Here is a 140,416-nt window from a genome sequence, read left to right on the forward strand (position 1 = left end):
CTGCAGGAACTCGTGACCAGCGGGTTCAGTGGGCAGGAAGAGGACAGTGGCCTCCCTATGTGTTTACAATACCCAATGTCTTGGGGCTGGTTTTTCTACACGTTTGGACATTTTTGTTTGTTTTGCGGCACTGAGGATGGAATCCAGGGGCATTCCAACTCCTAGCTACATCCCCAGCCCTATTTTTTATTCTATTTATTTAGTGGTACTGGGATGGAACCCAGGAGCTCTCTACGTCTGGGCTATACTCCCAGACCTATTTTATATTTTATTGGAAACAGGGTCTCACTAAGTTGCTGAGAGCCTCACTAAGTAGCTGAGGCTGGCTTTGAACTTGTGCGATCCTCCTGTCTCTGCCTCCCAAGCACTGGGATTACAAGCGTGAGCCACCACGCCCGGCTATTCTTTATTTTTTTGAATCAGAGTCTCATTGAGTTGCAAAGGGCCGCACTAAGTAGCTGAGGCTGACCGAGAACCCCGATCCTCCTTTCTCAGCCTCCCAAATGCGGGGGTGACAAGCGTGCCCACTATGCCCGGCTTCCACTCTCCCGTTTGTGTGTGCGGTGCTGGGGACTGAGCCCAGGGGCCTCTTTCTGAACTGACCCAGCTGGATGGCATCCCTTTCGTGGGCATCTCTGAAAGACAGCAGTGGTGTCCCACAACCCTGTCCTGGAGGGACAGAGAGAGCCAGCGTGGCTGCAAACCATTCACGGGCTAGACGGCCATGACGTGGAAGAAACGGAAAGCCGGTGACAAGGCAGAAGCCTGTGGCTAGACTTCTCTGAGTGGGCAAAATGTGCAGAGACGTGTCCACGCGAACGCTCACTAAAGAGCGGCCTGTCAGAGGAAGACTAGCGACCGGCTGGACTGGACGGCTCCTGTGGGCCAGGTGCCCCCTCCCCAGGGGCCCTGTCCTCAACTACTGGGCCTATGAACAAGTGGCTGTTACGGCAAGGAGAGCCGCGGCGCTGCTGTGTGCCAAAGCCGCCGTGCTGTGGCCACGGGCTCTGTGGCCTCCCATGGCACCGGTCTGTTCTGCACCACGCAGTGCGATCGCCCAGCCCGAGTCTCCGTCCGCTTGCTACGGTCAAGGTGCCTGGTCATCGGTCCATTTGGTCCTTGGGAATTTGTCTGTGCGCAAACAATTCCCACTTGGCGGGCAGTTTGTGCCCCTCCCAAGCCAGACCGAGGAGACCTCAGAGCGGACGACTAATAATGCTCCCAACAGCCCTCCACAACTTAGACCCTGTTTCAGAATAAGAACAAAATGGGGTTGGGAGTGTAGCCAGGAAATAGAAGGCCCCCGGGTTCCATACCCAGCACCACAAAAAATAAAATTAAGAGCCAGGCATGGTGGCACACGCTTGTAATCCCCGTACTTGGGAGGCTGAGACAAGAGGATTGCCGCTTCAAAGCCAGCCTCAGCTACTTAGTGAGATTCTGTTTCAAAATAAAGAATGAAGCCGGGCGTGGTGGCGCACGCATATAATCCCTGCTCTCGGGAGGCTGAGACAGGAGGATCACACAGGTTCGAAGCCAGCCTCAGCTACTTAGTGAGGCTCTCAGCAACTTAGTGAGACCCTGTTTCCAAATAAAATAGAAAATGGACCTGGGAGTATAGCCCGGAGGTAGAAAGCCTCTGGGTTCCACCCCCAGTACCACCAAAAAATAAAATAAAATAAAAAATAAAGAATGAAAAATAGGGCTGGGTGTAGCCTGGAAGAAGAATGCCCCTGGGTTCAATCCCTGGCACCACAAAAATGAATGAATAAATAAATAAATATAAATAAATAAGTAAAAAAGTAAAAAAAATAAAAATAAAAATGAGAGCTGGGTGTGGTGGTGCATGCTTGTAATCCCAGCATCGGGAGGGAGACCGGAGGATCTCAGTTCTTGGACAGCCTCAGCTACTTAGTGAAGCCCTTTGCAACTCAGTGAGACCTTGTTTCAAAAAAATAAAGAATAAGAGCTGGGCGTGGTGGCGCACATTTGTAATCCCAGCATTCAGGAGGCTAAGACCAAAGAATCGCGGTTCAAGGACCGCCTCAGCTACTTAGGCTCTCTGCAACTTAGTGAGACCCTGTTTCAAAATAAAGAATAAAAAATAGGGTCAGGGTATAGCTCAGAGGTCGAATGTCCCTGAGTTCCACCCCCAGATCACGGTTTGTGGCCAGCCTCAGCTACTCACTGAGGCTCTTTGCAACTCAGTGAGACCCTGTTTCAAATAAAGGATAAAAAATAGGGCAGGGGCTGTAGCTCGGAGGTAGAATGCTCCTGGGTTCCACCCCAGATTTGCAAAATAAATAAATAAATAAGTAAATATTTTTAAAAATGGAGGCAGCCAGCAGATGAAGCCCAACTATCAACAGGAAAGCAGCCTCCAGCTCCGCCGGCACCATCACCACCGCCTCGCCCATCCACCAGGCATCCAAGGCAAACAGGACCCGCCCCGCCCATCCTGTGCCATCCCCACGCGCACCGCCTGATAGAGCAGCAGATGAGTCCTGTTCATTAACGACATGAAAACACCGGAAAGCCACAGGTCCTGGTGACCTTCTCGTCTAGCTTCCACAGACGCAGGCCTACTTGCCTGACCTCCGCCAGCTTCTCCGACTCTTCTCAATGCCAGAAAAGGATGCTACATGTTTCAGGCTTTGCTGGGGAAAACAAAAACAAAAAGCACACACCCAGCAAAAGTTCCCAATCCTCTGGCCGGCCCTGGGAAAGCCAAGCTGCACATAAAGACACGCCCGCAACATGGCGTGATCACACCGTGTCACCAGGCCAGGGCTACCGGCGAGGACCGCACCGACCCCATCGCGCCACTGCGGCCTGTCACTTCTCACACTCAAAGCCTGTGTTCTTCAGGACCCATCTGACTCCTGGGAGCACAAAAATGTTCGGCCTTTAAATGAAAAAACCCAAAAGCTAAAACTGAAAAAGGGCGTACACTTGGACTGGACTGTCTCAGGGTTGAGAACTGCCCAGCTACTCTTGGAGAGGCCCTGGCCTGTGCCCTCAAGTCTTTTCCCTCCTGCGCTTTCTCTCAGTATGTTGATGACCTTCCTCTCAGACACGAGACTCTTGAAGGCTGTGCCAAAAAAGCAGGCTGGCTGGACACTGCGGTTACTAGGTCTCTAAAGGGTCCAGGGCCCGATCTGCCACCCAAAGTGGAGGGTCTGAGATTTGCCATCCAGAGAGAAATCAGGCTGTTGTGAGTAGGAGAGGAGACAGCCCGAGCTTTCAACAAGCCGGGACGCCTCTAAAATGTCCTGAGCACCGAAGGGCCTGTCATACACGACTCCAAACTTTGCTGTCAAAGAAAGCTCTTTTGTGTTGGAAAACAACAACAATGACCATAAGCAGGGCGTGGTGGCGCACACTTGAAATCCCAGCATTGGGAGGCTGAGACCGGAGGATTGTGGTTTGCAGACAGCCTCAGCTGCTTAGTGAGGCCCTCCGCAACTCAGTGAGACCCGGTTTCAAAATAAAGAATAAAAATAGGGCCGGGCGTGGTGGCGCACGCTTGTAATCTCCGTGCTTGGGAGGCGGAGACAGGAGGATGGCGCAGGTTCTAAGCCAGCCGCTGTTTCCAAAAAATAAAAAAGTATAAAATAGGTCTGGGAGTGTAGTCCAGAAGTAGAAGGGCTTCCAGGAACCCCAGTACCAGCAAAACAAACAAACAAACAAACAAAAAAGTAGGGCTGGGGGTGTTGTAGCTCGGAGGTGGAATGCCCCTGGGCTCCAGCCCCAGCCCCGAAAAAAAAAAAAAAAGGAAAGAAGAAAGGCACCAGTACGTAGGGATGAGAGAGATGTAAAGAAGGTGTATGAGTATGAGAAAGTTTGGGTGTATGAGTATGAGAAAGTTTGGTAAAAAAAGATAAAAGGAAAGGAGAAAAATAAAGTATCTTGTATGGTAAGGTAAAGTTTATCCTGATAGTGTCCCAAATGGGAAAGGAAGGAATAGGATAATATCAGAAGGCTAAAGGACGTCGAGAAATTGGGCAGAGCCGGGCGTGGTGGGCACGCTTGTCATCCCAGCACTTGGGAGGCCAAGACAGGAGGATCCAGGTTCGAGGACAGCCTCAGCTACTTAGGGAGGCACTCAGCAACTCGGTGAGACCCTGTTTCAAAATAAAGAATAAAAAATAGGGCAGGGTTGTAGCTCGGAGGTCAAATGCCCCCAGGTTCCATCCTCTGAACCACAAAGAAAAAAAAAAGTCCCGGTGCGAATGGGTTCAGTGCCCCACAGGGAAGAGCCAAGGCTCAGCGCAAGATGATTATGCTTTAAATTAGCGTCTGTGTATGGCGCTCTCTGACACGCCCGGCACGGTCCAGGGATCAAAGAGCAGAAAGAGCACGGCACAGCCGGCAGGCCCCAGGTGATGCCAGCGTGCCAGACAAGAGGGTCAGGGGTAGGGGTCAGGTTTAGGGTTGGCAGCCTATGAGGGTTAGGGTCAGGGGTAGGGTCGGCAGGCTATGAGGGTTAGGGGTTAGGGTTAGGGTCAGGGGTTAGGGTCAGGGCTAGGGTCAGGATCAGGGTTAGGGTCAGGGTCAGGGGTCAGGGTCAGGGTCAGGGTCGGCAGGCTATGAGGCCTCAGCCCTCAGTGAGATGCTGTGAAGTAAAGGTGGGACGCGGGCTGGGGTAGCTCAGAGGTGCAGTGCCCGGGTGCAGGCCTCAGTACTGAAAAAAAAGACGGGGTCTGAGTCAGGTTGCGGGTCCAGGTCTGCAATCCCAGCACTTGGGAGCTGACCAGGAGGACTGCAGGTTTCAAGGCCAGCCTCAGCAACTTAGTGAGACTGTTTCCATGTAAAAAATGAAACAGGATTGGGGATGTAGCCCGAAGGTAGAAGGAGCGCCTGGGTTCAGCCCCCAGCACCAGACTCTCTCTCTCTCTCTCCTGTCTCTCTCGCTCTCTCTCCTCTCTCTCCTGTCTCTCTCCCTCTCTCCCCTTTATCTCTTTCTCTCTCCTGTCTCTCTCTCCTGTTTCTCTCCTGTCTTTCTTCCTCTCTACCCTTTCTCTCTCTCTCTCCTGTCTCTCTTGCTCTCTTCCCTCTTTCTGTCTCTCTCCTCTCTCCTCTTTCGCTCTCTCTCCTGTCTCTCTCCTCTATCTCTTGTCTCTCTCTCCTCTCTCCTGTCTCTCTCGCTCTCTCTCTCCTCTCTCTCCCTCTCTACCCTTTATCTCTTTCTCTCTCCTGTCTCTCTCGCTCTCTCCTCTCCTCTCTCCTGTCTCTACCCTTTCTCTTTCTCCTCTCTCACTCTCTCTCTGTCTTTTTCTCCTGTCTCTCTCCTCTGCCTCTCTCCTGTCTCTCTCTCCTGTTTCTCTCCTGTCTTTCTTCCTCTCTACCCTTTCTCTCTCTCTCCTGTCTCTCTTGCTCTCTTCCCTCTTTCTGTCTCTCTCCTCTCTCCTCTTTCTCTCTCTCCTGTCTCTCTCCCTCTCTCCCCTTTATCTCTTTCTCTCTCCTGTCTCTCTCTCCTCTCTCCTGTCTCTCCCCTCTCTCCTGTCTCTCTCTCCTGTTTCTCTCCTGTCTTTCTTCCTCTCTACCCTTTCTCTCTCTCCTGTCTCTCTTGCTCTCTTCCCTCTTTCTGTCTCTCTCCTCTCTCCTCTTTCGCTCTCTCTCCTGTCTCTCTCCTCTATCTCTTGTCTCTCTCTCCTCTCTCCTGTCTCTCTCCTCTCTCTCTCCTCTCTCTCTCCATCTCTACCTCTCTCTCTCCTCTCTCTCCCTCTCTACCCTTTATCTCTTTCTCTCTCCTGTCTCTCTCGCTCTCTCTCTCCTCTCTCCTGTCTCTACCCTTTCTCTTTCTCCTCTCTCACTCTCTCTCTGTCTTTTTCTCCTGTCTCTCTCCTCTGCCTCTCTCCTGTCTCCCTCTCTTCTCTCTTTCCTGTGTCTCTCTCTCCTGTCTCTCTTCTCTCTCTCCCCCCCTCCCTCTCCCTCTCTCCCCCTGGCGGGCCCGGTGCAGGTGGCAGGTCACTGGTGCGGCCTTTGGTCTCTTCCTGTTGTACGTCTCGGTTGTGCAGGAAGCAAGTGTCCCTGGCCACTGCCCAACAGGCCGCCTCACCAGGCCTGGAGCCCGGGCACGGCTGACGGGCGGAACCCTGGAGGCCGAGGAGACCGGCCTCGTCTTTACGTGGATTACCAGTTATGTCAATGGTCTCCCAAGTTCGTTTGCCATTTGCTTGAGAGAAAAGATGAGGTTCCTCCCTCTGAGGCCGCATTTCTTCTTCCCCTTCCTCTTGGGTTTCTTCTGGTTTGTTTGGTTGGATTCAACCCAAAGGTGTTCCATCTTTGAGCTATACCCCAGCCTTATTTTACTTTGAAATAGGTTCTCACTAAATGCTGAGGCTGCCCTCTACCCTGCAATCCTCTTGTCTCAGCGCCCCCAAGTGCCAGGACCACAGGCCTGCGCCACCGCATCTGAGTTCTGCTTTCTTCCCCTCCCTCTTTTTTTTTTTGGTGGTCCTGGGGGTGGAACCCAGGGGCTTTCTACCCCCAGCCTACACTCCCAGCCCTATTTTATACCTTATTTGGAATCAGGGTCTCAGAGTTGCAGAGGGCCTAAGTAGCTGAGGCTGAACCGCGGTCCTCCCGTCTCAGCCTCCTGAGTGCTGGGATCGCAAGCGCGTACCACCCCCCGCCCTGGTGTGTTTCCACATTACTGCCATGTCTTGTCTTTGAATTTTGCCAATTTTATTTTGGTTTATTCATGTCTCTTCCAAAAACATATAGCTAAATTTGTAGTTTTTCTCTCCTTTTGACAGCCTGCGTTTAGCCAGTGTCGATCCCTTCACTCTGCGGCCTGCAAGATACGCCCTTTGCTCGCACGTCTCATGTCACTTTCTTTCAGATAACCCTAAGGCTGGTTTCTAGCTTTTCTTTGCACTCACTGATTTAGACTTGTCCTTCTTTCCCTCCCCCTTCCTTCCTTCTTTCCTTTTCTTTTTTGGGCTAGAGATTTAACTCAGGGGCATTCTACCCCTGAGCTACACTCCAGCCCAATTTTATCTCCTATTTGGAAACAGGGTCTCACGAGGCTGTGGAGGACGTCACTAAGCCGCTGGGGCTGGCCTCGGGCCTGCGGTCCTCTGGCACGGCTCTTTAACTTTTTTCTTCTTTTTCCCCCAGTGGGGGATGGAACCCAGGGACATTCTACCTCTGAGCTACACCCCCTGCCCTATTTTTTATTCTTTCTTTTGAAACAGGGTCTCGCTGAGTTTCAAAGGGCCTCACTAAGTAGCTGAGGCTGTCGTGAACCGCGATCCTCCGGTCTCAGCCTCCCAAGTGCTGGGATCACAAGCGTGCCCACCATGCCCGGCTCTTTCTTTACCTTCCTTCTTTTCCTCCCTCCCTCCCTCTCTTCCCTTCTCTATCTCTCTTCTTTTTTTGTCGTACTGGGGATTGAACCCAGGGGCATTTTGCTTCTAAGCAACGTCCTAACCCTATTTTTCATTCTTTATTTTTATTATTTATTTATTTTTGTGGTACTGGGGGTGAAATCCAGGGGCATTCTACCTCAGAACTACACCCCCGACCCTATTTTTTATTCTTTATATTTGGAAATAGGGTCTCACTAGGTTGCCGAGGCTGGCTTCGTACCTGTGTGATCCTGCCTCAGCCTCCCAAGCACCGAGAATACAGGCGTGGGCCAGCATGAGCTATCTTTTCAGGTTCACCCTGCCTTCCCAAAGGCTCTTCCTTCTCTACTCTTTCAGGAAGGCCGGATCCTAGGCTGATCTGCTTGGCTTCTAGCTCCTTCCTGGTGAGCAGAGGGAAAGGGGACTCACTGTTCACAAAGAAGAGAAAAATCCTCAACTTGCCTGGGCGGGTGGCACACACCCAGAATCTTGGGAGGCTGAGACAGGAGGTCCACAGGTTGCGTCCAGTCTTAGCACCTTCGCAAAACCCTGTTTCAAAATAAAATACAAAGGGCCAGGGTTTGCCAGTTCCTGAAGAGCATGAGCAGCCCTGTATGCTCACCCCACCCCAGGACTTAACACTGAGGAACTTTATTACATTGCATGGTATCTATATAAGTATATTTTTGTAGTACACAAGGGGAGTCCACCTCAGTGCACTTGAAAATAATAAAATAAGTGCTGGCGCACGCTTGTAATCCCAGCATTCAGGAGGCTGAGACAGGAGGATCTCGGTTCGCGGCCAGCCTCAGCTACTTAGGCCCTTCGCAACTCAGTGGGACCCTGTTTCAAAAATAAAGACTAAGCCGGGCGTGGTGGCGCACACTTGTAATTGTAATCCCAGCATTCAGGAGGCTGAGACTGGAGGATCGCGGTTCGGGGACAGCCTCAGCTACTTAGTGAGGCCCTCTGCAACTTAGTGAGACCCTGTTCCAAAATAAAAGAATAAAAAATGGGGCAGGGGGTGTAGCTCGGAGGTCAAATGCCCCTGGGTTCCATCCCCAAAACCCGCCAAAAAAAAAAAAAAAAAAAAAAAAGAAGACTAAAATATAGGGCTGGGGTGCAACTCAGAGGTAGAATGTCCCTGGGTTCTATCCCCAGTACCACACACACAAAAATAAATAAATAACAAATAAAATTTAAAAAAGGGGCTGGGGATGTAGCTTGGAGGTAGAAGGCCTGGGTTGAATCCCCAGTGCCGCCAAAACAAAACAAAAACCCAAACCCTAAGCTAAGTGTGACCTGGAGAAGGGCAGCGCGTGACTGAGGTATATATGTGTTACTGGGACTGAGCTTGCTGCGGCCATGCTGCCTCCAAGATAAGGCTCCCAGCCTTATTTAATGTCATCTTGAAACAGGGCCTGAGTAGCCGAGGCTGGTCTCCAACCTGCAGTCCTCCGGTCTCAGCCTCCCGAATGCCGGGATTACAAGTGTGCGCCCCACGCCCGGCTGTACCTAAACTTTAAATAAAATAGACTACAAAGAATCCAGTTCTCCTGAGCCATCTAATCATCTCTCATTAGACACCAGAATGCAGCTGGGGCCAGGCGAGCACGCAGGTGTCTCTGGTGACGTGAGCTCTAGTGTGACATGTCCTCGCGTGACAAGGGCCACTGCGGCCTCCACACCAGCCCCTCCACGGTGCCACGAAGAAAGAGAGCCACGTGAAGTCCCAAGGAAAGAGGACGACCCACGTGCCGGCGGCCCACGGAGGGCAAGAGATGCAGGCGGTTTCAGACTAGCAAAATACTTTTATTTTTTATAATGATAAGACAAGGAAAGTAAAGAGGTCTTTTTGGTTTATACCGGAGTTGAGGGAAGTAGGATATGAGGATTAATAGGATTTTACTTCTGATGACCATAAAAAGTTAACAATACCAATGTTCATGATAAAACTTATCATAGCTCCCCCAAACTCAAATATAAAGGATCATAGTTTTTAAATCTATAAAAGTAAAAAATATACAGTCAGAAGCTCTAACGCTTAATCCATCTTCAATATAAAATTGTAAACATTTATTTACACAAAGCACATGTGTATAAGGAAAGTCCGAGCACCCTTTCTTCTGAGTCATGACTGGGGAAGACGGGGATGTGCACAGAGGCGGACATCTCCTCCCGATGCCCCAGGCCAAGTTCATAAATAAACCCCGGCAGCCCGGGCCCAGGAATCACATTTTATTGCTCTAACACTGCAGCGAGTGAGTGCCTGCCGCTGGAGCCCGGGCCTCACAGCCGGCCTGCTGCCCTGTTTTTGGTAGAAGACCTGCTGGGGAGTCACCCTGCTCCCGGGGCGGGGAATCTGCTGTGGGGCGCTGGCTCCGATCCATCCCCTCCGAGGGTGAGACCGAGCTCTGGGGAAGGCAGGGGTAGTTAGGGGACGTGCCCTACATCACCAGCGGGGCACATGGCTATCAGACGAGGATCTGAGGTTCCAAGCACCCCAGGGGAAAGGCACTGCTGGTGCCAAGTACTCGGCACACGCACCCTCGCGTGTGTCCGTGGCTCCTTTTACATGGCTCCGCGTCAGGACGGGGCTGCGCCTCCTCCACACCCCTCGGCAGCAGCCTCCTGTACGACCACCTCGCCCTCCCTGGTTTCCCTCCCACAGCCACACTGGGTCCTGTGGGCTGCAGCTTGGCTACGTCCAGTAACTCCTAGACCTCCAGAGGATCCCCATGAACCTTAGGGTGTTAGTGTTATAAAGCAATCTTTCAAAGTGCAAGTCTCCCGAGGCCGTGGCGGACGCCGCCCAAGGCGTTCTCTCCCCTGGGCTGCCTGCAGCTCCACCCCCAAGCCTGTGCCAGGCCAGGGTTCCCCAAGGACTCTTAATGACTTTCCCTCCTCCACCACAGCGACCCGCTTCCCACTGTGCTGGAGAGGAAGGAGGGAGGCGGAACAAAAGGTCGTGGGAAGTGAGGACGGCAGAGGACTGCGTGCCCAGCACACAGCACCTCGCTCGCCCCACCCTGCACGCAAACGGCCCGGAGGCTGTGGATGTGGGCTGCAACTTGAGGGTCCTGGAAGGGACACAGGCCCGCTCGGCAGGGCCGTGCCCTCCTCAGAGAGCTGCCATGAACGGGTGGGAAGAGCGGGGTGCTAGGTCTCCAGGCCACCGAAGCCATGCCGACCATACCTAGCCTCATCTGTAAAAACCTCTTAAGAACTTTTAAAAAACCTTCTCTGTGCTACAGACTGCGAAACAATTCTGCTATTTAAAGTTTCAATAGAGCCTCACCTGCAGCACAAGGCACAGAGGACTGCGGCCCCAGGTGAAGAGGACGGCACGGATCTGCACGCTCCCTCACCACGGGGTCTCGTGTGGCTACTACTGTGTTTTTGGTCATCTGGGCAGGACGCTGCCCTCAGAACTCTATCCTGCAGCCAGGCTGGGTCAGCCCCACGGGCTGCCACCGCCGCCTGGGAGGCCCGAAGACCCCGACCGGCCTGGCCCGGGCGGTGGCTCAGGCTGCCCCGCCCAGCTCCCGGCGTCATGGGCTTTTGGTCCAAAGTAGTCGATCCTTCTAGCATCTGAGAACACAGCGTGTGACACTAGAGACGCCACAGACCCGTCACTGAGAGCCGAGCAGGTCGTCCAGCTCACTCATCCACTCCTCAGAAGGCCTGTTCTTCAGCAGGGAGTCGATGAGGTCGGCGTGCCCCGCCATGCTGCTCAGCCCGCTGCTGCCCGGCTGCCCGCTGTAGGGGAAGGGCAGCTCCTGGCCCGCGGTCCGCACGGGGTAGGCCTGGGCACAGTGCAGCCCCGGCCGGCTGCCCATCTGGGGACCGGGGCTCTGGCTGAAGGCCCCCAGCTCCGGTGCTGCGGGGCTGAGGCCAGACATGCCCTGCGGTGGGGCCGCCTGGGCAGGGGCACCGGTCCTCTGCTGCGCGCCCCCCGGGGGCAGCCCGGGCCTGCTGGGCATGGCCACCTTCAAGTGGGCCTGTGGCAGGTGAAAGCTGGAGACTGCCGCAAAGGAGCTTCCACTGCCAGTGCCCGGGGCTTGTCCACTCAGGCTCGAGACCCCCTGGTGTGGCCAGGAGGCGCTCTGGCCCCCCATGGCTGCTGGCACCCTGGGCACCTGAGGCTTCGTCAACCCGGAGGCCAGGGTCCCCTTGCTGTGCTGCTGGGAGAGGCTAGCGCCCCCCAGCGAGCTCTGTCCGTAGGCAGCTGAGACCGAGGTGCTCGGAGCCACGCTGGCCTGTCGTGGGAGGTGGGCGTGCCCGTTGGTGGCCTGTGCAGGCGGCTGGGCCACTATCTGGGGCATGCCGGAGGCCACGCCGTACAGGCTGTTCTGTGGCACGGCCTGGGGGCTGGTGAACTGCGACACGGCCCGGTCCTGTTGGCCTGAGTTTGAGGAGAGAGAGGAAACCGCAGCGTGTCCAGGGCCCACTGGCATCAGATTCCCAGGCTGCGGGAACACGCGAGGACAAGTGGCGCCGGAGGGGCCCAGGCTCATGGCCGGCACCGCAGCGGAGGGCCCTGGAAGACAGGCCTGTCACTCGAGCTGGCTCTCCTCGCCCAGCTGTACCCAAGCCCTGCTAGTGTTTGTTTTGAAACAGCGCCCCGCTAAATTGCTGAACTGCTGAAACTGGCCCTGAACTTGCGAGTCCTGATTCTCCTGTGTCAGCTTCCCTAGCACTGGCGGGACAGGCATGTGCCGCCACGCCCAGCTTTCGCTTTTATTTCTTTTCCTTTCCCGTTTGTCTTGTGGTGCTGGAATTGATTCCAGGTGTGCTCTAACCACTGCGCTAAATACCCAGCCCTTTTCTTTGAGACAGGGTCTCACCAAGTTGCCCAGGCTGGCCTCCAGCTTGTGACCCTCCTGCCTCGGCTCCTGAGGAGCTGGGATCACAGGTGAGCACCCGTGCCCAGCTCACACGGGCTGCTGCCTGCCAGCCCAGGGCCTGCCTTTGGGGGCAAGTCATCACAGGTGTGTGGGTCCTGGGGACGGCCGACTGGCCAGTGGAGCTGTGGGGCCTGCAGAGCTGGAGGGCACCAGGGCGCCCCAGGGAGGCTGGGGCTGCTCAGGTCACTGTTGGGCAGGGCAGGAGGGCCGTGTGCAGACGCTCAACCACACCCAAGATGGTGGAGGGAGGAGCCCGTCATGGCAGACAGACTGCCCACCCGCCCTGTGGCAGCCATACTGGAGGGGCAAGGGAGGCCCTGATCTCCAGGACTGGCCTGGTCCTCGGGCCCCAGCAATGACCATGTCACACCACTGACCAAGACAGGTTTCCTGGGAGGAGAGTCACTGTTTGGGGTCAGCCACACCTCAGCACTGTCTTCCCTCCTCCTTTCTCTACTAGCACCCAAATAAACACTGGGCTGAGGAAGAAGGGGCAGTGTCTGCTCATGCCCGTCAGCGGCCTGTGGCAGCGTGAGTGGGATTCCGGCAGGCCATCAGCCAGGCCCAGCTGCCTAGACATCTGCAGACCTCGACTCCAGGCACCGCCTGCACACCCATAAAACCCAACTAATCACACCATCCCAGGCCTTGGGAGGCTGAGACAGGAGGATCGTGTTTGCTGACAGGCCCTCTACAACTTAGTGAGACCTTATTTAAAAATAAAGAATGAAAAATAGGGTGGGGGTTGTAGCTCAGAGGTAGAATGCCCATGAGTTCCAACTCCAGTACCATAAAACAAAGCGGAACAAAAAACAAAACAACCCAACTGACCACTGAGCAGAGTTGCACACGCTTGTGATCCCAGTGCTTGGGAGGCGGAGACAGGGGAATCACAGGTTCAAGGACAGCTTCAGCAACCTAGCAAGGCTCTCTCTGATCTAGCAAGACCATGTTTCAAAAAAATAAAAATAAAAAAGGACTAGTGGTGTAGCTTGGAGGTAGAAGGCCCCTTCTCCAGTGCAATACACACACACAAAAAAATTCAGATTGATCTCCAGAACATATGTGTGGCTGTGGTCAGTTTTCCTGGGACACTTTAAAGGAGGGTCACTGACTGAGGAAGAGCCAGGAAGGTGAGGCCGGCCGAGCATATCTCAGCCATGAAAGCTGAGTCTCGGTGCTTCCGGCTGCCCTGGCTGGCTGCCGCTGCCTCTGGCCCTCCTCTCCTGGAGCTCGCACAGCCAGAGCCAGGTCCTCCAACAGCCCAAGGCTGCTCTGAGAAAGCGAATCCGGGCATTGGCACCAAGCAGCCAGGAGCTGAGCCTGCCCGAGCCCACGCCAGGGCCCGCCACCCTCCGCAGTCCCTCTTGCCCCTTACCTGCAAACTGTCCAACCTGCGATGGGAAGCTGCTTTGTGTCGGGTCTTGGTACTGGGGGGGCGGGCGGGTCAAATGGCGCTGAAACTGCTGTTTCTCCTAGAAAATGCCAAGAATGACAAAACAAGCCAATAAAACCCATGTAAAACAGGAACACAGGCACACGGCAGCAGAGGCAGGTCAGAGAAGAGCAAAGCGTCCAAGTCGCTGCAGACAGACTGGCTCCCGTGGGAGCCAGACTGGGGACTTCATTTTAGGGTTTTAAGAAAATAGTCTAAACCGGGCGTGGTGGCTCACACTTGTAATCCAGCACTCGGGAGGCTGAGACAGGAGGATGTGGGTTCAGATCAGCTACTTAGGCCTTCCACAGCTTAGTGAGACCCTGTTTCAAAATAAAGAATAAAAAATAGGGCTGGGGGTGTAGATCGGAGGTAGAATGTCCCTGGGTTCAATCCCTAGAACCACAAAAAAAGAATAAATTAATTAAATTAAAAAATGGCTTGGGGGTATAGCTTAGGGGTAGAGTACTCTGGAGTTCAATCCCCAGCACTACAAAAATAAGAGGGGGTGGGGATGGGGTGTAGTTCAGAGATAAAATACCTCTGAATTCAATCCCTAATATGCATGTACGTACGTAAGAGGTCTCTCTTACACACACACACACACCCATGCACACCCACACATCTGAAGCTGAGGAGGTTGGGGATGGAGACTTATGAGCACAGGGCTTGTTTCTGGGTGATGGAAATGCTCTAATATAAATTGTGGTGATGGCTGAACAACTCTGAAAATACTAAAATCTACTATTTCATTTTTATCCCCCTCCCTGAACTGTAGCGTTTAAATGGGTAAACTGTACCTATGTAAATAAAGGGGTTAGTTGGGCGGGGTGGTGCAGATCTGTAATCCCAGTACTTGGGAGACTGACTCAGGAGGATTTCAGGTTCAAGGACAGCCTCACTGAACAAGGTGCTCAACAACTTAGCGAAAGCCTGCTTCAAACTAAAAAACAAAACAGCTGGGCTGGAGCTCAGCCCTAGACTACCCCTGGCTTCAATCCCTAGTACCACCAAAAAAAAAAAAAAATTAAGTTAAAAAAATAGGGCTGGGGCCCGGCGTGGTGGCGCACGCTTGTCATCCCCGCGCTTGGGAGGCGGAGACGGGAGGATCGCGCAGGTTCAAAGCCAGCCACGCTGGCTTAAGAGACCCTGTTTCCAAATAAAAAAGTATAAAATTAGGTCTGGGAGTGTAGCCCAGAGGTAGAAGGGCTCCCAGGAACCCCAGTACCACTAAAAAAAAAAAAAAAAAGGGCTGGGGGTGTAGCCTAGTGGTAGAGTGCTTTGATTTAAAATCCCCAGCACCACTAAACAAATAAATAAAACAGTCATTTAAAAAAAAATAGCAAGCTGGGTGTGGTGGCACATGCTTGTAATCCCAGCCCTTGGGAGGCTGAGACAGGAGGACTGTGGTTTACAGGCAACCTCAGCTACTTAGTGAGGCCCTTTGCAACTCAGTGAAACCTTGTTTCAAAATAAAGAATAAGGCGGGAGTGGTGGCGCACACTTGTAATCCCAGCCCTTGGGAGGCTGAGACAGGAGGATCGCATAGGTTCCAAGCCAGCCTCAGCTACTGAGTGAGGCTCTCAGCAACTTAGTGAGACCCTGTTTCTAATAAAATATAAAATTAGGTCTGGGAATATAGCCCAGAGGTAGAAAGCCCCTGGGTTCTACCCCAGTACCACACACACACACACAAAAAAAAAAAGAATAAAAAAATTAGGGCTGGGGGTGTAGCTTGGAGGTAGAATGCCCCTGGGCTCCATCCCCAGTACTGAAAAAAAAAAAAAAAAAAAAAAAAAAGTAGAACTGAGTCCAGCCATGGTGATGCACGCTTATAATTCCTGTACTTGGGAGGCTGAGACGGGAGGATTGTAGGTTCAAGACCTGCCTCAGAAATTTAGTGAGACCCCAAGGAACTTAGCAAGACCCGGTTTCTTTTTTTTGTTGTTGTTGTTGGTACTGGGGGTGGAACCCAGAGGCTTTCTACCTCCGGGCTATACTCCCAGACCTTTTTTATATTTTATTTGGAAACAGGGTCTCACTAAGTTGCTGAGAGCCTCACTAAGTAGCAAGGCTGGCTTCGAACCGTGCGCTCCTCCTATCTCAGCCTCCTAAGCGCGGGGATGACAAGCGTGCCCACCACGCCCGGCAAAGACCCGTTTTCAAAGTAAAAAATAAAAAGGCAGGGGGTGTAATCTGGAGGCACAATGCTGCTGGTTCAATCCCCAGTACCAAAAGTCTCGGCAGCATGGGGCCCCACGCTGGCTACCTCCAAGCACTCGCTGCCCAGAGCCGGGTCCTGCGTCCACGATGCAGTAAAATACCAGCAGTGTTGGCGTGCGCTCGTGCTGTGGGGAACCACACTCCCCGCTCCGGTGCCAGCTCACCAGCAGGGGCAAGGAGCTCAGGTCGGGTCAGAAGCTGCACCCGGCGACGCGGGAAGACGCCCTCACACGCAGGGCTTCCCCAGGTGCCTCTACGCACCCCCGAGTGACACAGCACGGCTCTGACCCAGGCCGCCTCTATCGGGAACGGGGAACGGGAACGGGGACGCCCGCTTAAACTCTCCCCTCCCACCTGCTCGGCCAGCAGGTGCTGCTGCCTCTGCAGGAACTGCTGCTGCTCCCGCTGCTTCTGCTGGTCCAGGAGCAGCTGGTGCTGCTGCACGACGGCCTGCTGCTGGCTGCTCAGGTAGGCGGGGCTGCCATGGGCGCTGGCCACGGGCACGGCGGGCGGCCGGGGCCCCACGCTGGCGGCTGGGGCTGGCGCAGGGACGCTGGCAGCACTCTGCTCCTATCAACAGAGGTGAAGGGCCTGAGTCAGGCGATGATGGGCCCAGCCCCCAGCTCCGCAGGAGCCACAGCCAGGTCGTACTCGAGGCTCCCCCTCTTGATGCTGGGACTCTGCGACCTGTGAGCCCCCGGCAACAAGCATGCCATGGGGAGAGGGGCCCAGTACCACAACAGTAAAAGATAGGGCTGGGGGGTAGCTTGGAGGTGGAATGCCCCTGGGTTCCATCCCCAGTACCACAAAAAACAAAAAACTGCTATCAGCCAGGTGTGGTGGTGCACACTTGTAATCCCAGTACTTGGGAGGCCGAGACAGGAAGATCGTAGGTTCGCGACCAGCCTCGGTTCCTTAATGAGACCCCAGCTCAAGGGATTCTGAACACTTGTCTGAAAGGTGGCAAAATCGCAAAGCCTCTAGAGAGCACATTATTTGTGATCATTAGTGCAAAGCACGGCCACAAGCGACTTAAGTTGTGTGGCACAGGAGAGACACTAGACTCAATGTTTGTGTCACTAAAATCAAATTACATGAGGGAAGTTTACCCTATTTTTGTTTATTAAACATTAACACTGGAGTGGCAGATGCCTGTAATCTCAATACTTGGGATCTGAGACAAGAGGATCACAGGTTTGAAACCAGCCTCAGCAACGTAGCAAGACCTGTTCAAAATAAAAAATAAAAAGTAGAGCTGGGGCCGGGCGTGGTGGGCACGCTTGTCATCCCCGCGCTTGGGAGGCTGAGACAGGAGGATCGCGCAGGTTTGAAGCCAGCCGCGCTGCCTTAAGAGACCCTGTTTCCAAAATAAAAAAATAAGATAAAATAGGTCTGGGAGTGTAGCCTGGAGGTAGAAGGGCTTCCAGAAACCCCAGTACCACCAAAAAAAAAAAAAAAAAAAAAAAAAAAGTAGAGCTGGGTTTGGTGGGACACCTCTAAAATCCCAGTACTTGGGAGGCTGAGACAGGAGGATCACAGGTTGGTAGACAGCCTTAGCAAGTAGTAAGACTCATCAATCTAGCAAAACCCTGTTTCGAAACAAAATTTTAAAAATTGGAGCCAGGCGTGGTGGCGCACACTTGTAATCCCCTTCCTGGGAGGCTGAGAGAGGAAGATCACACAGGTTCGAAGCCAGCCTCAGCTACTTAGTGAGACCTTGTTTCCAAATAAAATATAAAATAGGTCTGGGAGTGCAGCCCGGAGGTAAAAGCCTCTGGGTTCTATCCCCAGCACCACACACAAAAATAAATAAATAAATAAATTAAAAAAATAAAAATTGGGCTGGGGTATAGATTACAGGTAGAATACCCCAGCAGTTATTTCTCAGTAGCAACAACAACAACAAAAACCTGGTTTCTGTTTTACTGTAAACATTTACATCCCCAAGGGATAAAAGGATGAAGAGATGCTTCTTTTCCCTCTATTCCACAACGACCTCAGGCAGGACTTACTTTCAATTTAGCCTGTAACCACAGGGCCTGCAAGGCTCTCAATAACTTAGTGCTACCCTGTTTCAGAATTTTAAAAAAATTGGGCTGGGGTGTAGCTCAGAGGCAGAATGCCCCAGGATTCAATCTCCAGTACCACCAAAATAAATAGATAAATACACAAATTAATTAAAAAATTAAAAGGTCTGGGGATGTAGTTCAGTGGCAGAGCGCTTGCCTGATGTGCCTGATGTGCGTGAAACCCTGAGTTCTGAACATTCCAAGTACCGAGTAAAGAGGAAGGGAGGCCGGCCGGCCAGGCACGTACCTGGCCAGGTGGCACCAGTGCCCGGAAGGGTATGTTCCCTGGCTTTGGCTTCATCAGGAACACGGGGCTCTGCTCGCTACTCAGGTGGGAGAGATAGGTCACCAGGGTAGGCTTGCTCTGGCCAGACCCAGAGCCACCTTGCCCACAGTCTGCTTTGTAGTGAGAAAGCGGCTTCGTGTTGCCGTAGTCCAGCACTGAGCCCTGGCTGCTCACGGAGCCCTGGTTCAGGCTGCCCAGCGGTGGGTGGCTCAGCAGGCTCGCATGGCTGGGCTGGAGGTAGGGGCCTCCGGGCCGAGGGGCGCTCTTGTTCACGCTCGGCATCATGAGCAGTTTGGGGTTGGTGAAGTCCTGCTTGTAGCTGGGAGGGCTGGCGGGCTTCTCCATGGGATAGGGGGCATCCAAGGGGCTATGGGAGGGCCCTGCCTGTTGCCAGGTGGACAGAGGGCCTGGGGCAGGTGCCGGGGCAGCCTGCTGTGGGCTCTGCAACATCTGCTCCCGCTTCTGCTTGGCGGCGATCTGCTGGAGCTGGTGGGCAGAGGACAGCTCGGAGGACCCGCCCGGGCCCTGGCCTGGCAGCACCACGCTCGGGAGGGCCCTTGGTGCGCTCTGGGCCTGGGCCGACGCCGGCATCAGGTTTGGACTGGGATTGTCTGGCCCAGGCTGAGCGGAGGCATGGAACAGGGTCTGAGAGCCCCCGAGGCTGGGGGAGTCTGTGCTCACAGGGGCGGACGATGGCCCCAGAAAGGTCTGCCCCGCAGACCCGGCCCTCACTTGTGGAGAGCCCAGCTGCTCTTGCTCGAAGGCTGCCGGAGAGAACTCCGTCTTGATGCTGATGTCCGCGGCCGCGGGGGGGTGTGCAGCAGGGCCGGGAGGCTCCGGGTCCTTCTTCTCCTCGAAGTCCTCTGTGAACAAGTCCTTCATGTCTTCGTCGGGCACCGACCTGTTCAGCTCCTCGATGAGCTCCTTCCACTCCTGCTCGTTGAGGTTGAGGTCGGGCATGAGGTTGCTCTGCGAGATGGCGCCGCCGGCCCCGGCGATCATGCAGGGCAGGTCGTCAACCGGCTCCTGCTTCAGCTCCTTATTCAGGCTCAGAGGAAACGGCTCGCTGGGGCTGCTGGCTCCATTCAGGTGGAGGCTTGAGTCAGCCAGACACTTTTTGTTGAGGGCGTCCAGCCCCAGGGAATGCTTCCCGCTGGCCTGGAGGGCTTCAGCCCCTGGCTTGTCGGGCGGGCCGAGGGGCGAGGCTGGAGGCAGTCCGTTGGCAGGCACGGCCACACCCAGAGGGGCCTCCCTGCGGGTCTTCTTGTGCCCAGGAAAGAGGTCCGCGTAGCCGTTTTGCGGGTCGCCATTCTGAGGGGAGGTGGCGCCGTCGAGGTTCCGCTTCACTGTGTCCTGAAGATGCTGAAAAGCAGGAGAAACCTAAGTGCGCAGCAGCGTCTGCACCCTGCCTGGCGCTGAAGCCAGGCCCACCGCCCCTCCTGCCGGCCTCTCCCCGCAGCTGCCGGCCAGCCTCGTAGCTGGGTGTCTGCAGGCCACACCGCTGCCACCACTGTCATCTAGTCTAGGGTTTGCTCAAGCCCAACGTGGGCCTTGGGCGCATCCTACCTGAGCCCAGCTGTCCCCCAGACCTCCCACCTAGGCCGACCAGTGAAGACTGTGGGCTTCTGCAGCCTTAACCTGGGCTCTGTTACTTCAAGAGAAGGAACCTGGACCAGCGCAGTCTCCTCCTCAGGCCGAGTTGTGGCCAGCCAAGCGCCCTGCTCTGCCAGACTGAACAGGCCTACTCCTCTTCCCCTCCTCAGAGCGGGAGGAGCTGGGAGGGCAGCCTACTGCACTCACGCCTGCACTCAAGCTCCCAGCACTGCAGCCTGTACTCGTACTCCCTCCCCACGCTGCCTGTTTTCACATCCTGCCGCAGCCTCCTCTCCTCCAGCCCTGCCCTCCCGTGGACTCCTGCCCTCTGGAGCCCCACTGCCTCCCTGGAGCGGGCATGCCTGCTCTGGCTCCTCCCCACCTCCCCACTCTCTCCTCGACTGACCTAATGAAGTCTATTTGTACTGGGCCTGGCAGCACACACTGTAATCCTAGTACTCGGGAGGCTGAGACAGGAGGATCACGGGTTCAATGCCAGCCTCAGTAACATAGAGAGACCCCGATTCAAAAAGAAACAATAAAAAGGGCTGGGGGTTAGCTCGGAGGTGACATACCCTTGGGTTCAACCTCCGGTACCAAAACCCAAACAAAACAAAATGAACGAAGCCAGCTGCAATTACTAGCTCCCGAGAGATCTCGGAGGAGCTGGGGTGGCTCTGAGTTGCAGAGAAGGCCCAGCACTCTGGCCAGAGCCAAGGCAGCACTGAGGCCCTTCCTCAGCCTCTCAGCCAAGCTCTAGCGCTCATTCCTTTCCCCCACTGTGCAAGATTTCCTTTTTCTTTTAACTGTTTACAGCACAGACCTCTAAAAATCCCAGCTGAACATTTCTTTATTTTTTTTATTATTTTTATTAATTTATTGTGGTACTGGGGGTGGAACCCAGAGGCTTTCTACCTCCGGGCTACACTCCCAGACCTATTTTCTATTTTATTTGGAAACAGGGTCTCACTAAGTTGCCGAGCGCCTCACTCAGTAGCTGAGGCTGGCTTCGAACCCGTGCGCTCCTCCTGTCTCCGCCTCCCGAGTGCGGGGATGACAAGCGTGCCCACCACGCCCGGCTGACTCTTCTTTAAATCTACATAAGGATGCCTAAGCTGGTTTTGGGTAAAGGAGTGCCTGGCCAAGGAAGCTGGAGGGTGGCAGGGGTGCGCAGCACAGCCTCGCACTCCTCCAGGGGCCCGAGGGTGGCAGCTCCACTTGTGCATCAGCTCGTCTACTTCCCGCTGCACCTAGAGGTGGGAGAGTAAATCCATCCCCAGGGAATAGAGAAAGAATGCCAGCGTGGTGGCGCACCCTTGTCATCCCAGCATTCAGGAGGCTGGGACAGAGGGTCCGGGTTCGTGGGCAGCCTCAGCTACTAAGTGAGGCCCTTCGCAACTCAGGGAGACCCTGTTTCAAAATGAAGACTAAAAAATCGGGCTGGGAGTGTAGCTCGGAGGTAGAATGCCCCTGGGTTCCAACCCCGATACCGCAATAAATAAATAAATAAATAAATAACCTTGGTACTGAGCCCAGGGACATTCTACTTCTTTTGTGAGTGTGTGTGTGAGTGTGTGTGTGTGGTACTGGGGATGGAACCCTTCTAACTCCAGGCTACACTCCCAGACCTATTTTATACTTTTATTTGGAAACAGGGTCTCTTAAGCCAGCTGAGGCTGGCTTCGAACCTGCGCGATCCTCCTGTCTCCGCCTCCGAAGTGCAGGGATTACAAGCCTGCGCCACCACGCCCGGCTGACATTCTACTTCTGAACCACACTCTCATCTCGTTTTTTATTTTTTGTTTTGAAACAGAACAGGGTCTCTCTCACTAGGCTGCTGAGTTTTGTTACATGGCGTGTGTTTTTGCTGGAGACTGAACCCAGGGGCGCTCTACTATGGAGCCACACCCAGTGCATTTTATTTTTATTTGGAAACAGGGCCACTACGTTGCAGAAGGCCTTTGCTAAGTTGCCGAGGCTGTGCTCAAATCTGCCACCTCCTGCCTCGGCATCCCAAGGACCGGAACACAGGCATGCACCAGCACGCGTGGCTGCCAATACTTCTTTGACTTCTGTTCTTGCTGTTGTTTTCTTTTGTTTCACAGATCCAGGTCTGGGCTGGTCTGTGGAGTGGGGACTCAGGGGAGATGGAAAGCTAGGGGTCGCGGCATTTGCTGAGTCAGCTGGCTAGCCCGGATTACGAACAGAACCGCTCTTTGCCCTAACGTTCTGAGAGCTGCCGCTCCCTCGTTCACCACCACATGCAGACCGCTGCAGATGAGCGTCAATGGAACAACTCGATGTTGCAATACCTATGCTTTTAGCCAAAGGAAACACTGGACAGTTTTTTTCAACTACTCACAAATTTAACTGGAATGATGTAGGCGGGGATGAGGACCGTGGAATGCAGTGGCCCTGGCAGATTTCTAAGCCTCAGGCCTTTGCAGGACTGTGATATGTGCCGGGCACCGTATGAGAAGCAAAGAGAAGTCGGTCCTGCAGCCTCATCTCGCATGTACAAAGAGCTGAGAAGAGTCTGAAGCACTTGGGAGCTATGTAAGAACAGACAGTGGGTTACGCAGCAGCACCAGGCCCGCTGCCGCCCCGTAACGCACAGCGCGCTCTCAGAGTACTGGACTGGTGGGCGTTAAGCAGAGGTCCTGTGGTAACTGCTCAGGCTTCTAGGGGACCCTGTTCTGGGAGATGACGCTGCCTGATGCCTGCCCGAGGGCAGCGTGCTCAGAGCCAGCCCTCCACGAAGGCCCCCGTGGGCCAGGCTCCAGCTCTCTCCTGGGGAGGCCGTGGGCTCCAGCAGCCATCGCCAATTTGCTCTGGCCGAGGCCCTGGGAGAGCAACACTGCGCTGAGTCAGGCTGGAGCAGGCCACACCTGTGGAAACAGATCACATCCTGCTGTCCACCCCCAGCAGCAGGCCAGCAATCCTGCCCCTCCCAGCCTCTCCACTTCCTCCTCCTCCCACCGGCGCGGCAATCCCAGGGTGCTCTGCGGCCACACTCACTGAAAGGTCAGCTCCCACTAGCTTCCACTCCCAGTGAACATATGTGGCTCTTGTGTGTGTGGTACTGGGGGTTGAAGAGGTGTTCTGCCTCTGAGTTACAGCTTCAGCTCTATTTTATGTTTTATTTTGAAACAGGGTCTCGCTAAGTGGCCGAGGCTGGCCATGTACCTGTGGTCCTCCTGATTTCAAGTGGGTGCATGGCTGGTACTCTGTCTCGAGTGCTCCTTCCACACAGGCAATGTCGCTCCTCCCTGGGATTCCTCTCAGCCACCCCAGGCCTCGTGACTGGCTTCCACCCCCAGGCCTCGGAAGGGCCCAGGAGGCTGCTGACTGGAGCGTGGGTGGTCTGTGCGCTGCTGAGCGCAGGGTACACTTGGCCTCACTCCCCGCCCCCGCCACTCAGTAAATCCACCTAGCTGCTTCCGTCCGCCTCCTTTTATATTTATTTTTGTGGTACTGGGGAAGGAATCCAGGGGCATTCTACCTCTGAGCTGTATCTCCAGCCCTATTTATTATTATTATTATTATTATTATTATTTGCAGTACTGGGGACTGAACCCAGGGAATGTCTATCTCTGAGCTATACCCACAGCCCTGCTTTTTATTCTTTATTTTGAAAACGGGGTCTCACTAGTTGCAGAGGGCCTCACTAAGTAGCTGAGGCTGGCTGCAAACCTGCACTCCTCCTGTCTCCGCCTCCAGAGGCTGGGATGACACGCGTGCGCCCACACTGGCTCGACCTTTCTTGGCTCCTCCCAGCCAGCGAGCACCCAGTCCTGCCCAGCCCAGCTCCTTAGTGACCCCCTTTTCGGTGCTGAGGAATCCAACCCTGGGCCTCGGAAGTGCTAGGCACACGCTCCCCCGGTTCACCCTTTGGCCTCCTGCACGCTCTGACTCCACCCCGAGTCCATCACTACCACCAGTCTCTCCCGAAGCCAGGCTCCCGGTGGCCCTGATCACACCCTGGCTGACTCTCAACGCCCTGCCCTTCGGTGGCTCCCTGGCCGGAGCCGAGCTGGGAAGTTAGCACCATCTTCCCACCACACCCAGGCTGCAGAGGGTGTGGCTCCCAGGCCTCCTCTCCTGAAACGAGTTGGAACACACCACACCAGAAATGGCGAGCTAGTCACTGTGAAGTGCCGGCAGGCTCAGCCCAGGCCGCGCTCTGGTTGCTTTCCCCAGACCTCCACCAGCTCTGCCTGCCGCTGCCACGCAGAGGTCCTCACAGCCCTGCCGGCTGCCTGCCACTTTTTGAGCACTGCTGACCTCCTTCCTATGTTTCTTAGTAGTATGCGTGGTGCTGGGGACTCAACCCAGAGGTGTTTTACCTGGAGATAAGCCCCAGCCCATAAATGTAAGTAGCTGAGGTTGGCCTCGAACTGTGATCCTCCTGTCTCAGCCTCCCAAGCGCTGGGATCACAAGTGTGCGCCACCACGCCTGGCTCCTATATATGTATTTTAAGTTTGGAAACAGGGCCTCCCTAGGTTGTTAAGAGCCTCACTAAATTGCTCAGGCTGGCCTCACCCTCCCAAGTTCTGCTAATACAGGCATGAGCAATCACACTCGGCTTATTTATTATTATTTATTCCCAGTTAATTATTGCAACTCATTCTTCCCAGTTAATTTGGATTCTCATTAAACTTTCAAAAAAACCTCGGAGAAAGCCAGGCGTGGTGGCGTACGCTTGTGATCCCAGTACTTGGGAGGCGGAGAAAGGAGGATTACACAGGTTTGAAGCCAGCCTCAGCTACTTAGTGAGACCTTGTTTTCAAATAAAGTATAAAATAGGTCTGGGAGTGTAGCCTGGAGGTAGAAAAGCCCTGGGTTCCACCCCCAGCACCCCCAAAAACAAAAAGCAACAAAAAACAAAACAAAACTTGGAGGATGCAAATCATGGTTCGTTTCCTGGCCAAGGAACCTCAGGAAAATGACAAGTGGCCTGCGAAGGCCTGAGCGTCCAGCCATCTTGCAAAGAGCCCTTTGTGGACGCTGGGATGTTTCAGAAGAAGACTTGGTCCAGCTGACCACACCCACCGTGACAGGGAGAGGAGTGCCAACGTGAGTCACATTCAAAGTGGACAGACAAGAGCCCTCCCGAGGCTCGGCACGAAGCTCCGTCGAGGCATCACTACAGGAAGACAGGCCGTGCCACCAGGACACCCCACACGCCAGGCTGGCCGGCCACACGACTCTGCAATTTCGTGGTATGTGGATGGAACCCAGGGGCATTCTGCCTCCGAGCGACACCCCCAGCCCTATTGTTTATTATTTTGAAGCAGGGTCTCACTGAGTCGCGGAGGGCCTAAGTAGCTGAGGCTGGCCGCAAACCGCGATCCTCCTCTCAGTTTCCTAAATGCTGGGATTACAAGCATGCGCCACCATAACTGGCCTAAAACTCTTTTTGAATGTTATACCAAAGTAAATGTGTGTGTGTGTGTGGGGGGGTACTGGGGTGGAACCCAGGGGCTTTCTATCTCCAGGCTACACTCCCAGACCTATTTTATACTTTATTTGGAAGCAGGTTCTCACTAACTTGCTGAGAGCCTAAGCAGCTGAGGCTGGCTTCGAACCTGTGTGCTCCTCCTGTCTCAGCCTCCCCAGTGCTGGGATGACAAGCGTGCGCCACCACACCCAGTTTAAAATAAGTCTTTTTACAGCTGACTTATTCAACTGTCTAGGCCCCAACAGCTGCATGTGGATGCTCCTACGACCCTCCCTGGTATAATGGCTCCTTCCTCGAGTCCTGTGGGATCTGCCCTATCTCCATGGTGCCTCTCTGCTAGCCGTGCCCAGGCCCACATGTGGCTTGCTGCAGCCCCGCCTGCTTTCTGTGGCCCTTTCACTGGGTCTCCCTTCCCCAGCACTGTCCAGGTCCTATCCTCCTCCCACTCTGTGCCGTCCAGTAGAGCCAAGAGCACAGCTCCGGCAGGGCGTCCAGTCCCCGCTACGCTGGAGTCAGGGCAGAGGACACCCGTGCTCACTGTGCTGATCGGGAGGCCGGCCCACCAGCTAGTGAGACTGTCACAGCAAACGGCCTCGCCCCACAGGCATCTGAAGGCCACCTACACCCCCTGCCCAATGTTTTATTCTTTATTTTGAAACAGGGTCTCACTGAGTTGCAAAGGACCTCACTAAGTAGCTGAGGCTGTCCGCAAACCGCAATCCTCCAGTCTCAGCCTCCCAAATGCTGGGATTACAAGCGTGCACCACCATGCCCGGCTTACAAGTTCTTTTTCAATGTTGGCTGGTGAGACTGTGGCCTCTCTGGCTGTGAAGCTGTGGCAAAGCCCTTCCAGGACTGGCAGCCTAGCAGCCCACTCAGGGCCAGCACCTTGCCGGCTGAGCGTGGACCACACCTTCTCTGGCTGCCTTTTCTTCACTTTTGGGGAGACTTTAATATATACATTTCATACATATAGTTCATATATATATATTTTTTTTGGGGGGGAGGTCTGGGGATGGAACCCCGGGGCATTCAGCCTCTGAGCTACACCTCCTGCCCTATCTTCTATTTATTTATTTATTTATTTATTTATTTATTTATTTATTTATTTTTTGCAGGTCTGGGGATGGAACCCAGAGGCATTTGACCTCTGAGCTACACCCCCTACCCAATTTTTTATTCTTTATTTTGAAACCAGGTCTCACTGAGTTGCAGAGGGCCTCACCAAGTAGCTGAGGCTGTCCGCGAACTGTGATCCTCTGGTCTCAGCCTCCCAAATGCTGGGATTACAAGCGTGTGCCACCACGCCCGGCTCTGCCCTATCTTTTATTCTTTATTTTAAAACAGGGTCTCACTGAGTTGCGGAGGGCCTCACCAAGTAGCTGAGGCTGTCCACGAACCGCGATCCTCTGGTCTCAGCCTCCCAAATGCTGGGATTACAAGTGTGAGCCATCACACCCAGCTAGTTCATATTTTAAAAAAATTATCCAGGACAAGCCAGGTGTGGTGGTGCACGCATGTAATCCCTGTGCTTTGGAGGCTGAGACAGAAGGATCACACAGGTTCAAAGCCAGCCTCAGCTACTTAGTGAGACCCTGCTTTCAAATAAAAATATAAAATAGGTCTGGGAGTATAGCCCAGAGGTAGAAAACCCCTCGGTTCCACCCTCAATACCTCAAAAAAAAAAAAAAGAAAAGAAAAGAAAAGAAAAAAAAATCTAAGACAGCTATCTGAATTTTAAAAATCCTTGTTCTAGCCGGGTGTGGTGGCGTATGTTTGTAATCCTTGCACTCAGGATGTGGAGACAGGAGGATCGCGCAGGTTCGAAGCCAGCCGTGCTGGCTTAAGAGACCCTGTTTCCAAATATAAAACAGTATAAAATAGGTCTGGGAGGCCGGGCGTGGTGGTGCAGGCTTGTAATCCCTGCGCTTGGGAGGTGGAGACAGGAGGATCGCGCAGGTTCGAAGCCAGCCGTGCTGGCTTTAAGAGACCCTGTTTCCAAATAAAAATATAAAATAGGTCTGGGAGTGTAACCCTAAGGTAGAAGGGCTTCCAGGAACCCCAGTACCCCCCCCCCCCCACACACACACACAAAAAAAAAAAAAAAAAAAAAAAAAGCCTAAGATCAAGAAATGAGGCCCTGTACTATGTTCACTATGAAGCCATGACAGGAATGTGTGTACTAAGTGACACAGAATGAAGACCTGAAACCAATGAAAGCCCATGACCCACTGTTTTAGTAGCAATAAGAAAAGCTAGGAGAGCCGGGCGTGGTGCTTGTAACCCCAGCATTCTAGAGGCGGAGAGACCCTGTTTCAAAATAATGAGTAAGAAATGGGGCTGGGGGTGGAGCTCAGAGGTAGAATGCCCCGGGGTTCCATCCCCAGTCAGTGCCACACACACATACACACACACACACGAATCATGCAATTTTTGTGTATGAGTGGCTTATTTCACTTAGCATAATGGCCTCCAGGTTCATCCATGTTGCTGCAGCTGCAAATAACAGAATTTCCTTCCTTTTTTTTTTGCAGGTCTGGGGATGGAACCCAGGGGCATTTGACCTCCGAGCCACCCCCCACCCCGCCCTATTTTTATTCTTTATTTTGAAACCGGGTCTCACTAAGTTGCGGAGGTCCTCACTAAGTTGCTGAGGCTGTCCGCGAACCGTGATCCTCTGGTCTCAGCCTCCCGAATGCTGGGATGACAAGCGTGCCCACCACGCCCGGCTTCCTTCCTTTTTGAAGGCTCTTTTTTCTTCTTTAGGAAGCTCCCACCTCTGGCTTCTGCAAGCAAGGCTGCCATGAGCTTGAGTTGAGTGTAAACCAGGCCTTAACATCTCCACCCACCAACTCGTCAGGACGATGTGACCCCAGACACGAGCCTCTGCCCCCCAGCTGGAGCCCCTCCACGACAGCATTAGTACCCACCCAACAGGGGCGCCCTTGTGGACTGCCAAGTGGGTGGCCGGGCAGCGCTAGGTCAGCTCTTGCCTTGCCCAGTCTGGCCGAGAACAGCAAAACACACTAATCCAAGCTCAGTGTGAGCTGGCACAGAAGTGCCTACCTGTAATCCCAGTGCTCAGGAGGCTGAGATGGGGGACCACAGGTTCGAGGACAGCCTTGGCAACTTACAACACCCTGTTTTTGGTGGTATTGGAAATTGTGCCCCATGGGGCATTCTACCTCCAAGCTATACCCCCAGCTCTATTTTATTTTTATTTTGAAACAGGGTCTCACTAAGCTGATGAAAGTCTCACTACTTGCTGAGGCTGTCCTCGAACCGATAATCCTCCTGTTTTTGCCTCCCCAGTACTAGCTAGGATCACAGGCATGAGCTACCACACCAGGCTGAGACTCTTTCAAAAACTAAAAAGAAAAAAATAGGGCTAGGGATGCAGCTTGGATATAGAATGCCATTGGGTTCAAGCCCCAGAACCCCAGGAAAACAGTCCCACAAGACACCCTGGATGGGAGCGCCAGTCTTGCTGCATTGGCACACCACAGGTTTGGAAATGCCCTAGAGATTTACTTTATTTTTTGGTGGTAATGGGGATTGAACCCAGGGTCATTCTACCTCTGAGCTCCATCCTCAGCCCAATATTTTAGTCTTTATTTTGAAACAAGTCTCACTAAGTTGCAGGGCCCCTCAGAAGTTGCTGAGACTGAGCTGGGCGTGGTGGCGCACCCTTGTAATCCCAGTACTTGGGAGGCCGAGACAGGAAGATCACATGTTTGCGGCCAGCCTCAGCTACTTAGTGAGGCCCTCTGTAACTTAGGGAGACCTTGTTTCAAAATAAAGAATAAAAAATAGGGTTCACCACACTCCCTAGTACTGCAAAAAAAAAAAAAAATTAAAAAATAAGTAAATGGCTGGGCATGGTGGCACATGCTTGTAATCCCAGCATTTAGGAGGCTGAGACAGGAGGACTGAGGTTCATAGCCAGCGTCAGCTACTATTTAGTGAGGCCCTTTGCAACTCAGTGGGACTCTTTCAAAATAAGGAATAAAAACTAGGGATGGGGGCGTAACTCGGAGGTAGAATGCCCCTGGTTTCCATCCCCAGTACCGCAAAAAATTTTAAAAAATAAAATAAAAATAAGTAAGTCATTGAGGCTGGCTGCAAATCTATGGATCCTCCTGTCTCAACGTCCCAAGTACTTGGATTACAAGCGTATGCCAGCAGCCTGGCATCTTCCTATCTTCCTTCTTTCTTTCTTCCTTTCCTTGCTATACTGGGGATGGAACCCCGGGACATTCTACTTCCAAGCTACATCCTCAGCCCTGTTTTTAAGTATTTATTTGAAACAGGGCCTCACTAAGTAGTTGAGGACAGCAATCCTCCTGTCTCAGTCTCCTGGATGCTGGGACTACAAGTGTGCGCCACCACGCCCAGCATTAAAATCAGTTCTTTAAAAGGCTTCCCAACTCCACCCAGGAAGCATCTCTTCCCTATACTCCCGAAGGCTTGGTGGTGTCCATGCTGCGCCCTTCCACAGGCTCTGTGATCTACAGCTAGTGCCGACCACAGTCCTGTGGTCTGGACCCAGGAGTTCAGCTGTAGCTGGAAGGGAAGGAAAGGAGAGGCCAGTTCCGGGTTTCTACTCTGGATGACTGGGCTGGGCCAATACGCGGAAGAAACAGTAAGCCTGGCAGGAAAAGGTGGTCTAATTTGGATATACGGGACTCAAATGGAAATGGCCAGAGGATAGCTGGATATATGGATCTCAACTAGAGATTTGGAGAATCTTGTTAGAGATGACACATGAAGCCATACAAAAATGTAACAATACTGCCTGAGGGAAAAATGATGGAGTGAAAAAGTAGATAATAAGCCAGGTGTGGGGGCACACCGCTTGGAATCCCAGTACTTGGGAGGCCGAGGCAGGAGGATCGCGGTTCGCAGCCACCCTCAGCTACTTAGTGAGGCCTTCTGCAACTGAGACCCTGTTTCAAAATAAAGAATAAAAAAAAAATCGAACTGGGGATCCATCCCCAGTAACACACACACACACACACACACACACACACACACACACACACACACACGTAGATAGTAGAGTTGCCCAGAGAACATTAATAATTTTTTGGTTGTACTGGAGGTGGAACCCAAGGGCTTTTCTACCTCCGGGCTATACTCCCAGACCTATTTTCTATTTTATTTGGAAACCGGGTCTCACTAAGTTGCTGAGAGCCTCACTAAGTACCTGAGGCTGGCTTCGAACCTGTGCGATCCTCCTCTCAGCCTCCCAAGTGCGGGGATTACAAGCGTGTGCCACCACGCTCGGCTCATTAATATTTTTTAAATGCTCAAAGTTTAAGGCAAAACGCTAGGAATTCCTCTTGTCTACCTATTCCCCTCTTTTCTGTCCCCATGCCCAAGCCATCTAATACAGCAATCAAGTCCTGTGGCCTCTGCCTTCAGAGCCATCTCAATCTATTTCCTCTTGAGTCTCCATGACTGCCAGTAGCCCCAGCCCTCACATGCTCCACTGAGGCCAGACCACAGCAAGAGCCTTCATTAACTGCATCCACTCTGGCCCACGCCAAGCCGACACCCTCCACACACCCAGCACCAGGTTGTGTAGTGTGTTTATATGTGGTGCTGGAGACCGAATCCAGGGATACTCTCCCTCTGAGCTAGACCCCCAGCCCTATTTTTTAATTCTTTATTCTGAGACAGGACCTCACTAAGTAGCTGAGGCTGGCTGCAAACCCGTGATCCTCCCGTCTCCGCTTTCCAAGGTCTGGGATTACAGGTGTGCACCACTACTACACCTGGCTCAGAATAATTTCTAAAATAAATCAGATCAGCTGGGCAAGATGGCACACACCTATAATCCTGCACTCCGGAGGCTGAGCCAGGAGCATAGAAGGCTTGAAACCGGCCTCAGTAACTTAGCTGACCCTCAGCCACCGAGGGAGACCCTGTTTCGAAACGAAAGTGACTAGGGCTGGAAGCGTGGCTCGCGGCGGAGGGCCCTGCCACACAGCACCACACGCCCACCGCACCTGTGGCCGCCCGCTGCCGCCTCCCATCGCGTGCCGGCCCGCTCACCCGCCGCACGCCAGCACCTCTGGCACACCGCTGACGCTGCTCCTGCCTCTGAGACTTCAGACTGCTGGCCCTTTCTCACTCAGGTGCTCTCCTAAGACTTCAGCTGACTGGCCTCTTGTCCTCCCGGCCCAAATTAAGTAAGAGCACATCCTGGTATCACATTCCTGTTTTAATTTTTGCTTAGCATTGTAGTATTCTGGTCTCTTTCCCCATGCAAGTGGAGTTTTTAAGTCGTCTGGTCTGCTGCTGTTCTCTAGTGCCTGGAATATGCTCTGGCTCACAGCAGGTGCTTACTATTTGTTGCATGAGTGGAATGTGGTGGTGCACGCTTGCAATCCCAGTACTCAGGAGGCTGAGACAGGAGGATCTCAGGTGAGAGGCCAGTCTCAGCAATTTAGCAAAGCAACTTAGTGAGACCCTGTTTCAAATTAAAGAGAAAAAAAAAAAAGGCTAAAGGTGTAGCTCAGAGGTAGAGTGCCCCTGGGTTCGCTCTCCTGTCTGTCTGTCACACACACACACACACACACACACGCGCGCACACACAGTTGTCGCCTGGATTAATAAGGGACAGTAGAGTGGAGAGAGAGAGAGAAAAGGCAGAAAGCTGAAAGGAAAATGAGAAGAGGGCAGAAGCTCAGAGAAGACTCAGGTCTTAAGGAGGAAGTCAATGATGAGTAAGAAGCCACTGGATGTGGCAAGCCCACCCCGGGGTGTCCTTTCGAAGGGCACGTTCAGAAGGGGGAGGCAGCCCACAACAGGCTAAAGAGCTCATGGCATGCTGGGGCATGCTTATAAGCCCACCATCAGGAGGCTGAGACAGGAGGACTGCGGTTCGCAGACAGCCTCAGCTGCTTAGTGAGGCCCTCTGCAATTCAGTGAGACTCTGCTTCAAAATAGAGAATAAAAAATATTGCTGGAGGTATAGACGTAGAATGTCCCTGGATTCCATCCCCAGTAAAAAAAAAAAAAAAAAAAAAAAAAAAAAAAAAAAAAAAAGAATAAACTGTAGATTGGAGGTAGAATGTCCCTGGGTTCCATGCCCAGTACTGCAAAACAAACAAATAAATAAATAAATGAGTGAATGGCAAATTCTGGTGGAAAGGGCAGAGGGAGGAAGAACAGGGTGTACTATTCTTAGAGCAAAAAACCACAAAGGACTTGCAGTGTAGGTGACAGTAACTCATGTCTTCAAGCTGAAGGACCCAGAGGGAAAGGATACTGGAGTAAGCAAAATGGTGCAGGACGGCGTCTCAGAGGCATATAGAAACCGGATCCTAGGCCCATCTAGTTGTCTTTTATAAAAACTATCCTATGTGACAGTACAATACCTGTTTTATGTTCAAAAAATGTACTTCATGAAGTCATTTACTTGCATTCTTCTTACACGAATTTGGCCTACAAAGCCATTATTATCTTTTACCCCTTCATTAGCTCCTAGAAGGTCTATGACTGGGGCGTTGGCCGCAGCTCAGAGGACAGAGCGAGGGGAAGGGGTGGTCAGCTCAGAGGACAGAGCGAGGGGAAGGGGTAGTCAGCTCAGAGGACAGAGCGAGGGGAAGGGGTGGTCAGCTCAGAGGACAGAGCAAGGGAAGGGGTGGTCAGCTCAGAGGACAGAGCGAGGGGAAGGGGTGGTCAGCTCAGAGGACAGAGCGAGGGGAAGGGGTAGTCAGCTCAGAGGACAGAGCGAGGGGAAGGGGTGGTCAGCTCAGAGGACAGAGCGAGGGAAGGGGTGGTCAGCTCAGAGTACAGAGCGAGGGAAGGGGTGGTCACCTCAGAGGACAGAGCGAGGGGAGGGGTGGTCAGCTCAGAGGACAGAGCAAGGGAAGGGGTGGTCAGCTCAGAGGACAGAGCGAGGGGAAGGGGTGGTCAGCTCAGAGGACAGAGCGAGGGAAGGGGTGGTTAGCTCAGAGGACAGAGCGAGGGGAGGGGTGGTCAGCTCAGAGGACAGAGCGAGGGGAAGGGGTGGTCAGCTCAGAGGACAGAGCGAGGGGAGGGGTGGTCAGCTCAGAGGACAGAGCGAGGGAAGGGGTGGTCAGCTCAGAGGACAGAGCGAGGGGAGGGGTGGTCAGCTCAGAGGACAGAGCGAGGGGAGGGGTGGTCAGCTCAGAGGACAGAGCGAGGGAAGGGGTGGTCAGCTCAGAGGACAGAGCGAGGGAAGGGGTGGTCAGCTCAGAGGACAGAGCGAGGGAAGGGGTGGTCAGCTCAGAGGACAGAGCGAGGGGAGGGGTGGTCAGCTCAGAGGACAGAGCGAGGGGAGGGGTGGTCACCACAGCGACAGCATGAGCCAGGCAGAGGGGAGCCAGACCATCCGCACTACTGTGCAGCTTTTCTCAGTTTGAAACCATTTACAGATGAAAGATTAAAAAAGAAATCGCACACACTGAAAACCAAGTATGGAAGCAACTTCTGAGATGGACAGCTGATAGGCAATGTCAAACTTCTTGGTCAACACAGCACTTGGGGCAAGCGGCTCTCTGCCGGACTGCAAAGTCTAACATTTGATGAAGGAACTGGGAATAAACCGATCCAGCATTTTATTGTAGAATGTTCAGTTACTGGAAAGATTCTCATTTATAAAATGCTTACATGAAGTATGTGGATAATTCCTTCACCCAGCATTTCTAATAAGAAATGTATTTTTATAATACATTTATATATGATATATAAATATATTACATATACTTATATATGTATATATTATGTAAAATATACTTATATATAATATATAATTTATAATATATAATATTTATAATCCTCTACTCAGGATGCTGAGGCAGGAGGGTGGCAGGTTCAAGGGCAGGCAGCACTAGACAATTCAGCAAGATTGTTTCAAAATAAGTAGTAAGCTGGGCATGATAGCAAACACTTCTAAGAGGTTGAGACAGGAGGATCTCAGGTTCAAAACCAGCCTCAGCAACTTTGGTGAGGCCCTCTGCACCTGCATCTTAGTGAGACCCTGTTTCCAAATAAGAAAGAAAATTGGGCTGGGGATGTAGCTCAGAGGTAGAATTCCCTGGAGTTGAATCCTCAGTGCCACCAAAATAAATAAATTAATTAATTAATAATTTTTAGTAAAAATGGCTGGGGGTATAGCACCGAGGGAGAATGCCCCTGGGTTCAATCTCTAACATTAGTCACACACACAGGTGTATGTACAAAAGTAAGTCAATGCTGTCATTAGAATACTACTATTTGTTTTTTTCAAGAGCACAGAGAATATGATGGAATCCTAGTAGGATCAATCCTTAAAAATTAAGACAAGCTGGGAGTGGTGGCGCATGCTTGTAATCCCAGTAAGCATTTGGGAGGCTGAGACGGGGAAGAGCAGATTTGCAGCAGGCCTCCACCACTTAGTTGACTGTTTCAAAACAAAGGAATAGGGCTGTGGGTGTAGCTTAGAGGTAGAATGCCGCTGAGTTCCATCCCCAGTAACACACACACACACACCACCACCACCACCACCACCACCACCACCACCACCACCACCACCACCACCAAACACACCCAGGCAGAAAAGCCTCAAGCACCATTCCTGAATCTTCTCTAACAGCAAGCCACTAGTGAGTGAGCCCTTGCTGGGGCGAGGGGACATCCTAAGGAGAAAAACAAAAACATAACAGCCTAATGTGAAAGCAAAATCTTACTAGTACTATTTGATACCCCCCTTTTTTTTGTGGTGAGGGTGGACCCAGGGGCTTTTCTACCTCTGGGCTACACTCCCAGACCTATTTTATACTTTATTTGGAAACAGGGTCTCACTAAGTTGCTGAGAGCCTCACTCAGTAGCTGAGGCTGGCTTTGAACCCGTGCGATCCTCCTGTCTCAGCCTCCCAAGCGCTGGGATGACAAGTGTGTGCCACCACGCCCGGCCTATCTGATCCCTTTCGAGTTATATGAAAGGTCTGATTAGGTAACTATGACAGCCTAAGTATTATAGCATACTTGAAAAAAAGGAAAGGACTAATATATTCTTTTCATAAGGAATAGTAATGAGATCAAATTCACATATAGAGTTGTCAAAAGTAACAATAAGCTGGTCACTATGGTATATGCCTGTAATCCTTACTCAGGAGGCTGAGGCAGGAAGATCCCAAGTTCGAAGCCAGCCTGCACCACTTGGCGAGACCCTACCTCAAAATAAAAAATAAAAGGGCTGGGGATGTAGCTCAGTAGTAGAGCATGCCTAGGTTCAATCCCCAGTACCACAAAGCAAACAACAAAGTAACTAAGGGATCCCTCCTCCTTTCCAAGTCTTTATACAAAGCCTTGTTCTCTAATCAAAAATCTTACACTGAGGCCGCTCACACTCGGAAATAAGAAACCATTCAAATGGAAGACACTGCTGTTTTTTCAGTGATACTTATCTTCTGGACCCCAGTCCAAGGCCAACTAGCTCAGCTACAATCACTAGGAGCCTGAAAAAGGTCTCTTCTCTCAGAGAAGACACAGAAATACACTACTCGACCTAAAGTTTAAACTCTCGAAGGACATGGGTCAGGCTAATGTGGTAAGACACCACTCCCGATAGGACACATCTGATCAGGCTCCACACACAAAGGAATTACTCACAAGGCAGAAGCAAGCCCCAAACATTCTAAATTAATGTCTCTCCAAAAAGTGGGTGTGAAGCTGAGCATGGTGGCACATGTTTGTAATCCCAGTACATGGGATTACATACATACGTATATGGGAGGATCATGGATTCAAATGCAGCCTCAGTAAGTTAGTGAGGCCCTTTGCAACTCAGTCAGGTGCTGTTCCCAAGTAAGAAAATTGGACTGGGGGTGTAGCTCAGAGGTAGAACGCCTCTGTGTTCAATCCCCAGTGCCACAAAAAATAGGGTATGCACCCAATTTCTCTACAGTGATTGGGAGGGATGACAGAGGTTCTATTCTCCCCCCCCCAAATTTTTTTTTCGTGTATGTGATACTGGTGATGGAACCCAGAGGCCTTCTACCTCCAGGCTCTACCCTCAACCTACTTTGTATTTTTTAAATTTGGAAACAGGGTCTCACTAAGTTGTTGAGAGCCTAAGTAACCCAGGCTGGTTTCAAACCTGCACAATCCTCCTGTCTCAGCCTCCCAAGTATTGGGATTACAAGTTTGCACCACCACACCCAGCCTCTCTTCTACGGGACACTCAAGGCAACTACTTGTGTATAAAACTATGGCTTTATGAGCTTTCATTATTTCCTTCAATTGGAATGACTGTCACTATTCTTTTTTTTTTTTTTTTTTTTTTTTTGCGGTACTGGGGATGGAACCCACGGGTATTCTACCTCCCAACTACATCCCCAGCCCTACTTTTTAGTCTTTATTTTGAAACAAGGTCTGAGTTGCAAAGGGCCTCACTAAGTAGCTGAGGCTGTCTGCGAACCATGACCCTTCTGTCTCAGCCTCCTGAATGCTGGGATGACAAAGGTGCCCACCATGCCCAGTTGACTGTCACTATTCTTAAGACATTCCTTAAAGCAAGCATTGTGGACGTGCCTGATAGCTAGCACCCACTGTGACCTCAGTACTTGGGAGGTTGAGACAGGAGGGCTGCAGGTTTGCAGGCAGCCTCAGCAACTTAGGCTCTCTGCATCTTAGTGAGACCCTGTTACAAAATAAATAGTAATAATAGAGGCCTGGGATGTAGCTCAAAAAAGTCACTGGTAAAGGTGGTTCATGTAGCTAAGCGATGTGGCCTTGACGAGGCTAGACGCCCGAGTAAAGCACCAACAAGCTGAGTATCAGCTCCTCAAAGAAACAGACCAGAGCCGAAGACACAGGTCTCTGAGCCCTAGCTAAGGGTGCACAGTCTACTTGGCAAGATGCACTATGTGACTCAAGTAACACATGCTAAAAATAAACAGACAATGCATTTCCTCAAGGGTCTGGGAGGAGGTTCTGACTGCTGTGGGCAGGGTGAAGGCGGAGGAAGGCGAGAGCTGGCTGGCACGATGGCATGCTCCCGAAAGGTTGGGGAGGGTCCTGCAGGCAGCCTCTCGGTTTAGAAACATCTTCACATCCATACTCGTTGGACTCTACCAGAACCCTTTTAAGAAGCCCAATACAGCCCCCATGTGCAGACAAGAGTGAGGATGAGAACTGACAGGAAAGCAGTGAGGCCTGGGCTTGAACCCAAGCGTTGTCTTCTCCCCAACAGCAGAGGCTGGTGTGGGAGGGCATGAGAAAGTAACCATGTCAGGGACCTGCGGTGAACATGGGGTGGACGCGGCTGGCACCAAGGCCAACCCAAAGACACTGACCTCGACTCCTTCAAGCAATTAGCACTTAGAGGTAGGGAGAACAAGACCAAAGCCCAGAGACTTAATAGCTGGGGAAAAGTACTCTAATAGTCTGGATGGGAGCAAAAGGCTTGAATTAAAAACACAATGAAGCCAAGCTTGGGGACGCGCAGTTTCAATCCCAGCACTCAGGAGGCTGAGGCTGGAGGACTGTGGTTCGTGGCCGGCCTCAGCTACTTAGTGAGGCCCTTTGCAACTCAGTGAGACCCTGTTTCAAAAAAAAAAAAAGGAAGGGCTGAGGGTATAGCTAAGAGGTAGAATGCCCCTGGGTTCCACCCCCAGTACCACAAAAACCAGAAACTAAAGTCACAATGAACAAACTAGTGTAGTATCATCGAAACTTTGCACTTCCAAGGAGACCATAACAACAAAAATCCAAAACACATATCTCTCTTTTAAAATCAGTTTCAGAAAGAAAAGACTCTTTTTTTTTTTGGGGGGGGGGGTACCGGGGATGGAACCCAGAGGCATTCTACCTCTGAGCCACACCCCCTGCCCTATTTTTCTTTTTCGGTGGTACTGGGGGTGGAACCCAGAGGCTTCCTACCTCCGGGCTATACTCCCAGACCTTTTTTATATTTTATTTGGAAACAGGCTCTCACTCAGTAGCTGAGGCTGGCTTCGAACCCGTGCGATCCTCCTGTCTCAGCCTCCCAAGCGCGGGGATGACAAGCGTGCCCACCACGCCCGGCTCCTATTTTGTATTCTTTATTTTGCAACGGGCTCACTGAGCTGCAGAGGCCTCACTAAGCAGCTGAGGCTGTCTGCGAACCGCGATCCTCCGGCCTCAGCCTCCCGAGTGCGGGGATGACCAGCGCGCCCACCGCGCCCGGCTAGGAAGAAGACATTACAAGACACTTCTAGCCAATTAACTGCAGCAACATCCACTGCGCCCCGCACTAGCATCAGCAGGGGCTTTTCTTCTTCTGCAGTACCGGGGACTGAACACCGCGCTTCTCCCGAGCGGCCCCCACCCGCTCGTCCTTCTTCATTCTGAACAGGCCTCCCTGGGCTGGAGGCCTCCCGGGCGCCAGGCTGGCCGCGAACCCGGGCCTCGCGGCCGGGCCTACTCACCGCGGCGGGCCGCGCGGGCTCGGGGTCGGGCGCGGCGGGCGGCGGGCGCTGCTTGCCGGCGCGCTTGGCCTTGGCCTGCACGCAGCGCTGGTGCAGCGCGAAGGTGTGCTGGCGCTCGAGCTCCAGGCGCTCGGGCGACACGGCCTCGTAGCGCGCCTCGCAGGCGCTGTGGTGGCGGCGGCACAGCTCGATGCGCCGGCGGAGGCGCTCCATGACGGCGCTGTGCCGCGGCAGCGCGAACTCCGCCATGGGGCAGGGGCGCAGCACCATGGGCCGCGGCCGGCGGGGCCGGGCCTCGCAGCCGCCCGCCGCCCGCCCGGCCCGACCCCGCCTCAGGCCGCGGCCTGGCCCCGCCGCCCCGGCCCCATTGTTTTCCGCGCCGCCGCCGCCGCCATCTTAAGGCTGTTTTCAGAGCGCTCAGAAAAGGGCGGGGCCTCGGCCGGCGACCTCGCGCGTCACTGACGGGCAAGCGCCGCGGCCAATCGGAGGCGCCGCGCCGCGCCCGGGGGCGGGGCGAGCGCCGGCCGCGCGCCGGCTTCCGAGCGGCATTTAAAAGGCGCTCGGGCGCCGGCCGGCAGCTCCCGGGCGGGCCTCGTCCGGGCCGCGGCGGGCGCTCGCACGGCAGGGCAGGTCCTTCCGGCCGCGGGCGACCGACTCCGCCGGCGCGGCCCGCCTGGCAGGACGGGCTTCTCCATTTTCTTCCACCTTTTTGAACTCGGCCCGATAAAACTCAGGGAGTCACGATATTTCAACATTAGCCCGTTTTTCTGATCTCATGGCTGACATCCAGTCCCAGAATTGAGTCTCCTCCTGCACCATCGCAGTCATCGGGACCGTCAATTCCCACTTAAGAGAAGGCCGAACAGGATTCATCTCACACACACACACACACACACACACACACACACACACACACACACACACACCCAGACCGTCACACACACACACACACACCCAGACCGTCACACACACACACACACACACACACACCCAGACCGTCTCACACACACACACACACACACACCCCAGACCGTCACACACACACACACACACACACACACACACACACACACACCCAGACCGTCTCACACACACACACACACAACCTAGATGCGAAGAGGATGTGAATCGGCGTCAGGCTCCACTATTGGAGACTGGAACTTCAAAGGATTATCTCTATCAACAGGGAGTCTGGACTGCAAATCCCAGTACTTAGGAGGCTGAGACAAGAGGATCGAGGCTAGCCTCAGCTATTTAGTGAGGCCTCCACAACAGAGCCTGTTTCAAAATAAAGAATAAAGAATAAAAGGCCAGGTGTGTGGTGGTGCATTTGTGAGTCTGAGACTGGAGAATTGTGTCCCCAGACAACCTCAGCTACTTAGTGAGGCCCTGTTTCAAAATAAAGAATAAAAAATAGGGCCGGGGATGTAGCTGGGAGGCAGAACAAACTGTCGAAATGAGTCGGTCAACAACAAAAAGGCCAAGAGAAAGCCAGGCGGAGGCTGAGACCAGAGGACGGTGTTTCGCAGACAGCTTCAGCTACTTAGTGAGGGCCTCGCCAACTTAGAACCAGTTTCAAAATAAAGAGCAAATATAGGCTGAGGTTGAATACCCCAGGGTTCCATCACCAGACCCCCCGGGGGGGAGCAAGGAAGCCATTCAGGCTCCAGAACTGTGACTAGTGGGCAGGGAGTAAAGGGGCGGTGGTGGAAGGGAGCAGGAAGGTTGGTACTGAAGACTATTGTGTGGGGCCAAAACTAGGTACAGTTAATTGGCACACTAACTGCAAAACAGGCTTACACATAAGGTGGCAGGAAACCGCACACTGGAGGACACCATTAGCAGCTCAAACATTATTATTTTGCATCACTAGAGATTGAACGAAAGCCTCAAGCAACCTACCACGGACCTGCAGCCTTCCCAGAAAATGTTTAAAGACAATTAGTACCTATGAGCACTATATCTTTTGTGTACTTCTCTTCAGTAAGTAATTAAAAGCTTATTAAGTACATTAAAATACTCTTGGCATGCCGGGCATGGTGGCGCACGCTTGTAATCCCCGCACTTGGGAAGCTGAGACAGAGGATCGCACAGCTTCAAAGCCAGCCTCAGCTACTTAGGCTCTCAGCAACTAGTGAGACCCTGTTTCAAAATAAAATGTAAAATAGATCTGGGAGTATAGCCCGGAGTAGAAAGCCCCTGGGTTCCACCCCGAGTACCACAAAAAAAAAAAAAAAAAACCTCTTGGCATAACTGTAGAAAATATCCCTGAAATATGGAGAATGGTTAACAAAGATTATTTTCTCTTCAAAATTTAAAGACGCTGGGCGTGGTGGCGCACGCTTGTAATCCCCGCGCTTGGGAGGCAGAGACAGGAGGATCCTGCAGGTTCAAAGCCAGCCGTGTGCACTGGTTTAAGAGACCCTGTTTCCAAATAAAAAGTATAAAAATAGGTCCAGGAGTGTAGCCGGGAGGCAGAAGGGTTTCCAGGAACCCCAGTACCACTAAAAAATAAAATAAAATAAAATAAATTTAAAGAAGATCCCCTCTAAGTTTGAAAGATCATCTAATTACCAGTAGCATCCCCTCCTCTGAGCTGCTATCCCTCATTAAGCAGAAACTACCGAGCCCCAGTTGGGCAGGAAGAAGCGAGAGGCAAATAAGTACAAGACTGAACCAACCCATGTGGTAAGAAATCATTGCACGGCTCATACAACTGCCACCTCTCAGCACACTCGTTCAGTGGCTAATGAGGGGAGACGGGCCTACTGTTGACAGTAAAACACACAAGGAAAGTCGTCATGCAGTTCAGGCAACAGCAGACACGTGACACGGCTTTAATGTGACACCATTGAGTATAACATGAGGTTGAAAAGTGAAAGGTCGTGTGTGGGTAAGCGTGGAGGAGGGCATCTGATGGAGTGTGGCATTTCTAGCAACGGGGCAAGTAACAGGCACGGGCAGTCTGAATGAAGTGCCTGCCTGCTTGAGAGAAGGGAACCGCTGGGCATCAGGAGGGCGTCAGACATTCAACCAGGAGGCTAAATTTAAACAAAAGCTCAAGGGAAAAAAGGAAAAGGAATTGGTTTGGTTTTGAAGAAATTTTGCTAAACAACTTTGGAAAAAAGGCAAGGAATGCTAAGGATTAAATAAGCCTTCTGCTGCTCAGCTGGAGAAGGGAGCAGGCGGTAAGCAATGTCAATGATTCCCACACTTGCTCAAGGAGAAACCTGCAGGCATGTTTTCAAGTCTTGCTAAGTAACTGTTTATTTGCACTCAGTACATTTGGGAAAGTCGGCTACATAGCTCAGGTCACTGTGACCAAAATCAACAGAAGAGGAGAATAAAGCACGGGACAGCAGGAACAACGCAGCCCGCCGCAAGGGAAGCTGAGTGAACCGTCAGGGAAGGAAGAGAAAAGAAAGACAGTCTTCATCTTCTCCCAACAGGCTTCCTCGTCAACGTATTCCCACGGAACACTAAGGCGTGTTTCCATCTTCAGGGCAAGAACAGCATCAGGACAAAGAGCGAGCTGAAACAACATGTTTCTGAATACGTTTCCGTGAGGCGTAGTAACGTCAGTGCACTGTACAGTGATGGGGGAGTCTGAGAGCACCCACCTGCATTCCACAGGAAAATAAAAGCCTAAACTCACTTTGAAAATCATTCTTCAAGACACATTAAAAAAACGGAACAGGATGCTTTATTGTGTAAATTTAAGATGCAACTGTTAAAATGGACTGCAAATGAGGGCTCCAAATAGCCTACGAAACCTGGTCCCTCGCACTGCGGGCCACTCCTCCCACGATACTCTCACGTGTGTTTCCTCACGGTCAACTCTGAACTGGCCCGTGGGATAAGACGGAGTCTACAGAGAGTAGACGTCACAGAGTAAAAGACAAGTAAATCAGAGCGTGTACTCTATCCTATACCCTGACCCTGGAAAGATGTGGGTCTGCTTTAAAAAAGAAATATACGCCCAGTCACAGTAAAGCTCAACACTGCGCAGAGGGTCTCGTCATCTTCAGCGGGGACCACAAGCTGCGCTGTGAAGAAGTGCATAGCAGAGGAGAAAGCGGGGATGGCGTCGGCACTGCGCGGCGCGGAGGCCCTCGCTACCTGGGCTCCCGAGACGCACCTGCTCCACAGGAGTCCAGGGACCCGCCGGCCGCACGGTCCAAACGCCCAAGTGTCGCCTAAGCCACCACCGCACCTAGCCGCAGAGCTGCCTAGAAGCTCAGCGGTTCCAAGGGCTACACCACGCACACACTTCATGGCCTAACCGACAGAAGGGAAAGACTTTTTCCTCTTTGTATATCTATTTTTAATAAAACTTAAACAGAACCTGTATATAAATTTGGACTTCCATCCAATCCCTCTCCAGTTTCCTTAGGAGGAACTCAGAAATGGAAGCAAGCAAAACAGAATTATAGCCATGAACGACTGGACTTTAAACATGATTATCAAGTTTAAGGGACAGAGACAATTGAATGTTTTATAATACCAAACTTTAAAAAAATTTACAAAAAATTTCAGTTCATCCCCTTAGCATTTCTAAATATTGGTGTTATTTCTACACGGACAGATTAATATATTAAATTAAGCCAAGATTTTAAAGTGGCAAAATTCTATCATTCTATTAAACAAACAAACAAAGATGTTTTAAAACAAAACAAAAAAAACCCACATTAGTTGCTTCATGTTACATTTCACAACCATTATGTTAAATGTCTTCTTTTCTACAGAAACAGGGTCCTTTATGTCACGACTGCACTTATTTACTGCTAGATGTTTACAATTACGCGGCCTAGTGTCGGGCTGGAACCTGTGGGAGGTGACATCTGAGGTCTGAGTTCCAACCTAAGGTGTGCCGGGCCCTCTCCTAGGCCCACACTGCAGGGAGGGAGAGGGAATCACAGATCAAGTTCCTAAGGCCGCTTCACTCTCTTCTTGGCTTTCTGTTTCTCGGAGATCTGTTCAAAATCTCATCCTCCTATTGAGTGAAAAAAGAAAAAAACAGAAGAAAAATTATGAGAAGAAAATACACCAAAAGACACAAGCTGCCCAGAGGTAGTCCTCAAAACTGTAAATTCTTAGTTTTTTTTTTTTTTATACTCAAGGGCATTCTACTGAGCTATATCTCCAAGTCCGAACATGGTGGTGCACGCTTGTCATCCCAGCATTTGGGAGGCTGAGACTGGAAGACTGCGGTTTGCGGACAGCCTCAGCTACTTAGTGAGGCCCTGTGCAACTCAGTGAGACCGTTTCAAAAAAATAAAAAGTAGGGCTGAGGGTATAGCTAAGAGGTAGAATACCCCTGGGTTCCATCCCCAGTACCACAAAACAAAACAAAACAAAACACAAAAACAGGGTCTCACTAAGTTACAGAGGGCCTGGCCATGAACTGGGGTCCTCCTGTCTCGGGCTCTCAAGTAGTAGGGTTATAAGCACGCGCCACTGACGAGTTGCTGTGACACTGCTGCCTTCGCGTCACTAGACTAAAGACTTTTAAAAAATGTATGTGGGGGTAGGGGATTGTACTGGGGATTGAACACAGGGCTTTCTACCTCTAAGTTATACCCCTAGCCCTATTTGACTCTTTATTTTGAAATAGGGTCTTAGTTACTAAGTTGCTGAGGCTGGCTTCAAATTTCTAATTCTCAGCTTCACAAGTACTGGAGTCATGAGTGTGTACCACCAGCACTCTCAACTTTTTTTTTTTTTTTGCAGTACTGGCAATTGAACCCAGGGGCATCCTACTCTGAGCTAAACCCCAGCCCCAATTTTTAATTCTTTTTTATTTTTGGTGGTACTGGGGATGAAACCCTTCTACCTCCGGGCTACACTCCCAGACCTATTTTATATTTTATTTGGAAGCAGGGTGTCTTAAGCCAGTGTGGCTGGCTTCAAACCTGCGCGATCCTCCTTTCTCCGCTTCCCAAGCACGGGGGTTACAAGCGTGCGCCACTACACCCGGCCCAATTTTTTATTCTTTATTTTGAAATAGGTCTCACTAAATTGCAGAGGGCCTCACTAAAGTAGCTGAGGCTGGCCGCAAACCTGCAATCCTCCTGTCTCAGCCTCCCGAATGCGGGGATTACAAGTGTGCGCCACCAGGTCCAGCTCTCAACATTACATTGTAGGAAGCATATGGGGATATAAAAAAGTCTGAGACATGGTCCCTACCTTCAAAACCTGCATTCTAGTTGAGACAGAACACTTTCATTACAACTATACATAAGACACAAACAGTATTGGCGTTTATCAGTAGAAAGGCAGAACGCTGGGCATAGTGGCACACACTTGGGAGCTAAGAAAGGAGGATCGCAGGTTCACAGCCAACCATGGCAACTCAGTGAGACCCTCTTTCAAAATAATAAAAAAGGGCTGAGGGTGCAGCTCAGCAGTAGAATGCCTCTGTCTGAGTTCAATCCCCAGGACAAAAAAAAAAAGGCAGAACTACAGCAGCCAGGAAAGGAACCTGAGTACGGACTGTTCTCTGCCTAGAATACTCTTCCCACTCACACAAAACCCACCGCTTCCAAGTATCTGCTCCATGCCAGCTTCCCATGGCGCCTCCGACGCTGCACCCCATGTGTCCACTGCCTCCTGTCCTACCTTCCCGCGGCTGACCTGACACACTGCACCACGAAACACCTACTGTCTCTTGCTTACTGTCGATTTGAGCTATGAGAATTTAAGCTCCCAGTGGCAGGTTATCTCTGTCAGGTTCACTGACAACGCATGACATATGACAGACAGACACCGAACAGCTATTTGTTAAATGAAGTAACTAATTCATGGACTACAGGGACACAAGTTTACAATACAATGATATGTGTAAAAAATACCTTTGAGAGGAAGATGAGTCAGAATTGCTAAATAAGCTTCCATCTTAGAAAGCATTTTATTATTTTCCCCTATAAATTTCTGCTTCCAGAAAACCATTTTTAGGGTTAAAAAAAAAAAAAACTTTTGAAGTTCAGATATAGCTTAAAATTATCAAATAAAATGTTGACCTAGGTCAGGCGTGGTGGCGCACGCTTGTAATCTTCACGCTTGGGAGGTGAAGACAGGAGGATCGCGCAGGTTTGAAGCCAGCCTTGCTGGCTTAAAAGACCCTGTTTCCAAATAAAAATAGGTCTGGGAGTGTAGCCCAGAGATGGAAGGGTTTCCAGGAATCCCAGTACCACCAAGGAAAAAAAAAAAAAAAAAAGCTGACCTACAGCCAGGTGTGGTGGCGCACGCTTGTAATTCCAGCATTTGGGAGGCTGAGACCGGAGGATCACAGTTTGCAGCCAGCCTCAGCTACTTAGTGAGGCCCTCTGCAACTCAGTGAGACCCTGTTTCAAAATAAAGAATAAAAAATAAAAAATAGGGCTGAGGGTGTAGCTCTGAGGTCAAATGCCTCTGGGTAAGTTAACCTGTGCCACTCAGAATCTTACTTTATCAAACTTAGCTCTAACATAGCCAGGCATGGTGGTACACACTTGTGATCCCAGAATTTGGGAGGCTGAGACAGGAGGATCGTGGTTTGTGAATAGCCTCTGCTATTTAGTGAGGCCCTTTGCAACTCAGTGAGACTGTCTCAAGATGAAGAATAAAATAGGGCTGGGTGTAGCTCAGAGGTAGAACCCTGGATTCCATCCACAGTACTGGGGCGGGGGGCGGCGGGGATTGACTACATGAATTCTTACTGTCACAGCCACTAAATTAAATTATCCAAGAAATATATTCTCGTTATTTAAATGTGCCTTCAATTTATCTGCTTAAAATACAGAAGGTAGCCAGGCATGGTGGCGGGTTCCTGTAATCTCAGTTCTTGGGACGCAAAGACAGAAGAATCGCAGGTTTAACACCAACCTCAGCAACTTAGCAAGAACCTGTTTTTTAAAAAAAGGGCTGGGAGCTAGGCATGGTGACCCATGCTTGTAATCGGGTACTTGGGAGGCTGAGACAGGAGGATCGTGGGTTCGCAGCCACCCTCAGCTACTTAGTGAGGCCCTTTGCAACTTAGCAAGTATTTGTATCAAAAACTAAAAGCTAAGCAGGGCGTGGTGGCGCATGCTTGTAATCCCTGAGCTTGGGAGGCTGAGAGGAGGATCACACAGGTTCGAAGCCATCCTCAGCTACTTACTGAGGCTCTCAGCAACTTAGTGAGACCCTGTTTCCAAATAAAATATAAAATGGGTCTGGGAGTATAGCCCAGAGGTAGGAAGCCTCTGGGTTCCACCCACAGTACCACCAAAAAAAAAAAAAAAAAAAAAAAAGCTAAAACAGGGCTGGGTGTGCAGCTTGAAGGTAGAATCATTTGCTCCTGGGTTCCATCCCTAGAGCCAGGGAAAAAAAAAGGGCTGAGGGTGTAGCTCAGAGGCAGACTGCTTCTGGATTCAACTCCTAGACCAGAAGAGAAGCAAAGGTACTTCTGATCATCTGTCCACTTTACCCCCGCTTTAGGTTTCCTCTCTTCCTCCTCTCGACTGACAGTTCCTCCGTCTTCTTCAGCATCACTTTTTTGTTTCTCTTCTGGGATAAAAATTAAACAATTGAGTAAGACCTTAATTTCATCTTGGTAATTAACACAATCAGCACGAGCTAAGCCAATCTTCACGATGCTCTCTTACTGGGGTATGGCCAGATTCTGGGCAGCTGCTTCTTAACAAGCTTCTCTTGGCCCTCTTCCTTCCTCCCCCCCCCTTCACATCTGGCTGAGGAGCATCAGTCTTCTATTTATTTTTTTGTGGGTCTGGGGATGGAGCCCAAGGGCATTCTACCTCTGAGCAACACCCTTAGCCCTATTTTTTATGCTTTATTTTGAAACAGGGTCTCACTGATTGCAAAGGGCCTCAGTAGCTGAGGCTACCTTCGAACCTGCATGATCCTCCTGTCTCAAACTCTCAAATGCTGGGATTACAAATGTGTGCTACCATGCCAGGCTAGCATCAGTCTTCTTAGGAAGCCTCTCTTGGCCCTCCTCCTCCTCCCCCTCCCCCTCCCCATCTGGCTGAGGAGCATCAGTCTTCTTACCAAGCCTCTCCTGGCCGTCCTCCTCGTCACCGCCCTCCTCCTTCTCCTCCTCCTTCTCCCCCTCCTCCTCCTTCACATCTGGCTGAGGAGCATCAGTCTTCTTATACTCCATAGTGCTGGGCTGTTTCTGAAATATTCCCCAAAGGGCAAGCTTGGTTCACATGTCATGTATTATGTTACTGTGTAACTGCTGAAAGTCTAAGGCAAGATCCTAAACCACCCTATACACAGGGGTAGACACAGACACGAGGAAGCCTAATTCCTCCCCCGAAGAACTTTTTCTTCAGTGGCTGGGAGTGTGGTCTGAGTAGAAGAAACAAGAACACAAGGTCAGGCGGCCAGTACAGGTCTGGCTCCTCGAGTTGACTCAGACACTGGTGCAGAGCAGAGATGGGAGAGTGAGGCTGGAGACAGAGCTGTGGACCTGGTAACATCTGAATACGGGCAAAGCACAAGGCGCAGCGGGTGGCGGAGGGCAGGGCACACAGCAAAGGCTAGGGCAGCGACGGCCAGCAGGGCTGCGGGCCCTCCTCTGTGCAGAGGGTGGGGGTGGTGAGGAAGCAATGCACGGTGAGAACCAAGCCAAATTACAAAGCAGAAGAACGGGACATCAACGCTAGGAGGAAATGCCAGTGTGTGTCCATATGACTGATTTTATTCAGTTTTTCTCTTTAAAAACAGTTGCTGCCAGCCGGGCATGGTGGCACACGCTTGTCATCCCCACGCTTGGGAGGCTGAGACAGGAGGATCGCGCAGGTTCGAAGGCAGTTCAGCTATGTAGTGAGGATCTCAGCAACTTAGAGAGACCGTTTCCAAATAAAATATAAAATAGGTCAGAGAGTGTAGCCTGGAGGTAGAAGGCTCCATCCCCAGTACCACCAAAAAAATAAAAGTAAAAATAAACAAAATAAAAACAGTTGCTGCCACGTATTCAGGAGAGTCATACAGTGACCTACGAAGGCTGGCTGCAGAGGTCCTGCTCCGAGTTGAGTACAATAAACGGCCACTGAGGAGCAGTGGGTAAGGTTTCAAATTTCAGCTCAAAATGCGGCCCAGTCATTACCAAGCTGCTTCAAAGGTAGTACATCCTAGTTATTTTTAACACAGTAAGAGTTCTTTCTCAAAGCAATTGCTGAGCCACTCCTACCTTTCCGGAACAGCAGAAGAGGATAACGAGGAACACGGGCAGAGCGACAGTCAGAATGTAGACCACCCAGAGCCACGGGCGCTCCTCGGCCGCCTCGAGCATCTGGCCCACCACACCTGGCTGAGAAACGAGGAGACAGTGAAGGCAGGCCCCGGCTTCCACCCAGCACAGCTGGTGCCTCCTGGCTTCGCAACCCAGTACTGCACTGCTCAGGTCCTCCTGAACTGGGGGCATTAAACCTCTGAGCTATACCCCCGGCCCTATTTTTTGTTCTTTATTTTCAAACAGGGTCTCACTGAATTGCAAAGGGCCTCAATTAAGTAGCTGAGGCTGTCCCAAACCGGGATCCTCCTGTCTCAGCCTTTCAATGCTGGAATTACAACTGTCCACCACCATGCCTGGCAAGATTCGGTTTTTTTTTTTTTTTTTTTTTTTTTTTTGGTACTGGGATTCCTGGAAGCCCTTCTACCTCCGGGCTACACTCCCAGACCTATTTTTACATTTTTATTTGGAAACAGGGTCTCCTAAGCCAGCGTGTGCGGCTGGCTTCGAACCTGCGCAGTCCTGTCTCTGCCTCCCAAGTGCGGGGATGACAAGCGTGCGCCACCACGTCCGGCTAAGATTCGGTATTTTAAGAGTGCATTAAAACATTTGCTTATCTGGGCATGGTGGCGCACCCTTATAATTCCAGCATTTGGGAGGCTGAGACTGAAGAATTGCGGTTCGCGGACAGCCTCAGCCACTTAGGCCCTCCGCAACGCAGTGAGACCCTGTTTTAAAATGAATAAAAGACAGGCGTGGTGGCACATGCTTGTAATCCCAGCATTTGGGAGGCTGAGACCTGGAGGATCGCAGTTCGCGGACAGCCTCAGCTACTTAGTGAGGCCCTCTGCAACTCAGTGAGACCCGGTTTCAAAATAAAGAATAAAAAATAGGGCAAGGGGTGGAGCTCGGAGGTCAAATGCCCCAAGGTTCCATCCCCAGACCCGCAAAATAAATAAAAAAATAAAATAAAGTAAAATAAAGAATAAAATAAAAATTGGGCAGGGAGTGTAGCTCAGAGGTCAAATGCCTCTGGGTTCCATCCCCAGACCCACACACACACACACACACAAAAAAAAAAGTATTGCTTAATGGCAAACTCTGATAGAAAATCAAATAATATATTCTGCACAAAGAGCCTCTAAAGCCACTACACTGATGAAATCATCTCAAAAATCATCACTTTTCTTTTCCACAGGCTATGGCTCTACTTTTTATGACAATACTCCCAAGTAAGGGAAAGGACAGGCCCTGACAGCTGCTCCCCTAGGCGTGACCCCCGCAGACACAATGCACGGGAAGCGCACACACCTCGGCTGCCCCGTCGGCTGCTTTCTTCAGGCCCCAGCCATCGCTGGCCCAATCATCCACTACTCTCCGATCACTACTGATGATGAAGTTGTCAAAAAAAATGTCAGAAGTCATGGACCACAGCTCCAAACCAACGGCACTAAACGGAGTCATCCTGAAGGGCTCCAGATCTTCAAAGAAATCTGGGTTTGGAATTTTCCTGGGTTTCCAGATTCCCTTAAGAAAAGAAAAATATTTCAGATATAGATCAACAAAAAAACCTGTATGATGAATTCTGCACGACTAGTAGAGGTTAGGTGCTGACTTTATCAGACTCACTACTGACTTTTTCTTACATACTTGTCTTAAGATTTCTGGATTCCAACTACTTTCAATTTCTAGTATCTGTGATTGACAATCTCCCTATCAACTGCTCACGGGAGCAAGGACGGTCAGGACACTATGTGTGTACGTGCGTGTGTGTGCGTGCGTGTGTGTGTGTGTAGGACGGTCAGGACACTGTGTGTGTGTGTGTGTGTGCGTGTAGGACGGTCAGGACACTGTGTGTGTGTGTGTGTGTGTGTGTGCGCGCGCGCGCGCGCGTGTGTGTAGGACGGTCAGGACACTGTGTGCGTGTGTGGGGAAGGGGGGTATTCCCCCATGGGGATAGGGATGGAACCCAGGGGCATTCTACCTCCAAACTGCACCCCCAACCCCAATTTTTCATTCTTTATTTTGAAACAGGGTCTCACTGAGTTGCAGAGGGCCTCAGTAAGTAGCCCTGAGGCTGTCCGCGGACCACAATATTCCTGTGTCAGCCTCCTGAATGCTGGGATTGCAAGCATGCACCTAACTCTAACCTAGTGTATGCACACAGGTAAACCAGACCTAATGCCTTACATTTTAAAGTTTGAGAAAGAGGAAATGATTATAAGTAGTTTTGCTAAACTAGAAAGAGAAAGAAGGCTGAGCGTGGTGGTGCACGCTTGTATTCCCCGCGCTTAGGAGGCGGAGACAGGAGGATCACACAGGTTCAAAGCCAGCCTCAGCTACTTAGTGAGGCTCTCAGCAACTTAGTGAGACCCTGTTTCCAAATAAAATAGAAAATAGGCCTGGGAGTAGAGCCTGAAGGTAGAAAGCCTCTGGGTTCCACCCCCAGTACCACCAAAGACAAAAAGCAGAAAACAACAAAAAGAGAACGAGTGTTAGCGGCACATTTCCAGAGTAACCGAGAGCTTCCTTCACTCCAAGTCTTCGAGCACCTCGGGGAAGCCCGCTTCTCATAGCTGTGGACGGACTGCTGTGGTCCAGTCACCCCAGCCACCACGTCACACAAAGGGCCGGAGCGCCTGCCACCCGACAGCTGACTGCTCTGAGGACAAATATCCCATCTCCCTTTTTTGGGTTTTTCCCTAGAAGTTACAAAGCAATTGTGAAAGCTTTTGTTTTCGCTTTCTAGGCTTGTCTTTGCAACACAACTCACTGAGGAAGTTTAACTTCTGTTCTAATTCAATAGCTTGATTATGATGGTCACGAACAGAGCCAGAGAAGCAGCTCCACCTCCTCCTTCAAGCACAAACCTGGTAGTTAGGGTTGTCGATCATGGGAGGCTTCCACTTCCCCTTGTAGCTGGGGTTGTCGATCATAGGCCGCTGCCACACTCCACACCCAGGAGCCGACTCACACTTAGGGTTGGCGATCTGCGGTGCCTCCCACTCTCCATCCATATCCTCATCCCTGCAGGTGAGAGACAACGAATCACTAGTGGGTTCCGAGAGGCAGGCCTGTCATGAAGACTGGCTGGCCCAGCCTTTGCCAGTCCTGGAATGCTCAGAGTCCTGCTCAAAGCAGTGCCTGCTCCAGGTTCTCATCTCCAGAAATACCAGCTTTGCATAACAAATACATTAAAAGACTCAATGAGAAAAAGATAACCCGATTTGTCAAGCTTTCTAGGTGTGGGTATTTGGCTGTTTTTAAGTACTAAGTTTCTGTTTTGTTTTATTGTGGTACTGGTGATTGAACTCAGGGACGTTCTACCTCCAAGCGATACCCCCATGCCTAATTTTAACTATTTATTTTGAAACAGGGTCTCTCTAAGTGGTGAAGGACCTCACTAAGTTACTGAGGCTAGCCACAAACTTGTGATCCTCCTGTCTCAGTCTCCCAAGTACTGGGATTACAAGTATGCAATACACGCTTGTAATCCCAGCATTCTGGAGGCTGAGACAAGAGGATCGCAGTTTGGGACAGCCTCAGCTACTTAGTGAGGTCCTTTGCAACTCAGTGAGACTGTTTCAAAATAAAGAATATAAAATAGGGCTGGGGCTGTAGCTCGGAGGTGGAATGCTCCTGGGTTCCATTTCCAGTACCGCAATAAATAAATAAATAACTTAAAAGTTAACTCAGACTCTTAGCCAGGTGCAGTGGTACACACCTATAATCTTAGTACTTGCAGGGTTGAGAAAGAGGGAGTATCATTTGAGGCCAGCATCAGCAACTTAGATGCCTTTTCATAAGAAAAATAAATAAATAAAGCTGGGGAATGTAGCTCAAAGGTAGAAGGCCTCTGACTGAAGCCCAGTACTACGGAAAACAAGCCCAATCTCTTACCAGTCATCTGGCTTCTCTGCATCTGGATCTGGTACATACTCGGGCTCATCATCCAACCAGCCTTCAGGTTTTGTGGCCTCTTCATCTGGAATCTTAGCAGGGGCATCTTCATCCCTAAAACACAAAAAGAAACCCAGTTGTAACAACAATGCCAGAGAATTACAGTGTATATAGGTGCTAATGTTAAAATTTAAAATGATTCATAAATCTTATTATCTTAATAAAGGGCTAGTATCCAGAATAAATTCTTTTAGTACAAGAGATAGAACACAGGAGCATTCTATCTCTGAGGCACACCCTCAGCCCCCCCCCCCTTTTTTTGGTGGGACTGGGGTTCCTGGAAGCCCTTTTACCTCCGGGCTACACTCCCAGACCTATTTTTATATTTTTATTTGGAAACAGGGTCTCCTAAGCCAGTGCGTGCGGCTGGCTTCAAATCTGCGGGATCCTCCTATCTCTGCCTCCCAAGCGTGGGGATTACAGGCGTGCACCACCACACCCGGCACACCCTCAGCCCTTTTTAAATTTTTTTTTTGAGACATGGTCTCACTAAATTGCTGAGAGCCTCATAAAGTTGCTGAGGCTGGCCTCAAACCTGCCACCCTCCTGTCTCAGCCTCTCTAATACTAAGATTACAAAAGTGTGTCAACCACATCATGCAATTCTTACAGGTCAATAATAATAAAAAAAAATTCAAGTTTTTATTTATCTATTTTTTAGATGGCAATAGGGGTGGAACCCAGAGGCTTTTTTTTTTTTTTTACCTCCGAGCTATACTCCCAGACTTATTTTATACTTTATTTGGAAACAGGATCTCATTAAGTTGCCAAGAGCCTCACTAAGTAGCTGAGGCTGGCTTCAAACCTGTGCAATCCTCCTGTCTCAGCCTCCCAAGCACTGGGATTACAAGCGTGTGCCACCATGCCAGGCCCAATTCAAGCTTTTAAAATATCAGCAAACAGGGCAAGATGTGGTGGCGCATGCTTATAATCTCCGCACTTGGGAGGTGGAGACAGGAGGATCGCGCAGGTAGGAGCCAGCCACACTGGCTTAAGAGACCATGTTTCCAAATAAAACAGTGTAAAGTAGGTCTGGGAGTGTATCCCAGAGGCAGAAGGGCTTCCAGGAACCCCAGCACCACTAAAAAAAAAAAAAAAAAAAAATTATATATATATATACATATATACATACATACACACACACACACACACACACACACACACACACACACATATAAAGATATATATATATATCAGCAATTCCAGTACTTTGGAGGATAGAAGAGGAAGATTCCAAGTTTAAGGCCAGCCTAAACAACTTAGCAATATTCTGTCTCAAAGAATGAATAGGGCTGGGAGTGTAGCTCAGTGGTGGAGTGCCCCTGGGTCTAATATCCAGTATTACAAAAAAAGAAAACAAGAAATAAGCTGGGTGTGGTGGAGCATGCCTGTAATCCCAGTTCTTAGAAGGTTGAAGCATGAGGATGGTAGGAGGTTGGAGGCCAGCATTTAGTGAGGCCCTCTTTCAAAATAAAGAATGAAGCCAGGCATGGTGGCACATGCTTGTAATCCCAGCGTGTGGGAGGCTGAGACAGGACAATTGTACAGGTTCAAAGCCAGCCTCAGCTACTTAGTGAGGCTCTCAGCAACTTAGTGAGACCCTATTTCTAATAAAATATAAAATTAGGTCTGGGAGTATAACCCAGAGGTAGAAAGCCCCTGGGTTCGACCCCCAGTACCACAAAATCATCATCATCATCATAATAATAATAATGATAAAGAAAGAAAGAATAAAAAATAGGGCTGAGGGTGTTACTCAAAGGTAGAATGCCCCAGGCTCAATCCTCAGGATTGCCCCTCCCAAAGAAAAATCAGCAAAGGATTTATTTATTTATTTATTACAGCGCTAGAGATGGAGCCCAGGGGCTTTCTACCTCCAAACTACACCCCCAGCCCTATTTTTTATTCTTTATTTTGAAACAGGGTCTCACTAAGTTGGGAAGGGCCTATGTAGCTGAGGCTGGCTGCAACCCGCGATCCTCCTGTCTCAGCCTCCCAAACGCTAGGATTACAAGCCTGCACCACCGTGCCCAGGTTTTTATTCTTTATTTTGAAACAGGGTCTAAGTTGCGAAGGGCCTATGTAGCTGAGACTGTCCGAACCCAGAACCTGTTTCAGCCTCCTGAATGCTGGGATTACAAGTGTGTGCCACCACGCCCAACTCAGCAAAGGATTTAAGTAAACATTTCGTCAGAGAAGCAATAACAACCAACAGTAAGTACACGAAGAGATGTCCATCACTGGCCATCAAGGAAATGCATTCAAAACCATGATGAGACAGCACTCCAAGGATGGCTACAGTAAAAAAAAATTAGTAACAGTAGCACTGGCGAGGAGCAGGTGGAGAAATTGAAAGCCTTATTCGCTGCTGGTGGAAATTGTGCAGTTGTTTTGGAAACAACCTGGCAGCTCCTCACAAAAGTAAATAGAGTCCACTTGGAGTTGCCTGCCCAAGAGAATGCAGCACATCGATGTGCGCAGAAGCACTGTTCATCCCCACATCCAAGGCCGAGCCTACACGCCCATCGGCACAGTGGACCCTGAGACGTGCTGCGGCACACAGCCGCACAGAGATGACGTCTTCACACGCCTGGCATGGAGAGCCCTGCAATCCCGTGCTGACCACGAGGGAGAGCGAAGAACGCATGCTGGACGCGCCCTTTACACGAAACACCTAGACAGGGGCCGCCACATGGGTGGCTGCCAGGGCCAGGCAAGGACGGGAGTGACTGCCCAGTGGTTCAGGCTCTTCAGAGTATGCACACACTAAAATCAGACGATGAGGAAAATGGCCGAGGCTGAGGAATACAAAATGCCATTCAATTGTTACAATGCACTGATGAAATAGTATGTCACTCAATGGTATGCCTACAAAAAGGTTCCTAAGATACAAGTTCATCAAGAAATACCCGATTTTAAGCAGGGAGTGGTGGCCCACGCTTGTAATCCCCGCACTTGGGCAGCTGAGACAGGAGGATCGCGCAGGTTTGAAGCCAGCCTCAGCTACTTAGGGAGGCCTTCTGCAACTTAGTGAGACCCTGTTTCCAAAGTATAAAATAGGTCTGGGAATGAAGCCCAGAGGAAAAAAAAAAAGCCCCTGGGTTCACTCCCAGTACCACCAAAAAAAAAAAAAAAAAAAAAAAAATCAGCTGGCTTAAGAGACCCTGTTTCCAAATAAAATACAAAATAGGTCTGAGAGTGTAGCCCAGAAGTAGAAGGCCCCTGGGTTCCATCCCCAGTACCACCAAAAAAAAAAAAAAAAATCATCAAAACACAGAACAGAGCTGAGGCATGGCTCAGAGGTAGGAGACCGCGCGCACACATACACGCACGCACACCCTCACAGTGGAGGGCGAGGCTCACCAGTCCTCAGGCTTCACAGCATCCGGGTCTGCTATTCTGGGCCTTTCATCCCAGTCCTCGGGCTTCCGGTCTTCTGGGTCCTCGATTTCTCGAGAAGGATTTACGGCAGGAGTCATGTCATTTAACAGATTTCCACTATTCACAACAGACTGGTCAACTAGTATTTCGAAACTATTATCTGGATTCAAGACTGAAAAAAGTGAAATGCAATTAATAAGTTACTCTCAAGCTTGCTTCCCAAGACAAAAGACATGGCGTCTAGGGGAGCAAGTGGGAAAAGCCCAGGCAAAGGTGGCGGGGCAGCCGCCCGGCTCTTGGGACTGAGCAGTCCCTCAGGGGCTCTGCCTGAGGAATGCAAGCGCTATTTCCCCGGGTTCCTAGCACCACCGAGGACAGTTCAGATTTACAGCAGAAGGCTCATCCGTGGCACACGCCAAAGGTCCAACAAGAGAACACTAAGTATCAACCGGACAGGACGAGCACACAGCAGTGAGGGCCGCTGAGCTGCCTTCCGTTCATGTGGCTTCACTGTGGTGCTGGACTGAACCGGGTCTGGGGAACGCCTCTAAGCACTCTAGCACAGGCACACTTTGACGCCCAATGCAGGAAAAACCTGGAACCCAGGGGCTCTACCTGAGTTTCACCCCCAGCCTTATTTTTTTTTTATTCTTTATTTTCAGGTCTCACTGAGTTGCAAAGGGCCTCACTAAGTAGATGAGGCTGTCCGTGAACCGTGATCGTCCTCTGTCTCAGCCTCCTCAATTCTGGAATTACAAGCATGCACCAACACACTTGGGTCTGCTTATTATTTTGTTTTATTGTTCGGGGTTTTTTTGGTGTGTGTGTGTGTTTCTAGGGTAGGGATTGAACCCAGAGGCATTCTAACTCTGAGCTATATCCCCAGCCCCCTGTTTTGGTTGTACTGGTGTTCCTGGAAGCCCTTCTACCTCCAGGCTACACTCCCAGACCTATTTTATATTTTTGAAACAGGGTCTCTTTACGCCAGTGCGGCTGGCTTCGAACCTGCGCGATCCTCCTGTCTCCACCTCCCAAGCGCGGGGATCACAAGCGTGCGCCACCACGCCCGGCTCCCAGCCCCATTTTTTAGTTCTTTATTTTCAAACAGGGTCTCACTAAGCTGCAGAGGGCCTTACTAAGTAGCTGAGGTTGGCTACGAACCTGCATTACTCTTTATTTTGAAACAAGGGTCTAACTGAGTTGCAAAGGGCCTCATTAAGTAGCTGAGGCTGTAGGGGAACCAAGAACCTCCCATCTCAGTCTCCTGATCGCTGGGATCACAAGTGTGCACCACCACACCTGGCCATGCTCTATTTCTGAAAGAAGATCTCGCTAAACTGGGAGGGCCTCACCCAGTAGCAGAGGCTGGCTGTGCTACTGCGATCCTAAAATCCTCCGATCTCAGCTACCAAGTACTGGGATTACTAGCACGCGCCACCATACCAAACTAAAAAGCTTCATTTAACCCAATGAAGAAACAAAAAAACACTATGGCCAGTTATGGCGGCACATGTCTGTAGTCCCAGTACAAGGGAGATATAGTAGTTATGTAGTGCTGTAATCCCAGTACTTGGGAGGCTGAGACAGGAGGATTGCAGGCTCACGGCCAGCCTCGGGTACTTAACTTAAGTGAGGCCACCTACAACTTTGTAAGACCCTGTTTCAAAATAAAAGAATAAAACGGCTGGAGGTGTGGCTCAGAGGTAGAATGCCCCTGGGTTCCATCCCCAGTACCACAAAGATAGCTAGCTAGCTAGGGCGGGCTAGGGATGTAGCCCAGAGGCAGAGGTTCCTGGTTCAATCCCTGGTAACACAAAAAGCTACCAAAAGTCCAAAGGTTAACATTAAATGTCTAGGTATTAGAGCACCCAAAGAAAGCTCAACCAAAAGATAATCCTGAAAAGGATATACATGTTTTTACTGTAACTCTTATTATTTAACATTTTCTCAGCAAGAAACTAAACAAGGGCAGGGACGGACATGGAGCACTTGTCGGCTTCGGCAGCACTCGCACGCTGAGCTGACCCGGGCCCTCAAGCAGTCCTTAGAGCTGCTCCAAACCCACTTCCCAGGCAGCCGTGGAGAAGCAGGCCTTCAGCGCTGGACAGTTAAGGAAGCTCTTCCCACACCCCGGTCCTAAGCCAAGGCTCCTCAGGCGCCAGGGGCTGGGCCGCTCCCAGTAAGTACCGTGGGTGTTAGTGGATGCTAAGTGCGTAACCCCTTGGCCCGTCTAGTGTCCTTACCTAACGTGTACAGATGCGTCTTCTTATCAATGAAATAGGTCTTCAGGTCTGCGTCCGGCCTCTTAGCATGCTTCTCTTCGTACAGGCCTGTCTTGGGGTTTTTGTGACGGAAGATGAAGTGCAATTTATAATCCTCTCCACATTTATCTGGACCAAACATAATTGTATAGGGGGTCTTGTCGTGGAACTGATCCTTCAGAAAAAAGATGCATTATTTTAAGTCACTCTATTCTAAGTGTTCAAAAGCAATCTTTCAAAAGTATATATCCCCCCGCTTTTCTTTTGTACCATACTGGGGATTGAACCCTGGGGCTTTCTACCTCAGAGTACACTACCAGCCCTATTTTTATTCCTTATTTTGAAACAAGGTTTAAATTACTAAGAATCTTACTAAGTAGCTAAGGCTGGCTGCAACCTATGATCCTCCTCTCTCGGTGGCCCAAGCACTGGGGTTACAAATACGTGCCACCCAGGCCTGGGATGGAACCCAGGGGCATTTGACCTCTGAGCTATACCCCCTGCCCTATTTTTTTATTCTTTATTTTGAAACAGGGTCTCACTAAGATGCAGAGGGCCTCAATAAGTAGCTGAGGTTGTCCGCAAACTGCGATCCTCCGGTCTCAGCCTCCCGAACGCTGGGTTTGAAAGCATGCACCACATGCCCAGCTTCTATTTCCTCTATAAAACCCCGAATAAAGCCAGGAGTGGTGGCACAGGCTTTTAATCCCAGCATTCAGGAGGCTAATTGGAGGATCATGGTTCACGGACAGCTTCAGCCACTTAGTGAGGCCCTCCGCAATTTAGTGAGACTGTGTTTCAAAATAAAGAATAAGCCAGGCATGGTGGCATATACTTGTAATCCCAGCGCTTGAGACAGGAGGATCACACAGGTTCGAAGCCAGCCTCAGCTACTTAGAGGGACTCTCAGTATAAAATAGGTCTGGGAGCACAGCCCAGACGTAGAAAGCCTCTGGGTTCCACCCTCAGGACCACCAAAAATAAACAAATACAATAAGTAAGAAATAAAAAATAGGGGTGGGAAGCCGGACATGGTGGCACACGCTTGTAATCCCGTCATTCAGGAGGCTGAGACCAGAGGACTGCAGTTTGCGGAAGCCTCAGCTACTTAGTAAGGCCCTCAGCACCTTATTGAGACCCTGTTTCAAACTAAAGACTAAAAAATAGGACAGGGCGTACAGTTCAGAGGTTGAATGCCCCTGGGTCCCATCTCCAGACCTGAAAAAAAAAAAAAGAGGGTCTGGAGTGTAGCTCCGAGGTCGAATGTCCCTGGGCACAATATCCATACCACAGAAGAAGAAAAAAGACAAATTTCAAATGGAAAACACATTAATGTCAAAGTTGATACTGCCAAACCTCCAAAAGATTCCAACAGCAGCGCTTTGTTTTCACAGGTGCTATAAAATTCTTTTTACTTTTCGTTTTCTATGATTCTTTTTTTGCTGCTTTTTGCAGTAGTGGAGATAGAATCCAGGGGCATTCTACCTCTGAGCTATACACCCAGCCTTATTTTTTATCATATATATATATATATATATATATATATGTTACACTCCTAGACCTATTTATTTGGAAACAGGGTCGCTGGCTTCGAACCTGTGCGATCCTCCTGTCTCCGCCTTCCAAGCACAGGGATTACAAGCGTGCGCCACCACACCCGGCTTCATTCTATATTTTGACACAGGCTCTGAGTTGCAAAGGGCCTTGCTAAGTAGGAGCTGAGGCTGTCCACAAACTTCAATCCTCTTGTCTCAGCTTGCCAAATGCTAGAATTTTTTTTTTTTTGGTAGTACTGGGGGTGGAATCCGAGGCTTTCTACCTCCAAGCTATACTCCCAGACCTATTTTATATTTTATTTGGAAACAGGGTCTCACTAAGTTGCTGAGAGCCTCACCAAGTAGCTGAGGCTGGCTTCGAACCTGTGCGATCCTCCTGTCTCAGCCTCCCAAGTGCAGGGATTACAAGTGTGAGCCACCACGCCCAGCCAAATGCTAGAATTAAAGTGTTAAGTCACCATACCCGGCTCCAGCATTTTTTTTTTTCTTTTTTTGCAGTACTGGAGATGGAACCCAGGGGCATTCGACCTCCGAGCTAAACCCTCATCACTATGTTTTATTCTTTATTTTGAAACAGGGTCTCACTGAGTTGCAAAGGGCCTCACTAAGTAGCTGAGGCTGTTTGTAAACCGCAGTCCTCCTGTCTCAGCCTCCCAAATGCTGAGATTACAAGCGTGCCCACCACGTCCGGCTCTCAGCCCTATATTCTTATTCTTTATTTTGAAACAGGGTCTCACTAAGTTGTGGAGGGCCTCACTAAAGCCGAGGCTGGCCATGAACCTGCGATCCTCCTGTCTCAGCCTCCCAAGTACTGGGATTATAAATGTACACCACCACACCCAGCTTTCTCTAAGATCCTTAAAAAATAACTGTGGGTGGCTTGCCACATAAAGAAACGTAAGCACTTACCAAATTGAGTTCTGGTGTTTTGGAAAGAAGTTTCACATATGCACCACCACATTCTATTCCATTTTGGAAATTAACCTCATACCTAATTTCAGAGAAAGGCAGTAAACACCATAGCATTTTCAAAGATCAAATTTTTTAATTTCAGCCCCTACTCCTGGTCATACTTTCTTTAAGAAAGATCCTATCTCCTATTGCTTTTGGATGGCTACTCAGTCCCCAAATTAAAGTAAACTTTAATGCAGATTCTCATGCTTCCTGCAAAACCCAGAATTGTCAGGAAGATGAATCAATAATTTTTTTTGGGGGGGTACTGGGGTTCCTGGAAACCCTTCTACCTCCAGGCTACACTCCCAGACCTATTTTTATGCTTTTTATATGGAAACAGGGATCCTTAAGCCAGTGCGGCTGGCCTCGAACCTGTGCGATCCTCCTGTCTCCGCCCTCCAAGCATGGGGATTGCAAGCCTGCGCCACCGTGCCTGGCCATGCCCAACTTTTTTAGATTACCCTTTTTGTGTGTGTGTATGTATGTGGTACTAGGGATTGAACTCAGAGGCATTCTAATTCTGAGCTACACCGCTAGCCCAATTTTATTTTGAAACAAGGTTTTGCCCCATTGCTGAGACTGGCCTCAAATTTGTGATTCTCCTGTCTCAGCCTCCCAAGTCCAGCAACATGCTTGCAATTACGCATTCTAGAAAGGTTCTCCTGTCTTCTGCAGTGCATGGGGTTGAACCTGGGGAGTTGTGTTAGGCAGATACCCTACTCCTAGAGCTCTAAGCCTGGCCCTGGCGCTTCCAAGCAGCATTTCACTTACTGAACAATGAGAGGCTTGGTATCGAACAGGAAAGGCTTGCTGAGTTTAGCAGAGATGGCATGATGCTTGGCTCGAGACATCAGGACAAGGCCTTTATCGCCTGGAAGCTTTGTGTCCTTCATTTCATCCACCTCCCACTTTCCTAGAAACACAAACAAAGCAAAGCGCTTCATTCCTAAGCTACATCTTTGTGTGTGGTACTGGGAATTGAACACAAGCATTCTACCTTCAATAGTCAGACGAATTTGGTTTATTTGGAAACAGGATCTTACTAGTTTGCTAAGAGCCTCACTAAATTGCTGAGGCTATCTCTGAACCTGTGATCCTCCAATCTCAGCCTCCCAAGTACTAGGATTACATGCATGTGCCTCCAGGACAGCTAACTGTATCTTTTAAAGTCTTTTTATTTATTTATTTTTTTTTTTTTTGCAGTACTGGGGATAAAACCCAGGGGGCATTTTACCTCCCATCTACACCCTCAACCCTATTTTTTATTCTTTATTTTGAAACAGGGTCTCACTAAGTTGCAAAGGGCCTCACTAAGTAGCTGAGGCTGTCAAGGAACAGAAATGCCACTGTCTCAGCTTCCTGAATGCTGGGATTACGAGCGTGCACCACCATGCCTGGCTCAGCGAGCCTTGTTTTTAACACCTAGTAGCACAGTCGATTAAATGGGCCGATCCCAGTACCCCATCGTGTATAAGGCAACAAACAAGGACAATGCAAATCTCAAGGGAAAGATTGAGATGGCACACACAGGACACATGTTGGGCAAACACTCCCCCACTGGGCCAACCACCGGCCCGACAAGGAGAAGCCCTGCGATTGCCTCCTTTTAAGCTTTTTAAAATTTACTGGCATGGGTGATTAAACCCAGCGGCATTCTACCTCCGAGTTCCACCCCGAGCCCTTTTCATCTCTTAGAAACGGGGTGTTGGTAAGTGCTGAAGCTGGCCTCCAACTCCAGACCCTCCCGTCTCGGCCTCCCAAGCACTGGGGTCCCGGCAGCCAGCCTCCAGGTGGAGTGATGTCCCCTCAGTCTGCTACTCGGGCTCTCACCGTCGTATTTGGAGATCTCATCGTCAGTGTCATCCTTCTTGGCTTTGGATAAAACCCACCTGAAATACAACAAACCCCAAAATTAAGATTCAAACAACGGCTGGCCTAACAACAAACATTCTAGGAAGGAGGGGCAGGGAAGGGAACAAGAACCGCAAGTTCCAAAAGACTACTTTCCTGAACAACGTGAACACGGCCGAAGCGGGACCCGCAGCCTACATGTCCTGAGCACTAGCCAGGCGTGGCGGCACACGCCTGCAATCACAGCGCTTCGGGAGGCCGAGAAAGGTCTGGACCCCTAACCAGCCTCAGCTGCTTAGTGAGACCATGAATAAAAAAATAAGGCTAGAGGTCTAGCTCAAAGGCAGAATGCCCCTGGGTTCAACACTCAGTGCTGTAAATAACGTAACATAACATGAAAGGGTCCCAGTAGCCAGGAACAGTGGCACCCGCCTGTAATTTCTGTAGTTGACAGGCAGGGACAGGAGGATCCCGGTTCACAGACAGCCTCAGCTAGTCAGGCCACAGCAACTTAGTGAGACCCTGTTCAAAAAAAAAAAAAAAGGGCTGCGGATATACGCTGGAGGTAGAATGCCCCTGGGTTCAATCTCCAGTGCCACAAAAAATAAAGATAGATTAGACAGATAGACAAAGAGATAGAGGGTTAAATAGAATACATAGGTAGATAAAAAGGGACCCACTATTCCATCTTCTTAAATAACGGTCACCTCTAAGGCTTTTCCCCTGAGAAAACACTTACCCTGTCAGAGACCCTCTGTCAAAGGAGTCAGCAAAATAAACTTCCCCTGTTGGAACTGGAGCTTTGTAGGTGACCTGTGTTCAACATAAAAATCAATTAAAACTCAAGTTTTCAGCAACATTCCTTTACTAGTAAAATTTATCTTCTTAGTTTGCTTTAAACGGCCACAAGCTAGCCAGGTGTGGTGGCACACGCTTGTAATCCCTGCACTCGGAAGGCTGAGACAGGAGGATCGCACAGGTTCGAAGCCAGCCTCAGCTACTAAGTGAGGCTCTCAGCAACTGAGTGAGACCCTGTTTCCAAATAAAATATAAAATAGGTCTGGGAGTATAGCCCGGAGGTAGAAAGCCTCTGGGTTCCACCCCCAGTACCACCAAAATAAATAAATAAATAATAAATAGCCATAAGCTTTCATAGCTGGCCCTTTAGTTCAATCCATACAGACAACTGGCAAGAAATAAATAACAAGGGCTGCCAAGAGAGAGCAATAAGTATTTTAGCAAAGCTTGCTTAAAAAAAAAACAAAGCCGGGGCCGGGCGTGGTGGGCACGCTTGTAATCCCTGCAGTTGGGAGGCTGAGACAGGAGGAGCGCACAGGTTCGAAGCCAGCCTCAGCTACTCAGTGAGGCTTCCAGCAACTTAGTGAGACCCTGTTTCCAAATAAAATATATTAAAAAAAAGGTCTGGGAGGATAGCCCGGAGGTAGAAAGCCTCTGGGTTCCACCCCCAGTACCACCAAAAAAAAAAAAAAAGCCGGGTGTGGTGGTGCACGCTCGCCATCCCAGCATTTGCGAGGTGCAACATGAGGATCCCGGTTCACAGAGAGCCTCAGCTACTTAGTGAAGCCCCTTGCAACTCAGTGAGACCCTGTTTCCAAATAAAGAATAAAAAATAGGGCTGGGGGTATTGCTGGGAGGTAAAATGCCCCTGGGTTCTACCCCCAGTACTGCAAAAATAAATAAATAAAATAAATTGTTTTGGTACTGGAGATTGAACCCAGGGGCATTTTATCTCTAAGATACACCAAAACTCATTTTATTTTTATTTTTGAAACAGGGTCTTGCTAAATTGTTGAGGCTGGCCTTAATTCTGGGATCCTCCTGTCTCTGCCTCTCAACTACTGAGATTACAAGTGTATACCACCACGTCAGGCTTATCTTTCTTTTTTATTTCTTTATTTATTTTGGCGGTACTGGGGATTGAACCCAAGAGCAATTTATTCTTTATTTTGAAATAGGGTCTTATAGTTGTGAAGGTCCTCACTAAGTAGCTGAGATTATCTGCAAACCACGATCCTCCTGTCTCTGCCTCCCAAGTGCTGGGATCACAAGCGTGTACCACCACACCTGGCATTGTCTTTTTTTAAAAATGGTTCTGGGGCCAGCCCCAATGGTGGCATATGCTTGCATTCCCAGTACTTGGGAAGATGAGACAGGAGGATCGCAGGATCATGGCCAGCCTCAGCTACTTAGTGAGACACTATTTCAAAATAAAGAATAAAAGATAGGGCTGGGGGTGTGCCCTGGATTCCATCTCAAATACCACAAAAGAAAAAAAAAAGGGAGAGATAAAAGGAATAGACTGAAAGCCCACTCAAACCTTTGGAGATGGAGGGATGCTGGTGTCTGGTTTTGCATCTTCTACCTCTTCAATGACATCATCAAGGTCATCCTCAATGTCAATCCTGCCATCTTCATGTCCGTCATGAGCCTGAATCATGGCAGTTCCAAGGACCAGAAACATACAAAGCAACCACTTCCCTTCCATGATCTACATAAAAAATAAGACATTTAAATGTACTGCCTACTATTTAAAATTTCGTAAAGAATACTAACTTCTTTCTCATGCAAAATTAAGGCTTTCAAATTAAAGGGCTAAAAAAAATTTTCTTTCCTTTTTTTTTTTTTTTGCGGGTCTGGGGGTGGAACCCAGGGGCATTCGACCTCCGAGCTACAGCCCCTGCCCTATTTTTTATTCTTTATTGTGAAACCGGGTCTCACTGAGTTGCAGAGGGCCTCACTAAGTAGCTGAGGCTGTCTATGAACCGCGATCCTCCAGTCTCACCCTCCTGAATGCTAGGATTACAAGCGTGCGCCACCACGCCCAGCTCTAAAAGAAATGTTACTGTAGTTAAGTTTTGTAGGTAAGGAAAGTGAATTCAGAAGTTAGGGAGTTTTCCTAAAACAATTGAGTTTTAAAAGATTCAATTTTAGCCGGGCGTGGTGGCACACACTTTTAATCCCAGCATTTGGGAGGCTGAGACCTGGAGGATCGCGGTTCACGGACAGCCTCAGCTACTTCGTGAAGCCCTCTGCAACTCAGTGAGACCCGGTTTCAAAATAAAGAATAAAAAATAGGGCAGGGGGTGTAGCTCGGAGGTCAAATGCCTCTGGGTTCCATCTCCAGACCCGAAAAAAAAAAAAAATTCAATTTCAAGCCAGGCGTGGTAGTGCACCCTTGTAATCCCAGCGCTTGGGAGGCTGGGACAGGAGGATTGTACAGGTTCAAAGCCAGCCTCGGCTACTTACCGAGACTCTCAGCAACTTAATGAGACCCTATTTCCAAATAAAGTATAAAATAGGTCTGGGAGTGTAGCCTGGAGGTAGAAAAGCCCCTGGGTTCCACCCCAGTACCACCAAAAAAATAAAATATTCAATTTCAGCCAGGCATGGTGGCACATGCTCGTAATCCCAACACTTGGGAGGCTGAGATAGGATGGCACAGGTTTGACGCCAGACTCAGCTACTTAGTGAGGCCCTATTTCCAAATAGAGTATAAATAGGTTTGGGAGCATAGCCCAGAGGTAGAAAAGCCCCTGGGTTCCAGTACCCCCCACACACACACATTCAATTTCATTAAGGTTTCAAAATGAAACTCACACATACATATGCCCCATATGGAATATACTGACTACACAGATTTAGAACATTCAATTGGTAATTAAGCTCTTGGATTTGTAGGGGTTTTTTAATTTTTATTTTTGGTACTGGAGGTTGACCCAGGGGCATTCTACTTCCAAGCTAGCTATACCCCCAGCCCTATTTCTTGTATTTTTTTTTTCTTTTGGTGTGTGTTGTGGTACTGTGATGGAACCCAGGGGTATTCTACCTCTGAGCTACACACCCAGCCCTATTTTTTATTCTTTATTTTGAAATAGGATCTCACTGAGTTGCAAAGGGCCTCAGTAACTGAGGCTGGCCATGAGCCCAGATCCTCCTGTCTCAGGCTCCCAAATGTGGGATTATAAGTGTGCACCACCATACCTGGCTTCCCAGTCCTATATTTTGTTCTTTATTTTGAAACAGGGTCTAAGTTGCGAAGGACCTCACTAAATAGCTGAAGCTGTCCTCAAACCTTCAATCCTCCTGTCTCAGCCCCCAAGTATTGGGATCCTCTGTGTGTCATATTAGGTGATAGTGGTCAGGTAGGTCCTCTTTCCAAGAACCTCAGATCTAAAAAAATGAAACTGGGCATGGTGCTCCATGCCTGTCGCCCAGTACTGGAGGCCAAGGCAGGAGCATCACGGCTTCGAGGACAGCTCAGCAGCAGTAGACTCATCGACCTCGTCTCATGACACACCTACAGATTCTGCTGGGTTCTCTCCAAGTGCCATGCTGACTTTTACCCACCAGTTTGCCTTCTCCCTGGCTAGCCTAAGTTCAGCACTTGGTCCACGATTTCAGATAAGGCAGTAAGATGGTCTGCTGAGCTGGGTACTACATCAGTGGTAGAGTGATTTCCAAGGATGTGCAAAACCCTGGTTCAAGCCCCAGTAAAACCAAAAATAAAAATAAAAGTTACAAAATGTTTGACACCTTTTTTTTTGCATTGAGGACTGATTAAGGGGCGATCTACCTGAGCTACACCCCAACCCTACTGTATTCTTTGTTCTGAATAGGGTCTGGCCATGTTGCTGAGAGCTCCCTGAATTGCCACAACCTGCCTTAACCTGTGCTCCTCCTGTCTCAGCCTCTCAAGTAGTGAGATTACAGGTGTGAGCCATCATGCCTAGCTGATTTTAATTTCTTGGTGCTGCACGTTGAACCAGGGGCATTCTAACTCTGAGCTATAGTCCCAGCCCTATTTTTTTTTTTTTTGTTTGTTTTAAAACAGGGTCTAAGTTGAAGACAGCCTCAGTAAGTTGCTGAAGCTGGCTTCCAACCTGCGATCCTCCTGTCTCAACCTCCCAAGTACTGGAATTACAAGTGTGTACCACCACATCTGGCAGCCTGAAATCTTTTTTTTGGTGGTACTGGGGTTCCTGGAAACCCTTCTACCTCCGGGCTACACTCCCAGACCTATTTTTATACTTTTTATTTGGAAACAGGGTCTCTTAAGCCAGCGAGGCTGGCTTCGAACCTTCCCGATCCTCCTGTCTCCGCCTCCCAAGCACAGGGTTTACAAGCGTGCCCACCACGCCTGGCCTGAAATCTTTTTAATGCTTTTTATTAAGATTTTTTCTTTCTTTTTTTGTGGGTCTGGGGATGGAACCTAGAGGCATTTAACCTCTGAGCTACACCCCCTGCCCTATTTTTTATTCTTTGTTTTGAAACAGGGTTTCACTAAGTTGTGGAGGCCTCACTTAAGTAGATGAGGCTGGCTGGGACCCACAATCCTGTCTCAGCCTCCTGAATGCTGGGATGACAAGCGTGCATCACCACGCCTGGTTTCCTTCTTTCTTTTTTTTTTGCAGTTTCGGGACTGAACCCAGAAACATTGTACCCTCTGAAATGCACCCCCAGTCCTTTTCTATTCTTTATTTTGAAACAGGGTCTAAGTTGCAGAGGGCCTCACTAAGCAGCTGTGGCTGGCCACAGACCTGCCATTCTCCTATCTCAGCCTCCCAAGTACTAGGGTTATAAGTGTTTTATAAGTTTTACTAAAATGTAACCCAGGAATATCATACAGCAGTGGTCAACAAGTGTTGACAGGAATGTAGAAAAGTTGGAACTCTTCCACACTGTGGACAGCACTGTGAGTGGTAAGGGATCCCACATGGTCCAGCTTCACGCAGGGCCTCGGGGTACTCACAGCCCACGGTCACAGCAGCACTACCCTCCACTGCAGCACATCCATAATGGATCACTGCTCCACTTACAGGACAATCCTGCCACCCGCTGAGTAGCACAGGTGAACCTCGAAGAGTGAGGCTAGGAAAAACCAACCAGTTACAGAAGGACAAACACTGTCCGATGCACTTAGGAGAGGCGTCTACAGTAGCCAAATGCCAAGCGCGAGGGAGCACACCGGAGATCCCAATACTGGGGAGGCTGAGACAACAGGATCACAGGTTCAAGGACGGCCTCAGCAACTCAGCTGTTAGGACGGACCAGCAGGGAATATTCATTCTGGTAAGGGAGCCTGTGGCTGCAGAACTGGCCCAGGCCAGAACCAAAAACCTGGGGGTAGGGGAGGAGGAGTTCACATTCACATGGGGAAGCAGAAGGCCACCTGTGTTGTGGGGAAGAAGGCAGGATTTCCCGGCAAACTTGAGGGAATGTGTTTCTCTCCTACCACCATTTGCCCTAAGCCTGACTTGCAGGCTGTGAGAAGCCATGTTGCCAGGACGCGGCAAGTCAGTTCTCCACTGCATTAGGGCCTTCAGCCGCCGCACGCTTCCTGTGCACTGTGCTAACAACTGCAATTCACTGATGCTCCTAGGATATGCTAAGTCTACAGAGCCACTAGTGAGCAAACTTAATTTTCCAAATACTATTCAAGGTATGTCCACATCTGCAAATAGTTCAAGACTGTAAATCTGAAAACAATCTTATTTCTCTACTTCATTAGTGAAAATCTGACATTACTAAGAAACACTCTCCCATTTCAGAACCCTTATACAAACTTGTGTGTGTAGTGCTGAGGACTGAACCCAGGAGCACCTGCCTCTGGGCTACACCCCCAGCACTGGGGTGTGTGTGTGTGTGTGTGTGTGTGTGTGTGTGTGTGTATTCTGGGGATTGAATCTAGGGGCATTCTACCTGAGTTACACCCTCAGCCCTATTTTATTTTTCATTTGAAAGAAGGTCTTGCTAAGTTGCTGAGAGCCTCATAAATTACTAAGGCTGGCTTCAAACATGCAACCCTCCAGCCGGGCGTGGTGGGCACGCTTGTATCCCAGCACCTGGGAGGCTGGGACAGGAGGATCGCACAGGTTCAAAGCCAGCCTCGGCTACTTAGTGAGGCTCTCAGCAACTTAGTGAGCCCCTGTTTCCAAATAAAATATTAAAAAAAAGGTCTGGGAATGTAGCCCCGAGGTAGAAAGTCTCTGGGTTCCACCCCCAGTATCACAAAAAAAAAAAAAAAAAAAAAAAAGGCTGGGCGCGGTGGCACACACTTGTAATCTCCGCACTTGGGAGGCTGAGACAGGAGGATTATACAAGTTCGAAGCCAGCCTCAGGCTCTCAGCAACTTAGTGAAACCCTGTTTCCAAATAAAATATAAAACAGGTCTGGGAGTAGAGCCCAGAGGTAGAAAAGCCCCTGGATTCCACCACCAGTACCGCCAAAAAACAAAAAACTTGCAACCCTCCAAACCCAGCTTATTTACTGGGATTATAAGTGTGTACCAACACACCCAGTTTACAAAAAAAATTTTTCTTAAATTTTGATTAAGGGTTCCAGAACTAAATCTTAAGACAAATACTTAAGCCTTAGATGGAAAAGAAACCACTTAGTAATCCCAGCATTTGGGAGGCCGAGACAGGAGGATCAGTTTGCAGCCAGCCTCAGCTACTTGGTGAGGTCCTTTTAAACTTAGTGAGTCCCAATTCCAAAATCAAGAATAAAAATAAGGCTGGGGGTGTAGCTCAGAGGTAGAATCCCCCTGTATTCCATCCCCAGTACGGCAAAAAAATAAAAAAAGATCTAGCTAGGCGTGGCGACCCGCTCCTCAGGCCCCTTACAGAGGAGGGAGGCAGAACCGGGAGGCTGCTCACTTCACTTGTGCCTGGAAGTTGGAGACTAGCCTGGAAACTAGCCCGAGTCAAAGAAAAGGCCGAGCCGGGCGTGGTGGCGCACGCTTGTAATCCCCGCGCTTGGGAGGCTGAGACAGGAGGATGGCACGGGTTCGAAGCCAGCCTCAGCTACTCAGTGAGGCTCTCAGCAACTTAGTGAGACCCTGTTTCCAAATAAAATATAAAAAAGGTCTGGGAGTATAGCCCGGAGGTAGAAAGCCTCTGGATTCCACCCCCAGTACCACCAAAACACACACACACAAAAAAAAAGAAAAGAAAAGGCCGGGCATGGTGGTGCACGCTTATAATCCCAACATTTGGGTGGCTGAGACAGGAGGATGGCAGGTTCACAGCCATATCTACTCAGTGAGGCCCTTTGCAACTCAGTGAGACCCTATTTCAAAATAAAGAATAAAATATAGGGCTGGGGGTGGAGCCCAGAGGTCAAATGCCCCTGGGTTCCACCCCCAGACCTGCAAAACAAACAAAAAGTTTCAAGCAACTTTTATTTCCTAGGCGTTATTATGAGCTGCCAGGTCATTTGCCCAGGAATTACCCTCTTCAAAGTAGTTTCACATTCACCTGCTACTTGCTCCTCCCAATTGCCCTAAAACTGAGACATCCAGGAGACTTTCATCCCATTTTCAAAATGGGGGATCTGAGTGACACAGACAGCATGTGCGTGTGGAGTTCAGAATTCAAGTCTTAATCACTTGCATTTATGTCTGCTAACAGTCACTGTCCCCTTTATGCCATCCTGGAGGGGAGTTAACTGTGTAACTACAAGGATGTAATAACGCGATGGCCAAAACTGCAGAGGTGCTCCGGAAAGATAATGAGCTACTTGAACTGTCAAGTTAAGATAGCAAGGTGGAGCCTGCGTGGTGCGCACACTTTAATCCCAGCACTTGGGAGGCTGAGGCCGGAGGCCGGAGGATCGCAGTTCACGGACAGCCTCAGCTACTTAGTGAGGCCCTCCACAACTCAATGAGGCCCTGTTTAAAATTAAAGAATAAAAATAGGGCAGGGGGTGTAGCTTAGAGGTCAAATGCCCCTGGGTTCCATCCCCAGACCTGCAGAAAAAATAACAAATAATAAATTTTAAAAAATCGGGTTAGGAATGTAGCTCAGAGCTAGAATGTCCCTGGGTTCCATCACCAGACCTGCAAAAAGAAAAAAAAGAGCAGGAAGAAGACTCAGCCGAGCACGGTGGCACACACTTGTAAGCCCAGAATTTGAGAGGCTGAGACAGGAAGAGCGCAGGGTCAAAGCCAGCCTCAGCGGTGAGGCGCTCAGCAACCTGGTCAGACCTTGTTCCCAAATAAAAAAATAAACTCAGGCTAAGAGTATAGCTTGGAGGTAGAAGGCCTCTAGGTTCAATACCCAGCACTAGAAAAATAAAAAATAAAAAAATAGTAGGGTGAGGGAAGAGGGATATACTGACATACATTTTCAGGTAAGGCAGGAATTTTTTTGTTTTTGTGGTACTGGGGGATGGAACCCAGGGGCTTTCCACCTCCTGGCTACACCCCAGCACTACTTTATAATTTATTTGGAAACAGGGTCTTACTAAGTAGCTGAGGCTGGCTTCGAACCAAATCAGGAACTTTTTGCTGTGCATTCACTCCAATGCTCAGCTCACTAGGGCCTCCTCCTGATCCCACTACCTGGCTTGTTTGTACATCCTGGCTGGTGTAAAGAACTCCCACAGTTCTTCTGCTCTATGATTAGTTAATAACGAATGTTCAAGGTGGTAATCTATTTTTACTCATGACCCTCAAACATCACTGGAGAAACACAGTATAAATTTTAAAGATCAACACTATTCTCCGTAGAACACACACTACTTACAAAATTAGGAAAACTCTTCCACTTCCTGAATTAGAAGGAGACTGAACTGTGGCATTCACCTTTGTCCTGTCAAGGTTTTGTGTGTGTGTGTGTGTGTGTGTGTGTGTGTGTGTGTGTGGTACTGGGGACTGAAACCAGGGGCATTCTACCTGAGCTACACCGCTAGCTGGATTTTACTTTGAAACAGGTCTTGCTAGGTTGATGAGTTTCACTACTTGCTGAGGCTGCCCTGGAACCTGCCATTCTCCTGTCTCAGCTTCCCAAGTACTGGGATTACAGGCATTCGACACCGTGCGCTGCTCAAGCTTGAATTTTCAGCTCAGTTTAACTTCCCTCAACCAGCAATCACTTCGGTCATGCCCAGCGTCGATCCACAGCGTTCGTCTCTTCTCTCCGTCATCACAGATATGACCTCATGTCTTGAGAACACAGGACTTAACCAACTCGAAGACCAGGATGTCAGTGTAGTGAACCAAGACATTCAGACTACCTTAATTTATTGCAATATTTATCGAGCAGTGACTATGTATCAGATTTCCCTATCTTATAAACATCTAATTCTGGGAAGTCCATCAGGCACCAAGATTGGGGCCCAAAGGGCAAGAAAACTGCCCAAGACAGCAACGAACGATCGAAAACGCGCCGGGCCCGTGGCCTTACACTATTACACACAACGGCCGAGACGGCGACTTTAATCCCGACCTGAAACCGCACGGGTCGCGTGACCTTGGGCCCGTCGTTTCTTGCCTCTGGGCCTGCTCGCTGGGTGCAGTGAAGCGTGCGGTGCGAGGTGAACTTTCGGCCGTCCCCTGCTTTCCCTGGGGCGAACCCGCCCGGATTACTTTCCATCCCCGGCGGAGGATGCACGGGGCCCACGAAAGTTTCCCACGCGCGGCGTCCTGGCGCATCCTCTGCGGCCCCGGGTCCCATCTTAGGTCCCGAGCCTGCGAGGCCGCGCCGGCCTCGCCTCGCGGGCTGGCCGGAGCCCCGCTCCCGGGAGGTGCCGGGCGCCCGGAGCTCGGCCCGCACACCTGCCACGCCTCCCGCCGCCGCGCGGCCCAGGCCGGCCAGGGCCCTCGGCGCCCGCCCCGCGGCCCGCGCCCGCAGCGGGGCCCCGGCCGCCGACCCCGCGCCCGGCCCGGCCACGCCCGAGCCGGCCAGGCCGCGCCGCCCGGGCGCCGCAGGCCGCGGCCCGCTCACCTCCAGCTCGCCTCGGAGACCCCCGGCGGCGCCCGCGCCTTCGCCCCGCACCCCTGGCCCCGCGCGCTGCCTGGAGACGGCGGCCGAGGCGACCCGGCCGTCACGTGCCGCAGAGCCCAGAGGCCTCGGGTACCGCCGCCGCGCGAGCTGGCCCTCCGCACGAAGCCCGGCCCCGCGTCCGCCCAGAGCCTGAGAAGCCGCGGCCGGCGCCAGGGCCCGCCCCCGAGCGCCAGGGCTGACACGCGATTGGCCCGCGCGACCGTCGCTCTACACGTCTTCCCATACGCCCCCTAGGGCTATTCTTCGTGGAGCGTGAGGATTGGCCGGCGGCGAGGCAGGAAGTGGCCGTTGATTGGGCGGGAGGAGAGGGGGCGGGCTGTGGTGGGGATCGCGCGGGGCCCGGGCGCCGAGGGCCGGCTGCCGTTTCCGCGCCCAGGCGCCCTGGTGCCTTAGTGGGCGCGCCGCCCGCGCTCGGGCGACGCGGCTCCCACCCTTGGGGTCTAAAGCTGGGGCCAGGGTCTCTGTCCTCACACCCGCGGCGCAGGCGGCCAGCAGGAGGGGTGGGAGGCCAGACGGGCCGGAGCCGGGCACTGGCCGGAGCTCCGAGTGCCGCCCCGGCCGGATCCCGCGCGGGAGCCGCGGTGCGCGGTCTGTGAGCCGGCGCCACCGATCCTGCAGAGTCATCGCTCTGCGCGGGCAGCCGGCCTCTTGCCCAACACAGAACAACCCAGAATTTGTTTATAATATATAAATTCGTGTTTACATATTTTATGTATTTTAATATATTTATTTGCCGTACTAGGGATTGATCCCAGGGACATTCTACAGCCAAGCTACGCCCCAGCTTTTTATTTGAAACAGTCTCACTAGCTTGGCAGAGGACCTAAGTAGCTGAGGCTGGCAGCGAATCTGTGGTCCTCCTGTCTCAGCTTCCCAAGTACTGGGATTACAAGTGTGCGACCACGCCTGGATTAATTCAAATTATTTATTTTCTTTTGGTACTGGAGATGGCACCCAGAAGCACTCTACCACCGATATACACCCCAAGTCCTGTTTTTATTTTATTTTTTATTTTATTTTTTGCGGGTTTGGGGATGGAACCCAGGGGCATTTGACCCGAGCTAGACCCTCTGCCCTATTTTTTTATTCTTTATTTTTGAAACAGGGTCTCACTAAGTTGCGGAGGGCCCCACTAAGTAGCTGAGGCTGTCTGCGAACCGTGATCCTCCGGTTTCAGCCTCCTGAATGCTGGGATTACAGGCGTGTGCCACCACACCCGGCTGCAAGTCCTGTTTTTAAATTATTTTGAAAGAGGGTCTCACAGGCAAGGTGGTGCACACTTGTAATCCCAGCATTTGGGAGGCTGAGACAGGATTGCGGTTTGAGGACAGCCTCAGCTACTTAGTGAGGCCTTTTGCAACTCAGCCAGACCCTGTTTCAAAATAGAGAAAAAATAAAGCTGGGAGTGTATCTCAGAGGTAGAATGCCCCTGGGTTCCATTCCCTCCCAGTACCACACACACACACACACACAAAAAGGTCTCACTAAATTGCAGAAGGCCTCCTAAGTAGCTGAGGCTGTCTGCGAACCTCCTGTCTCAGCCTCCCGGCATATTATAATCCGAGATTGTTTCAGTTTTCCATCAGTGCTATTTGCTGAAGATTGAACGCCAGGTCACAGGGCACCACGATCACAGAATTGAGAAAAGGGTGGTCCAATGTAAGGATTCAGAATATACCATTATTAGCCGGGCGTGGTGGCACACGCTTATAATCCCAGCATTTGGGAGGCTGAGACTGGAGGATCGCGGGCAGCCTCAGCTACTTAGTGAGGCCCTCTGCAACTTAGTGAGACCCACTTTCAAAATAAAGAATAAAAAATTGGTCAGGGGGGTGGTGTAGCTCGGAGGCCAAATGCCTCTGGGTTCCATCCCCAGACCCGCAAAAGAAAAAAAAAGAATATACCATTATTGTAATCCTCTTAACACATTTTCCGATTTCGGTATGTTGAGAACCTCAGGAAATGGAAGTACCCAGCTTTTCTAGAGCTTTGGAGGTTCTGGTCTCTGTCCTCCATTTGTTTGAAGACCAAAAGGCTTGAATGCGTGGAACAAGGAAAAGATTAGAATTCCAGCTCTTATGTTTTATTCTTTATTTTGTAAATTAAGACTCAGTAAGTAGCTGCAAGTCTGTGATCCTCTTGTCTTAGCTTCCCAAGTACTGAGATTACAAGCGTTAACCACCACACCCAGCTAATAATTTTTTTTAATATTTATTTGTTTACTTAGTTATGGTACCTGAGGTTGAACTCGGCATTCTACCTCCAAGCCACACTCCCAGCCTATTTTGTTTTTATTCCAAAACAGGGTCTTGTTAAATTGATGAGGGTCTCACTACTTGCTGAGGCTGTCCTCAAACCTGCAATCCTGTCTCAACCTCAGGAGTACTGGGATTACAGGCGTTCGACACCACGCTGGGCTTATCTTTTTTACTCTGAAACAGGGTCTCACCACAGCCGCGTATGCCTACGTATATCCTTTGGGCCAGCAATTCCACCCACAGGTGTCTTTGATATCTCTAGATGATAGACTACATCCACTGCTTTGTACTGTACTTGTGTGCAAGAACGCACTTACACAACGAGCATGTTGTGGCAGTGTGTACAGTACCAATATCCTGGACATAACCTAGTCATAGAGAACTGGTGTGGTGGCCCAAGGTTGCAATCCCAGTACTTGGGAGGCTAAAACAAGGGGATCCAGGTTCACGGGCAGCCTCAGCTACTTAGGCCCTCTGCAACTCACTGAGACCCTGTTTCAAAATAAAGAAAAAAAATTGGGCTGGGGCTGTAGCTGGGAGGTAGAATGCCCCTGGGTCCCATCCCTGGTGCTGCAAAAAACAACAAAAAAACTGGCTAAGTAAAACACAGGCCGTCTTCACAATGATTGGGCACCCTAGGAAGCATGCGGTGAGCACATGCAGACACCTACAATTATCGCCAAGGTTTAGTGTCATGTGGAAAGCAGGAAGGGAGGAGGCTGCGGTGACACACCTGTAACACCAGCTACCGGGAGGCTGAGGCAGGAGGATGGGAGGCCCGAGCCAGCTCAGGAGGTTGTCAAGACCCTATCTCAAAGAAGAAAAGTCACTGAAAAAGACTCGAGAAGTGAAAGTTTTCTCTTTAAAACATGCTTATAAGCCGGGCGTGGTGGCGCACACTTGTAATCCCTGCGCTTGGGAGGCTGAGACAGGAGGATCGCACAGGTTCGAAGCCAGCCTCAGCTACTTAGTGAGACCCTGTTTCCAAATAAAATATAAAATAGGTCTGGGAGTATAGCTCGGAGGTAGGAAGCCTCTGGGTTCCACCCTCAGTACCACCAAAAAAACCAAAACAAAACAAAAAAAACATGCTTATATTTTTTCAGTAAAATAATCAAACAAAAGCCAGGCGTGGTGGCACATGTTTGTAAAAACCCAGAAGACAGGAGGATTGTGGTTCGCTGCAAGCCTCAGATACTTAATGAGGCCCTCAGCAATTCAGTGAGATCCTGTTTCAAAATAAAGAATAAGAGCCAGGCGTGGTAGCACACGCTTGTAATCCCAGCATTTAGGAGGCTGAGACAGGAGGATCACCGGTCAAGGCCAGCCTCAGCTACTTAGTGAGGCCCTGTGCAACTCAGTGAGACCCTGCTTCAAAATAAAGAATAAAAAAACAGGGCTGAGGGTGTAGCTTGGAGGTAGAATGCCCCTGGGTTCCATCCCAGTACTGCAAAAAATAAGTAAATAAATAAATAAATAACCAAACAAACAACCCAAGCTTGAAAGGCTGAGAGAGGAGAATTACAGGTTCAGAGGATTGCAGGTTCAAGGACAACCTCAGTAAGTAGTGAGACACTTGTCAACCGAGTGAGACCCTGTTTCAAAATAAAAACAAAATATAGCTGGGCGTGGTAGGGCACACTTGTAATCCCAGCACTTGGGAGGCTGAGACAGGAGGATCACACAAGTTCGAAGCCAGCCTCAGCTACTTAGTGAGGCTCTCAGCAACTTAGTGAGACCCTGTTTCCAAATAAATTATAAAATAGGTCTGGGAGTATAGCCCGGAGGTAGAAAGCCTCTGGGTTCCACCCCAAGTACCACCAAAATAAATAGATAGATAGATAGATTGATAAAAAACAAAATATGGCTGAGGTTGTAGCTCGGAGGTAGAATGACTCTGGATTCAATCTCCAGTACCAAAATTTTAAAAAGAATAAAATTGGCGGTTCACGAACCGCCAGCCTCAGCTACTTAGTGAGGTCCTTTGCAATTTACTGAGACCCTGTTTCAAAATAAAGAATAAACTAGGTGTGGTGGTACACGCTTGTAATTCCACCTTTTGGGAGGCTGAGACAGGAGGATTACACTTCCTTCCTGGACAGCTATTACTTAGGTCCTATGCAACTCAGTGAGACCCTGTTTCAAAATAAAAAATAAAGGCCAGGCATGGTGGTGCAGGCTTGTAATCCTAGCTTTCAGATGGCAGAGACTGGAGGATCGTGGTTCGAGGACAGCCTCAGGTAATTAGCGAGGCCCTTCACAACTCAGATGCTGTTTCAAAAAAAAAAAAAAAAAAGACTAAAAAATAGTGCTGGGAGTGTAGTTTAGTGGTAGAATTCCCCTGGGTTCTACCCCCAGTACCACAGGGGGGGGAAAAAAAAAGAATAAGAGCTGGGGATGGTGGTACATGCTTATAATCTCAGTATTTGAGAGGCTGAGACAGCAGGATCCCAGTTCTCAGGGAGCCTCAGCTACTTAGTGAGGTCCTTTGCAACTCAGTGAGACCTGTTTCAAAATAAAGAATAAAAACTAGGGCTGGGGGTGTAGCTCGGAGGTAGAATGTCCCTGGGTTCCATCCTCAGTACTGCAAAAAAAAAAAAGTCCCAGGAACAGGTGCCATCACCTGGCTCTGCCTTGTGGGGAGCTCTCCTGGCCGTGGCCTGACCCCTGAAGGGTCATGCTGAAGGGCAGGCTAATAGGATGAGGCCCTAGAGTCCAGCAGGCCTCAGAGGCCATGGCCCCAGTCAGCCAAGCGGGCGTGGCAGGCAGGCGAATTCCAGCCTGAGGGCTCCTCCTGCCAGGCTGGCCCTTCAGCAGCCAGCTCAGGCCTCAGCATCCAGGCCCAAGCAGCAGCGACACTGCCTTCTCTGAGCACCACGGAACTCAGCTGCCCTCACCCTGCCCCAATGTCACTCTCTCTGAGTGGGGGGGGGGGTACTTGGGACTGAGCCCAGGGGCATTCTACCTGTGAGCTACACCCCCAGCCCTATTCTTTATTCTTTATTTCTTTTGGTATTTGGGATGGAACCCAAGGACATTCTATTTCTGAGCTGCACCCCCAGCTCTATATTTTATTCTTTATTTTCAAACAGGATCTCACAAAGTTACAGAGGGTCTTACTAAGTAGCTAAAATTGGATGTGAACCTGTGATCCTCCTGTCTCCGCCTCTCAAATGCTGGGATTACAAGTGTACCACCACGCCCAGCTTTTTTTCCTTCCTTCCTTCCTTCCTTCCTTCCTTTCTTTCTTTCTTTTTTTTTTTTTTTTTTTTTTTTTGCAGCACTGGGGATGGAACCCAGGGGCATTTGACCTCCGAGCTACACCCCTGCCCTATTTTTTTATTCTTTATTTTGAAACAGGGCCTCACTAAGTAGCTGAGGCTGTCTGCGAACCGCGATCCTCCTGTCCCAGCCTCCTGAATGCTGGGATTACAAGCGTGCCCACCACACCCAGCTCACTACACTCTTGCTTAGTTTTTTCTGCCCTCCCACCTGCCCTTGCTCTGTTCTCCTGAGAGCACTTTGCCCATAAATCCCAAGAAAAGGGAGAACAGGGACTCTCTCGTTAGCTTGGCTTCTAGGGCCCTCACCCGGGACACCATGCCAGCTGCACGAGGGACCGTCCCGTCAACTCCCCGCACGAATCCCAAGCTGAGGCTGGGATTGTTGCTTTCATAAAGAGGTCTACCTGGTGGCGCACGCTTGTAATCCCAGCATTCGGGAGGCTGAGACCTGGAGGATCGCAGTTCGCGGACAGCCTCAGCTACTTAGTGAGGCCCTCTGCAACTCAGTGAGACCCGGTTTCAAAATAAAGAATAAAATATAGGGCAGGGGGTATAGCTCGGGGGTCAAAAGCCCCTGGGTTCCATCCCCAGACCCACAAAAAAAAAAAAAATAAAAAAAAAAATAAAGAGGTCTACCCAGCGAACAGTTTGAAGTCTACTGTAGTGTTGGCATCTGCCGGCTCTAACTGGCTCTTTCTGGAGCCTTATCATGCTGGACAGCATGACTGTGGGAGGGGATGAGAGGAGAGGTCGCAAGGCAAAGCAGAAACCATAGCACAGGGGCACTGGCCTGCTCTTTCTTCTTTTTTTTTTTTTTTTGAGGTACCGGGGATGGGACCCACGGGCATTCTACTTCTGAGCCACACCCCAGCCCTATTTTTTACTCTGTCTTTTGAAACAGGGTCTCCCTGAGTTGCAAGGGGCCTAAGTGAGGCTGTCCTGTACGCAACTGGTGATCCTCCTGCCTCAGCCTCCCAAGTCCTGGGATTCTCAGTGTGGGCCGCCACGGATGGCTCGGCCTGCCCTTTTTATAACTGGCTCTTGCAGGACTGTCTAGCTCCAAGGGCCAGCATCACTCTTGGGAGGACAGTATCCCCGGTGATGGAATACCTTCCAAAGACCCTCCTCTAAAAGGCGCAGCAGGTGAGAGGCGAGCCCAGTGGTAAAGCCCACGCTTGACCTGACAAGGCCTGGGTTCAATCCCTGGGACCACACACACACACACACACACACACACACAAAAGGTTCCACTGCCTCTCAATACTGCCACACAGGAGCCACATCTGCCTGCGCTGGTCCCTAGACAAAAGCCCGCTCACTCTCCTGCCTCATCCCGCTCGCCCTCACCCCTGCCAAGAATGACGCTTGCTTTATTTCCTATTTTGGTCCTGGGGATTGAATCCAGGGGCATCCTACCTCTAAGCTACACCCCAGCGACCCCCTTTTTTTTTGCTGGTACTGGGGTTCCTGGAAGCCCTTCTACCTCCGGGCTACACTCCCAGACCTATTTTATACTTTTTTAAATTTGGAAACAGGGTCTCTTAGGCCAGCGCGGCTGGCTTTGAACATGCGCGATCCTCCTGTCTCCGCCTCCCAAACGCGGGGATTACAAGCGTGCGCCACCATGCCCGGCAGCACCCACCCCTTTTTAAATTTTGAAACAAGGTCTAGCTAAATTGTCTGAACTCAAGAAGCTGGGCATGGTAGTACACACTTGTAATCCCAGCATTCAGGAGACTGAGACTGGAGGATTGAGGCTCATGGCCAGCCTTAGCTACTTAGTGAGGCCCTCTGCAACTCAGTGAGACTCTGTTTCAAAATAAAGAATAAAAAATAGAGCAGGGAGTGTAGCTCCGAGGTCAAATGCACCTGGGTTCCATCCCCAGACCTGCAAAAAAAAAAAAAAAAAAAAAAATCGTCTGACCTCCAATCTGTGATCCTTTTGTCTCAGCCTCCCAAGTACTAGGGTTTCAGGTGTGCACCACCATGCCCAGACAAGAATGAAGAATGACCCCCCTCTTTCTTTCTTTCTTTCTTTTGTGCTGGAGATTGAACCCAGGAGCATTCTATCTCCAAGCTACACCCTCAGCCCTGTTTTATTTTGAAAAAGGGTCTCACACCCAGGCATGATGGTACACACCTGTTATCCCAGTACTTGGGAGGCCAAGACAGGACTCAGGTTTGAGGGTAGCCTTGACAACATGGTGAGATCTTCAACAATTTAGCAAGACTCTTTCAAAATAAAAAATAAAATTACTCCAAGGGTGTAGCTCAGTGGTAGAATGCCTTTGTGTTCAATCATCAACACCACAAAGAGAGAAAGGAAATAGAGAAGGAAGGAGGGGAGGAGAAAAGGAAGAAACAGGGGCTCGTGAAGTTACTGAGGCTTTTGCCTCAAATCCACGATGCTCCTGTCTCAGCTTCCCAAGCACGGGGATTACAGTCTCACTACGTTGCTGAGAGCCTAAGTAGCTGAGGCTGGCTTTGCTTTTTGTTTTTTTTGGGGTTTTTTTTTTGGTGGTACTGGGGTTTCTGGAAGCCCTTCCACCTCTGGGCTACACTCCCAGACCTATTTTATCTTATTTTTTTATTTTGGAAACAGGGTCTCTTAAGGCAGCGCGGCTGGCTTCAAACCTGCGCGATCCTCCTGTCTCCGCCTCTCAAGTGCGGGGATTACAAGCGTGCGCCACCACGCCTGGCTCTGAGGCTGGCTTTGAACCCTCGTGATCCTCCTGTCTCAGCCTCCCAAGCACGGGGTTACAAGTGTGCGCCACCACGCCCAGCTAGAATATTTTAAGTGATTGTCTTTATTTCTATAGACGAGTGCCTGGAACAACAAGAACTCAATAAATTTGTCAAATGAAGACAGGGGAGAGCCAGAGTGTTTTACATACAGCTCAGCCGGGAGGGTGCCCTCTGTCCTGGGATGGCCAAAGCCTGGAGGCATTATGAGTCATAGTTGGGGGAGAGGAGCTTAGTGGTTCAGAGATGGGGCCAGGCCGGGGATGGCAGCTCAGCACCTCACGCACATCTTCCAGGTGAGACTGCCCAGAGCAAGGATTACTGGGAAGGGGTCCCCTGGGAAGCTGCAGCCTCAAGGGTGGGCCTGGAAGTGGGCTTCCCTGGCCAGTCCCCCCAAACCAGTCCTAGGGAAGGTACCGTCCAATCTCTCTCAGCTCTACATGAGCAGTGTGTGTGGAGTTAATGAAAGTGTGACAGAGGGGACCCGGCTATTTCTCTTTCCTCCCTTCATGGGCAGAGGACGGGTTAAAAAGAGCCCACAGCCCTTTCTCACCCAAGAGAAAACGCACTTACTGGGGGGAAGGGTGGGTACTTGGGGCTATTTGCTCTTGGGCTTCAGATCCCTGGAGGGTGTGGTGTGTGTTCAACAAGTCCTGTCTAGTATGCACAGTCCCTCACCTTGAACCCTAAGCACAGGGCTGGACCAAGGCCTGTGCCCCAGGCCCTGGACTGTGACCCCTCACACAGCTCTGCCCCTCTGCACCAGAATCACCTGCGGGCAGGCCGCAGTGTTGGGACCTCCTGCCGAGACCGGGCCTGCCACAGAGCAGGCTTGGAAGAGGAGGGCAGTAGTGGTGTAGCTAGGGACCTCCCCGCGAGACTGCAGAATCCATGTCTGGCCCTGGCTCTGTACTCCTTCAGGAAGCACTTCCCTTTCACCCCCAGAGTGAACCCTGGTTGTTGAGCCTGCCTGCCCAGAGCAGGTACCAGCTCCAGGCTGCAAGATGAGGCAGTGCGGGTCCTCAAAGGTGCCCTGGTCCCCTCCCAGCATCCTCTTCTGCTAGTGCCAGCGCCGCAGACCCTGGCACTCCCACACACTGGGCCCAGGCCTCACCTCTCCTCCTCTGCCTAGTTCTCCCCAACTCATCCCCTGCCGCCCAGCATATCCCGGCACCTCTGCTACCGACCTCTTGTCCCTCTACTTTCCCTCTGCCTCCGGGGATCCTTCTGGCCCTGGCCCTCCCTCTCCATCATCTCCCTCCATCACCATCATCTCCATCTCAACCTCCCTCTCCATCGTCTCCCTCTCCATCACCATCATGTCCATCTCAACCTCCCTCTCCCTCATCTCCCTCTCCATCACCATCATCTCCCTCTCCCTCTCCCTCATCTCCCTCTCCCTCCCCATCTCCATCTTCTCCCACTCCCTCTCCCTCTCCGCGGCCCGACCCCCGAGGGGCGGTCTGGGGGCCGGCGTCCGCGCTGGCGACTGGCGGGCGCTGGGCGGCGCGGCGGCTCACCCCGCACGGCCGCGGGCAGAGGCCCCGGCCGGCTCTCCTCTCAGGACCCGCACCGCTCCGCGCCCTGGCGGCCCCCCAGGGCCTGGCGGCGGGCCCCGCCGGCCGCCTGTGGGAGCGGCTGCGCCAGTTCTGGGCCGACCACTGCTCGCGCCGCTTCTCGCCGCGCCGGCCGCCGCTGCGCCGCCTGTCGTCCATGTCGTCCTTCTACCTGCTGGACCACCGCACGCGCCAGGCCGAGCTGGGCCTGGGCTACGGCGCGCCGCGCACGCGCCTGGGCGGCGAGGCCTTCGTGTTCCGCGGCGGCCGCTGGGCGGCCGAGGGGCGCGCGCCGCCGTCGCCGCGGAGCCCGGGCTGGCGGCCCCGGCCGCGCGCCGCGCGCCAGCTGCTGCTGGAGGAGAACAACTACCTGCGGCTGCAGCAGGAGCTGCTCCTGGACATGCTCGCCGAGGCCACGGCGCGCGCGCAGCTGCAGGAGCGCAGGCGCGGCCCCGAGCTCGGCCCCGCGGCGCCGCGCGCCTGGCCCCGGAAGGCGCGCGCGCGCGACGGCGCCGGCCGCGTGCTCGTGCTCGGCGCGCGCGCGCTCGAGCCGCGGTGACGCAATAAAGCCCGGGCCGCGCGCGCGCGCGCGCCCGCTCTCGCCGGCCGGGCCGGCCGCGGGGCTCGGGGAGGACGTCTCCCGCTGCTCTTTTGTTCTGGGGTGGAGGCGGGTCTGCTCGACCGCGCTGCTGGAGAAGAGGAGGACGCGGGCCGGGGGCGGCCGAGAGGCCGAGCCTCTCCTACCCCGAGGCCGAGGCCGGCCTCGTCTCAAAAGAAACCCAGGCCGCCTGTGCTCTCCGAGGTCCGACAGCTCCCCGCGCGCGCCCGGACGCTGCCCGCAGCAGCTGCTCGGCGGGGCCGCGCCCGGCCGGGCCTGCGGGTGCACTCCGCACAGGCACTCTTTGGTACTGGGGATTTGTGTCTGTGGGCGTCAGTACGGAGGGGGGTACTAGGGGTTGAACCAGGGGCACTCTACCTCCAAGCCACACCCCCAGCCTTTAATTGTTGTTTTTTGCAACAGGGTCTCAAGCTGCTGAGTCTTGCTAAATTGCTGAGGCTGGTCTCAAACCTCTGATCTTCCTGTTCAGCCATCAAAGTATTGGGATTATAGGCATGCTCCTCCACGCTGGGCTCCATCCAACCCAGGGGCATTCTACCTCTGAGCTACTACTTCTTATTTTTATATTGAAACAAGGTGTTGCTAGATTGCAGAGTACTGAGATTACAATCACGTGCTACCATACCTGGTTTATTGTACACTATAAAATAGTGAGCCAGGTTTGGTGGCACGCACTTGTAACCCCAGCATTCAGGGGTTGGAGACTGGGGAATCGGGGTTTATGGACAGCCTTAGCTACTTAGTCCCTTTGCAACTCAGTGAAACCCTGTTTCAAAATAAAGAATAATAGCCGGGTGTGGTAGCGCACGCTTGTAATCCCCACATATGGGAGGCTGATACAGGAGGGTTGCAGGTTCTCAGCCAGCGTCAGCTACTTAGGCCGTCTGCAATTTAGTGAGACCCTGTTTCAAAATAAAGAATAAAAAATAGGGCAGGGGGTGTAGTTTGGAGATCAAATGCCCCTGGGTTCCATCCCCAGACCCAAAAAAAGAAAAGAAAAAGAAACAATAGCCGGGAGTGGAGGCGCACGCTTGTCATCCCAGCATTCTGGAGTCTGAGAGGGAAGATCGCGATTCGCGGACAGCCTCTTCTACTGAGGCCCTTTGCAACTCAGTGAGACCCTGTTTCAAAATAAAGAATAAAGAATAGGGCTGGGGGCGTGGCTCAAAGGTAGAATGCCACTGGGCTGCATCCCCAGTATCGCCAAAAAAAAAAAAAAAAAAAAAAAAAAAAGACATTGGGAAGAGAAAGAAACAGCACGGGCTGTTTCGTAATGATGCCAATGTTATTAAATTTAAATGGGTGCAATATATTAAGGTTATTTTTTTTTTTTTTTTTTTTTTTTGCGGTACTGAGGATGGAACCCAGGGCATTCTACCTCTGAGCTACACCCCAGCCCAGTTTTTTAGTCTTTATTTTGAAAGAGGGTCTCACTGAGTAGTTGAGGTTTTCCTCACTACTATCCTCCTGTCTCAGCCTCCCAAATGCTGGGATTACAAGCATGTGCCACCATGCCTGGCTAGATTGTTTTTTTTTTTTTTTTAATCCTGCCTGGTGTAGTGGCTGCCTGCTTGTAATCCCCGCGCTTGGGAGGCGGAGACAGGAGGATCGCTCAGGTTCGAAGCCAGCCATACTGGCTCAAGAGACCCTGTTTCCAAATAAAAATATAAAAAGTAGGTCTGGGAGCTGGGTGTGGTGGTGCACACTTGTAATCCCAGCATTTGGGAGGCTGAGACCGGAGGATCGTGGTTCGTGGACAGCCTCAACTACTTAGTGAGGCCTCTGCAACTCAGTGAGACCCTGTTTCAAAATAAAGAATAAAAAAGTGGGCAGGGGGTGTAGCTCAGAGGTCAAATGCCTCTGGGTTTCATCCCCAAACCCGCAAAAATAAATAAATAATAAATAAATAAAAATAGGTCTGGGCATGTAGCCTGGAGGTAGAAGGGCTTCCAGGAACCCCAGTACCACCCCCCCAAAAAAAAAGTCCTATTTTTAATTTATTTCTTTGGCCAGGCGTGGTGGCACACGCTTGTAATCCCAGTGCTTGGGAGGCTGAGACAGGAGGATCGTGCAGGTTCAAAGCCAGCTTCAGCTGGTTTAAGAGACCCTGTTTCCAAATAAAATATAAAATAGGTGTAGGAGTGTAGCCTGGAGGTAGAAGGCCCCTGGGTTCCATTCCCAGTACCACCAAAAAAAAAAAAATTTTTTTTTCTTTGTACTAAGGATTGAACCCAGTGGCATTCTCCCTCTGAACTAGAGCCCCAGCACCACCTCTTTTTTTTTCTTTTTTTTTTTTTTTCTTTTTTGGCGGTACTAGGGATGGACCCAGGGGCATTTTATCTTCGAGCTACACCCCCACCCCTATTTTTCAGTCAGTCATTTTGAAACAGGGTCTCACTGAGGAGAGAGAAAGGAAATAGGCAGATAGGGAAGGGGCCTCCGTAGAAAAAAAGTTAATTTCCTGAAGCCGAGGGGCCAAGGTTCAGAGATAAGAAGGACCAAAGCTTCACAAAACCATCTGGTTACTAATCAACAAACCCAGGAGACATCACTGGAGCAAGTTTGGCGCTCCTACTGAAAGGAGACTCTTCAAAGGACATGCAAATTCTGAGAGCTGCTTCCCAGAATTCCCCAAATCCCAAACTCACCACACCAACAGAGGACACACAGACATCTATAAATCCCCTAGCAAAGCTACCAAGATGGGTTTTTCCCTCTCGGGGACCCCCTCCCCTTTGGGGAGCTTTTCTCTCTGGCAGGGCAGGTCGCGTTAGCTTTGAGAGATGGCAGAGTGCAATTGAGGGCACGTGGCTCGGGCTACACTCAGGTAGTGACCTGAAGGCCTCTGTTGGACATCAAGGCCGACCAGGGCCCCTAGGGGTGACCTGCACCTCTTTTCTGGCAGATCGCTTGGACTCTGGAAAAAGCAGCTTGCAATTGAAGGCATTTGGCTTGGGCTACTCTCAAGTATTGTCCTGAAGGCAGCTGCTGGACCCCAGAGTTCCGGCAGCCCCTTTGGGGTGTTCGGCCACTTTTCCCTATTCCCTGCTGCTTCCAACAAACCATTTACTCCCCTTCCTGCGGTCTGCGGGTGTCGTTCTTCGCTCACTGTAGACAAGAACCCGGTAAGGAAATGCCGAGTTTCTTCTCAAGGAACTCCATTTCATCTTTGATGAAACACTGGGTTTCTTCTCAAGAAACCCCCCGTTTCATCACTGAGTTGTGAAAGGCCTTGCTAAGTAGCTGAGGCTGTCTGCAAACCTGGACCCTCCTGTCTCAGCCTCCCAAATCTGGGATTACTGGGCATGCAACACCATGCCTGGGAGAACAAAACAAAGCGTGAATTTTCCATGTAAGCAGTAAAGAAAATTAGTAAAAAATCTCCCCACAGAGACCAAGCCCAGATGCCTTAGAGGCAAGTCTCGCCAAATCGTAAAGGAGCAGATCAAACGCAGGAGCGAACTCTCCCCAGACTAGACTGGAGAGCGCTCCTCAGACCCCAGGCAGCAGGATCACAGCCAGCCTGGCTCCAGAAGAAGGCCCTGGACGGGCGGCCGCTCAGCGGAGCAGGCAGGAGCGCGTAGGCCTGGCGTCAGCCTCGGCACTAGCAGCTGTCTTACTTACTTATGGCTCCCAGGCTGCACCCAGGGCATCTGACCTCTGAGCTACACCACCAGCCCTATGTTTTAGTCTTTATTTTGAAACAGGGTCTCACTGAGTTGCAGAGGGCCTCACTAAGTAGCTGAGGCTGTCCGTGAACTGCGATCCTCCAGTCTCAGCCTCCTGAATGCTGGGATTATAAGCATGTACCACCACGCCCAGCTCTTTTTTATTGAGCAATTCTACTTCCCAGAATGTATTGCAAACACACATTAACTTTCCCCTAGTATAAAAGGCCCTGAGAAATGCAAATAAAAACTACTAGGAAGTTCTACCTAACTCCAGTTGGAATGGCAATCATCGGGAACACAAACAATAATAAATGCTGGTGAGGATGTGGGAAGTAGGAACTCTTACACACTGTTGTTGGCACTGTAAATTTGTACAAACACTATGGAGGTCAGTGTGGAGCTTCCTCGAAAGACTAGTAATGAGCTGGGCGTGGTGGCGCACACTTGTAATCCCAGCATTCGGGAGGCTGAGAACGGGGGATCGCAGTTCGCAGACAGCCTCAGCTACTTAGTGAGGCCCTGTGCAATTCAGTGGGACCCTGTTTCAAAATAAAGAATAAAAAATAGGACAGGGGGTGTAGCTTGGAGGTCAAATGCCCCTGGGTTCCATCCCCAGACCCGCAAAAAACAAAATTAAAAAAGAAAATAGGGCAGGAGGTGTAGCTCGGAGGTTGAATGCCCCTGGGTTCCATCCCCAGTACTGCAGGGAAAAAAAAAAATCAGCCAATATCAGAAAGTCAAGGGTCCAATTATTGTTTAATGTATGGAAGCAAAAGAGAAAAAAATTAACCTAAAGGGACGTGGATAATATGGAGTTGGGCCTGCGGGGCAGTGGCAGGGGGTGGAGAAGGGTGGGGAAGAAAAGGACTGATGAGCCGCTGACACCCTGCTCTTGCGTGAAGGTCTCCCCTCCAATCTCACCGCATGTACGTGTGCGGAGGGCGGGCCTGAGACCCTCCAAGACCTGCCTGCGTGTTTGTCGGCATGACTGAACCACACCCTCATGTATGATTGCAATGCACTAATAAAAGTACTAAAAGAGAATATTGTGCTGCGTGTGGATGTCTTGGGAAAATACCCAAATACAAGAGTCAAAGTAGAGTTTCTGGCCAGGCGTGGGGGTGCACGTTTGTCATCCCAGCATTCGGGAGGCTGAGCCGGAAGGATCAGAGTCCACAGACAGCCTCAGCTACTACTTAGGGGGGCCCTTTGCAGCTCAGTGAGACCCTGTTTCCAAATGAATATTTTAAAAAAGGGCTAGTGGGATGGGGAGTGGATGAGGGCTAATTGGATGGTGTGTGCTTGTATATCCTCTCAAGTCTTGTATTTCAATGTGATATGTGATTACAACGCACCAATACTTTAAAAAAGGGCTAGGAGTGTAGCTCAGAGGTAGAATGTCCCTGAGTTCCATTCCCAGTATCATTGAACCGTCCTGCGTCCCGGTCCGGGTGTTTTCCAGCCCTCATCTGGTGGCCAGTCTCTCCAGACTTGACAGACCCACCTTCAGAGGTGTGCTGGCCGCAGGATCCGAGCGGGAGGACGGACTCCAGCTCTCGAGGCTGGAAGATGCTGGGGCCTACCTAGGGCGCCACGATACTCCTGGGGGGCACTGCCGGCTCCCTCTCCTCCCCCGGCCCCTCCCGGGGTCCTCAGCCTCTCGCCCCCTGCAACCACACAGGGGCTTTCAGAAGGCAGGAGAGGCAGGTGCAGCGCAGCAACGGCGCGCTCCGCTGGCGACACAGGCCTGGACCGGGGCGCGCACGGTGCCCAACCCAGGAGGCCGCTGGCCCGACCTCCCCGCGGCTCGCCAGGCACCGGCCAGGGAAGGACCCGCGCGAGGCCCTCGTCCGCGGATCGCGGCGCCCCCTGCTGGCCAGGCCGCTCTGGACCGCGTCCGCTCCACACCAGGGCAAGGCGGGGGTCGGGGGTCCACCCAGGGCAAGGCGGGGGTCGGGGGTCCACCCAGGGCAAGGTGGAGGTCCGGGGGGTCCACCCAGGGCAAGGCGAGGGCCCGGGGGTCCACCCAGGGCAAGGCGGGGGTCCACCCAGGGCAAGGCGGGGGTCCACCCAGGGCAAGGCGGGGGTCCGGGGGGTCCACCCAGGGCAAGGCGAGGGCCCCGGGGGGGGGGGTCCAACCAGGGCAAGGCGAGGGCCCGGGGGGTCCACCCAGGGCAAGTCGGGGGCCTGGGGGTCCACCCAGGGCAAGTCGGGGGCCCGGGGGTCCACCCAGGGCAAGGTGGTGGTCCGGGGGGTCCACCCAGGGCAAGGCGAGGGCGGGGGGGGTCCACCCAGGGCAAGTCAGGGGCCCGGGGGTCCACTCAGGGCAAGGTGGGGGTCCGGGGGGTCCACCAGAGGCCGGATGCGTAATAAAGGCTACACCACACACAATGGGACTTTACTCTCCAAGAGGAAACGCGATGTCATTTGCTAGCAAACGTGTGGGCCGAGATTTCCCGCTAAGGGAGGCTGCGAGGCCGCGGCGGAGGTGGCCTGAGCCTGTGTCCCAGCCCAGGCTTGGGCACCTGTTTGAAAGCAAGAAATAAAAGGGCTGGAGTGTTGGAGTGTGCCTCGCTCTCGCTCCCCCCCCCCCCCTCACAGGGCCCAGACTCAGTAAAAATTCAGGTCTAAAATAATCATTTGTCAATTCCAGGAGCAAAAGACTAGGTCTAACCCCGGCGTGGTGGCCACACTTGTGATCCCAGCACTCGGGGGGCTGCGACAGGAGGATCCAGGTTCACAGACAGCCTCAGCTACTTAGCGAGGCCCTCTGCAGCTCAGTGAGACCCTGTTTCAAAATAAAAAATTAAAAATAGGGCTGGGGGTGTAGTTCAGAGGTAGAATGCTCCTGGGTTCCATCCTCAGTACCGCAAAGAAAAAGAAAAAAAAAAGACTAGGTCTAGTGAACTGACAGGCACTCAGCAGGGAAAGGATGGGGGGGGGGAAGGCGGGGTCAGTGTAGCTTCTGTGTGATTGGGAGGCCGGGCTCCCTGGGGCCGGCTGGTCATCTCTTTAATTGGTTGATTGGTTGAATGGTTGGATGGATACTAACAAAGGTAAACATTCCAAATGCTAACAATTTAAGCTGTGCAACTTAGGTGTGTGTTACTGGGTATTGAACCTTGAACCAAGGTGTATTTTTTGGGGGGGATCTGGGGATGGAACCCAGGCTACACCCCCCTGCCCTATTTTTTATTCTTTATTTTGAATCAGGGTCTAAGCTGTGTAGGGCCTCACTATGCAGCTGAAGCTGCCCGGGGAAACACAATCCTCTTGTCTCAGCCTCCCAAGTACTGGAATTACAAGTACTTGTAATTACCATGCCTGGCTAATACTTTATTTTGAAACAGGGTCTAAGTTGCAGAGGCCTTCACTTAGTTGAGGCTGCCTGCCAGCTGTGATCCTCCTCTCACTCTTCCAAATGCTGGGATTACAAGCGTGCCCACCACACCTAGCCTATTTTTCTTTTATTATTTTTCTCTTTTTGTGATACTGGGGGTGGAACCCAGGGGCTTTTCTGCCTCCAGGCTATACTCCCAGATGTATTTTAGGAAACAGGGTTTCTCTAAGTTGAGAACCTCACTCAGTAGCTGAGGCTGGATTGCACCTGTGCGGTCCTCCTGTCTCAGCCTCCCAAGCGCGGGGATTACAAGCGTGCCCACCACCCCGGTTATTTCAGTATTTTTATTTTGGTACTGGGGTTGATTGGGATTACAGGCTGAGGCTGGCCTTGAACCTGCGGCCCCCTCCCACACCTGGGCTGGCAGGGGGCTCCATCTTTCTGCGGGGTGCACTTTTCATTCTGCCCCTCTGGCGGTCATTCTTACTGCTCACGTGCAGCTCATCTGGGTCTGGGCAGAGCCCTTGAGCGCCTGCGCACCAAGGGCTCCTGGTGGCGGCGCCATCGGCCTCCTGTCAGGCAGCCTTGAGGACGACATGGCGTCACATCAAGTCACCAGCCGTGGCTCCGTTACCCCAGCAACACTGTCCCAGCCTGGCATCCATCCTAAGTCCTTTCTGAAACAGACCAGAGCCTGCCAGGGTGGCACACACCTGCAATGCCAGCGCCGGGGGCTGACAGAGGGTCCCCGGTGTGTGCCAGTCTCGGCAACTTAGTGTTTGGGGACATAGCTCAGAGGTAGGACGCCCCTGGGTTCAATCCCCAGCACCACACACACACACACACACACACACACACACACACACACACACCCCAGGGTATAGGTTGAGTATTTGTTACTCAAAATGCTTAGGATCAAAAATGTTTCAGATTTCAGGTTTTTGGGGAGTTTTGAATTTCCTCGTGTGTAGCACTGGGGATTGAACCCAGAATCCAAAGGCATTCTACCTGAGTTCCACCCCCAGCCCTATTTTACTTTTGGTACTGGGGGTTTCAACCCAGGGACATTCTACCTCTTAGCTACAACCTCACTCTTATTTGTTCGTTTATTTATTTATTTTTGAGACTGGGAATGGAAGCTAAGAGCTTTCTACCACTGAGGCATACCTCCAGACCTATTCTATTTTTTTGTTTTGAAACAGGGTCTCACTCCGTACTGTATCAGCCTCCCAAGTAGTGGGACTAGAGTGTGCCACCACACGTGGCAGATTAGTTCTTGCGGTACTGGGGATTGAAAACGGGGGGCACTCTACCTCTGTGCTACACCCATAGTCCTATTTTTTATTCTTTATTTTGAACCAGGGTCTCACTGAGTTGCCAAGGGCCTCACTAAATAGCTGAGGCTGGCTGTAACCGTGATCCTCCTGCCTCGGCCTCCCGAGTGCTGGGATTGCAAGGGGGGACCACTATGCCCAGCTTAACTCTTTCCTTACTTATTTGTACTAGGGATGGAACCCAAGGGACATTCTCCTTTGGAGCTATACCCCCTGGTGTATTTTTTTTATCCTTTATTTTTGAAGCAGGGTCTCACTGAGTAGCTGAGGCTGTTTGTGACCCAGATCCCCCCGTCTCAGCCTCCGGAATGCTGCGATTACAAGCTTAACTCTTTTGAAGCAGGGTCTCACTGAGTTGCAGGGCTGGGGCTGGCTATGAACCTGCAGTCTTCTGTCTCAGCCTCACAAGTACTGGTTAACAATTGTAGCTACGGGCCGGCTCTGATTTGGATTTTGATGTACTACAGAAGGGATTAGGGCTCTCCTCTCACCTGCTCAGAAACTAGTTTTTTGTTTTTTTTGCTGTACTAGGGATGAAACCTGGGGGGACTCTACCTCCAAGCTACATACCCAGCCCTATTATTTATTTATTTATTATTCTTTATTTATTCTTTATTTATTTTTGGTACTGGGGTTGGAACCTAGGGGCCTTCTACCTCCAGACTATGCCCCAGACCTATTTTTATATTTTATTGGGAAACAGGGTCTCACTAAGTTGCTGAGAGCCTCACTAAACTGCTGGTGCTGACTTCAAACCTGCAATCCTCTAGTCTCAGCCTCCCAAGTACTGGGATTACAAGCGTGGGCCACCACACCCGGCTTTATTCTTTATTCTGAAACAATATCTCACTGAATTGCAAAGGGCCTAAGTAGCTGAGGCTGTCCACGAATCACAATCCTCCTGTCTCCACCTCCCAAATACTGGGATTACAAGCATGCACCATCAGCCAGGTCAGAAATGAGTGTTTTTAGGTTATCTGATAAGACTAACCTACTGAGAAGGGAAGAGAGTTGGGCTTTGTGGAGGGGCATAGTTTGGAAGTAGAATCCCTCTGGGCTCAACCTCCAGTACAAAACATAAATACTCACAGCCAGGCGTGGTAGCACAAGCCTGTAACCCCAGTACTTTGGAGGCCGAGACAGGAGGATGGCAGGTTCGAGGCAGCCTCAGTTACTTATTGAGGCCCTCAGTAATTTAGTGAGACACTGTTCAAAATAAAATAAAGGGCAGGTAGTCTAGCTTGGAGGTAGAATGTCCTGTGTTCAACCTCCAGTACCACAGGGGAAAAAATAAGGGGTGGGGTGGATAGGTAGCTGGGCATGATGGTGCATGCCTATAATCCCATTACTTAGAGCCGGGCGTGGTGGCGCAGGCTTGTAATCCCAGCATTTGGGAGGCTGAGACCAGAGGATCGCGGTTCGCGGACAGCCTCAGCTACTTAGGCCCTCTGTAACTCAGTGAGACCCGGTTTCAAAATAAAGAATAAAAAATAAGGCAGGGGGTGTAGCTCGGAGGTCAAAAAAAAAAAAAAGAATGAGTTGCTTTCATAAGAAAGAGATATAATCCCAGTACTTGGATTCCTCAATCCCAGGATTTGGGAAGCTAAACCAGGAGGATCACAGGTTCAAAGCCAGCCTCAGCAACTTAGTGGGGCTCACAGCAACTTATTCAGACCCTGTTTCAATTTATTTTTGTCAGTACTGGGAGTGGAACTCAGAAGAATTCTATCTCCAAGTTACATCCCAGCCTTATCTTTCTTTTATTGGAGCACTGGAATGGAGCCCAGGGGCGTCTACCTCCCAGCTACACCCCCAGCCCTAGTTTTTATTCTTCATTTTGAAACGGTCTCACTGAGTTGCAGAGGGTCTAAGTAGCTGAGGCTGTTATTGAATCTCAATCCTTCTGTCTCAGCTTCCCAAATGATGGGATTACAAGCATGCGCCACCACAACCCCCCCCCCCCCCCCCCCGCAGGTAGTGGGATGGAACCCAGGGGCGTTTTACGTCCGAGCTATACCCCAAGCTTTAATTTTTATTCTTTACTTTGAAACAGGGTCTCACTGAGTTGCAAAGGGCCTTCCTTGCTAAGTAGCCAAGGCCTGTCAGCAACCTCAGTCTCAGCCTCCCAAATGCTGGGATTACATGGGTGCACCACCACGCCCAGCTTCACTCTATTTTGAAACAGGGTCTCACTGAGTTGCAAAGGGCCTAAGTAGCTGAGGCTGTTCATGAATCGCGATCTTCCTGTCTCAGCCTCCCAAATGCTAGGATTACAAATGTGCACCAGTTTGCTGGCTGGGCTTTTTAGTTTTCTTTTTTTTTTTTTTTCTTTCAGTACTGGGGATGGAATTCAGGGGCATTCTACCTCAGAGCTACATCCCCAGCCCTATTTTTTATTCTTTTTATTTATTTATTTTTTGGTGGTACTTAGGATGAAACCCAGGGGTCTTCTATCTCCAGACTGCACTCCCAGACCTATTTTATATTTTATTTGGAAACAGGGTCTCTTAAACCAGATGAGGCTGGCTTGGAACCTGCGTGATCCTCCTGTCTCAACCTCCCAAGCTCGGGCATTACAAGCATGTGCCACCACGCCCGGCTTTATTCATTCTTTTCTTTTCTTTTCTTTCTTTCTTTTCTTCTTTCGTGGTACTGGGGGTGGAACCCAGAGGCTTTCTACCTCCGGGCTATACTCCCAGACCTTTTTTATATTTTATTTGGAAACAGGGTCTCACTAAGTTGCTGAGAGCCTCTCTAAGTAGCTGAGGCTGGCTTTGAACCTGTGCGATCCTCCTGTCTCAGCCTCCTAGCACAGGGATTACAAGCGTGCGCCACCACGCCCAGCTTTTATTCTTTATTTTGAAACAGGGTCTCACTGAGTTGCAAAGGGCCTAAGTAGCTGAGGCTGTCCAGAAACAGTGATCCTCCTGTCTCAGCCTCCCAAATGCTGGGGTTACAAGAGTATGCCACCACGCCCAGCTTTTTTTTTCTTTATTTTGAAACAGGGTCTAACTCAGTGGTAGGGGGCCTTAATAAGTAGCTGAGGGTAGCTGTGAACCATGGATCTTCCAGTGTCAGCCTCCCAAGAACTAGGTTTACAATTGTGTGCCACACACCCTGCTTGAGACCCTGTTTCAAAGTAAAAAATAACAGAAGCCAGGTGTGGTGGCACACACCCATAACTCAGTACTTGGGAGGCTGATACGGGAGGATCACAGGTTCAAAGCCAGACTCAGCAACTTAGTTTCTCAGAAATTTAGCAAGACCCTGTTTCCAAATAAAATGTAAAATGGGGCTCAGGTGTACCCCAGAGGTAGAATGCCCCTGGTTTCCATCCCCACCACCACACACAGTAAAGGGGGGTGAGGACATGGAGTCAGATCCTGGAAGGGTGCCTAAGACTGGTCTTCCTTGACTGTGCAGGGTGGATTCCTGAGGGCCCCTTCCCACCCCCAGCCAGTCGTCCTCCTCCCGCTCCGCGCAGTGGGCGCGCACACCCAGTTTCCATTTTCAACGCTCCTGGGTTCTGCTGCTGAAGACCTGGGGCGCCTTCTAGAGGCACACCTGGATTTATCCTTGAAGGCCTTTCAAGCCCTGGGGCTGCCTGTGCTTCATAGGCTCCTGTCCCTCCAAAACGCCTTCCACTTTACAAAACTGTCGAAGCCAAGCTGACCGCCTGGCACCCCGGGGTTTTCGGAGCCTGAGGCAGAAGGATCTCGTTCAAGGCCAGCCTGGGCAATTTAGAGAGAACCTGTCTCAAAAAAAAAAAAAAAAAAAAAAAAGAGCTTGGCAATGTAGCTCGGTGGTAGTGTAGCTCAGTGCGCTCGGACTCTGTCCCAAGCACTGCAAAAACAACGACTCCCGGGTCTGGCCTCCGCACGCACACTTGGGAGCTGTTTTGCAGTCTCTGGGCTCGGCGGGACCGCGAGGCGGAGCAGCCCCGAGTGTCTTACCGGGGCCGGGCCTAGGGCTCCGCGGTGCTGCGGGCCTGGCTCATCCCGCGCCCCGCAGGGCCGCCAGGTGACCCCGGGCCTCTTGGGGGTCGGGGTCCCCGACAGCGGCCGGGCCGGCCAGGCCTGGGCTCTCGAGGCCCGCGGGCCGGCGGGGCCTCGTGCCCGGGCCCCTGACCCTGGGCGGGGTCGCGGGTGCGAAGTTGGTAGGGGACGGGGAAGGACTTGGCGGGGCGCGGGGATCCCGTGCGGGCCGGGCCTCGGCCCTCCGGCGGCAGGTAAGGGGCGGGGGCCTGCACGCACACGCATGCAGCACTTACAGGCCGGGGGCTTGCACGCACACGCATGCAGCACTTACAGGCCGGGGGCTTGCACGCACACAGGCTCGCGCAGGGCTGGGACTTGCCCCAAGCGCCGAGGCTTAGGGCGCGGGCAATCCGCAGCCAGGCAGCAGGAAGAAAGGGGAGGACACCCTTCACGTCGCCAGGAGCGTGGGCAAGCGGCTGGGAGGGCAGCTCCGCACCAGGAACCTGAGCTCGGGACTAACGTACGGCTCCCGTAGGGCCGGATTGCCGCCATTCCCCTCCCCCTCCTCGGCGGGTAAGGCTGGAGAACGGTTTGAAGGAAGACGCATGCGCAAAAAGCTCAACCATAAACCGCTGAGACGCCAAGTTCAATATTTGCGGGAAAGCGCAGGCGCGTAAAAAGCCCGGCGGGTTCCTTAAGAGGGAGGCCTGCGTGCCGGCGCATGCGTACAGTCCTCTGCCGGCGGGGGGGAGGGCCGGCGTGGTGCATCCCGCATGCGCTGGAGCTCTGTGTGACGTAAGGGGGCGGGGCAGGCTCCTCGTCGCGCAGGCGCAGAGCCGACCCGCAGGGCCTTATTTAGGTTGCGCAGGCGCCTGCTGGCCATTTCTTCTTACCCTCGCCGGGGCGTGAGTGTAGGTGAGTGGCGCTCGGCCCTTGTCTCCCAGGACCTCCCGAGGACGCCGTTTGTGCAAGGCTGGCTGGCTCCCGAGCCTGTGCTGGAGCCCCGGGGGCCTTGGGCGGCTGGGGCCTGCCCTGGGGGCCGCGGCTGGGCTGCTGAGCTCGGCCGCGCGGCGGAGACCTGCAGGCCGCGCCGCCCTATTGTGTGAGATGTCGGAGGAGGCGGAGCGGAAGCGGCCGCCGCCATTTCCTCGCCTCCACGCTGGCTTGGGGCCGGGCGCCCTGGCCTGGCGTTCGGGCGGCGGTGCCCACGGCGGCCTCCGGGCCCCGGTCGCTGCCCGGCGGTGCGGGGTGGGTCGGCGGCCCGGCGCCCGCCCGGCAGCGCCCTGCCGGCGTCGCGGCGCCCTCGTCGGGTCTGATCTTCGCGCTCCCTTGCAGTCTGCTCGGACGCCGGGATCCTCGGAGGGACGATGATGCTGGGCACCGAAGGCGGAGAGGGGTTCGTGGTGAAGGTCCGTGGCTTGCCCTGGTCCTGCTCGGCCGACGAGGTGCAGCGTTTCTTTTCCGGTGAGTTGAGAGCAGGAGGCGGCAGTGGGGCGGCGGGCGGCGAGCGGGTCCCCGCGGCTGCCCTGGCCCGGCCTGGCTGGACCGGGCCGGGCCGGGCCGGGCCGGGCGCGCCCTCTGGCGGAGCGCATGCGGTCGTTCCCGCTGCGGCGCTCGTGCCCAGACCGCCGCTGCTACGCAGTGGAAATTGCAGAAAGCCCCGCCTGTCCTGGGGGTGTGGCCGCTGGGTCCATTTTCTTCTCGTTTAACTAAACACTGGCCCATCTCGTTTGTTTGGGAAGTACCCATTTTACCCCAGTCTTAAGAGAATTGTCGTGAAGTGACTGGGCAAATAATGTAATTTGCATTGTCCTAATTTTTTTGCGGTACTGGTGATGGAATCCAGGGGCATTGTACCTCCGAGCTCCGCCCCCAGCCCTATGTATTTTTATTCTTTATTTGGAAACAGGCTCGCACAGAGTTGCAAAGGGGCCTCATTGAGTAGCTGAGGCTGATCCTCCTGTCTCGGCCTCCCAAGTGTTGGGATGACAAGTGTTTCATAATTTTGGTATTCTTTCGAAAATGGTGGTCTGTTTGGGAATGTTAAAACATCACTCCTCCACTTCAGTCTTTCTAGTCTAGATTTGGTTATTGAGGGATTCCTGCCCATCGAGTTCCTGATCTGGCTCACTCTGTAGCTGAGAACATTAAAGCCTAGAGAATTTTTTTGGCGGGGCGCCTGGGTAGCTTTTTAATAGAGAAAACCCAAAGTAAGTTCTAACAGAAATATCATGTTCCCAGTGTTGGTGTAAAAGTAGTTACATTTGAGCCGGGTGTGGTGGCGCACGCTTGTCATCCCAGCATTCGGGAGGCTGAGACCTCACTGGAGGATCGCGGTTCGCGGACAGCTTCAGCTACTTAGTGAGGCACTCCACAACTTAGATCCAGTTTCAAAATAATAAAAGCCGGGCGTGGTGGCGCACGCTTGTAATCTCCGTGCTTGGGAGGCTCAGACAGGAGGATCGCACAGGTTTGAAGCCAGCCTCAGCTACTTAGGCTCTCGGCAATGTAGTGAGACCCTGATTCCAAATAAAATAGAAAATAGGTCTGGGAGTATAGTCTGGAGGTAGAAAGCCTCTGGGTTCCACCCCCAGTCCCCCCCCCCAAAAAAAAAGAATAAAAAAGCTAGGGCGGGGGGTGTAGTGTATCTGGGAGGTCAAACGCCCCGGGTTCCATTCCCAGACCCACAAAAAAAAAAGTAGTTCCATTTGGAAGAAATTTACAGGTTTTGGAAAAGATACTGTAAGGATTGGTTTCTATCTGAATTTATGGTAACCACAAACGACATGTGAAACAAGAACCAAGCACACTAGAGGCGCCGTGGCGGGGCAGGATTGGGTGTTTCAGGCGTGGAGCGTGTGCCTTGGTGATGCTGATCCCTTTTCTGGTGAGTATTAGGTCTGCGGTTTGGTTTTGAGTGAGGACCAGTGTGGCAGCCGGCAAGGTAAAACTAGGAATTACAACAGAAGTGTGGAAGATGCCATAGAAGGCACAGGTCCAGGTAAAGTTTTCTGAGCAGTCGCACAAAGATCTTTAGAGGAGACTTGGGTAAAGGAGGGCTAGATTAACTTTAATCTGCTTTGGATTCTAATTTTTTTCCTTTTTGGGGGTGGGACTGGGGATTGTCCCCAGGGGCCTTCTGCCTGACCTACCCCCCCGTTTTATTTTGAAACGGTCTTACTGAGTTGCAAAGGGCCTAAGTAGTGAGGAAGGCTACAAACCCGCAATCCTGTCTAAGCCTTCCAAATGCTGGGATTACAAGAGTGCCCCACCATGTCCAGTTTGCGACTTTCTTGATGCATTGAAATGTATCTTTAATTTCATGGATGGTAAAAGGGTGACTGAGCTGAGCTGGGTGTGGGGCCCCCACCCCCAACCCCAGTACCTGGGGGTCTGGACCAGGAGGGTTGCAGGTTTGAGGACAGCCTCAGCAAAAGTCTTGGGTAACTCAGTGCTCTGGGTTTGATCCCCAGCACCCTCCAGTGCCTTGTTCTAGGCTTCGAGTCCAGTGTTGCTGTGGGACATGAACAGGTGGTGCATCTTCATCACCAGGCAGGTTTAGTCTTCGGCCCCATACTAACCATCGTTTTCTTTCCAGACTGCAAAATTCAAAATGGGGCTCAAGGTATTCGTTTCATCTACACCAGAGAAGGCAGACCGAGTGGCGAGGCTTTTGTTGAGCTTGAATCAGAAGATGAAGTCAAATTGGCCTTGAAAAAAGACAGAGAGACTATGGGACACAGATATGTTGAAGGTTTGATTTATGTTGCCCTAGTAACAGTAAATGTTAAAACAGGTCTTACCCCATTCTGGATTTTAGGTATTTGACCGCATGGAATGGTCATCTAAGGGAGTTTGGCAGCTCTTCCTAGTTTATCTAAAGACCCAGGAAATCTGGACTTTGTTCTCTAACTTTCCAAAATTGACTAATTCTAAGCACCTCTTCCAGTATTCAAGTCAAACAACGTTGAAATGGATTGGGTGTTGAAGCATACTGGTCCAAATAGTCCTGACACGGCCAACGATGGCTTTGTGCGGCTTAGAGGACTCCCCTTTGGATGTAGCAAGGAGGAGATTGTGCAGTTCTTCTCAGGTATGTGGTCCAGTGTGTTGTGAGCAGAGTTAAGGCTAGCTTTCGGCAACTTGACGTGAAGTGGAGTAGCTTAGGTAATTAAGTAGATTGTAAGTGTGTGTTTATAACATTTTCTTCCTGGAGACCTTCAGATAACTTGAGCCCATCTTAAAGGTGGAAATGAGAAGTACTTCCAAAATGTGCACTTTACCTTGTACTTAGTATTGTAGTTAGACTGGGTCTAAGGGGGCTTCCTCCATAGCTCCCCTCCCTCGCAGTGCTGTTGATAGCAGAGTACTGCAAGTTACAGGTAAGATCCCGGAACAGGAGCGTGAGTTAGGTGGCTATAATTTGTGGTTTGGTGTCTGTTCCAAGACACTTAAGTCCAGGGGACTAGAAACTCTTTTGTTCCCTTTATGCAAAAAGAATCTGCGCTCTGGAAACACTTGCCCCAGCTAGCCAGTCAGCACTGTTCCAGAAGCCAGGTGTAGGGAGTGTAAGGTGAATGCGTGTGGTCTCAGTATCTGAAAGAGTGCAGACGTGTTCTGAAGTTGTTGTGGGCCTAAAGTATCTGAATGTTTTTATGCTGAAGAGCTGAGAGAATTGCATGCTTAGTAGGATGTTACATCATATATTTAAGTACCATTAATATCTTGAAGTGATAAATTGGGAGTTAAGAGCAAGAAATCCTTTCATGGTTTAGTGTAGTATATGTTAAGATTTTGACTTTTAGATATGTACCGAGTCCTAATATTGTCAGAATTTCTGAAATCAAGTCTGTTTGTTTTTCTAAATTGGTGAGAATTGAATGCTATCTGTCAACGTTAAATATGAACATAATTTCATATCTTCTAGGAAAGTGCTTTAAGCCCTTTTTGTAAGCTTGGGAATGTATCCACGGAAAGGATTTTTCGTAGACGGAATTCCCAGAAGTGAATCTTACCACTGTTAGAGCCTAAGAGTGCATGTCTGTGCTGTATAGTAGATCTGTCTGTTGAAAGTTTAGGTTGTATGTTTGTCAATTTTATCATTTAAGGAATGTTACAATTTTTTATATACAATGTTTAAATGTGTAATTTTTAAAATTGAAGTTCCAATAACTTAAAGCATTGAAATATAAAGTGAGGTAAAATGGTTTCTTAGTAAAACTTGTTACTTTAATGCTTGAAACTTTTATTAAATTCTTGTATAATTCTCAACATTTAATTGCATAGATTTTATAGTGTTTTTAGATTATAGTGTTTTTAATTGCTGAATTCTTAATGCATCCTGGAAGATTTTTAAAATGACATGCATGTTGTGTCATGGGATGGGTTAAGAATTGTTAGTTTTGTAATAAGTGGAACTTCTCATTACTGCAATGCTTATTAGAGTACTTGTTGAAAGCATACCGTTCGCCTAAAGTTAAACATTCTGGTGTATTTAAAGCTGTAAGAGAATCATTTCTGGGCTTGTGATGTTAATATTGCCCCCCTACTGGGGTTATTTGTCCTTGGGTTGAAGGGTTGGAAATCGTGCCAAATGGGATAACATTGCCGGTGGACTTCCAGGGGAGGAGTACGGGGGAGGCCTTCGTGCAGTTTGCTTCACAGGAAATAGCTGAAAAGGCTCTAAAGAAACACAAGGAAAGAATAGGGCACAGGTGGGGATGGATGGCTGGTTGGATGTGTCACTTTTCTTATGGTAAACAGTTATGAAATAGAAACGATCTATTTCCTAGTCCCAGCTAATTGGTGTTCTGCCACTATCAAACTTACCGTCAGTGCCATATCACATTCACACTAAATTCTTAGGTTTTAAAATTGTCCCCAGTCGATTGGCCTGCTTTACCATTCCTTAAAAGTTCTTACTAACCCCAGTCAGTGGGGTTGAGAGACTGTGGCTTTAAAAACTTGATGGACACCTGGCTATAGCTGTAGTAACACCCACCTAGTAAATCAATGTTACCATAAGAAAGTGTGATACTTTCTGATCTTGTTTTTAAAGTTGAAATGCAACAAACTTTTTCTTGCTGTATAAATATTCTGCATATGTATTAATAAGCATAGCTTTCAAGAAATTGTCACAAAAGGTTTATTCTCTTTGCTTGTGACTATTTTTCATTGAAGCATGCGCTTACCTATGCTGATTCGTACTAAAAGCATAGGCTGGGTTTGGCGGAGGAGGCGTGTGGTGTGGGCTGGACCGTCGGCGGAGGCCGGCTCTGCAGCCCACTTGCCGTGCGTGCAGCCAGTGGGGTGCGGATGAGAGTTGAGTGGAATTCGTTCCCTCCTGAACCATGTAGTAGAGCACTCCTCTCTACCCCTAAGGTTGGCTTTGCCTCAGAGGAGTGACTTTATTTTTCCTATAAAGTTTAATCTTACTGAGTGAATTTCTGGTCATTGCCTTTGCAAATATGTGAAATCTGGCTTTAAATGTTAGTCAGTTTCATGGCTGTGACTAGACTGTATTGTATAACTTGAGTGATTGCTGGAAGTGAACTAATGTTCTCTCTCCCCTCCCCGTTCCCTTCCCTCTTGAACACTCTTCAGGTATATTGAGATATTTAAAAGCAGCCGAGCTGAAGTCAGAACTCACTATGACCCGCCGCGGAAGCTCATGGCCATGCAGCGCCCAGGGCCCTATGACAGGCCCGGGGCCGGCCGCGGGTACACCGGCGTGGGCAGAGGGGCCGGCTTCGAGCGCATGAGGCGCGGCGCCTACGGCGGCGGTAGGTGGCTGGCCGGGGCGGCGCGCGCGCGTGCGTGCGTGTATGCGTGCATGCGTGCTTGGCCTTCTCTTGGAGTAATCGGGCTCTTCCTTTGCAGGCTATGGAGGCTATGATGATTACAATGGTTATAACGATGGCTATGGATTTGGATCCGACAGATTTGGAAGAGGTAAGGCAAGGATTGGACGCCTCGGCTGAGCTGCTTACACTTGTCCATCTAGACCTCAATTACTGTTTTTCAGGGATGTCTGATCACAGATACGGGGACGGTGGCTCCACCTTCCAGAGCACGACAGGACACTGTGTCCACATGCGGGGGCTGCCGTACAGGGCCACCGAGAACGACATCTACAACGTGAGTGAGGGCCGCGTGCGTGCGGGCAGGGTTCAGGGGACGCTCGGGCCGCGGAGAACGGTCAAGGTTGACTGGATTCTTTGAAATACTTTAGTTCTTTTCACCGCTGAACCCCGTGCGAGTGCACATTGAGATCGGCCCTGATGGCAGGGTGACTGGCGAGGCGGACGTCGAGTTTGCAACCCACGAAGATGCTGTGGCGGCCATGTCAAAAGACAAAGCAAATATGCGTGAGTGTGACTCGGGCGCTCGGCTCCTGCGCTTTAGTATTTAAGGTGGAGAGAGGGTAGTGAGACGGATGAGAAACTATCTCCAGTACTGGGTTACTTCGGGTATGCTGTAAAGAGCTTGTGGGTGCCAGGCGTGGTGGCACACGGTTGTAATAAAAAAAAGTGGTGGGTTTTCTAAAGTAGTGGCTATAACTTGAAGTTTAATACAATTTAGATCCCAAGCTTGAAAAGGCTAGCACTAGATGAGCTTAAAGGCTGGTTAGTGTTTACAAATGAACATAAAAGAAGCAGGTAGAATTATTTAAGTCCAAAGTATTTGAAGAGTTTATCCAATAAACATTTCCAAACTTTGTTTTCTCTCATTTCAGAACACAGATATGTAGAACTCTTCTTGAATTCTACAGCAGGAGCAAGCGGTGGTGCTTACGGTAGCCAAATGCTAGGAGGCATGGGTTTGTGTAAATATCACTTTAGTGTCTTTTTTTTAAGCTAACCTTGTATGCCTTTTCTCTCATTTCAGAACACAGATATGTAGAACTCTTCTTGAATTCTACAGCAGGAGCAAGCGGTGGTGCTTATGGTAGCCAAATGATGGGAGGCATGGGCTTGTGTAAATATCGTTAGTTTTTTTAAAAACCAAAACTTATATCTGTATAAGTTGATTATAAGTTAAGTTAATCTATAGTTAATGAATTTAGCATAATAATTTAAGCTAGGCAGAGAAAGGTAACTTTTTAATATGAGTATTGTAATTACTGTCTTAATCACTGCTTAAATGAATTAGAGTTGCTTAGGGACAATAATTCAAATTAGTTTTAAGTACATTTGTTTGGGGGAGGGAACTTTGGACCATAACTAGTTAATTGAGCATAAAGTTTAAATCTAAATTCTTAGCAAAAACAGCTAAACTAACATTAATGGGGGGCATGAATAGTTGGAGATTGATTAGTTCATTGATAACAATTGGATTAACACACTTCAACATGTCAAAGGGGAGCCTCAATCCAGTTTCATGATAACGTCACAGAATGCCTCTGCTTGTGGGATCACGTGGATTTAGTCCTTCGTGTGTATTTATGATTGACCATTTGGTTTATAAACATTTGCACAGTTGAAATGACGCATTAGTCTGGTTTTAGACAATAGGCAGGGGACGGAGGGCTAGGAACATCAGATCAAGACGGGAAAATCGTAGTTAGTTACAAGCCCGGTACCACCAGGTACCGCATTGCTTGAGGAAGGAGACTCTAACGTTGTCTTAACTTGACAGCAAACCAGTCCAGCTACGGCGGCCCAGCCAGCCAGCAGCTGAGCGGTGGTTACGGAGGCGGCTACGGCGGCCAGAGCAGTATGAGTGGATATGGTAAGCAGGCTGCTTCGCACGCCTAGGATGAGGTGTAGGCGGGTTTCTTGGGTTGGGGGCAACTATACTGTGCAGGCTTCTTTTTGTGAGATTGGGTCGTTAAATGTATGCTTTTTGCTCATGGTAGTTCTTTTTAAGTTAATTTTCAGAATCACTGGGGGGGAGTTTTCTGTGGAGTTTTTAAAATGTAGTGACATTACAATTCTGAAATATTGTCAGGCCAGAAAAATCGACCTTCTTTTATTTAAGACATTTTCTGTCTTTGGTAGCATTAAATCAACTTTTGATGGAGGGAGAGTTTTAAATATTAAGCTGGTGGTTGGGTTCAGGACCGTATTTACTAGTCAGTTAATCTAGGGATGGTTTTATTTACTAATTTTTTCAATTGGTCTAAAGAATGGTGATTTTGGTATTATAGTCTTACCCTACAAAATCCTTTTGCAGACCAAGTTTTACAGGAAAACTCCAGTGATTTTCAATCAAACATTGCATAGGTAAATATTTTCTCAAAAAATATAAATTCCCGATAGCAAATGCTGATGATATGTTGTCAGGACACCATCTCTAGCAGTCCATGGCTCTGACTTGACTCTACCCAGGCTGCCATTCTGGGCGCGGTGAGTGGCCTTTAGCCCCGCTCCTGCCCCGCTCGCTCATGAATAGGAAAAGCGAGACTCCCCGCGCTCCCTATTCATACGTGCCGTTTAGTGGACAGACACTGAATGCTTATGGAAAATTAAAAAATAGTCCAGCTTTAAAAACATGAAGGAATTTTGCAATTTTTGAAAAACACTAGTTTTCCTTTAAACTTCTCCCATTGATCCTGACGAGTTCCTTTAAGTGGTAGCACAAGCGTCTGGCAAGGTGGTGCTGCGGACGGGTTGAGGCTTGTTGAGGCGTTCCCTCTTCCCACACGGACAGCAGCCATTCGCACTGTATACCTTTAGCCTCCTCCGTGGAATGCTTCGCTTCCGCGGCTGGAGAGGCCGGCCCCGGCCTGACGGTCTGATCTCTCTGCAGGTGGCCAAGGGACAGCGACCAGCGGTTACTACAGTAGCGGAAGCCGAGCGGCTGCGGGCGTGAACGGAGCGGGAGGGGTGTCTAGCGTGTCCACCCTGGGTGGTGGCTGGGGCATGTAATTGGTCCGGATCACTGACTCTTAAGTCAACTTTTTAAAGGAAAAACCTTCAGTTTAACAGTTTCTGCAGTCCGGGCTTGCGACTCGATGCTTATTCTACAAGTGGAAGTCAGGTCGAGTGAACTGTTAAACTGTTCCCAGCTTTTCTCCAGGTAGTTGTAGGATGTACTTAGCAGTGTAAGTGTACTTAGGTTACCGCAGTTGAATTATGTTACATGTTGCTCTTACCACATTACATTCAACACTGTTGATGCATGTTGAAAGACATGCTTTTTTGTAAAACCCAACATAGGAGCTGTGTCCACACTTACAAGTGAAGCATTTGGCATGTTAATTCTAGTTTCATTTAATAACCTGTAAGGCACGTAAGTTTAAGCTTTTTTTTTAAGTTAACGGGGAAAATTTGAGACGCAATACCAACACTTCAGGATTTTGGTCTTGGCGTTTGTATGAAACGCTGAGGCCTTGACTTAAATCTTCATTGTGTTGTGATTTCCTTTTAGGTGTATTGCGCTAAGTGGAACTTGTCAAATAAATCTTTTAAAAACTGCAGTTTGGTCTCATCTGCTTCAGTGCTCCTGCCTGGGGTGTGGGCTGCATCTGGCACAGGGCGAGGCTTGGCAGTTGTGGAAGCTGTCAGCTGGCTTCCGACCTCTCTTCCTCCAGGGAAGGCAACTGCAGGTAAACTTGGCTTCAGGCCTAGTCTGGAGCCCTTGCATGGCCAAGGACGGATGCCTGCCCTGGCTCCAGGTGTGATCACTGGCTGGAGGTGCTCCTCCCAGTCTGGTGTGATGTCTTGGAGGAGTGTGGGTAGGCTCTGCCACTGAGCTATATCCCCAGCCTTCATAGATGGGTGGCTCTTCCTTGTTTCTTTTGTCCTGCGGTACTGGGCATGGAACCCAGGGGCATTTAACCCCCCAAGGTACACCCCCTGCCCTATTTTTTTTTTTTGGTGGCACTGGGGTTCCTGGAAGCCCTTCTACCTACGGGCAACACTCCCGGTCTCTATTAAGCCAGCATGGCTGGCTTCGAACCTGTGCGATCCTCCTGTCTCTGCCTCCCAAGCGCGGGGATTATAAGTGTGTACCACCACGCCTGGCCTATTTTTTTTTTTTTTAAACGGGGTCTCATTAAGTTAACGGGAGGTGGTCTCATTAAGTAGCTGAGGCTGTCTGTGAACCGTGTTCCTCTGGTCTCAGCCTCCTGAATGCTGGGATTAGGAGTGTATGCCACTATGTCTGGCTCCATTTTTTTTGAAACAGGATCTAAGTTTTAGAGGGCCTCTAAACAGCTGAGGCTGTCTACAAACCATGATCCTCCTGTCAGCCTCCCAATGCTGGCATTACAAGCATGTGCCACCAAGCTTGGCAGCGCTCCCGTTTATTTTATTTTTGCAGTACTAGGAATAGAAGCCAGGGGCATTCTACCTCTCAGCTACACCCCCAGCCCACTGTACACACAAGGGAAAAATAAATGGTTTTTATTGCACAGCCAGCAAGTTTTTCCAGGGTCACAGCATGGCAAATTTCTCAAGCAGAAAAGGTCCCTCATGGTGGAAGTGCTAATACAAAGTGTGTGGGAGGGGGAGGCAGATAAAGATCACAAAATAGGCCTTTGAAAAGTGAGAAAGGGCTGCCTAGGAGTGCAGCAGACCCCTCCCCTCAGGAGGCGGTGGAGGAGCAGCCCTGCAGCAGCAGGGTGTGGCAGCTGTCGCACACGCGCACGGGCTTGGGGTAGGAGGGCAGCGCCAGCTCGTTGCTGGAGCAGGTGTTGCAGAAGATGTGGCCACAGTTTCGGCAGTGGTGCTGAGGACGGGGGAGGCGCTCAGAGCCTGGGCTGTGACCCGCACATGCCTCCCAATGCCCAGCGGCCTGCCCCGCCGTCACCTCCAGGTGACTCAAAACACTGCTGCCAAGAGCTTTAGGTGACACGGTACCAGACTAGACCGCAGACCCCATGCACACGGTTAGGAAGGGCAGCCCTGTGTCTCGCGTGCCAGGGCTCTGGCTGGGCACCCCGGGGGGTGATGTGAGCTGGTGGTGGCCACATACCTTTCTCCTGGAGATGGAGAACTCCTTGTCACACTGCTTGCAGCGCGTGGCCTCATCGTCCTTCAGCCAGGCGTGGCCCTGAGGGCGGAGGGCAGAGGGCGTTCACCGGGAGGCCCTCTCCCTTTGGCCAAGGTCACCAGAGCCAGGCTCCAGTGCCTGGACCTCCAGGCCTGCCTGGCCGCATCCAGGGGGCGGCCTGTGACACCTCCAGCCCCGTTTTAGTTTTATTCGCAAGCCTGGTTTCTACCTTCGATCCTCCAGTCTCCGCCTCCCAAGTACTGGATCCCAGGTGCGCCGCCACGCCTGGCCCTCCCTGCTAGCTATGGAGCCAACCAGAGCATGCGGGCACCCGGCCGGGGCGTGAGCTGACCCACCCGGCGCAGGGGCGCTCACGCACGCAGCAGCGAGCAGGGCTTGTAGCTGGAAACACTACCTTCAGCAACTTGTTTACTTCCTTTATGTCTTCCATCTTGAGCTTGGACCTGGAAAAGAGAGGGTTGGTGCAGTGGTCAGCGCTCAGGCCGGCAGGGCCAGGGTGCTGCGGTCCGAAACGCCTCTCGCCGCATGGGCTGCTGTGCGGCCGGCGAGCTGAGCCTGGAGGAGTGTTCCCCAGAACCCGCGGTTTGGCTGCTTTGCAAGTGGTTTTAGTCGGTCAAGTGCCGTCCAGCTTTTCTGGACAGGGCCCCCGGAGGTGCTTCCTGTGGGTGGGCTCTCCAAGTAGGGACTGTGGCTCCCTGGACTGGGTCTGGCGCAGGGCCATACTCGCTTTCTCCATTCCCTTAGAGCAATTCCTAGCCGGCTCGATGGTGCACGCCTGTAAGCCCAGTACTTGGGAGATTAGCCAGGGGGATGGAAGGTTCCAGGCCAGCCTCAGCAATTTAGTAAGGCCCTTCACAATTTAGACCGTTTCAAAGTCAAACAAGAGCCTGGCGTGGCACACACTTGTAATCCCAGCATTTGGGAGGCTGAGACAGGAGGACCATGATTCAAGGACAGCCTCAGCTACTACTTAGGTTATTGGCAACTCAGTGAGACCCTGTTTCAAAATAAATAAAACGGGGCTAGGGGTGTAGCTTGGAGGTAGAATGCCCCTGGGTTCCATTTCTAGTACCACAAAAAAGGAAAAAAAAGATAGCACCCGGGCCATTACTACTGACTGGCTGGGTGCCGCAGTGTGGGGCGGTGCCCAGAGGACTAGGTGGGGATGGAGGCTGGGCAGCGGTCCCCTGTGTAGCCCCAGGATTGGACCAGGCACGCCCTACCACTGAGCTATCCCAGCCCTTCGGTGTTTCATCCTGAGCCAAGCTTGCATCCCGCCTCAGCTCCTGGGACCTTTCCACGCCTGTTTGGTTCCCACTGGACCTGTGTGGCCATGTGGCCTAGCTCTACGACTGCGGCACGGGGTTGCACTGGCTGGCACAGAGCTTGGGGGCAGTGACGGCTTGGGTCGGTGGGGCCTGCGCTGAAGAGGGACTTCCTGCCTAAACTAGCTGCACCCTCAGCGGCAGAGCTGAGGGAGGAGCCTACTGCCTCCTCATGGCGGCTGAGTTGTATTCCCGTCACCTGTAACCAAGAGAACCTTGATGCATAAGAGGAAAAACTAATCGCCCACTGTGTCTAAAAAGGCAATAATCAATAATAGGTAAAGAAATAAAGATTCGGGCCAACTCCAGACAGGCGGCGGTGGCAGATGTGGCAGGAAGGCTGGCTCGCCTAGCTGGGGCTGACTCGGCACCCCATCTGTTTCCTTGGGGCGCAGGTGTTGAGTTGGGGAACATGAGTGGTCTGGACACCAGAAAACAATCCTCGTGGCAGAAGCCAGGGCTTGGTCCCCACGGGCCTGGCCTTGGTCGCACTGGAAGGTGGGCCTCCCAAGTGGCTGTCTTCTTTTTGGCACTGGGATTGAACCCAGAGACATTCCACCAAGAAGCCACACCCCAGCCCCCTTTTTTGTGGTACTAGGGATTCAACCCAGGGGCATTCTAACTGGGCCACACCCTCAGCCTCATTTAATTTTTTATTTGGAAACGGCCTAACTAAGCTGTGGAGGGTCTACGTTGCTGAGGCTGGTCATGAAGCTGCGATCCTCCTGCCTCAGCCTCCCAAAGCTGGGATTACAGGTGTGCGCCACCACAGCCAGGGGCTCTGCCTTGCAAGTTGGGGGAGGGTCCTGGGTGTGAGGCCGGCCCTGCGCAGGTGGCAGGTGGCAGGTGGCGGGGGTGGGGGTGAGGGGTGTTCTTACTGGCTGAGATGCAGCCCCATCTCCTGGAGGGCTCGCTCCTGCTCCTCACAGACCTTCTGCAGCTCTGCCTTCTCGTCCCGGAGCTCCCGCAGCTCCTAAACAGACAAGCAAACGGTGGACAGGGGCCGCGGTTCTGAAGGGTCGGCAGCCCCGAAACACATTCTGCTTTGCTCGCCCCTTCCTCCCTTCCTCCCTTCCTCCCTTCCTTCCTTCCTTCCTAGTACTGAAGATTGAACCCAGGGGCATATTACCTCTGAGCTTCACCTCCTGCCCTATTTATTTACTTTGAAACAGGGCCTCACTAAGCTGTGGAGGGCTTCACTAAGTAGCTGAGGCTGGCCGTGAACTGCGATTCTCCTGTCTGAACTTCCCGAGCACTGGGATCACAAGCGTGCCCCGTGCCGGCTGTGCTTCTTTTCTTTTCTTCTCTTCTTCTCTTCTCTTTTCTTTTCTGTGGTCTGGGGACTGAGCCCAGGGCCTCCGGCCTTCGGCACCGAGGACTGGCTGAGCCCAGAGTCGCTCTACCTCTGGGCTGCGTCCCCAGCCCTTCTGTCTTCTCTTTTGAACCAGGGTCTCATCAAGTTGCAGAGAGCCTCACTAAGTAGTTGAGGCTGGCTGCGAACCCACGAACTCAGCCTCCAAGTCTCAGGATTACAAGCGTGCGCCATCATGCCTGGCTGCCCTTTTAATTTTGAGTTAGGATCCTGCTCAGCTGCTCAGGCCGGCCTCCAATTTGAGTTTCTGTGCCTCAGCCCCTACTGTACCTGGCTAGATCAGCATGTTCTGCAAGACCAAGACGTGACTTGGTTGCACTGGCGTCACCGAGTGGGGCTCTTTTGTGGGTCCCCTCACCAGGTGCTTCTTACCAAGAAGGCGCAGCCGAGCCGGGTGTGGTGGGCACGCCTGTAATCCCAGCACTTGGGAGGCCGAGACAGGAGGATCACAGTCAACAACTTAGCAAGGCCCTGTCTCAAAATAAAACACAAAGGGCTGAGTGTAGCTCTGGCAGTGTGCTCCTGGGTTCAACCCCCAGTACTGAAAAAAGAAAACCTATATACACATGTGAAGGCTAGTTCCAAAGGCAGCTTTCTGCTCAACACTGCAAACACTGGGTTGACTCTGAACTGACCAGGGATGCTGAAGTTGAAGACCTTCAGGCGACGAGGGCCTGTGAGCTGTGGAGGGCAGCCCGCCTGGCAAGGCCGACAAGGCCAGGCTGGAGACCCTGGACGTAGCTCGGGTGTCTCGGCTCACCAGGCAGCCCCGGCTCATGGGCGCGCTGGTAGGCATGTGGTTCGCTCTTGGTACAAGGGGGTAAGGAAGGCGTAATTCCAATGCAGAACACATTTTTATTTATTTATTTTTTTGGTGGTACTGGGAATGGAACCCAGTGGCTTCTACCTCTGGGCTGTACTCCCAGATCTATTTTATGTTTTATTTGGAAACAGGATCTCACTAAGGTGTTGAGAGTCTCATTAAGTAGCTGAGGCTGTCTTTGAATCTGTGTGATCCTCCTGTCTGTCTCCCAAGTACAGGGATTACAAGCCTGCTCCCCAGCCCTGTTTTATTATTTTATTCCTTTTCTTTCCCTTCCTTCCTCCCTTTTTTTTTTTTTCTTTTTTTTTTGGTTGCAGTATAGGGATGAAACCCAAGGGCATTCTACCTCTGAGCTATACTTTCAGCCCTATTCTCTTTTTGGGGTGGGTACTGGGGATGGAACCCAGGGACATTTTCTACCTCTGAACTACACCCCCTGCCCTATTTTTTATTCTATTTTGAAACAGGGTCTCACTGAGCTGCTGAGGGCCTCACTAAGTAGCTGAGGCTGTCTGCAAACCCAGATCTTCTGTCTTAGCCTCCCGAATGCTGGGATTACAAGAGTGCCCAGCTCCTATTTTTTATTTTGAAACAAGGTCTCACTAAGTTGCAAAAGGCCTAAGTAGCTAAGGCTGTCTTTGAACCTGGATCCTCCTGACTCAGCTCCCAAACCCTGGGATTACAAGTGTGTGTCACAATGCTTGGCTCTTCTGTTTGATTCTCAAACAGTCTCCCTAAGTTGCAGAGACCCTCACTCAGTAGCTGAGGCTGGCTGTAAACCTGCGCTCCTCCTGCTTCAGCCTTCCCAAGCGCTAGGATCACAAGCGTGCACTGCACGCCCGGGCCCTGAGCACAGTACTCTCAAATGTAACGGCCAGGGTACTGGGTGCTGCACAATGGCCTGAGGCTCCGGGCCCTTCTGGGCAGAGCCTCCTTCCCTGGGCGCTTTGGAAGGCGGTCCAGGGGCTCCTGCTCCCACCTGTGGAGCACAACAGGATGGGCTGGGGCTGGCCGCCCGAGCCCTGGTCATGGGAGGTGCGGTCAGGGGGCGCGCTCTGGGGCAGCTCTGCTGGAGAGGCAAGCGGCCAGTGCTCCTGGTGTGTAGGCTTTGCCACCCACCAGGGAAGAGTGCAGGCAGCTGCACCTGAGCGGTGGCCGTCTGCCTGCTCGATTCTGACAATGGGCCATGTTGGGGCCGCCTGAGCATGCTGGGAGGTTGGATTCCTGACTGCAACTCCACACAGCACCCCACTTCTCTTGCTCGCTGGAGCCCAGAGGCCCCGGCACCTTCTAAGGACGCAGGGGAAGCGGAGCCTCCCTGACTTGGGTCTGGTTCAGCCGGCTTCCCAGGGATGACCTGACCTGGTAGGGTGGCCGCCAGCCTCTGGGGTCACGGTATGGACCAGAAATTGCTTGACAGAACTGACTTGCTCCTCCAGTTTCCTCTCTGGGACGGCCACCTCTGCTGGAGCCTGTAGCCGGCGCGCACCCTCCTGGAGCGGCCGGCTCCCTCCTGTGAGGTGCTGGGCCCGTGCACCCGCCCTTGCGCCGTGCTCCCCCAGCACTGTCCGGCCTCCTCCACAGTGCCCTGCCCAGCTGCCGCGTGCCTGCCATCCTCCCCGCAGTGCTCCCGCCTCACCTTCCGCAGCCCCTCGCCTTGCTGCAGCTCCGTGCGGAGCAGGGCGCAGGCCTCTTTCTCGCGCTGTAGCTGTCGCTGAAGAGCTTGCCTCTGCTCTTTTTCTGATTTCAACTCTTTCTCTAGGCTTGAGCTGTTTTCCCAAAATAAGTTAGTTCAAATGGGAGGTTTCTGTGGAAGAGCCACAACCCACAAGTGATCATGGGGAGCAGGGCTGGCCACCTGACCGAGCCTTGGACGTGGCGTGCGTGCGCGGTTCTGCCAGCGCAGGTGGAGGGAGGAAGCCCTCAGCACCTCGCCAGGGCGACCCTTCCCAGCAGGCCTGAGGGCCTCCCCCGGCCCTCCGCTGGGCCTACCATTGCTCCTGCAGCTGGGACAGCCGCGCCTGCAGAGTGCCGACCCTCCCGCCCAGCTCCTGCTGCAGCCGCTGGCTCCGCTGCTCCGCCCCCTGCCTCTCCTGCTCCGAGCGCTGCAACCTGGAGGGACACAGGAAGGGGCGCCACACAAGTCAGGGCCAACTGCTGCTGGCTTGTGTCCCCCAACGCCGGGGCTCAGGGCGGCCTCGGCCTCCTGAGCCCTCGGGACTACAGGCGTGTGACGGCACGCACGGGAGGCTTTTGCTTTAAAACGGTGCACAGTATGACTGACTTGTGTGTGTGCGTGAGTGCTTCATGAGCTTTAGCACAGGTATGGACGGCTCTGGGCACAGAGCGGTTCGAACCTGCGAGCCTCCTGTCTCGGCCGCCCAAGAACGGGGATGCAGCTCCTGACCTGATACTTAACCGTGACCATGAAAAGGACCACCCCCTGGGGAGAGGTCAGCGGCAGGTCAGCGACAGGCCAGGCCTCCCATTCCACCCTTCTGCTGGGCAGGACCAGGGTCTGGAAGGGGCTGCCCAGCGCGTGCGCCTCTGACGGGATGAGCGGACTAGGGCAGCGAGCACCTCTCCTCCATCTGCCTCATGCTGGACATGACTTGGCTGGTCTTCCCTTCGAAGGACGTGATGGCGTCGTCTTTCTGCTGCAAGCTGCTTTCTGCATTCTGCAAAAGTGAGGAGGAGCTCACATGCTGCCCGGGCTGCCGGGGGCTTGGCACCCTCACCTCGGGGCCTGGGCTGCCAGGGGCTTGGCACCCTCACCTCGGGGCCAGGCCTGCAGTGGGGGAGACAAGCTGAGCCAGGGCCCCGGGACCGCGGCCAGCTCCCTGCCCACGGGCGGGCGCGGGAAGAGGAGGCCCCGGCTGGAGTTAGAGGGCGAGTGAAGGGCAGGAGGCCCTGCATCTGTGTGGCGCCCCGGACAGGCTGTGCACTGGAGACTGAAGCCGCGGGCGCAATGCCCACCGTCGCCCCTGCCGCAGGGACGGAGTGAGGACCCAGCGGGGAGGTAGCCCGCCCACCTGAACCTTGTGAAACATCTGCAGGTTGATGGCCTTGAGCTCTTCCAGCTGCTGCCGCAGGGCCGCCAGCGTGTCCTGCTTCTCGTGGGTGTCCTTCTCCAGCAGCTTCATGGCGATTTCCATTTCGGCTTTCATTCCAATTTGTAACTCCAGTTCTTTCTCAAGTTCCTTTAGAGATTTACAAGAAACGGTATTAAAGTAGATCTCACCAACGTGTCTATCTTGGCAAAGACTAACCACTGGGTGCAGGTTGGGCCAGCGGCCTGGGTGGAGGTCAGCTTTCCCCTCCTCGTGGCCTACGATCAGGCTCACTCCACACGTCAACAGGACCCCATGGCGCCACACGGCCGCCACGCTCCATGCTGAGCCCCGAGCCGGGCTCAGGGGTGCCTGGAGTCGGCTGCGGGGACTGGATGCTGTGTGCTGTTGTTTGTGGGGCGCCTCACTGGCTCACAGTGGGACTCAAACCCTGCTCCACCCACTCAATGGGGCCAAGGGATGGCGGGCTAAGAGCTGGGCCCAGCAGCGCCAGGTCACTGTCACGGCACGCAGAGGGAGTGGATGGAGGGGCCAGAGGCTGTGACAGAATGTCCTGTCAAAGAGACCGCGCAGCTGGATGCCAGCAAGCCCTGAAGCAGGCCTATAAACCGGAGCCAGGCGTGGCTGGAGAGCACGAGCGTCTGGGCCCACTCACCAGGCGGACCCTCTTCTCCTCCCTCAGCTGCTTCCACACGTCGCTGTACAGCTGGTCCAGGCCCTGCCGGCTTTGCCTGTACGTCTCCAGCTCCGCCTTGGTATCCTGCTTGGCTATCTGAGCGGTCCCACAGAGGGATGGTGTTAGGAAAGACAAAGTAGCTAAGTAGCTACACAGACGTTGTTTCTGGTGGTGCTGGGGGTGGAACCCAGGGGCCTTCTACCTCTGGGCTATATTCCCAGATCTATTTTATATTTTATTTGGAAACAGGGTCTCTTAAACCAGCCGAGGCTGGCTTCAAATCTGCGTGATCCTCCTGTCTCAGCCTCCCAAGTGCGGGGATTACAAGCGTGCGCCACCACGCCCGGCTCCCAGCAATTTTTTTTAATGTACTGAACCCGGAGCACTCTTACCTCCGAGCTACACCCTTCAGCCTGTTTTTTTATTCTTTATTTTTTTGGCAGTACTGGGGATTGAACCCAGGGGCATTCTACCTCTGAGCTACACCCTCAGCCTGATTTTTAATTCTTTATTTTGAAACAGGGTATCACTGAGTTGCAAAGGGCCTCACTAAGTAGCTAAGGCTGTCTGTGAACCGTGATCCTCCAGTCTCAGCCTCCTGAATGCTGGGATTACAAGCATGCGCCACCATGCCCGGCTTTTTCTTTAATTTAATTTTAATTTTTTTTTCTTTTGCGGGTCTGGGGATGGAACCCAGGGGCACTCGACCTCTGAGCTACACCCCCAGCCCTATTTTTTTATTCTTTATTTTGAAACAGGGTCTCACTGAGTTGTAGAGGGCCTCACTAAGTAGCTGAGGCTGTCTGTGAACCGTGATCCTCCGGTCTCAGCCTCCTGAATGCTGGGATGACAAGCATGCCCACCATGCCCGGCTACTCTTTATTTTGAAACAGGGTCTCACTGAGTTGTCAAGGGCCTAAGTAGCTGAGGCTGTCTGGGCACCCGGATCCTCCGGTCTCAGCCTCCCGAATGCTGGGATGACAAGCGTGCCCACCAGGCACGCTTTTAACCATGAAAAAGGATAAATGCAAGCCAAAAGATTTTTGAAAAGTTAGGCTCATTCAGAAATGTATATTTATATTTCCCCCAGTACATGGGGTTGAACCTAGGGGTGCCCTACCAGTGGGCTGTACCAGCCCTTTTTGTTTTATTTACTGTTTGTGGCATTGGGGATTAAACCCAGGGGCACTGTATCACTGAGCTACATCCCTTTTTACTTTGAGACAGTCTCACTAAGCTGCTAAGGCAGGCCTTGAACTCCGACTCTCCTGCCCTGCCCTCCTGAACTACAGCCCTGTGCTCAGCTTAACTTTGCTTAAAACAGGCGACAGACCCTACAGGAAAGGCTCGCCTTCGGTGCTCTGCCCCATCTTTACTGCCGCTGTTTTTACTGTCACAGGTGATAAGAGCGCATGCCGCAGCTCCACAGCACGACACCTGGGCCCGCCGTGGAAGATGTACTGGAGCGGGGACGCGGCAACAGGCTGCAGCCCGCCCGGGTGTGCCGCAGGCTGAGCCTGGCGTGAGCAGGGCCGGTGGCGCTCAGAACCACGGGCACGCACACAGTGGCGGCTGGACGGGCCTCGCGCTCAGCCCCACGTCCGTTAGAGAACAGCGCCCGCGGCCCCGCGCCTGAGGGGCGGCGGCAGGGCCAGCAGCTGGAGGCCAGCTGGCAACTCGTCTGTCCGTCTGGGGCCTGCGGCCTGGAGCGGCAGGCGTGGCAGTGGCGGGAGGCCCTGCCCGCTGTGCCCAGATCCAGGAGGACCCACACTGTGCGCGCACTCCTCCCTCCACTGCGCAGCAGAGCCACCACTCACCGGCGTGTGGGACGAGGAGTCATCGCGATGTCACTCACTTGCAGTACTGGGGTGGAAGCCAGGGGCACCATACCTCTGAGCTCCACCTCCCGCCCTGTTTTTTATTTGAAACAGGGGCTCACGAGGTCAATCAGTCTCCCTACTTACTGAGGCTGTCCTTGAACCTTCCATCCTCCTTTCTCAGCCTCCCAAATACTGGGATTACCCAGCTGGAGATGACTTAAAGTACGTGGGAGGACGTGCAGATGCTAGATGCAGACATGACGCCATTTCGCGCGGAGACCCCACACCCTGAACTCTGGCGCCTTCTGGCGGCCCTGGAGCCAGCCCCAGACACCAGGCAAGGCTGTGACCCCAGGCCTGCGACGGGCAGCCTGGGAGCCCGGCAGTGCAGGGGGCTTCTTTTTCTCTTTTGGTGCTGGGGATGAGCCCAGGGCCATGCCCCCTCCAAGCTGCACCTCAGCCATTTTTATCATTTACTTATTTACTTCTATTTTGTGTGTGGTACTGGGGGTGGGACCCAGGGGCTTTCTACCTCCGGCTATACCCCAGACCTATTTTGTACTTTATTTGCAAACAGGGTCTCACTCAGTTGCCGAGAGCCTCACTGAGCAGCTGAGGCCGGCTGCGAACCCGCGCTCCTCCCGCCTCAGCCTCCCGAGCGCGGGGATTCCGAGCGCCCACCATGCGGCTCTATCATTTATTTTGAAGCAGTGTCTAAGCTGCAGTGAGGCCTCACACCTGCAGCCACGCAGCCTCCAGGAGGCCGCGCCAGGCCGCCGCGAGCTCAGCTCTCACCTCTGCGCGCCTTTCGCCTCTTTCTCGAATCAGCTCGCTCTCCTCCCGTAACTGACGCCGTTCTTCTTGAAGTGAGCAGACCCGGTCTGCTGCAGCTGAAAGCTGATCAAGAAAGATTCTTATATTAACATTAAAAACTAATTCTGCTGTTCAAATTAAAGAACATTTACTTGGCATCTTCACAATTTATAATGTATTTTCATATGTTTGATGTTTCATTTTATTTCCTTATATTGAGTAAAGAATACATGGTTCATAACTCCAAAGATAAAAAGTATATGGAAGCCGGGCGTGGTGGCGCACGTTTGTCATCCCCGCGCTTGGGAGGCGGAGACAGGAGGATCGCGACAGGAGGATCGCACAGGTTCGAAGCCAGCCGTGCTGGCTTAAGAGACCCTGTTTCCAAATAAAAATATAAAAAATAGATCTGGGAGTGTAGCCCGGAGGTAGAAGGGTTTCCAGGAACCCCAGTACCACAAAAAAGTATATGTAATAAAATCTCTCCCACCTACCCCTGCTTCTAGCCAGTTATCTCTGTCCTCCCCCCAACCCCCCTTTTTTTTTCTGCGGGTCTGGAGATGGAACCCAGGGGCATTCGACCTCCGAGCGACACCCCGTGCCCTAATTTTTATCCTTTATTTTGAAACCGGGTCTCACTGAGTTGCAGAGGGCCTCACTAAGTAGCCGAGGCTGTCCGCGATCTTCCGGGCTCAGCCTCCCGTATGCTGGGGTTACAAGCGTGTGCCACCACGCCCAGCCTCCCCAGACCTTTTTAAAAAAGCTGTCACATTGTTTTATGTGGGCAGTGATTTAGTGACACAGAATCAGCGACACCCTGGCTCCCGCTGTTCAAGGACTGGCTAAGTAGACGCGTGGGGCAGCGTCACACAGAGCAGTGGTTATTCTAGTGAGCGCAGGGCCGTGGCCTGAGGGATGCCTCAGGAAGGCGGAGGAGGGGGCGTGTCCATGGGGACTGCCGGGCAGCAGGCAGCCAGCTGTCGCCCCCGCCCAGCCTCTCCTTCTCATTCCTAGGACAAAGCAGAGAAGCACCGTGCTGGGAAGACGGGCTCCTCGCGCAGGAGGCCCATCCGGGGAGGCCCCTCTCCTCGAGCCCCCGCGGCCCAGGGGCGCTGCCCTGCCTGGGCCTCGGTTCTGCTTGGCGCTAAGGCACGGACCTCTTCTTGGAGCTTTGCATTCGTCTTTTCCAGACCATCTATCTTGCTTTGAAGATCCCCAACTGTGCAGCTGTGGAAAACAAACGTAAGGCAGACGTGAGTGCCCAGGGCTGCCCCGCCTGCAGCTGGTGACAGGGCCTCAGCGTTCCTGAGCTGAGGGGGCAGAGGCTCCGCCTCGGCAGACGGGAGCTGGACACAACACGCGTGTCTGAGTCTAAAACCACTTCCAATAACGTTTATCCCTGAAATACGCTATCCACTCCTTATTCAGTCAGCTGGAAAGAAAACACTTTTCCTCTTTTACAGCAGATCCTGGGAACCAAAACTTACTTGCATTCATATATATCTAAGTAATATTAATACAAGATATTTGGACTTCTGTGTAGAAAAATAAAAAGTGACTGTCAAATGTTTTATTTTGGTGTGCCTCTGTTACTGGGGATTGAGCCCAAGGGCATTCTATTTCCAAGCTACATCCTTAGTCCTATTTTATTTTGAAACAGGGTCTCACTGGGTTAATGAGTCTCACTACCTGCTGAGACTGTCTCTGAACCTGAGATCCTCCTGTCTCAGCCTCCCAAGTACTGGGATTACAGTCATGAGCCACCATGCTGGGAATAAAATCATTTTTTTTTTTTGGTAGTACTGGGGATGGAGCCCAGGGGTATTCTACCTCTGAGCTACACCCCCAGCCCTATTTATTTTTCTATTTTTTATTTTTTGCAGATCTGGAGTGGAACCCAGGGCCATTCGACCTCTGAGCTACACCCTCAGCACTATCTTTTATTCTTTATTTTGAAACTGGGTCTCACTGAGTTGCAAAGGGCCTAAGTAGCTGAGGCTGCCCACAAACCGTGATCCTCCGGTCTCAGCCTCCCGAGTGCTGGGATGACAAGCGTGCTGGGATTACAGCGTGCGCCCCCACACCAGCTTCGTTTTTTGCACGGCCCCGCCTCCCTTGGTGTCTGCGTGACCCTGCACGCATGACGTGGCACAGACCTCGAGGAGGCAAGCCCCGAGGGACGTGGCCCCGGTCAGACCACTCCTTGCTCTTGGATGGTCTTCCATAGCTGTTGTTCTTTTGGTAATGATTCTGTTAACTTTCCACACAAATGGCTCCAGTGATGTAAAACGAGGTCCCAAAATCAGGACTGTGGGAGAAACTGATTCCGTGGAAGAGAAATTTTCTGGTAATATATGTCTGGGCCCTCAGACTCCCCCTGCCTTGCTCCAAGCTATAATAAAATCTAGTCAGAGCTTAGGTGCTGTGCAGGCGCTCAGGCAGGGAGTGATTACAATGCAGAGTTCCTCTCTATCTTTGCCCTTCATTCTAATCATTAACTGATAGTAAAAGCCTTAAGAGTCAACTGAGGCCATTAGCCCTAAAACTACAAGAAAGGCAACCAGTGCCTCTGTTTACCTCCTCTCCTCTGTGTCCGGCCTGGTATAGGAAAGGTAAACTTTGTGTGCAGCTTCAAAACACCTTAGTTGATGAGCAACCAATACTGCCCAATATAACAGAGCCGAGGGCCAGGTAGATTCTTGACCCTTGCACTTAGCCTGTGCACTGCCCGGAGACAAGGAGGCACCACCTGGCTAAGGAATAAGTATGTCAGAACAAAAGACAGATGTAATAAGTGTACAGGTATAAAGTTTTGATGGTTATAAAGAAAGGAAATCTTGTGAGAATGAGAAAACATTTTGTATTAAGTAAGGTTTATCCTAAGATTGTCCCAAATGGGAAAGAAAGGACCAGGATAAAAATCAGAGGGCTAAAGCAAGTTGCAGAATGTTTGTGGTATGTTTATTTGCATATGTGATGAAGGTGGATTATTAAAAGAGGAGGAGGTTTCTAATAAGCCTACCGCGTGTATTCCCAAGAGGACACTGGGGAGAGACAATTCTTTAAAACTGGCTTCGAGGTTAATTATCAGAGAACAGTTACAGGAATCAGCTCGCTTGTGTCTTCTTGTCATGTTGCTTTCTGGCCCTGTTGTGAGTGTTGTCTCATAGGATTGAAGCTTTCAGACATCAGATGGTGTTACAGACAGGACCTGACAGACATCTATCGCAGCCCTTTGGATCATCATAGAATGTTACCCTAAAGCTGGGGCCCCCAACTTCGTCCCCGTCCAGCTCAAAGAAGTTACTAGACAGAGGAGGACATGGACAAAGCCTAAGGAACGGAAGGTTCTGAAAGAGTTAAAGGAGATTTTAAAGGCCGAATTCTCCAAAAACTCTGGGTGTGACTCCTGTCCTTTCTGGAATTTGCCCTCTGAGGCCGCCCATCTGCAAGGCCAAGGGGCTGGCCTTAATCACAAGACCAGTGATGTTACAGGCCCTCCTTTTGTCTTGTTTACGTGTCCTTCACTATTGTTCTTTGGTATTTACACTTTTTTCACTAGGAATCTCACTGAGGAAGGGTACAAGAGTCTTGATTTTGGAAAATAAACTTTTTCAGTTGCACGAGAGGCAATTGTTCGGGTCAGTCATTTCAGGTTTTTTCTTCCAAAGTTCCGGAGAGGAATCTCCACATTTTGCGCCGTGAACAGGGACTTGAAGGAGTTTATTTGATAAGAGGGAAAAATCACTGCAGAAAAAGCCGCTGCAGAATATAGCTGACTCCTTGCCCATCTTCCAAGAATCCTGTCTCAACGGTCCCCAGTGCTCCGGCCGAGCTGGTCCGTCGCAGTTTTTATTTTCAAAATGGGCTCGCTAGGTTAACAAGCACCTCCCTAATTGCTGAGGCTGTCCTCACCTCCCACCTGTGATCCTGTCTCACCCTCCGAGCACTAGGATTACAGGTGTGCCCTGCCACCCGGCTTGCCCTCCCTGTTTGGTACTGAGGCCTGAGCCCAAGCACCTGCTCACAGGTACATGCGCTCTGCCGCTGAGCTGTACCCCACCCATGCTTCATTTTAAAATTTAACTTCTTTTCTTATTTATTTTTATTTTTTGATTATTTTCAGGTTTATATATCTATATAATCAAATTGATTTTTTTTTTTGGTATTGGGGATTGCATTCAGGGTCATTCTACCTCTGAGATACAGCCCCAGCCCCAGCCCTATTTTATTTTTTGCCAGGGATGGAACCCGGGGCATTCTACCAGCTATACCCCAACCCTATTTTTTTTTTGCGGGTTTGGAGATAGAACCCAGGGGCATTCGACCTGCGAGCTACACCCCCTGCCCTATTTTTTTTTTTTTTTTGCGGGTCTGGGGATGGAACCCAGGGGCATTCGACCTGCGAGCTACACCCCCTGCCCTATTTTTTATTCTTTATTTTGAAACCGGGTCTCACTGAGTTGCAGAGGGCCTTGCTAAGTAGCTGAGGCTATCCGCGAACCACGATCCTCCGGTCTCAGCCTCCCGAATGCTGGGATTACAAGCATGCGGCACCACGCCCGCCTGCCCTATTTTATTTATATTTTGAAACAGGATCTCACTAGGTTGATGAGAGTCTCACTACTTGTTATGGCTGTCCTCGAACAAACCTGTGATCCTCCTGTCTCAACCTCCCAAATACTGGGATGACAAGCCTGTGCCACCGTGCCCAACTTTTTTTGTTTGTTTGTTACTGGGGATGGAACCCAGAGGCATTCTGCCTCCAAGTTACATCCCCAACCCAATTTTATTTCTTATTTTGAAACCAGGTCTCACTAAGTTGCAGAGGGCCTCACTAAGGTGCTGAGGGTGACTATGAATCTGTGACCCTCCAGTCTTAACCTCCCAAGTACCGGGATTACAGGGGTGTACCTACCGTGCCCAGCTTTTTCATTCCTTGAGACAGGTTGTGTTAAGTTTTCCAGGCCAGCCTCTGAGGCTTGCACACCTAGGAAGGCTGCTGGTCTGAGCCCAGCAGATTGGGCCCCAGAGCCTGTGACTCAGGCAACAGGTCACACGTCTGAAAACTGACCATCTGGCAGCGACCGATGGGCAGAGAAGCAAAGGCACAAGGGATGGACAGAGACAAAGAGGATGGCAAAGACACACGATGGCAGACACGAAGGTTCCACGCAGACGGAGCTAGGGCGTGGTCGGGCCCAGGGGGCTTCAGGTAACGGAGGAGAACCCCGGGGGCCAGCAGGGCAGAGGGCACATGTCGTATGCGAGGCACCAGGCCCACCCGCCAAGTGCTCTGCGCCGTCACCACCCCCCTGCACTGTGACGCGAAGCTGGGATGGACCAGAAAGCGTACACGTGTAAAGAGGGGTGTGGATGTGAAGACTTAAGAGCACGAGGCTTCTATGTTAACCACACAACTTAGAAAAGAGCAAAATAAAGTGCTAAAAAGACAGGTCTGCGAGTGGAGAGGACCCTGGTGCACGGACAGCTAAGAACTCAAGGCTCCACGCCTCGCCTCGCAGGAGGAGGCCCTGAGCTGGAGGCTGCCTGCAGGCACAGAGTCCAGGCTGCGGGCTGCGCTGGTGCTGTGCCAGCGAGAGACCACGGGAGGGGCACACCAGTGGCCGCGGAGAGGACAGGAGGGCTCCATCCTTGATGGCACAGTCTCCCGGGATAAGGAGGTGATTCAGCATCAAAGCCCATCACATCAACAATTCAGGGATGTGAATTATGACTGCCTTAAGAGATGCTGAAAGGCCCTGGGAGGCTGAGACAGGAGGGTCACGGGTCCAAGGCCAGCCTTGGCAAATCAGCAAGACCCTGTTTTAAAGCGAAAAAGGATGGGGATGTAGCTCAGAGGTACCAAAAACAACACCAACAAACACAGAAAACCTCTCAAACTAGAGCTCAATCAAGGCTCTCCTTCTCTCTCAAAAGCCAGTCAATCTAGCCGGGCGTGGTGGCGCACATTTGTAATCCCAGCACTCGGGAGGCTGAGACAGGAGGATCGCAGTTCAGGACAGCCTCAGCTACTTAGTGAGGCCCTGTGTAACTCAGTGAGACCCTGTTTCAAAATAAAGAATAAAAAATAGGGCTGGGGGGTAGCTCAGAGCTAGAACGCCCTGAGTTCCATCCCCAGGGCTGCGGTGTTCCCTCCGCACACCTGGGAGAATGTCCATCTGTGCAGCTGGCTCTCAGGTCACAGCCTACCTCTCTGGTATGTGCCTTGTACTTTCTAGGAGTTGAGAGAATAACATGTCTTCCAAAGACATTAGGCCAAGAGTGCCCTCCTCTCCCACTCCAACCCGTACTACAAGGACTAGTGTCATGAAACCTATCTTTCTAGTTTGTTTGTTTGTTTGTTTGTTTGTTTATTTATTTATTTATTTATTTATTTATTTATTTATTGGTGGTACTGGGGTTCCTGGAAGCCCTTCAACCTCCGGGCTACACTCCCAGACCTATTTTATATTTTTTTATTTGGAAACAGGGTCTCCTAAGCCAGCGCGCATGGCTGGCTTCGAACCTGCGCGATCCTCCTGTCTCTGCCTCCCAAGCGCAGGGATTACAAGCGTGCGCCACCACGCCCGGCTATCTTTCCAGTTTAGAAAAAAAAAAGCCAGGTGTGGTGGTACATGCCTGTAATTCCAGTACTTGGGAAGCTGAGATGGGAGGACTGCAAGTTTGCGGCCAGCCTCCACAACTTAAGTGAGGCCCTCTGCAACTTAGTGAGACCCTGTTTTTTTTTTTTTTGTAGTACCCAGGGGCTTTTCTACCACTGGGCTATTCTCCCAGACCTATTTTTTATACTTTATTTGGAAACAGGGTCTCACTAACTTGCTGAGAGCCTCACTCAGTAGCTGAGGCTGGCTTTGAACCTGTGTGATCCTCTTGTCTCAGCCTCCCAAGTGCTGGGATGACAAGTGTGTGCCACCATGAGCTGGGGACTCCTCAGGGCGGGCCTGCCAGCCATGCAGCTGCGGCGCAGGAGTGCAGATTCAAGGTTTTGTGTTTGTTTGGTTTGGTTCTACGGGTTTAACCTAGCCCCAGCTCTATGTTATTTTTAAACAGGATCTTGCTAAGTTGCTGAGGCTGGCCTAGAACCTGCAATCCTCTTGTCTCAGTCTCCCAAGGAGATTCAGGGTTTAATGTCTTCTCCTCTCTGAACTGTTTCAGTGTAGAAAACAAAGCACCAGAGATTCCCTAGAAGGTGTTTATGGAGAAGACCTTACGCCCCAGTCTGACCACAGGGATGCGATGAATGGCTGTAACCTTTTGTTTTGGGTTGGGAAGGTTAGTTTCAATCGTGGGGACTCACGGAGACCCCTGGGCGGCAGGCGCTGGGTTGCTGGAGAGGGCGAGTCCTACCTCAAGTGCCGGTTAAGCTCCTCCACGTAGTTTTTTTGATCAAGGACATCGGTAATTCTTTCGTGTCTTATAAAAAAACAAACAAAGAAAGGGTTTTTTTTATTGGTGGCTAATACTCTGAACTGTCCCCCAACCTTTTTTTTTTTTTTTGCGGGTCTGGGGATAGAACCCAGGGGCAAATGACCTCTGAGCTACACCCCCAGTCTTTTATTCTTTAATTTGAAACAGGGTCTCACTAAATTGCAAAGGGCCTCACTAAGTAGCTGAGGCTGTCCTTGAACCATGATCCTCCTGTCTCAGCCACTCAAATGCTAAAATTACAAGCATGCGCCACCATGCCTGGCTTCCCCCAATCTTTTTTTTTTTTTTGTGGTACTGGGGGTACAGGGGCTATACTCCCTGACCTAGTTTTTTATATTTTATTTGGAAAGAAGGTCTCACTAAGTTGCTGAGAGCCTCACTAAGTAGCTGAGGCTGGCTTTAAACCTGTGTGATCCTCCTGTCTCAGCCTCCCAAGTCTGGAATTACAAGCGTGTGCCACCACGGCCAGCTTCCCCCAATCTTTTAATCACCCTGTAGAAGTAACACTGTCTTTAGGAGAACACAGGCTGCCAGAGCTGAGTAACGCCTGCAGGGCGCCGGAGGCAGCCGAAAGCAAGGCTGGCAGCAACCTCGGCAGCTGCCTCCCACGTGCAGGCTGCAGCACCGGGCTGAGGGGCAGAGCGGCCAGGCACGCTCTACCCTCTGCAGTGCCCACCCACCCCTAGACATGAGACTGCCAATTTACCACCTGTAATGAAACGCAACTGAGCAAAAACTAAAGTCTCAAGGCAGAAGCAAGACTAGCATTCCCTGCAGCCTCCCTGGACCAGGGAGAGCAGCATGCTGCAGGACTTACTCTTTGCCTCCGCCAAGGTCCTGCACATCCTTCAGGTACAGGGAGAAATCGATCACTCCCACCTGGAGGAAATGAAACACACACGTCTAAACACAGGGTGACATTTCTCACTTTCCACAAACCTTGCAGTCCTTGAAATGCAGGGCGTTCATCCCACTCGGGTAGATATCCAAAGGACACGCCATAATGTCATAAAACCAGCGCGTCCTCGGGTGCACAGTAACGCGCTCGCACACACAGGACCTACACCTCTAGACTGAAGGAGCGACTTCAGTGGACGCTTCAGAGCCCTTTCCAGTCCCGCCTCAGCCTCCCAAGTTCGTAGCAGGTACAGGTGGGCGTCACACACCTGGCTTCTGAGTCCTTTTTTACCCAAATTTTGGTAAAATGGTCTGTCTGTATTTCAGAGAAAATTATTTGCCAGTGCCGGCTGGGAACTAGGGAGAACCATGATTTCTTTTAAACATCAAAGGCTTTGTCCCTCCCCCCCAAACACAGTGAGCTTTGTCAAGAAATATAGCGCTTTAGAGTAAGAGAAGGCATTCCTATTTGAAGTACAGGAAAGTCGGGTGCAGCCTCCACGTCTGTTTCTGGGGACGCCGCAGCCATGTGTGCTGGAGCATGTGGACCACAGGGGTCTGCGAGTGGTGGGAGAGTTCCAAGAGGCAGATATTTCTCATTTGTGGTGCTACCGATTGAGCCAGGGGCTTCCTACCTCTGAGCTATACCCTCAGCACTATTTTATTTTCATTTTGAAGCAGGGTTTTACTAGGTTGATCAGAGTCTCACTTAGTTGCGTGATCCTTCTGCCTCGCCTCCCAAATACTGAGGTTATAGCGTCACGATGTTCACGCTGATCCGGCAGAATGGACAGCCTAGAAATATGTTAGTAAGAAGGGCGTGGGAAGCCATGACTCCCGACTCAGCTGACTGTCCTTCCCCCAGAGTCAACAAGGTTTGGGGTCATGGAAAGTTCAAAGTAAAAGGTCTGGGAGAAGAACAATCAGGTGGTGGTGGCACGCGGGTACTGATTAACCTCCCTGTAATGTATGTGCTTTGGATTGGTCTTTATTGTATTCTGGTGGTGATAGCACGGGGATGTTAACTGACCTGAAACTCTATAACCTCAAGAGAAATGAACCTGTTGTTGCCCCAATAGAGAATACCGACCCAGGAGTGGGTGATAGAGAATACCGACCCAGGAGTGGGAGTCAGCCCGATAGAGAATACCGACCCAGGAGTAGGGATCAGCTAGTAGAGATATTGACCCGGGAGTGGACTGGCGATCCTTCCATGTTAGAATTAAATATTCTTTGAATCAAATTCTTAGAATTGAATTCTTTCATCCTCACCCCTTTCTTTAGAACCTGTACTTTTGCCGGCTGGCTCCAGCAGAAGGGTAACAAACTAGCCAGGCCTGGTGGCACATGCTTGTGATCCCAGCATTCGGGAGGCTGAGACCAGAGGATCGTGGTTCACGGACAGCCTCAGCTACTTAGTGAGGCCCTCTGCAACTCAGTGAGACCCTGTTTCTACCTCTGGGCTATACTCCCAGACCTATTTTATATTTTACTTGGAAACAGGGTCTCACTGAGTTGCTGAGAGCCTCACTAAGTAGCTGAGGCTGGCTTCAAACATGTGCGATCCTCCTGTCTCAGCCTCCCAAGTCTGGGATTACAAGTATGCGCCACCACGCCCGGTGAGAACATTCTTTTATGTACTAGAACGTTTCCACTCTGGTAGTTAACCTCCTACCTAGTTTGTTACCCTGGGATGGAACCCAGGGGCATTTTATCTCCAAGCTACAACCCCTGCCCATTTTTTATTCTTTTATTTTGAAACAGGGTCTCACTAAGTTGCAGAGGGCCTCACTAAGTAGCTGAGGCTGGCCACGAACCTGTGATCCTCCTGTCTCAGTTTCCAAGTGCTGGGATTACAAGCGTGCACCACCACGCCTGGCACTTATTGCAAAATATTTATAAAGTTCTATAGGGCAAACAACTCTGAGAAACTAGAAAATAAATTAAAACAAAAAACACCAAGCTGGGCATGGTGGTGCGTGTCTGTAATCCCTGTACTTGGGAGGCGGAGACAGGAGGATAAAAGGCTCAAAGCCAGTCTCACTCCGCAATTTAGCAAGACTATTTCAAAATAAAAATAAGTAGGCCGGGCGTGGTGGTGCACGCTTGTAATCTCCGCGCTTGGGAGGCGGAGACAGGAGGATCGCGCAAGTTCGAAGCCAGCTGCGTGCACTGGCTTAGGAGACCCTGTTTCTAAATAAAAATATAAAATAGGTCTGGGAGTGTAGCCCGGAGGTAGAAGGGCTTCCAGGAACCCCAGTACCACCAAAAAAAAAAAAAAAAAAAAGTAAAATAGAGGCGTGACTCAGAGGTAGAATGTCCCTGGGTTCAATTCTCGAGACCAAAAACAAACACACACACACACAACCTCTCAAACTAGAGCTCAATCAAGGTTCTACTTTCTCACACGCCAGCCGACCTCAGTCAGGAGAGCATGCGGCGTGCCCTAAGCGCGGGAGACGCTCAGCTTCCCCCTCTGCAGCTGGCTCTCAGCACAGCCTGCCTCTCTGTATGTGTCACGTGCTTCTAGAAGGAGTTGAGAAAGAACCGCATATCTTCCAAAGACCTTAGGCCAACAGTGCCCTCTCCCACTCCGACCCATCCCTCCTAGGACCGGTGTTTCATGAAACCTATCTTTCCAGTTTAAAAAATTAAAAAAACTCAGGTGTGGTGGCGCATGCCTGTAATCCCAGTACTTGGGAGACTAAGATATTTCAGGCTTACAGCCAGCGTTCACAAGTTAATGAGGTCCTCAGCAACGTAGTGAGACCCTGTTTCAAAATATAAAATAAGGCCGGATATAGTGGTGCATGCTTGTAATCCCAGAGCTTGGGAGGATGAGACAGGAGGATTGCACAGGTTCGAAATCAGCCTCAGGAGCCGGGCATGGTGGCACACGCTTGTAATCCCAGCATTCCGGAGGCTGAGACCGGAGGGTTGCGGCTCACAGACAGCCTCAGCTACTTAGTGAGGCCCTCTGCAACTCAGTGAGACCCAGTTTCAAAATAAAGAATAAAAAAAAATAGAGCAGGGGGTATAGCTCAGAGGTCAATTGCCCCTCAGTTCCATCCCCAGACCCGCAAAAAGAAAAAGAAAAAGAAAAAGAAGCCAGCCTCAGCTACTTAATGAGGCTCTCAGCAACTTAGTGAGACCCTGTTTCCAAATAAAATATAAAATAGGTCTGGGAGTATAGCCCGGAGGTAGACAAGCCCCTGGGTTCCACCCCCAGTACAAAAAAGGAAGAAAAAAAAAAGAAAAAAAAGAAAATAGGGAGCCGGGGATGGTGGCACATGCTTGTAATCCCAGTATTTGGAAGGCTGAGACAGGAGTCTCACCGGTTTGTAGCCAGCCTTAGCTACTAGTGAGGCTAGTGAGACCCTACTTCAAAATTAAGAATAAAAAATAGGGACAGTGGTGTAGGTCAGCGGTAGCATGCCCCAGAGTTCAATCCCCAGGACCACAAAACTAACCAACCAACCAATCCACCAACCTACCTACCCACCCCTGGGTTCTTTTTCTTTTCTTTCTTTTTTGAGGTACAGGGAATGGAACCCAGGGGCACTCCACTCTGAGCTATATCCACAACCCTCTACTGTAGACAGGGTCTGGCTAGGTTGCTGAGGCTGGCCTTGTGTCCCGCCCCTCCGTGCAGGAGCCGCCCTGCTGGCTGTTCTTCTTCTGTGCCTTTCATGCACCGGCCTTCCCAGACCTCTCGGACTCTGCGCATTCCTCGTCCAGCCTTTTGGGGCTCTGAGCCAGGCTCTGTGGTCTCTCTCCTCCTAACCCGTAGCCTGCTTGGCTGCTAGGCTGACCTCCGTGAGCCCAGGCCTGGCTGCTTCCGCCAGCAGGGGCGACAGGCTGAGCTGCGGCGGGCACTGAGGTCCAGCACTGCCTGCCCGCCGCCCTCCCCCCACCCGGGCCCGCCCGCACTGTGCCTCTGGGTGCGCCCCTGCGAGCCCGCCCAGCTGCCCCTCTGCCCGGGCGCTCGGCCCGGCCCTGGGCAGCCCTCCGCCTAGGTGCAATGCGGCCGCAGGTCCCAGGAAAGGCTCCACCCAACCCTCCTCACCTGAGAATCCAGGTCTTCTCCTTTTAGGCAGAGGTTGGCGTCGAGGACGTTGAGCCCCACGAGCAGCCCCACGATCACCATGCCCTCTTCTTCCATCATCAGCGCCTCGGGCTCGTAGAACTCGCTGCGAGGGCGCCACGCGAGCGGCTCAGGCGCATGCGCGGCCCGCCAGCCGCCTCGCACTCGGCTTTTTATTAACTTATTTTTGCGGTACTGGGGTTGGAACCCACGGGCATTCTACCTTGGAGCTACAGCCCTGGCCCAGTTATTGAGTCCTTTTATTTTTTGAAACGGTCTCACTGGGTTGCAAGGTGCCTCGCTAAGTAGCTGAGGCTGCTCACTAACCGTGATCCTGTGTCTGCCTCCTGAATGCTGGCATTACAAGGATGCGCAAACACGGCCAGCTTCTGCCCTGCACTTTTATTTATTATTATTAATTTTTTGCGGTAGTGGGGTTGGAGCTTAGGAGGATTCTACCTCCGAGTTACACCCCCAGCTCTATTATTTATTCTTTATTTTGAAACAGAATCACTGAGTCATGGAGAGACTCACTAAGTAGCTGAGGCTGTCCTCGAACCGTGATCTTCCCGTTTCAGCCTCCCAAGTGCTGGGATTACAGCGTGTACCACCATGTCTAGCTAGCCAATGATATTTTTAAAGAATACCCTCAGAGCCAGGTATGGTGGCGCACGCTTGTAATACCCACACTTGGGAGGCTGAGACAGGAGGATCGCACAGGTTTGAAGCCAGCCTCAGCAAATTAGTGAGACCCTGTTTCCAAATAAAATATAAGATAGGTCTGGGCGTGTAGCCCGGAGGTAGAAAGCCCCTGGGTTCCACCCCTAGTACCACTAAAAAAAAAAAAAAAAAAAATTACCCTCAGAAATTTTGTCATATGAATCCAGACATGGTGGCGCACGCTTGCAATCCCAGCATTCGGGAGGCTGAGACCAGAGGATCGTGGACAGCCTCAGCTACTCAGTGAGGCCCTTTGCAACTCAGTGAGATCCTGTTTCAAAATAAAGACTAAAAAGTAGGGCAGGGGGTGTCGCTCAGAGGTAGAATGCCCCTGGGTTCCATCCCCAGCCCCACAAAAAAAAAAAAAAAAAAGAAGTAAGCCACTTAATATTTAAGGTAACAACAGAATATTTTCAATGGACGCTGTGAACATGAAAAGATCCACAAGGCCGTGCTGCGGTGACTTACAACAGAGACGTACCTCAGGAGGTGCTTACTGTCTATGAGCACCTTCAGGTAATCGGCCAGCTTCTTCTGCATGAGGGCAAGATAAAGCCAAGCTCGGCCTCTTCCCACTGCTGTCCTGGAATTCAAACAGAGGACCAAGCCGTGTGGGACAACAGTGACAGTAACTTGGGAAAGCAAAGCACAGCTTAGCTTGAGGGAGCCGCACACGCATACGCCCTGCGCTCTGGGAAGGGCACCTTTGGGTGCTGCACATCTGGCGGGTGGAGGAAGTGGCTCATAGTACTCCTTTGGGCACTACCTGAATTTTGTTCCTTGGGCACGTGTTTTGTCTTTAATTTTCTTTTAACAAAAAGAAAAAATTAAGCCGGGCGTGGTGGCGCACGCTTGTAATCCCGCTTGCGAGGCGGAGACAGGAGGATGGTGCAGGTTCGAAGCCAGCCGCACTGGCGTAAGAGACCCTGTTTCCAAATATAAGATAGGTCTGGGAATGTAGCCTGGAGGTAGAAGGGTTCCATCCCCAGTACCACAAAAAAAAAAAAAAAAAAAAAAAGAAAAAAGAAAAAAGAAAAAAAAAAAAAGAAGCCATAAAAATCTGATTTCTAGGACAAATATAATCAGATAAAACTTTGTATATTCATGAAATTTCACAGGTGGCCAGGAATTAGATTTGAATAACGGATAAACATTCTTTCAAAACAGTGAATCAACGTCAGGCATGGTGGCGCACGCTTGTAATCCCAGTACTTGGGAGGGTGAGACCCGAGGACCGTGGTTTGTGGCCAGCCTCGGCTACTTAGTGCGGACCCCTGCAACTTAGTGAGACCCTGTTTCAAAATAAAAAATAAAAAATAGGGCTGGAGGGCTGGGGGTGTAGCTTGGAGGTAGAATGCCCCTGGGTTCAATCTCCAGTACTGAAAAAAAAAAAAAAAGCTAAAAAAACAAAAAACAAAGACTGAATCAGAGCACAGTACATCTCAAAGCTCTGAAGTCTCAGAAGCTCCAAGGCACAACTCTATATTCTATTGCTTTTCTTTCTTTCTTTGTGGTGCTGGGGACTGAACCCAGGGGCATTCTACCTCCAAGCCATGTCCCCAGACTTGTTTTATTTTTTGATTTGGAAACAGGGTCTCACGAGGTCAGTGAGTCTCACTACTTCCTGAAGCTGTCCTCAAACCTGCAATCCTTTGGTCTCAGCCTCCCAAGTACTAGGATTATAGAGGTGTGCCACCACGCCCGGCTCGAGGTTCTATTTCTTTCTGTTTTTTTTTTTTTTCCTTCCGGGATGGAACCCAGGGGCATTTGACCTCTCAGCTATACTCCCAGCCCTATTTTTTATTCTTTATTTTTTATTTTTTGAGGGTCTGGGGATGGAACCCAGGGGCATTTGACCTCTGCTCAATTTTTTATTCTTTATTTTGAAACAGGGGCTCACTGAGTTGCAGAGGGCCTCGCTAAGTAGCTGAGGCTGTCCGTGAACCGTGATCCTCCGGTCTCAGCCTCCCAAATGCTGGGATGACAAGCGTGCGCCACCACGCCCGGCTTTATTCTTTATTTTTAAACAGGGTCTCATTGAATTGCAAAGGGCCTCATTAAGTAGCTGAGGCTGTCTGCGAACCGTTATCCTCTGGTCTCAGTCTCCCAAATGCTGGGATTAAAAGCGCAAACTTCTATGTTCTATTTCTAATTGTGGTAAAATATACTGAATAAAATAAAGACTATCTTCTTAAAACATTTTTAAACATAGTTTCAAGAGTGTTAAGCACATTCACAATTATGATGTAACCAGTCTCAAAGGTGCAACTTTGAGTGGTGTGGTGGTGCACGCTTGTAATCCCAAGTACAAACACTTGTATTTGGGAGGCTGAGACTGGAGGTCACCGGTTTTTTTTTTTTTTTTTTTGGTGGTACTGGGGTTCCTGGAAGCCCTTCTTCCTCCGGGCTACACTCCCAGACCTATTTTATATTTTTGAAACAGGGTCTCTTGGCTTCGAACCTGCGCGATCCTCCTGTCTCCGCCTCCCAAGCGAGGGGATGACAAGCGTGCCCACCACGCCCGGCTGGAGGTCACTGGTTTGAGGGCAGCCTCAGCAACTCAGTGAGGCTCTCAGCAACCTAATGAGACGTTGATTCAAAATAAAAAATAAAAATAGGGCTAGAGGCCTAGGAGTATGTACAGTTTAATACTGTCCAATTTGAAATAAAATATGAACATGTGCCATTGTATTATAACACTATGCACTTTCTTGACAGTTAAATTTAAAAATTTTTTGTAGCTTGTATTGTATATGTTTATAGTATATGTAGTAAATAAATAAAATATGGCCAAATGTTAAAAAAAAAAAAGATAGGCAATAGCTGGGTGTGGTGGGCATGCTTGTAATCCCCGCGCTTGGGAGGCTGAGACAGGAAGATCGCGCAGGTCTGAAGTCAGCCTCAGTTGCTTAGTGAGGCTCTCAGCAACTTAGTGAGACCCTGTTTCTAAATAAAATATAAAATAGGTCTGGGAGTATAGTCCGGAGGTAGAAAGCCTCTGGGTTCCACCCCCAGTACCACCAAAAATAAATAAATAAATAAAATAAAGGATAGGCAATAAAGTGAGATAAGTCAGTCAAAAAAAAGAAGAAATCAGATGCTCTCCCTAATATGGGAAGCTAGGGAGAAAACGGGTCATAGGAGGAACTCTAGACGAAGAAGGAGATTCTACAGATGAGCAGATAAGGCGACCTGAGGGGATGGGAGGGGGAAGAGGGAAATTCCCTAGTGCACATGATGTACGTTAACATATCAAAGTGAGTCACTAAGCCAAACAGGAGGAGGAGGGAATGGGGTAAGGGCTAACTGGGTGATGTGTGCATGTGTCTTCTTGCTTCCCATTAAGATGTAGGAATACAATGCACCAAAAAAACGACAGGCAATAAAACCTGCCCCGTCTAAACCAGAGAGCACTTGTTAAAAGCACTCATGGAACTGGGCAGCCCAGTGGCAGAGTGCCGGACGCAGTCACCGTCCTCCACCTCCCCCATGTTCTTAGTTTGGGTTCACTTGGAAACTCAGAAGTGCAAAGGAATGAGAAGAGTACAAACTCCTGACCCCGTCTGTGGTCCTGGGGACTGAACTCGAGGCATCTCCCTCCGCGCCACGTCCCCAGCCCACTTCAGTTTTGAATCTGAAACAGGGCGTTGCTAAGTTACTCTGTGCTGCCCTGAACCTGCGGTCCCCAGTCTCAGCCTCCTAACAGTGGGATCACAGATGTGTGCCACAGTGCCCATCTGGTTCCCCTTTTACAAAACACACGCGCATGCTCTTCTTCAGCTTGCTAACTCAGCAAGCGTCCGGCCAGGCGCCCCTTCATGGAGCTTTTTCTGTGTGTGATGCAGGCTGGCCCAGTCCTCTGCTACACGTGATGGTGTCATGGACCGCTCCATTCATCTAACAGGCCTCGCGTGTGCCAACTCGCCTGGCACGCGTGTACCCCAGTGCCCTCCAGCCTGGCTCTGTGGGGCCGCCCTCACACTACAGGTGCCGAGGAGGCAGTGCCAGGCCAGGGTGGACGTGCTGGACACTCATCCCCAGGTGGGAGGAAGCAAAGACGGAAGCTGCCGCAGTGATCTCAGAGACGGACACTTCGGATCTGGAGATGCCGACCGGGGCGTTAGCAGGACCTCCTCAGCCGCTGTGCGGGCCCGTGCGCCAGCACGCACTCCAGGACTCGGCTGTACCTCCAGCCCCAAGCTTGCTTTCTCTAGGTAGTAGGGTAATGGAGGTTTAACAATTTCACTCTTGGGATTTTTTTGCTTTTTTTGGTAGTACTAGGGATTCAACTCAGGGATTCTACCTCTGAATTACACTCCCAGCCCTACTTCATTTTTTAAATTTTGCTAAGTTGCCGAGACTGTCCTCAAACTTGTAATCTTCCTGACTCAGCATCCTAAGTCCTGGGAGGGATTATAGGTGTGCGTCACCATGTCTGGCTCCCAAGCTATTTTTATTTTTTGTTCTAAAACAAGATCTCTAGCCGGGCGTGGTGGCGCACGCTTGTCATCCCCGCGCTTGGGAGGCTGAGACAGGAGGATCGCGCAGGTTCGAAGCCAGCCTCAGCTACTGAGTGAGGCTCTCAGCAAATTAGTGAGACCCTGTTTCCAAATAAAGTATAAAATAGGTCTGGGAGTATAGCCTGGAAGTAGAAAGCCTCTGGGTTCCACCTCTAGTACCACCAAAACAAAACAAAACAAAACAAAACAAGATCTCTCACACGGTTGTTGAGTCTCTGAATGCTGCTGAGACTGTCTTCAAACCTGCACCCAGGCATGTGCCACTGTGCCTAGCTAAAAACAGTTATTTTTAGTTTTAAAAAACAAGAGGCCTTGCCTGGGTTTAAGTGCCAATATTTGATATAAAGCTATATTGAATAATAAACCATGACATAAAAACAGTGACAAGTTTTGGACAATAAGTCATGTTATAAAAGATATTTTTACGTCAGTTAGATGAGGGTGGTAAGCTCTAGAGAGATTGCTCCTAGGATACAAGATTTACCCTGTAAACTTCAAACTACCTTAAACAATCTTCTACTCCACTCCAAAACACAGAAACAAAAGCAGCCCACTAGTCACGTTTCCAACACACTACAGGCACTTTCAGCACCCCTCTTTCCGAGGCAAGTCAGCACCTTTCCCACCAGGCTCCCAACAAGGTCTCTCCGAGGAGCGGAGAGGAAGAGCCACCGTCCGTCCTTCCCGGCGGCCGGCGAGGATTTGCCATACCCAAGCCCGGCACTTGCTCAGCCTCCCACAGGGCCAAAGAGAGACATGGAGTGGCAGGCGCCGAGGAGAGCAACGCTTCAAACGCGTCTTGGGGTTGGCGCAGCTCAGCGGCAGAGCGCCTGTCTGGCAGTGGTGAGGCGCTGCATCCGACCCCGAGGTCAGCAAGCGGACAGCTGCGCAGTCAAGGGACCTGTGACCTCCTCCCGCGCCCCTCCTGCCCAGGGGCCTTGGCAAGCTGCTCCAGTGCTTGGAGCCTCAGTTTCCACCCTTGCAAGCGGGATGCTTGCGGCTGCCCTGGAGGCATCGTCAGCCTTAGTGCAGGCCTGGGGTGGTGTCGTGACTGTCGGAAATGGAGCCGCTGGCTCCACAGCGTCTCACAGAGCTGAGCGGCTTGTCCCTGAGACTGCAGAGGAAGACGCTGCCGTGTCTGCACAGACTCTGAGAGGGGAACAATAATCCCTTTCCCCTGAGGATGTCTTCTTAATCTATTTGACCTGCATGACAACCAAGAACCACTGTCCTTGTGTTAAAGAAGAGGAGACGGGGGCTCAGAGAAACGCCGATCTGGCTCGAGATGGCGAGCAGCAAGCACCCTGGCTGGAGCCAAAGCTCAAGCGCGGCGCGGCTCACGTACGACTTGTCTTGTGAGGACAAGCTTTATCGGCAACTGGGGAATGGAGAGACAGGGAGGTCTTTAAAACACACCCACAGCGTGGCTCCTTCTCACTCACTTTAATTCTGGCAGATTTCTGACACTCGTAGCTATATCTGCTGCTTCTGGACAAAGTTTCTCCACCAGCTCCAAAGGACCAAAGAAAGATTTATTTTGGCCAATAAAACTCTTCTTAACTAAAAGGGAAAACCAAGATGTTATTTGTAAGACCAGGTTGCAAACTGCCTTCAGGGCCCAGTCCTTTTCCCACGAGGCAGCTCAGCGCGGTGCTACGCTTCTGTCCTCCTGGGTCCGGCGAGGCCAGGCCACTGGCCACCAGCTTTCCCTGGCAGGTGGGTTTCTCGGACACACTGCTGTGTCCTTTCTCCAGCTGCTTACTGCCCATGAACTCAGACGAGCACCTCTATGCTCACGGGACACACCCTTCCCCTCCCCAGGGCAACATCAAGACCTGATTCCAAGAGGCGCTGCCATCTCTCACCTGAACTGCTGTGATTACCTTCTTGGTCTCCCTGGTCCTAATACTGTCACCTCCCCACCTTCCAATCTGTGTGGACGTGGGTGAAATTCTAGTAAAACTGCAAGTGCAGCCAGGCGTGGTGGCACATGCTTGTAATCCCTGTACTTGGGAGGCTGAGACAGGATTGCAGGCTGTGGCCAGCCTCAGCTGCTTAGTGAGGCCCTATGCAACTTGGTGAGAACCTGTTTCAAAATAAGGAGGAAAAAAATAGGGTGAGGCATAGCTGGGAGGAAGAATGCCTCTGAGTTCAGTCCACAGTACCGCAAAAACAAAACAAAACCCACTGTAAGCAGGTCACCTTCATCCCAGGTTTAAAACCCTCCAAAGACCAAGAGTAGAATCTTGGCACCAAGACCTTGAATCTAAAAGGCCCTTTCCTTCCTCAAGCCTAGGCTGGCCTTGCTCAGGACTTGTGCACCCTCCCCCCGTGCTAGGGACATTCTCATTCAAAACCTCTGCAGGTTGTCTGAGCTCACCGTCTGGAAAGACCTCCCCTGCCACCCTAGCTGGAAGTTTCTTTCTTGATTCTCTACCATTTAACCTTTGTGCCAGGTGTGGGAATGAGCGCATGAGGGAGACTGAGACAGGAGGATCGCAGGTTCACGGCCAGCCTCAGTTACTTAGTGAGGCCCTCCACAACTTAGTAAGACCCTGTTTTGAAATAAAGAATTAAAAAATAGGGATAGAGGTGTACCTTGGAGATAGAATGCACCTGGGTTCCATCCCTAGTATCGCAAAACAAAACAAAACAAAACCAAAACCCAAAACAAAACAAAAAAACAAGTCTGGGAATGCAGCTCAGAGGTAGAATGTCCCTCAGTTCAATTCCCAGTACTGTAAAACAAGATAAGCAAAAACAATAAAAGCAAGAGACCAGGTGTGGGGGTGCACGCTTGTAATCCCAGCACTTGGGAGGCTAAGACAGGAGGATCTAGGTTTGTGGACAGCCTCAGCTACTTAGTCTTTGCAACTCAAGTGAGACAGTTTCAAAATAAAAACAGGGCTGGGCTTGGAGCTGGAGGTAGAAGGCCCTGGGTTCCATCCCCAGACCCGCAAACCACAACCACCACCTCTTTGCTTCCTTGAATGCTAAGCAGTTTGTAACTATGTTTATTTCTGCATTTCCCACCTGTCATGTCCTCTAAAACTGTGCTGCTACCTATGGACCCCTTGCACTGTGGCTGGTGCAACAGAAGAACTGAACTGACAGGTGCTATATGGTGACACTAGGCCTTTAAGCCTTAGGAGGAAAGAGAACATATGTCACTAATAAGGCTTCAAAATAATGGCTCTGTGTCAAAATGGTATCTTGGGTACACTGGCCTCAATAAAATGTATTATTAAAGCTAGCTTTACTTGGTTCTAAACTTCTAAGTGAGGCCAGCAGCAAATTAAAACTGTCCCAAGTGGCCTGCAGGACATTTCCATTGCTCCAGAATGCTGTCCGCATCCTTTGTGTGTGTGGTAGCGGGAGAGCCTTCTACTTCTGGGCTACACCCCAGCCCCATTTCATTTTTCATTCGGAAACATGGTCTTGCTTAGGTGCTGAGAGCCTCACTAAACTGAGGGGCTAGCCTCGACCTGCGATCCGCCTGCCCCGCCTCCAGGTACTGGGATTGCAGGCGTGTGCCACCGTGCCCGGCCTCAAGCGGAGCGAGGCTGTCTGCTCTGGACACTGCTCCTCTCCCTCCACCAGAACGATGCCTGGCACTGATGAAAGGACTGCGTGACCTCCCGGCCCGTCCGCTCGCTCGCTCCCCGCTCAGCTCACCTCTCAGCCCGTGTCGGAGGCAGTGCTCCAGGACCACGAAGAACTGCTGCAAGGGGGCGTGGTCCGCGTCCAGGCTGCGGCGCAGGCTCAGGGCGGACTGCAGCAAGACCTTGACGCTGAGCTTCATCATGTGCACCAGGTTGGCGCGCTCCTCCTCCATCTGGCCCTTGGAGGCTGCGGGGCACAGGCGGGGGGCTTCCTCAGAGGAATGGCGGGAGAACAGGCTAGCCAGGGGTCAGGCGCTTTGACGGGCAATGGGTTCGAAGTCAACCAGCGCCCGGAGGCCACAGCCCCGCCGGCACCGCCTGGCCTTGGGGCAGGAGACACCGGCCTGCTACCCACAGGACTCTCCCAGGCGGCTCCGCGTTGCCAGGGTGCCGGCTCTAGGAAGACTCACCGCGATTGGCCTGTCCTACAACCTCTGTTGACTCTCCTGCCAATGAAAAGGCAGAAACTCCAAAGCCCCGCCCGAGCACTCCCAGTGGAGAAGCCCCGCCCACGGCCCCGCCCGCGGGCGCCCGCGCACCCCTCGCCTTCCCCGCCCTCGGGGGCGGGGCGCGCTCTGGTTAAGAGGCTTCCTCCGCTCGCTTCCGACTCCCGCCCGTGGCGCCGCCGGCTTCCACACCCAGGCTGGGTTTTAACACTTCGGGGAGGGCCGGCTGGATTCCAGTCGTGATCGGCCCAGGCCGAGG

The 140,416-nt window shown here is 51.3% G+C and overlaps 4 protein-coding genes across 25 annotated transcripts in view; 1 reads left to right on the top strand and 3 right to left on the bottom strand.

Annotated features, from left to right (window-relative positions):
• Nucleotides 1-10,987: 10,987 nt before the first annotated feature.
• MAML1 (mastermind like transcriptional coactivator 1) lies at nucleotides 10,988-39,024 on the bottom strand (the record flags this gene model as incomplete). 3 transcript variants are annotated; one of them, XM_080698191.1, is made up of 5 exons in its annotated part: nucleotides 10,988-11,895; nucleotides 13,641-13,737; nucleotides 16,275-16,490; nucleotides 18,237-19,637; nucleotides 38,755-39,024. In XM_080698191.1, 5 exons carry the CDS (start codon nucleotides 39,022-39,024, stop codon nucleotides 10,988-10,990), a joined length of 2,892 nt encoding a protein of 963 aa, XP_080554317.1. The 3 variants fall into 3 exon arrangements, with proteins under 3 accessions (XP_080554317.1, XP_080554316.1, XP_080554315.1); XM_080698190.1 differs by having other exon boundaries at nucleotides 38,728-39,024; XM_080698189.1 differs by having other exon boundaries at nucleotides 18,237-19,655; nucleotides 38,680-39,024.
• A 4,669-nt stretch (nucleotides 39,025-43,693) lies between these two features.
• On the bottom strand, nucleotides 43,694-65,438 carry CANX (calnexin; the record flags this gene model as incomplete). Of its 3 annotated transcripts, none has more annotated exons than XM_080698470.1 (14): nucleotides 43,694-43,747; nucleotides 47,201-47,280; nucleotides 47,782-47,902; nucleotides 48,929-49,048; nucleotides 50,282-50,497; nucleotides 51,841-51,997; nucleotides 52,871-52,984; nucleotides 56,293-56,482; nucleotides 58,554-58,746; nucleotides 61,037-61,118; nucleotides 61,853-61,994; nucleotides 62,912-62,970; nucleotides 63,672-63,745; nucleotides 65,271-65,438. In XM_080698470.1, 14 exons carry the CDS (start codon nucleotides 65,436-65,438, stop codon nucleotides 43,694-43,696), a joined length of 1,770 nt encoding a protein of 589 aa, XP_080554596.1. The 3 variants fall into 3 exon arrangements, with proteins under 3 accessions (XP_080554596.1, XP_080554595.1, XP_080554594.1); XM_080698469.1 differs by having other exon boundaries at nucleotides 47,201-47,277; nucleotides 47,782-47,908; XM_080698468.1 differs by having other exon boundaries at nucleotides 47,782-47,908.
• A 32,447-nt stretch (nucleotides 65,439-97,885) lies between these two features.
• On the top strand, nucleotides 97,886-106,387 carry HNRNPH1 (heterogeneous nuclear ribonucleoprotein H1; the record flags this gene model as incomplete). 18 transcript variants are annotated; one of them, XM_080699186.1, is made up of 12 exons in its annotated part: nucleotides 97,886-97,982; nucleotides 100,117-100,272; nucleotides 100,468-100,611; nucleotides 102,094-102,232; nucleotides 103,122-103,300; nucleotides 103,398-103,469; nucleotides 103,522-103,655; nucleotides 103,750-103,885; nucleotides 104,254-104,313; nucleotides 104,406-104,495; nucleotides 105,156-105,248; nucleotides 106,269-106,387. In XM_080699186.1, 12 exons carry the CDS (start codon nucleotides 97,886-97,888, stop codon nucleotides 106,385-106,387), a joined length of 1,419 nt encoding a protein of 472 aa, XP_080555312.1. The 18 variants fall into 18 exon arrangements, with proteins under 18 accessions (XP_080555312.1, XP_080555324.1, XP_080555322.1 ...); XM_080699198.1 differs by having other exon boundaries at nucleotides 104,406-104,465; XM_080699196.1 differs by having other exon boundaries at nucleotides 104,254-104,304.
• A 1,660-nt stretch (nucleotides 106,388-108,047) lies between these two features.
• RUFY1 (RUN and FYVE domain containing 1) overlaps nucleotides 108,048-140,416 on the bottom strand; it is a gene marked incomplete at both ends in the record, with an annotated part of 36,938 nt that continues 4,569 nt past the window's right edge. The window contains 17 exons of the mRNA XM_080699485.1: nucleotides 108,048-108,191; nucleotides 108,438-108,515; nucleotides 108,871-108,919; nucleotides 110,680-110,774; nucleotides 113,636-113,765; nucleotides 113,989-114,108; nucleotides 114,577-114,674; nucleotides 115,029-115,196; nucleotides 115,723-115,839; nucleotides 118,359-118,460; nucleotides 119,534-119,603; nucleotides 125,748-125,813; nucleotides 126,646-126,707; nucleotides 130,792-130,915; nucleotides 132,011-132,112; nucleotides 137,492-137,609; nucleotides 139,725-139,898. Of these exons, the coding sequence (XP_080555611.1) occupies nucleotides 108,048-108,191; nucleotides 108,438-108,515; nucleotides 108,871-108,919; nucleotides 110,680-110,774; nucleotides 113,636-113,765; nucleotides 113,989-114,108; nucleotides 114,577-114,674; nucleotides 115,029-115,196; nucleotides 115,723-115,839; nucleotides 118,359-118,460; nucleotides 119,534-119,603; nucleotides 125,748-125,813; nucleotides 126,646-126,707; nucleotides 130,792-130,915; nucleotides 132,011-132,112; nucleotides 137,492-137,609; nucleotides 139,725-139,898 (1,817 nt within the window). The remainder of the gene's footprint in view (nucleotides 108,192-108,437; nucleotides 108,516-108,870; nucleotides 108,920-110,679; nucleotides 110,775-113,635; nucleotides 113,766-113,988; nucleotides 114,109-114,576; nucleotides 114,675-115,028; nucleotides 115,197-115,722; nucleotides 115,840-118,358; nucleotides 118,461-119,533; nucleotides 119,604-125,747; nucleotides 125,814-126,645; nucleotides 126,708-130,791; nucleotides 130,916-132,010; nucleotides 132,113-137,491; nucleotides 137,610-139,724; nucleotides 139,899-140,416) is intronic.

Source organism: Muscardinus avellanarius (genome assembly GCF_963383645.1).
Source record: "Muscardinus avellanarius genome assembly, chromosome: 7".
Taxonomy (NCBI): Eukaryota; Metazoa; Chordata; class Mammalia; order Rodentia; family Gliridae; genus Muscardinus; species Muscardinus avellanarius.